Genomic DNA, 136,395 nt, shown 5'->3' on the forward strand with positions numbered 1-136,395 from the left:
GGCCACAGAATTTCACCACCCACCCCTGCAAAAAACCTCTCACCTATGTCTGAGCTATTTAAGTCCTCAAATCGTGGTTTAAAGACTTCAAGGAGCAGAGAATCCTCCAGCAAGTGACCCGTGCCTCATGCTACAGAGGGAGGTGAAAAATCTCCAGGGCCTCTTCCAATCTGCCCTGAAGAAAAATTCCTTCCCGATCCCAAATATGGCGATCAGATAAACCCTGAGCATATGGGCAAGATTCACCAGCCAGATACTACAGAAAATTCTTTCCTGGGTAACTCAGATCCCACCCCATCTAATATCCCATCACAGGCCATTGGGCCTATTTTACCAAAACCATGTTATCCCATCATACCATCTCCTCCATAAACTTATCAAGTTTAACCTTAAAGCCAGATAGATCTTTTGCCCCCACTGCTTCCCTTGGAAGGCTATTCCAAAACTTCACTCCTCTGATGGTTAGAAACTTTCGTCTAATTTCAAGTCTAAACTTCCTGGTGGCCAGTTTATATCCATTTGTTCTTGTGTCCACATTGGTACTGAGCTTAAATAATTCCTCTCCCTCACTGGTATTTTTCCCTCCGATATATTTATAGAGAGCAATCATATCTCCCCTCAACCTTCTTTTGGTTAGGCTAAGCAAGCCAAGCTCCTTGAGTCTCCTTTCATAAGGCAAGTTTTCCATTCCTTGGGTCATCCTAGTAGCCCTTCTCTGTACCTGTTCCAGTTTGAGTTCATCCTTCTTAAACATGGGAGACCAGAACTGCACACAGTATTCCAGGTGAGGTCTCACCAGTGCCTTGTATAACGGTACTAAAACCTCCTTATCCCTACTGGAAATACCTCGCCTGATGCATCCCAAGACCGCATTAGCTTTTTTCACAGCCATATCACATAGGATGACTATGAGCCGCCAATGATCAACCAATACTCCAAGGTCCTTTTCCTCCTCCATTACTTCTAATTGATGCATCCCCAGCTTATAACTAAAATTCTTGTTATTAATCCCTAAATGCATGACCTTACACTTCTCACTATTAAATTTCATCCTATTACTATTACTCCAGTTTACAAGGTCATCCAGATCCTCCTGTAGGATATCCCTGTCCTTCTCTAAATTGGCAATACCTCCCAGCTTTGTATCATCCGCAAACTTTATTAGCACACTCCCACTTTTTGTGCTGAGGTCAGTAATAAAAAGATTATAAGATTGGTCCCAAAACCGATCCTTGAGGAACTCCACTGGTAACCTCCCTCCAGCCTGACAGTTCACCTTTCAGTAGGACCCGTTGTAGTCTCCCCTTTAACAAATTCCTTATCCACCTTTCAATTTTCATATTGAACCCCATCTTTTCCAATTTAACTAATAATTCTCCATGTGGCATGGTATCAAATGCCTTACTGAAATCTAGGTAAATTAGATCCACTGCATTTCCTTTGTCTAAAAAAATCTGTTACTTTCCTCAAAGAAGATCAGGTTGGTTTGGCACGATCTACCCTTTGTAAAACCATGTTGTATTTTGTCCCATTTACCATTGACCTCAATGTCCTTAACTACCTTCTCCTTCAAAATTTTTTCCAAAACCTTGCATACTACAGACGTCAAACTAACAGGCCTATAGTTACCGGATCACTTTTTTCCCCTTTCTTAAAAATAGGAACTATGTTAGCAATTCTCCAATCATACGGTACAACCCCTGAGTTTACAGATTCATTAAAAATTCTTGCTAATAGGCTTGCAATTTCATGTGCCAATTCCTTTAATATTCTTGGATGAAGATTATCTGGGCCCCCCGATTTAGTCCCATTAAGCTGTTTGAGTTTCGCTTCTACCTCAGATATGGTAATATCTACCTCCATATCCTCATTCCCATTTGTCATGATACCATTATCCCTAAGATCCTCTTTAGCCTTATTAAAGACTGAGGCAAAGTATTTGTTTAGATATTGGGCCATGCCTAGGTTATCCTTGACCTCCACTCCATCCTGTGTTTAGCGGTCCCACTTCTTCTTTCTTTGTTTTCTTCTTATTTATATGGTTATAGAACCTTTTACTATTGGTTTTAATTCCCTTTGCAAGGTCCAACTCTACTTCACTTTCAGCCTGTCTCACTTTATCCCTCCCTGTTCTGACCTCAATAAGGTAGCTTTCCTTGCTGATCCCTCTCATCTTCCACTCCCTGTATGCTTTCTGCTTTTTCTTAATCACCTCTCTGAGATGCTTGCTCATCCAGCTTGGTCTACAACTCCTGCCTATGAATTTTTTCCCCTTTCTTGGGATGCAGGCTTCTGATAGCTTCTGCAGATTTGATTTAAAATAATCCCAATGACATTAGGGGGTGGCTGGGTCTGGAAAACCACCTAAAGCGTATTCTGTAATTGATGGGCAGCCCCATGGCTGGGGGAGGGCGCTCTGTTCCTGGCCTGCTGTTTTGGGCGCCTGTCTGGATGGCTGGAGCAGGGGCAGTTCCAGGTTGGCAAGAGGGATTGAAAATAGCTTATAGGGGCCAGTGACACCTAGCTCCTCCACGGTAGGTGCTGAACAGCTGCTCTGGGGAGCGCATGCTGTAGGAGCCACTCCCACAGCCCCGTGAGCACATGGCCCACCCACTCCATGCCAAGCCAGGTCCGTGGGCAGCGGCTGTCCCCCGAAGGCCCGGCCCTGCCACAGCACCTCCCCCCGCCATCATGATGCGTTTCACCCTCCTCTTGAGGAAGATCAGAGTTGAGCGCCCCCTTCTGCTGCCTCCTTCCCTTCACAGAGTGCCCCACTCCTCTCTGGGTTCCTCACTGAGATGCCAGGGAGCCAGCCTGGCAAGGCAAGTATGAGCCCCAGGTGGCAATAGCTGGTCTGGGCCAGGGTGCCAGAGTGCATGGGCATCTGGCCCGTGAATGACCTCCCCACCCAGAACACAACCCAGCAGCCCCCTCAGCCCAGATACACACAGTCCCGGCAGCTCAGAGAGAGGATCTTTATTGGGAAAGGGCCTTTACAAAGCACAGTAGGACACGGGAGGTGTGGGGGGCAGTGTCCAGTATCCAGAACTCAGCCTGCAGACATGGTATGCTCTGCTTCTTGCGGGGGCTGGTGGGGCAGGGACAGGGAAAAGCAGCTCGAGCAGCAGGAATCACAGCTCCTCTACTGCAGGACAGGGCTTTACAGCACCAGTGCCCAGGCTGGCCTGGCCTCATGGGCTTCCCCGCTCACACAGGTGCCAGGCCTCAGTAGGCTGCTGAGTATGGGGCTGGGCCCTCCCCTCCTGGAAGGGGGCGCTGGCAGAAAGCTCTCCATGCCCCTCCCTTGCTTTGCCAGGAAAAGGCAGCTGTGGGGGCTGGCATCGTCCCCTTATGTGGGCACCATGTGTGCTGGGAAAAACAACTGCTGCCCTTTTCAGATGGGAACAGCAGTGGTGCCCATGCACAAAGGGCAACGATCAGTGCCAGCCACTCCACGTTTGGAAGAGGGCAGATCCCAAGCCCGAGTATCAGGCATGGTAACACAGTACTACTCCACAATGCACCAGCCTCTCTACGCACTACCCAGGGCTGGGCTGGGCCCGGCCCATTACAGACAGCACCATGCACAGTCCAGAGCTGACACGAGCCGGTGCCTGCCCTGGGAGACCGGGCCTGATTCCCGACCAGCTCCAACAGCACCAAGGCCCCTGGAGACCCCAACCAGTGCAGGGGGCGCTCTGGGGGCAGCCCGGAGGGACGGATGCTAAACAGCCCCATAGCAAACCTGCTTTGTGAAGTGGACTGGGAGTCCCAGCGGAACAGGGCTCCAATGCCCTCTGGAATAGTCACCGGGTCACCTTGATGTGCGGGGTCCTCTCTCTGCCTCCAGGCCCCTCCCACCAGGCCTGGAAGAGGGTGGGAGATGCTGCCAGGCCCGGCTGGCACAGTTCGGTGGGGACAATCCAGCACCACAGCCAATGGGCAAGATGGGGGGAAAGCTGCAGTGAGTTGGTGATGGTGGCGGGCATGGGGGGCTCCCTAGCCCACGTTCTCCCCATCCTCCTCCCCCAGTGCTTGCTCGTAAGCACACTTCTGCTGGTGCCGCTGCCCACCGGGCCCTGCCTGCTCTTGCTGGGAGCTGTCACTGTCCTGCTCAGACTCCCCCTCCGAGCCCGTCTCGTCTGAGTTCTCGGCCTCCAGGTAGCGGTAGCCCCGCACCTTGTGCCGCGGCTTGGGGATCTTGGGCACGCGGTAGAGCACGTGCCGCCCCAGCTTGTGCTCCATCCACAGGTAGGAGAGCACCGAGGCCACCAGGGTCAGCAGCATGATGGACAGCTTGGCCTGGGGGAAGGGAGAGCGCAGGCTGAGCAGGGGTAGGGCTGGACTCTCCCCCACCCCTGCCCCCCACCAGCTGGGCCCAGGAGAGGGGACAGGCTAGGGTCACCCCTCCCGCCCAACCATCTGGGCCAGGCTGCCTACCTCACCCAGAGGGGGAAATGATGGGAGAGGCAGTTCCAGGAAGGGGCTTGTCCTGACTGAGGCCAGGGCCAGGCCCATGACTAAACAGTTTGATCTAGAACCAAAGGAAAGTCTCTCACGGCCCCGCTGGGGAGCAGGGCAATTGCCCCTACGGCTGGTGAAAATGGCTCCTGTCCCACATCAGTCCTGCGCCCTTTGGGGATCGTGGCCTTAGGCCTGCACCTCCCATGACCCAGCCCCCTGTGCCCTGCCCCACTGGAGAGCAGGCTGGGAGCAGCTCCCGCTTACCTTCATGGGCAGCCCCGACCATAGGTACACCACAAAGATGGCCAGCGCCTGCCACCAGTGGTAGATGGTGAAGACGAAGTCCTGGCGCTCCTTGTCTTGGTACAGCATCCCCAGGAGCGCTGCGGGGGGACGGACAGACAGACAGACAGACAGACATACAGACAGCAGCTCCTCCCCCACACTGGACAAGGTCACAGCTCCCGGGTCCACTGGGGCCAGGGGAGGGGTGGGGGGACCTTCCAACTGCACAGACAGGCCCAAAGCCCCATTCCAGAGCCACTGGGCTGCCTCCCCCATGGGGGTGGAGGTATCACTGGGAGCGACGGGCAGGGTCCGGCTGATATTGGGCCCGGGGCTACACTCCACCCCACCACCCCTGACCCCACTACTCACTGCTGAGGCTGGTCTTGTTCAGGGCGCTACCCAGCCCCCAAAGCGCTGCCACCAGGTAGAGCAGGGGGGCCTGGTCCAGGACACGCGGGTGGGGTGCCCAGCAGAACAGGCCGATGAGCAAGATGGCATGGGCGGCAGCTCCAGCCAGCAGTGGGGCCTGGCGGGGCAGGCGCAGCATGGACAGCGCCAGGCTGGAGCAAGCTGCAGCCGAGAAGCCATAGGCCATGATGATGTAGGCCAGCTTCTCCAGGCCAATGGCGCAGACGCCGTAATTCTGGGGGGGGGCAGATGCTGGTTAGCATGGCATGGCTGGCCCCCAACCAGAGTGCAGCCCCCCTTCCCACTCCTGCTCCCCCAGCAGAGGGCAGTCCCCCTGCTCCCCCAGCCCCTGGCAGAGGGCACCCCCATCCAAATCCCCACCCCTTCTGCTACACGCAGCCCCACCCCCATAGTGCAGACCCCCACCCCTTTGCCTGTGCCCAGCCCCCCACCAGAGCACTGTACTCCACTCCTTCTGCTGTGGCCTCCCCCACCCCCACGGAAATGGGCGCAGCTGTACCAGGGAGAAGCCGGTGCAGACGAAGAGCACCTCGAAGCCGCTGTAGATGAAGAAGGGGAAGAGGTGGCGCAGGCGATAGTCCCGCATGTGCTTGAAGGGCAGCTGGAAGATGTTGCCCCAGCCGATGCTGCGCAGGTCAATTTCCTCCGTGGGGCGATAAGCCGAGCCGCACAGGATCAGCACCTGGGGGCGGGGGGTGAGTATGGGAGACCCTGAAACCCAGAGGGGTAGGGACCCCACTCCAAGGGGGGGCACTGCCACCGCTTGCATAGGGTGAGCTAGGGAGTGATGGGAAGAGCTGGCCAAGGCTGTGGGTCAGGTTGGGTGTGGAAGCTGTAGACCCCTCTCCAGCAACTGCCCCATTCCACAGCTCCCACCATGGGCTCCTTGACCCCATCACACCCACCTTGGGGAGCTCTGCGTGATGAGCATGGAGGGGGGTGGCACTGATGGAGAGGAAAACCCTGCCCCCATTCCCGCCCACCAGTCCATACCATGAGCATGGAGAGAAAGGCCCCCCACTGCCCTACTGAGCAGGAGTTGGACTAGATGACCTCCTGAGGTCCCTTCCAACCCTGATATTCTATGATTCTATGCCCCACCCCACCAGTCCCTACCATGAGCATGGAGAGGAAGGTCCCCTACACACTCCCCTGCTGGCCCATGCCATGAGCATGGAGAGGAAGGCCCCCTACACACTCCCCTGCTGGCCCATGCCATGAGCATGGAGAGGAAGGCCCCCTACACACTCCCCTGCTGGTCCATGCCATGAGCATGGAGAGGAAGGCCCCCTACACACTCCCCTGCTGGTCCATGCCATGAGCATGGAGAGGAAGGCCCCCTACACACTCCCCTGCTGGTCCATGCCATGAGCATGGAGAGGAAGGCCCCCTACACACTCCCCTGCTGGTCCATGCCATGAGCATGGAGAGGAAGGCCCCCTACACACTCCCCTGCTGGTCCATACCATGAGCATGGAGAGGAAGGCTACGCCCATGAGCACACTCTCGACGATGATGAGGTTAATGCTGCGTGGCAGGCTCTGCAGCACGGTGGCGTTGAAGCCGGGGAGCATGCCTTTGCTCAGTGTGCCTGAGGAGCAAACATGGTGTCACAGCCCAACCGGCCTGCAGGGGGCGCCCAGAGCCCCACCTACAGGATGGCGTGGGACTCAGGGCAGGTGCTCCGGCAGCGAGGAGGGGGCAGGGGCAGCAGGCAGGGGACGGGGCAGGGAGCAACAGGTGGGAGCACTGGGGTGAGGGGAGTGTAAGTGGCAAGGATAAGGATGGGGCAGGAGGAGCCAGTCTGCACTGGCTGGGTAACGCTGCCCCTCTGCCAGCAGGAAGTGCCCCCTCCGCAGATGCTCACCGCAGTTCTTCACATTGCAGAGCGTGTGGTTCAGGTCGTACAGGTACGAATTCAGGAAGAAAAGCATGGGCATCTGGGCGCAGACGAAGCTCAGCTGGAACCCAGGAATGGGGAGGAGGTGAGGCCGGGCCTGTCCCGTGCGTGTGTGGGGGGGGTCTCCTACCCCAGCCCGGCCACACTAGCACACTCCACTCCACCCGCAGCTCTGTCCTGGGACACGAGGCCCAGCACTGCCCAGGCCAGCCCCTGGGCCAGCACAGCCAGCTGCATTTCCTGGACTTGGCACATGAGAACCAAGCTGCAGCCAGAGTGCCCGCCGCGCCCAGCCCACCTCCCTGTTCCCCCCCCGCGTCTCCCGCCGCGCCCAGCCCACCTCCCTGTTCCCCCCCGCGTCTCCCGCCGCGCCCAGCCCACCTCCCTGTTCCCCCCCGCGTCTCCCGCCGCGCCCAGCCCACCTCCCTGTTCCCCCCAGTGTCCCCCGCCGCGCCCAGCCCACCTCCCTGTTCCCCCCCGCCCCTCCCCCTGCGCCCAGCCCACCTCCCTGTTCCCCCCAGTGTCTCCCGCCGCGCCCAGCCCACCTCCCTGTTCCCCCCAGTGTCCCCCGCCGCGCCCAGCCCACCTCCCTGTTCCCCCCCGCGTCTCCCGCCGCGCCCAGCCCACCTCCCTGTTCCCCCCCGCGTCTCCCGCCGCGCCCAGCCCACCTCCCTGTTCCCCCCCGCGTCTCCCGCCGCGCCCAGCCCACCTCCCTGTTCCCCCCCGCGTCTCCCGCCGCGCCCAGCCCACCTCCCTGTTCCCCCCCGCGTCTCCCGCCGCGCCCAGCCCACCTCCCTGTTCCCCCGCGTCCCCCCCACGCCCAGCCTCCCCCAGTTCTCCTCCCGCGTCCAGCCTAGCTCCATGCCCCCCCAATACAGCCCCAGTGCCTAGTCCACAATGGGCCACCTCCCTGCCTCCTCCCCCAGTACCCCCAGCCCCCAAGGCCCAGCCCTCCTCCCTGGCCAGCCAACACCTAGCCCCTGCCCCCTCCCCCGTACCCCCAGGCCCTGCCTCACGTGGAAGCAGCCGTAGAAGAGGCTCTGGAAGGCGATGATGTAGGCGTTGTAGGCACCACGTGGGGCACGCTGCTGCTCCTGCACATGCTCCTCCTTGTAGTTCATGTATTCGTAGTACTTCTGCGCCATCCTGCAGGGGGCAACTGTGAGCACGAAATGGGGGAGGGAGGGAGGGTGTGGAGCAGCAGCCCCATGAGCCACACAGTGCCCACCAGGGGTCACAACCCCTCCTTCGCCAACACCTGAGCGCCCCCCCCCCAGCAGGCAGGGCCTTGCTCCATGGCAGCTCACCGGGTGACGTAGTTGCCCATGGAGGCCCAGAGGGGCACAATGGCCACGCCGATGGCCACGGCCGAGGGCACCAGCGTGTAGTAGCGCTCCCAGTAGTTGGTGGAGACGAAGAGGGCGTAGATCCCCACGGCCAGAAACATGGTCCACTTGGTGCCGAAGAACCTGGGCAGTCACATGGGGAGCTGGGTCAGCAGTAGGACCTCCATGTCCCCGTCCCTCCCCTCCCCCCCATGAGGAGACATGGGGCTCTGCCTGCCTCGGGGATAGGACGTGGGTCTGTTCACCACAGGGGGCGCTAGCTCAGTGGGCAGGGGCACCAGCTCTGATCAGCCCCAGGGCAGGGACTGGCTCAAGGGGGCAGGGAATGGGACATGGAGCCTTTCCCCTCTAAGGGGCACCAGAGCGGGGGCTGGCTCGGGAGGGAGGGATCTCTCGGGTTCCGGAGGGTGTGGTGGGCTGGCGGGCAGGGCAGGTACCTGATGAGGATGGGCGTGTAGAGCAGAGCCACAATGGGGGTGACATTGATGCCCATCAGCATCTTGCTGTCGATGTCCTGCAGCCCCATGTTGCTGTATTTCACCTCCCGGTACGTCTCGTCATAGTGCAGGATCAGCTGCATCTGCAGCAGGCCTGGCGGGGCCGGATGCACCAGCGTGAATCCTGCCCTGCACCCCATGAGCCCAGCCCAGCACATGGGGGAACTGAACCCAGAGGGACAGGGCCTCTTCCCCAGCCCCTGCAGGATGGGGCAGCTGGGAAAGGATGGGGGAAGTTACCAGGGCCGAGGTGCTGCCATGCAAGGGCCCTGGATGCTTGGAATCAGGCTGAGATCTGACCCACCTCCATTCCTCCCCGCACTCTCCTGGGATTGGAGGGGCAGCGACACAGGACCCAGGGAGTGAGTTGAGAGGCAGGGAGGGACAGCTCAGTGGTTTGAGCATTGGCCTGCTAAACCCAGGGTTGTGAGCTCAATCCTTGAGGGGGGCCATTTGGGATCTGGGGCAAAAATTGGGGATTGGTCCTGCTTTGAGCAGGAGGTTGGACTAGATGACCTCCTGAGGTCCCCACAGCAGCTATCTGCAAGGGAAGGGGGACAGAGGAAAAGTTGTGGGGGCACCAGGAAAAACCCTGCACACAGTTAGCAGGAGGGGGCCCCCAGAACAGTGGTCTGTAACATAGATAGATGCCGTATTCCAACATCACACCCAGGTAGGGGGCAGTGGGTCGGCCATACTTAGGGAGACACCCAGGCTGAGGGTGGGGGCGGCCAGGAGGCAGGGACACTGGTGGAGCATACCCCGGTAGATCCTGTAAGTCAACACCCCATCCAGGCTGCGGGCCAATGGGTGGGGCCAGGAGACAGAGGTGAGGCAGTGGGCGGGCCATACCTAGCTAGATGCCTGGGGGGGCAGTGGGTGGGCCATACCCAGCTAGACGCCTGGGGGGGCAGTGGGCGGGCCATACCCAGCTAGACGCCTGGGGGGGCAGTGGGCGGGGCGGTGGGCGGGCCATACCCAGGTAGATGCCTGGGGGGCAGTGGGCGGGCCATACCCAGGTAGACGCCATAGGTCAGCATCCCGCCCAGGCTGGCTGCAAGCACATTTTTGACGATGGCGAGGCGCTTGCGGCGGAAGTACTTGCGCTCCTCCTCCTCCTCGTTATAGTCGGGGTTGGCGCCCACAAAGTCATCCAGCTGAGGAGAACCAGGGAGCCATGAGGGAGGCGGGGCCAGAATCGGAACCCTTTTTCCCAGGGGCCAGCCCCTCACTTTGCTACCCACACTGCTCCATGGAGGGGCCCTGCCGGGCACTTCTGGAACTGCCAGCATAGCGGCTGCCCTCCTTACCCACCAATCCCCATCCCCACTCCCACCAGACAGCGACACCCCTTGGGCTGGGAGCCATGTGACTGCTGGAAGCACTGAGGGGCCCGGCTGGCCCTCGCCCAGCCCAGCCCTGACCTTCCTCAGCCCACAGCCGCCAGGACACAGCGCACAGCCAGACAGGCTCAGCAGGGAATAGGGGGCTCACCCCCACATCCAGGCCAGGCACGTCACCAGCTCCCGCCACCAGTCTGTCAGCTGCCACCCCATTGCCCACGGCCTCCTGGTAGTGATTGGGGTCCTTCTCCATCGCTGGGTTCACAATGCCACCTGCAGGGACACAGACACAGGAAAGAGAGACAGGAATGGGGAAAAGTGCCACGACCTGGCCACAGCACCGCCAGCGCCCCTCACTCCCGACAGGCCCCTGCTATCCCAGCCCTGGGCTCCCCCTACAGCACTGCCAGCGCCCCTCGCTCCCGACAGCCCCCTAGTATCCCAGCCCTGGGCTCCCCCCACAGCACCGCAAACGCCCCTCACTCCCGACAGCCCCCTGCTATCCCAGCCCTGGATCCCCCACAGCACCGCCAGGGCCCCTCACTCCCAACAGCCCCCTGCTATCCCGCCCTGGGCTCCCCCTACAGCACCGCCAGGGCCCCTCACTCCCGACAGCCCCCTAGTATCCCAGCCCTGGGCTCCCCACACAGCACCGCCAGGGCCCCTCACTCCCGACAGCCCCCTGCTATCCCGCCCTGGGCTCCCCCCACAGCACCGCCAGGGCCCCTCACTCCCGACAGCCCCCTGCTATCCCGCCCTGGGCTCCCCCCACAGCACCGCCAGGGCCCCTCACTCCTGACAGCCCCCTGCTATCCCGCCCTGGGCTCCCCCCACAGCACCGCAAACGCCCCTCACTCCCGACAGCCCCCTGCTATCCCAGCCCTGGATCCCAACCACAGCACCGCCAGTGCCCCTCACTCCTGACAGCCCCCTGCTATCCCACCCTGGGCTCCCCCCACAGCACCGCCAGCGCCCCTCGCTCCCGACAGCCCCCTAGTATCCCAGCCCTGGGCTCCCCCCACAGCACCGCAAACGCCCCTCACTCCCGACAGCCCCCTGCTATCCCAGCCCTGGATCCCCCACAGCACCGCCAGGGCCCCTCACTCCCGACAGCCCCCTGCTATCCCGCCCTGGGCTCCCCACACAGCACCGCAAACGCCCCTCACTCCCGACAGCCCCCTGCTATCCCAGCCCTGGGCTCCCCACACAGCACCGCCAGGGCCCCTCACTCCCGACAGCCCCCTGCTATCCCGCCCTGGGCTCCCCCCACAGCACCGCCAGGGCCCCTCACTCCCGACAGCCCCCTAGTATCCCAGCCCTGGGCTCCCCACACAGCACCGCCAGGGCCCCTCACTCCCGACAGCCCCCTGCTATCCCGCCCTGGGCTCCCCCCACAGCACCGCCAGGGCCCCTCACTCCTGACAGCCCCCTGCTATCCCGCCCTGGGCTCCCCCCACAGCACCGCCAGGGCCCCTCACTCCCGACAGCCCCCTGCTATCCCGCCCTGGGCTCCCCCCACAGCACCGCCAGGGCCCCTCACTCCCGACAGCCCCCTGCTATCCCAGCCCTGGATCCCCCACAGCACCGCCAGGGCCCCTCCCTCCCGACAGCCCCCTGCTATCCCGCCCTGGGCTCCCCCCACAGCACCGCCAGGGCCCCTCACTCCCGACCCGCAGCCCCCTGGTTTGGGGACGGGGGACGGGGGGGGTTTCAGGAAGTTCCGTCTGACACAGAAAGACTCAAGAATGAGCAGATTCCTCCCCAACAAGAGGCACCGGGGCGGGGGAGGAGCACGCGGGGCAGGTGCAGGGGTTCTTGGGCTGGGAAGCGGGGAGGAGAATGGGGCGGGCAGGAGGGAGGGAAGGGGGGGCAGGAGGAAAGCAGGGCAGGGGTGCAGGCGGGACGGGGATCAAGCGCAGGAGCCGCCCCGGCCCCGGTACCTGACTCCATAGCGCTGGCGAATTCTGCAAGCTCCGGTCCGGGCTGGGCTGGGACCCGCGGCGGGGGAGGGAGCGGGCAGCACTTCCCCTTTCGGCCAGGGGGAAGGGTGGGGAGCATCTCTTAAAGTGGCAGGACCCGCCCGGCCAGCCTCGGCGCTCTTGCCTCCATCAAGGCTGTCCCTTGGGATGGAGATAGAGGGGTACGATCCCTTGCCCCTCCCACGTTCCCCTGTCCCCCAGGATCTGATTTTTGAGGGACGCCCAGTTACAGCCTCTACCCTGGAATATTGTGATGACACAAGGGCACTTGCTACTGTGCGGGGACTCAGCTCCAGCGCTGCCCCTCCATCACCTTAATTCTGCCTGCACCTCCTTAACTTTGCCCCCTGCAGGGGCAGCAGTGGAGACTCGCCCAGAAAATACCCCATGGCCCCCGAGGTGAGCACCCAGCAGGGCAGAGTTAAAGGGACATTATTGCCCCAGCAGGAAGTGGCACCCTCACTACGTGCTGCCGGTTCCCAAGGGTGTTGGGGTCAATTTGGGGTCAGTGCTAGGAGCAAATTGGCTCTGATTCCCTGGCAGCAAGATGGGGCTGACCCTCCCCCTGCACACACACATACTTGCTGGAGGGCCCGTATAAAGGGAGGGGACCAGTCCCAGTCACTAGCTGCAACAGGGGGCAAAGACGGGCTTAGATCTTGGCCTGTTGGTGCACCGGGATGGGAGGGGATCACACTGCCCCCACACCTCCCCAGGGTCACATGGCAGGGAGAGTCCTGGCCTTTGCCAGGCAGGAGGCCCTGATCTCCTTGGCGGTCTCTAGGCGCTGGGGAAATCTCAGAGGGAAAGAGCTAGAGCAGCCTGCATTTGGGGATGGGGCAGCATGGCCTCCTGCTCCCCTTTCTTGCAAGCACGGACGCAGCAAGTGCCAATCTTATTGCCAGCTCTTGATAATTGGAGCTTTTCGTCAAGGCCCAGCTCCTGGAGTTCCCAAAGGATCTCAACACAGCGCCCCCTAGTGCTGACCTGAGGCATTGAGCCAGCACTGACTGCCAGGGGAGAGTGCCCCGTATATACTTGCATCCCTATTGGCTGCAGTGCTGCTGTTCAGCCTGGCCCTGATCTCCAGCCAGCACCCATCAGAGGGATCCTTACTATATCCTGAAGAAGATGACCAGGCCAGACAGCACAAGAGCAAGTCCACAGGAGAGCAAGCCAAGCGGGGTCTCTGCAGTGAGCTCTGCCAGCTCAGCAGGCCCTGGGGCAATGGACTCAGAAATCCACAGCTGACAGAGTGCCCCAGGCCCTACACAGCTCCCCCAAACCCAGTCGCCTGGTGAGTGGTGGTGGGAGTCCCATCACCGGGGAAGGTGCCTGTCAGGACAGGCGTCTGATACAGGTTCCTTCTCTGCTTGGTACGTTCACCATCTGCCCTAGTGCGGCCATCTCTGCCCATCGGGCCCATGGTGGGTTACTAGTCCTAGCGCTGCCTCACTTATGTGCTGAATCTCCCCTTTTACTGGCTGCTCAATGTCTTTTCCCCCAATCTCCCACCCTCTCTGCCCATCCAGATACCCTAGCTCCTGCCTCTTCTGGATTTGCCCTCCCCTAGCCCGGCCCCAGGAGCAGCCTCTTCAAAGCTAAAACTAGGGGCAGGGCCTTAACGCCTCCCCAGAAAAAGCCCAGCTGCTCCAACCAGCCATGGGCTGCCCTTGTTGGCCACTTGAAGGGTCTGTGCTGCTTCACAGCATGCTAGGATGGGAGCAGCTCTAGAGGATTGTGGGAAATTCCTGCCATGCTGCCTCAAGCAGCAGCAGGTGTATTCAGCGGTGCCTGGATGCACTGTGCCACGGAGGGGTTTGCCCCAGGGGTGTCACATGCAGTGAACGTGAGCCCCTGCTCAGGAAGTGAGCTTGCAGTGCAAAGGCCAGCCGCTCGCAGCAGACGGGAGCAGCTCATCCAGCTGACACCACACAGCTTCGAGCAGGTTTCACTTGCCCCAACTTCCCTTTCTGCAGCGAGTCGCATGCTCACCAAATTCCCTTTCCGGGGCTGCATCTGGTGGAACAGCCACCAGCTTTCATTCTCAGTTCCCCATCGAGGGTAGGCTAGTCTGTCTGGAGCAGGGAAAGAGGCAAGGGCTGTGGACTGAAGGGATGTTGAACAGATTCACAGATGTTCAGGCCCGGAGGGACAATTAGATCAGCTAGGCAGACCTCCTGCATCACACAGGCCAGAGAACCCACCCAGTGGTCCATGCCTCCAGCCCACAATGCCCGGCTGAGCCTGCTTGTTATACCAGCAACCCTGTTCCCATCCGTCCTTGGCACTGAATGGAGGTGGGAGTCTGGGCAGTTAGGCTTGTGATCACAAACCAACATGGTGCAATTGTGCAAGGGGAAGGTGGCGCAGGCGGCTGGCCTGCGGCCATCTCCTAGCACCCGAGTGCAGTCCTTGGCCACCTCTGCCACATCCTGGTCCTGTGGAATTTCCTAAAAGAAAAACTCAGGTGAGAAATTCCACCAGGTGCAGCTGCACAAACCCCCCCACAGCTCCATAGCTGGACGTGAGCCCAGAGCCTGCAGCAACTCCCCTGCCCCCCTACTGCATGGCCCCGCAGCCAGCCGGGGGTGAGCCCAGCTCCTTCATCCTGCAGCACTGAACCCTGGCACCTGCAGTCAAGGAGGAGCTGCACTAATTGACTGCAGTAGTTGGTTGTTATCCTCTCTGACCCAGCCACTAGCAGGGAGCCATGCAACATACTGGAAGATTCATATATTCCAAGGCCAGGAAGGACCACTGTGATCATCTAGTCTGACTTCCTACAACACAGGCCAGAGACCTGCCCCAAAATAATTCCTAGAGCAGAGCTTTGAGAAAAACATCCAATCTTGATTTAAACATTGTCAGTGATGGAAAATTCACGGCAACCCTTGGTAAATTAGTCCAATGGTTAATTACTCTCACTGGTAAACATTTACACCTTATTTCCAGTCTGAATTTGTCTAGTTTCAGCTTCCAGCCATGGGATCATGTTAGGCCTTTCTCTGCTAGACTGATAAGACCATTATTACAAATTTGTTCCCCACGTAGGTACTTAGAGACTGTGATCAAGTCAACCCTTAACCTGCTCTTTGTTAAGCTAAATAAATTGAGCTCATGGAGTCTATCACTCCAAGGCAGGTTTTCCAATCCCTTAATCATTCTCTGACCGCTCTCCAATGTATCAACACCCTTCTGGAAGTAAAAAGAAAAGGAGTACTTGTGGCACCTTAGGGACTAACCAATTTATTTGAGCATGAGCTTTCATGAGCTACAGCTCACTTCACCGGATGCATTCCTATACAGACTAACATGGCTGCTACTCTGAAACCTTCTGGAAGTGTGTGCTCCAGATCTGGGCTCCAGATTCCAGCAGTGGGTGCGCGAGGGCCAACTACAGAGGGTGGGTTACACCTGCATTTCTGCCTCCACAGCTGAGCACATACTCCACACTGCCCCACTGTGGCCGGGGGAACCATGGGGCGCACACCGCTCCACTCTGGCTGACTGTTGCTCCGCAATGCTCTGTGCTCTCCGAGCTACCAGCGCGGGGCTCCCATTGACACTCACATACCAGCTCACAGAGGGGGATTTACTAGGGCAACCAGAAGCTGAGTGGTGCCAACTACCCGGGGCCCCAGGCACCCAGCAGCTCTGCAGTCCCATTGGGGCAGCTCAGTTCAAGGGGGCAGGGCCATCCCAGTGCAATGCCTTCCCCGCCCCCGCTCTGCAGGCCATTGCCCAGAATCTTCCTGCCTGCTGCCAGCCAGCTCCCTGCTCCTAGCAGCCCCAGTTGACAGGCTGCTGCCCGCAACCCTCTCCCCAGCCTGCTTCCCTTCCCCAACCTCCAGACATTGCGTTCTGGGGGCATGGAGCCCTCCACAATCTGGCTAACATGGCAGCCTCCAGGGCTGGATCCTTCCCCACCAGTGCAGGCGTGTATGTGGGGCAAGATGGCCCCCAAGAGTGGCCAGCCTTCAGCTCCTGGTCTCCTGAATCCCAGCCCAGTGCACTTTCCTCGAGGCCAAAGGGGAAAGCCAGAGGGGGAGCATCCGTTTGCTGCGGTTCAGTTATGTGTGGCTGCTTCTGGGTGACAAGGGCAGCTCAGCATGGCGGGGGGAATGCGCCCTGCATGGTGCCAGAGGTGAAGAGGCAGCACGCTCAGTGTGCCACTGGCAAGTGGGCGTGATGGGGGGGTGCTCTCAGTGTGCCCCTGACAAGTGGGCGTGACGGGGGGTGCTCTCAGTGTGCCCCTGGCAAGTGGGCATGACGGGGGGGGTGCTCTCAGTGTGCCACTGGCAAGTGGGCATGGCCAGGGGTTCTTGGTGTGGCGGTGAGAAGTGGGGATGGTTGGGGGCACTCTTGGTGTCAGGTGGGCATGGCTGGGGAGAACTCTCAGTGTGACACTGGCCAGTGGGCATGGCTGGGGAGCACTTTTGGTGTGACACCATGGGCGGGCATGGCTGGGGCGTGCACTTGGGGTGACACTAGCGGGTGGGTGTGGCGGGGGAGCACTAGAGGACAAGAATGGGGTCTGTTTAGATAACTTCAGTGTCAAGGGGCATTCAAAGTTGAAGCAGGAAATTCAGTGTTATTTTACATGGACCTCTGGAACTTCCTTCTACTAGATGGCACCGAGAACAGGAACTTAGCCAGGGTGGGGGCAACTGTCCCACAACTGCAGGCATCCTGGTGCTGTCCTGAAGCAGCTGGCTGGAGCTGGGACACCGGGCTAGACGGGCCCCGGGCTGACTCTGTGGGATAACCCCGGTGAGATTTGAGGGCCGCTTCCCACCCCCTGCCCTGGCACGGCCAATCAGCTCCTTGGATTTCGGGCAGCCATCCAAGCAGTAGCGAGGCTGGCAGGTGAAGCTGGAGGCTGGGTCCTGTGCCAGCTCAGCAAGGCCTTCCCTGTGGGCTCAGCGGTGAGGAGACAAGGGGCAGGGGGCGCTGAGGCAAGGGGACCTGCACTCCAGCACGGAGACTGGCATGGCGCGGGAGCTACTGGCGGAGTCGCCACTCCCCCGGGCAGGAGCTCGCTGCCAGGGATGGTGCCGAGGAGGAGGTGGGCGGATGCCACGATGGGGGGACCCGGCCAGAAAGACAGGGAGAGCCTTCGCAGGGGGGGCCTCAGCTGGGCCGGGTAGATTGGCTGGGGCAGTGCTAAGGTTGCAGTGCAGCCGGGTTGGGCATCGTGCCCAGGGAATGAGCGGCAGGGGGACACGTTGCCCAGAGGCCCCTTGGTAACTCGATCGCCCGCCTTTGTTCCTGCTTTCGGGGATGCACCTGCATCCTGCCAAGCAGCAGTACAGGTGGGCACTGGCTGGGCCCTTGCTCTGGAGGGGAGCTGCCTGGGGCCTTGCCCTGGCTTCCAAAGCCCAGGCCTGGGATGGCACTGTTGGTGTGGGCAGCCTGTGGGCAGAATGGCCAGCCAGCTGAGCAGAGGGGCGGGGGCATAGGGACTTGTGGCAGGGCCCTGCTACCCAGCCTGACAAGCCCTGGCTGGGGGGCTGGCTGGACAGCCCCAGACAGACAGTGAGAGTACATGGATTCCCTGGCTGTCTGGCTTCCCCCATGTAAGGGGGTGTGTGCAGCCAGCACCTTCCATCCTCTTAGAGAGCTACAAGGGGCAAGGTGCCCCTGGTATTGGGAGAACTTGTGCGCATGAGGGTGCAAGTGTGCCTGAGGGTGTGTGGGTGCAGGTGTCCCTAGGGATGTGTGCGTGTGGGTGCAAGTGTGCCTGAGGGTGTGTGCGTGTGGGTGCAGGTGTGGGGGGGTGTGCATTTGTAGACACAAGTGTGCACATGTCTGTGTGAACTCATCTGCCAGGTGCCTGGGGGAGCAACAAGCTCCAGGCTCAGTACATAAAAGAAATCAGAGCTCCCCCCTGCTGCCCTGCTCCTATTTCTGACATCGGGACATTAACGTGCCCCCTGCTGCCCCTTGGCCCTTTGTCCTCCCCCCTCGCAGGTGTTGAGCACCACAGGAAACACGGACCCCCAAGGATCCCTCTATTGCGGGAGATGGAAAAACCCAGAGCCCCTCTCTGTATATTTCCAAACAAGAAAACCAGCAACACCCAGCTCCGTGCTTCCGGAGCCTGCTCCCCACCCGTCCCCTTCCCCTGGATTCAGGGAGCCTCTGTCTGCCGTAGCCAAGTCCAGATCTCTTAGCCCTTCTGCAGACGTGCTGCACCAAGAGCTCTGCCTCTGCCCAGCCTGCAGAAGATCCCATAGGTCAGGGCGAACTCTGCTTTGTGCCATTGCTGCTCCAGCCAGGCTTCACGCTGAGGCCAGCTCAGCACCTCTACTGGGGCGTCCCCTGGCCAGGCTGCCGCAGCCACACCCCCTGGCGCAAAACGGGCCTGCTCCAGGACCCGCTCACCGCCTCCTGAGCATCAGTCTCTCTGCTGAGTTCGGAGCGTGTTTCTTGACCAAAGCTCGCTGCTTCTCCAGGCGGGGCAACCCTCCTGCAGGGCTTATCCTGTCAATCCCGCTGCCCTTTCGCAACGACGTCCGGTGACCCTTCACTGACCCTCGAAGGTGCCTGGCTCGCCCTGTTCATTGCACAGGGGGCTGAGGCGACTGAGTCAGCATCGTGAATCGCAGCTTGGCGTTCCTGGGATCTCCTAGTGCAGCGACACTTCATGGGTCCCCCTCGAAATCCAAGGATGGGCTTGAGCTCTCTGTTATTACCTGGGCCTGACCATGGGATCAGAGGGTCTGGACTCCCCCTTCTTGGGGTGCAAGGTGCCCCACCTACAGAAGTGCCAGTTGTGAGAACAGCTGCAATCATTGCTAGCTTCACTACCCGACCTGACACTCACAGGAGCCTTGCTTCACTTTGTGCTCCTCTGAGCGCACAATCAGCTCATCAGATTACACCCGTGCTTGTGGTAAATTCACCCCCGCACACCTGCTTTCTCCACAGGCTGTTGGAATAAGGTGGTGCTCCAGCTGTGCATCCTCAAATTGAGTCACAGTCAGCTGTGGGCTCTGCCCTGCTCCCATGGGTTCTCAGGCCTTGCTGCAAAGGACAACCCCTCATTCTACACAGAGGGCAAAACCCCTCTACTCTCTGCAATACAACTTTCCTCTCGCACGAGCTAGGATTTCCTTACCCAACCAAAGTCCACTAACAACAGGCTTGGAGTGACCCCTCTCCCCGGGCCCAGCGCAATGCCACTGTCCTGGTCCCAAGTACAGGGCACAATCCTTGAGACAATTGACACAGAAACCAATTCTGAGCAAACTCTGCAACACACGGAATTGGGGCTAAGCCAGCTTAAAGTGTGATGCAAACAAAGCTGACCAGAGCTGATTTCCCCTTCTCCCCGATAGCAGAGAGCCCCATCCCTAGAGAAGTGGTTCTCAAACTTTTTGTATTGGTAATGCTGACCCCTTTCACACAGCATGCCTCTGAGTGTGACCCCCCCTTTATAAATTAAACACATTTTTTATATTTCACACTATTTCAAACGTGAAATGTATAACCCTGTTGTTTAAAATGAATTGATGTTTTCTCACCGCTTTTAAATGAAGACTAAAACACATTTGTGTCAAAATTATTGTTATAAGCAGAAAAGTTATTTTTTAAAACTAGTTACTGTTTAATACACAGGGCGTCTGCAGAGGGGCGGCCTTCTGCCTCCCCCACCTCTGGGAGGGACAGAGGCTGCTGGATCCCAAGGCGCCCTGGCTGGAGGGGCCCTGTGTTGCAGATGCAGCATTGCGTGAGGAGGAAGCGCTGAGCCGGCCTTACAGCACCTGCACAATGCTGCCGATCCGTTTGGCTGGCGTCCTGTCCGGCCCTGCGCCTCCAGCCTTGGAGTCTAGGACCTGCCAGCCCTGCGCCTCCCATGCCTCTCCCCACAGCTCAGGCTGGGCCGGCAGCTGGCTCTACCCCCTGCCGAAGCAGTTGCCGGGGGGAGGGGGGGGGTTCCCCTCTCCATTCAGCGCTAGGTCAGCTCTGCCCTCCCCCCAGGGACCTGCTTTCCCTCTCGTTTCTGCACCCCCTCCCCACAAGCAGGGTCTGTCGGGCCCCCTGGCAGCAGGCAGGGGCCATTGGCAGGTCTCCCAAGGGCAGCCCCACAGGGGCCAATGGCCCGGGGCCATTTACAACCATTAAGAGCAAATGAAGGAAATTCCAAGGCAAAGAACTTGGGTCCAGCTCCTCAAAGGGACAGTGGAGTTTGATTTCAGCGGATGTTGGGAGCTGAAAGACCTTTGAAGAGCTGGGCACTTAGTCCTGGGGGGGCCAGGGGATTGGGGCCTTAGGGGGGAAGCAGAAACAGGACCCCATCCACACTGAAAAGGCAGAGGACTCAGGTTAAACTCAATCAACAACCAGTGGGAAAGGCTAGGAATGACCAGGCCAGGGTGCCTTAAGTGGACCCCCAGATTGGGCATGTAGTGTGCATCCTGGCCCACAGCAGGCTGCAGGAGATGTGCTGGGCAAGTCACACAGCCACGGACCCTGCAGAGCCCCCCACCTTTGCGGGCAGGGCTGGCAGCCTTGCCTTAGTGATGGCAGGGGGAGGATTCATAGGCAGCACAGAGTCTCCCCATGCAGAACACTGAGGTGGAGCAAGGTAAGGCCAACTGGGCCTCACCCCTGTGCGGGGCCTGGAGCTCTCTTTCCCTGACATTAGCTCCTGGAGGTGACTTTGGCCTGGCTGTTTCCTGTCTTGGTGCCTCAGTTTCCCTTCTGCAGCTGGGGCACTACTGCCACTACCCCTTGCTTACAGGAACGGTAATTAGCAGGGCAAGGAGCCGGCCGGCATGTGGATCCCTGCGGGAGGTGAGTTACTGCCGGGCATGCCAGTGGCAGGGGCAGATGTGCTGGCACAGGGGCCCAGCTGTGTCACCTCCCACACATGATTCTGTGGGATTATTAGGGTGTGGGGTTTTCAGAATCAGATCATGACTAATCCCAGCCAAGCTGATGGGTGGGAATCTGCCTGAGCCCCAGAGAGTCAACCTCTGGGGCAGGGTCCCATGGGGAGCAGTGTGGGGGAGGAGAGTTCCTGGGGGGGCAGTGTGAGGGGAGGGGGATTCCCAGGGCAGTGTCTGGGTGTGGGTGTGTGAGGGGAGGGGGGTTCCCAGGGCAGGGTCCGGGGGTCAGTGTGAGGGGAGGGGGGTTCACAGGGGGGCAGTGTGAGGGAACGGGGGTTCCTGGGGCAGGGTCCAGGGGGTCAGTATAAGGGGAGGGGGGTTCCTGGGGCAGGGTCCCAGGGGGGCAGTGTGAATGGAAGGGGGTTCCCAGGGGGTGGTGGTGTGAGGGGAGGAGGGCTCCCAGGGCAGGGTCCCAGGGGGGCAGTGTGAAGGGCAGGGGGTTCCCAGGGCAGGGTCCAGGGGGGCAGTTTGAGGGGAGGGGGGTTTGCAGGGTCCCAGGGCGGTGGTGTGAGCGTGGTTCCCAGGGCAAGGTCCAGGGGGTCAGTGTGAGGGGAGGGAGGTTTCCAGGGGGGCAGCGTGAGGGAAGGGGGGTACCGAGGGCAGGGTCCAGGGGGGCACTGTGAGTGGAGGGGGTTCCTAGGACAGGGTCCTGGGGGTGGGCAGTGTGAGGGGAGTGGGGTTCGCAGGGTCCCAGGGGTGGTGGTGTGAGGGTGGTTCCCAGGGAGTACTGGTCCCCAGGTTCCTGCGTGTCAGTGAGGCGGCATGGTCCAGCTGTGCCCAGCTCTCTGGGGTGCTCACAGTGCCCCCTGGCAATCACCCCCATCTCCGAGGCACTGCCCTGCTCTACACTTTGCACCCCGCTTTGTGTTTCCACAGAGGTGGGGAGCCGTCCCGCCCTCTCTGCTGTGCCCCAATTGGCTGCCACCCACCCACGAGCACTGCTGGAGTGAAGCACTGAGCAAACAACACTGCCAAGAGGGCTGAGTCGGAGGAAATCCCTGCGAGAAGCCAGCAAGGTGCTGAGCTCCCACCTCAACAGCACCCAACTCCGGAGTGCATGGGCAGTGCCTCAGGTACAGGTCCCTCGCTGAGCCACTCCAATGGGGTGTCCAGCCTGGAACAGGGCCTTTCCCTTCTAGGGGGTGCCTGCTCCAATCCAGTCCTAGGGAGGGCAGGCTTGCTCAGGTGTGTGTGGTGGGGATGGGACATGGGGTCTTTCCCCTCTAGGAGGTGCCAGCTCCTATTTGGTCCCAGGGTTGAGGGCAGGCTGGCTCAGGGGGTCAGAGAATAGGCAGGGGGCCTTTCCCCCCTAGGGAGTGCTGGCTCTGATCCAGGCCCAGGGCAGGAATGAGTTGGAGTCAGTGCTGTCCGATATCTCCTGGTGGCCCCGTGTGGACAGCGTTGGGGTCTGTAGGCTGGATCCAGCTCACTAGGTGGCTAATGCAGTAAGTGCAAATAGCACCTTGTGGGGAAGTGTCAGCATGGCTGGGCCCTGGGCAGCTTCCTGCCCCCTTGCCCCAGGAGGTTCCAGCCCTTCTGCTGTCTGGTGAGTGAGAGGAGCCTGGAGAGGCTTGTGGTAAGGCACTGGGCACTGTGCCCAGCCCTGGGCTGGCGGCCTGAGGACCAGCTAAAGCCCTGTACCTGGGCTGGGCTGTGCCTCTTCACCACGGCAGCAGGTACACATGTGGGCCAGGGCTATTATCCCTGATGTACTGATGGGAAGCAGTGCCCTGAGAGATCCAGGGCTGGCAGGGATCCCAGAAGGGAGCCCAGTTCTCCTGAGTCTCACCCCGTGCCTGAACAACAGGGCCAGCCCCTTCCTGGCTCTGTGCCTCAGTTTTGTCCATGGAAGGGGACAAAATTTCACTGCTCCTCCTACCAGGGTGGCAGAAAGGCTGGATCCACCAGGGATGCAAGGGCCAGAGCCCAGTGCAGGGATGCCCAAGGCACGGGGGGCAGAAATGGGCTCTGGGTGGGCCCTGTACAGACCCCTGGGGGACACCACTATTTACCTCTGTCCATTCTGAAAACTGACCATTTATTCCTACCCTTCGTTTCCAATCTTTTAACCAGTTACCAATCCATGAGAGGACCTTCCCTCTTATCCCATGACTGCTTGTTTTGCTTAAGAGCCTTTGATGAGGGACCTTGTCAAAGGCTTTCTGAAAGTCCAAGTACACTATATCCACTGGATCCCCCTTGTCCACCTGCTTGTTGACCCCCTCAGAGAATTCTAGTAGATTGGTGAGGCATGATTTCCATTTACTAAAACCATGTTGACTCTTCCCCAACACATCATGTTCATCCAGGAGTCTGATGATTCTGTTCTTCACTACAGTTTCAACCAATTTGCCTGGTACTGAAGTCAGGCTTACCTGCCTGTAATTGCCAGGATCACCTCTGAATCCCTTTTTAAAAATTGGCATCACATTAGCTATCCTCTGATCATCTGGTACAGCAGCTAAGTTAAACGATAGGTTACACACTGCAATTAGGTTACATATTGCAGGGTGGGGGAAGCTTACCCCACTGCAAATCCCCTCAGACTCAGGACTGGGTCCCATGAGGACCAGCCCTGGGACAGGGGAGAGGAGCTGGCAGTCAGATGGCTGAGTCCCATGGGTCCCAGCTGCTCTCCTTGGGCCTGTTCTTCCTGCTGCCCGAGCTGTATGCAGAGATCTGAGCCAGTTGCCCAGGGGCTCCTAGACCCACACGTCTCCTCTCACTGCTCAGACCTGCCTGGGGTGGGTCGCACCCATTCCTTGGAGAAGCTGTTGGGCTCATCCCTTCCCTGGGCTGCCCCCAGGCAGAGAGGCTGCCCCCAGGCAGAGAGGCTGCCTGGCGGCTCTGACAGGTTTGGCCAGTTACAAGTGCCTGGGAACGTGAGTGGGCGTGGGGCTGGGTGACAGACTCCTGCTCCCAGCCCTGGCATGTACCCAGGAAGGGGCTGGCGTTCACTGTGCATCCCAGACTAAGCTTTGGGGTCTCCACTCCCCTCTGCTGGCCACACCATGTTCACAGGCTTAGGGCTCTGCTCCTGCGCCCTCCAGCCAGGGGCGTCGGCCCTGGCACTTGGGTAGTGGTGCCTCCCACTTTCAGAGCCAGAGGCCATGGGTTCAAGCCTCTATTTACAATAGTTCCAATATGCTAATCCTGAGACCGAATCCCATCTCCCCGGGCTGCCACTGCCCTGTACCCCATAGGTACCCCTAAACACCCTACTGAACCTGGTGAGGGCCACAGGCCGAGCGGTGCTCTGTGCTCCTCCGTGCCCACCCCTGCCCTCTGCTGGGATAGGCTGCATCCCCCTTGGAGCTGGGCACTGCTGAGTGCTGTGCCAGTGACCTCCTTCCTCACTGGCTGCAGGACTTCCAAGGCCCCGTACACCGCGCCCCTGAAGCCTAAATAACCCCATACTCCTCATCGATGTTGGAGCGACTGACAGAGTCACTGCAGAAGCCAGGCGTCTGAAGGCAGCTGTTCTCCTGCTGGATGGCAAACACAGGAGAGAAGTTGTGGGGTACAGGGGGTGCCGGGTGGGGTGTGGCCTATCTTGGCTGCAGCCTGGGGCACCCTTCTCCCTGGGGTGGGATAGGAAGTGACCCCTTGAACAGCAGTTGGGGAAATCAGGATAGGCCTGACTCCCTGCAAAGCTTCTCGTAACCCAGTAGTCGCTCCAGGCTCCCAGGAGCCGGTGAGGCAGGGAAGCAGGGTTCCCAGCATTGGTAGGCCCACTCCAGGGCTGCGTCGTCACCCCTGAGCTGTGTACATGCAAGGAACCCATTTCTCCTCCTGGAGATAACCCCATTGCTCCAGCCCCTGGGACAGAGAGAGTCCCCACCTGTCCAGGTGGGCTGCATCAGGGTCTCTTGGTTAAGGGAACTCACAGCACGCATGGCCACCCTTAGCTCTGCCTGGTTGCTGTACCCATCGCGGGGGCTTTCCTCAGTCCATCCACAGTAAATCCTTCACATCCTCAGCTCCAGCAGGGCACCCACCCCGCCCCACCCCACACACACACACGCCAGGTGCAGCATTTGTGGGGCATTTCCCTTTGCAGCTGAAAACATTATCGTCCCTTTGGCCCCAGCTAGGGTAACCAGATAGCAACTGTGAAAAACTGGGACGGGGGGTGGGGGGTAATAGGCACCTATATAAAAAAAAGTCTCCAGAATGGGACTGTCCCTTTAAAAACGGGACATCTGGTCACCCTAGCCCCAGCGGTTCATTCAGGCCTTGCCAGGCTGTTTCCATTAGAAGCAGAAATGGGGGCTACGTGTCAGGGCTGTTCTTTGGTGCAATCCCATTTCTGCCCAAAGAATGCAGCCAGAGTCCGGTCCCCTGTGCCCAGCAAAGAAACAGGAGGCAGGTCCCTTGCTCAGAAATCCAAGGCTGCCCCTCCAGAGAGCTCCCTGCCCAAAGGCAGCCCAGTCTCTGCTTCCTCCAGGGCCCCACTCTCTGCTGCATCTCTTGCAGCCTGGCTGCTTTTTCACACACAACAAATCAGTATCCCCCCTTTGCCCACCCCCCACATTTGCAATCAATCCCAGGAAAGCTCCTTAGCTTGTGATTAGCTTTGCCATGAGGTTCATTGCCTTGGACAGTGGCTTCCTGGTGTTTCCAGCTACCACTACACAAAGGGACATTTAATGGCTCCATTCCTTTGGCCTGAATGACAGGTGCTTAGCACAGCCATTGACTTTAACCAGTTCTTTGACTTTCTATAGATCAAAGACACGTTTGTTGAAAGCCACCAACACCTTCCAGGGTCACAACATGGACACAAACAGAGACACCCCAGGGAAGGCGCCCACAGGCAAGACGGACTCCAAAGCTGCTGGGTGAGGGGCTGAGTGCCGAGAGACACCAAGCTCTGTGGGTCACCTCAGCTGTGGGGTGCAGAGCCCAGTGGGTGGGCTAGCAGGTTTAAGACTTGGGGCAGCCAGACCCCCCCACCACCACACAAAGGGGGCCCAGGCCAAGCCCTGCTGACTGAAGCAGGGTTAGGGCCTAGGAGGGCAGTGGCAGCGCTGGGCTCTTGCGCTAAGCCACCAGTCCCTGCCCCTCCGAGCATCTTACTGGGGAGAGCACCCAATAGCAGAGTCTCCTCCCAACCAAACCAACACCCAGCACAGGCCAGGCAAGCCCATCCTCACACTGACAGCAGGGAGCCACAGGCCAGTAGGGTCACACCTGTGCGGGACACTGATGGGAGGATAAATCTGTGCTCTGAACAACTGCAGGACAGAGCTGGGATAGAACCCAGGAGTCCTGGCTCTCAGCTGCCCCCAGCCTCTAACCACTAGACCCCACTGCCCTCCCCAAGCCAGGAAAGGACACCAGAGCCCTAGCCCCCAGTCCCTGTCACCAGTCTAACCACTAGACCCCACTCCCCAAGTGAGGCTACAACCCAGGAGTCCTGGCTCCCAGGCCCCCGCTCTAACCCAGCAGACCTGCCTATCCCCTGCTCTTACCCCCACCCCCCTCCCAGAGCAGGGATGGAACCCAGGAGTCCTGGCTCCCAGCCCCCCGCTCTAACCCAGCAGACCTGCCTGTCCCCTGCTCTGACCCCCACTCCCCTCCCAGAGCAGGGAAAGAACCCAGGAGTCCTGGCTCCCAGCCCCCCGCTCTAACCCAGCAGACCTGCCTGTCCCCTGCTCTTACCCCCACCCCCCTCCCAGAGCAGGGAAAGAACCCAGGAGTCCTGGCTCCCAGCCCCCGCCAGCGCTCACGGCTCTAGGTCTCTGCCCTGCCCCAGGAGGCGGGGGGCGGAGCCGTGGCCGCGTCAGCCGGCAGGAAATCACAGCGCGTGAAGGGCCACAAGATCCCACCCCTGGTTCAGCCCCGCCCCAGCCCAGCCAATCACCTTCCTCCGCCGGAGGGCCGGTGCCCAATCGTCATCAGCATGGCGGGAAGGGGGCGGGGCTGTGCCAATCCCAACAGCCGCGATAGGTACGTGGTACGGGGGGGATCCGGAACCGGGGGCGGGGCCTGTTGCAGGGGCGAGGTGAACAGGTGCTGGGGGCGGGGCCTGCTGCGGGGGTGAGATGAACAGGTGCTGGGGGCGGGGCCTGCTGCGGGGGCAGGGTGATCAGGCGGTGAGGCCGGGGCTTGCTTCATGGGGCGGTAGGGGGCAGAAGAGGGTTGTGGGATTGTGTCCAAGTTGTGGCTGCCACCCCCCACCCCCCGCGTCCCTGATTTCACTAAAATTCCCAGCCTTTGGGCCCCTCTGGGGCTGGACCACTCCACTCCCCATTTGCACCCCCCCGAAGGGGGCAGACCCCCCCCACTGCCTGTGCCCCCCCCCACAGGGGTCAGGGTTGGGGACTGTGGGGATGGGCATGGTCAGAGGCTCAGAGGCCGTGGGGATGGGCAGGGACTGCAGGGGGAGCGGGGCTAGGGGCTCAGAGGCTGTGGGGATGGACAGGGGATGCAGAGGGAGGGGGTTAGGGGCTCAGAGGCTGTGGGGATGCGCAGGGGCAGCGGGGGGAGAGGGGTTAGGGGATCAGAGGCCTTGGGGATGGACAGGGAGTGGGGATTAGGGGATCAGAGAGTATGGGGATATGTAGCGGGTGCAGAGGGAGGGGAGTTAGAGGCTCAGATGCCGTGGGAATGGGCAGAGGGAAGGATCAGTGGCCGTGAAGGTGGGTGGGGGTCAGCGGCTGTGTGGATGAGAGTTGGGGATGGGGGGGGGACTCTGGGTCTTCCCAGGACAGGCTGACCTACCCCCTCCCAACCAGCATGAACCCCTATGTGGGTTTGGTGAGCAGCCTGCGCGCTGCGTGGCTCACGGGGAAGACGCGCACCGCTGAGCACCGGGTCTCCCAGCTGGAGGCGCTGGGCCGCTTCCTGGATGACAAGAAGCAGCCTATCCTGGATGCCATGGCCTCGGACATGCGCAAGGTGAGCCGGGTGGGGCTAAGCCCAGCGCAGGGCAAGTGGGGGGCAGGTCTCCCTGTAGGGAAGGGTTGGAGGGGGAATGGGGATCTCCCTGGGGATCCCCCACAGCGCAGTTAGCAGGGGGTGCACTGGGGACTCATCTGCCCAGGTTTCTGGCCCACCCTCCTACCCGCAGGAGCCGAGGGCTGTGGGTTGTGCATTACGCGAGGTGACTGCAGCATGTGGTCCCCTCTCTTCTCCCCTGGGGGCAGGACTGTGTGTGTGCAGGTGGGGGTGTTTTGGTAGGGTCTAGTTAAATGTCCTTGCTGCTCTGGGTTCTGTCAGTGAAGGCCACTGGGAGCAGCACCTGGCCCTTGGAGGGGAAGGCTGGGATGAACCGTAGTTCCCAGGACAGTTCGTTCCCTGGGCTGTGACTGGCCCCGGAGGAGGCTCTGTCTCCTGCACAGACCAGCTTTGCCTGGTGGCAGAGAGTCCCCCTGGCCCAAGGAGTGGAGCTGTCAACGCCGGTCCCCCTCCCTGGGCTTTAGGCTCTGTTAGATACGCCGGGCCCAGGCCATGGAGTGCTGAGACGCGCCTGACCCAGCCCTGGTCTCTCTTGTCCATGGGGCGCCAGTGCAGGGCGAGATTATGGGGTGAGGGCTCCTGTGGTGCTGAGGAGATGTGCTACGGTGACTTGCCCCAGCTGGCATTTCCTGCGGGCGGGACGGCTCTGTGCCGAGGCCTGTCGCGTTGCTTGGGGCCAGCTGGGAGGTGACAAAGGCAAGAAGATCTGAGGCCAGGGATCGCCTACCGGCATGGGTCAGCATCTCCTGGCTGCCCGGAGCTGGCAGAAGGCCTCATGCGCCCAGGTGGCTGTGTGAGAGTCTGGTGTTGGCGCAGAGTCCAGGCACCACTGGCCCAGGGACCGCACTGACCCATGAGGGGTCCTTTTGCCAGGGGAGATGGCACTGCATCTGCCCCCAACCCCGTGAGCTTCCCCCAGCTGGTCCTATCCCTGCCCCACACCGCCCCCAGGGTCAGTAGTGGTGGATGGGCAGAGCTGTGTATCTGGTGGGGGGGTCCCTGATGGGTAGGGGTTGAAGATAACGCTGCTGTATGCCCCCAGCCCCGCTTGGAAGCGGAGCTCTCTGAGGTCATGCTGGTCAAGAACGAGGTCAACTACGCGCTCAACAACCTGTCCAGCTGGATGAAGGACGAGTTTGTGGTGAAGAATCTGGTAATGGGGAGATGCGCCCCCGGGGCTGAGCTGCGGGGATAGGGGAGGAAACACACCCACAGGTCGAGGCCTGCAGCGGGTGGGAACAAGCATCCAGGGCTGAACTGGGACGTGCCCCCATGACCGTGCTAGGACTCCTATCCCCATGGGCGAGTTCAGTCCCCCCCTGGACCTGGGACCTGTTCTGCCCAGGTCCTGATGCCGAGGCCTCCCCTGCAGGTTACTCAGCTCGACACGGCCTTCATCCGGAAGGAGCCCCACGGCGTGGTGCTGATCATCGGGCCCTGGAACTACCCCTTGCACCTCATCCTGGTGCCCCTGGTTGGGGCCATCGCTGCTGGTGAGTCAGGGACCTAAAACTCCAAAGCCTGGAACCTGCCCCAGGCAAAGAGGGCCCACCCCCAGCATGGTGCCCAAGTGCTCCAAGGCAGGGCTCCTGACCCAGAGCCTTGCCCCAGCACCAAATGAGGCTCCTGGTGTTTTCTTGGGGGGCATATCCTTGCAGTGCTCCCCAGTGGTGGGTCGGGGTGCTGCGGCAAGGCCCTGGGGAGGGGAGGTGTCTGTGCTGCTTAGTGACGTCCCCCCTGCCCCACCAGGGAACTGTGTCATCATCAAACCCTCCGAAATCAGCAGCAGCGCTGAGAAGCTCGTGGCTGAGGTGCTGCCCAGTTACCTGGACAAGGTAAGGAGCTGCCCCCTCCCCTGGCACCATGCCCATTTGTTCCCCAGGCGCTGAGCCACTTCTTCATGCCTAGCACCGTGCCCAGTCCCCTGCCCCAGCCTCCCACACCCAGCTATCCTCTGTGCTCCCCAATACCTCGACCACTGCATCCCCGCACCCACTGAGCTGCTCCCCAGTGCCCCCCTTCCCCCCCAATGCCCCATCAGTGCTGGTAGCCAGAGTGACGGGGACAGGGCCACAGGGAGCAGAGAGGGGAAACAGTACAGTAATGGGCAGGAGTGGGGCAGAGTAAAGGAGGCAGGATGAGGATCACCCCAAATACCCTCCCCTCTCCGATTGCAGGACTGCTTTGCTGTGGTGACTGGGGGCCCCGTGGAGACCACCCAGCTGCTGGAGAACAAGTTTGACTACATCTTCTTCACTGGTATGTCCTGAGTGGCCCAGCCCTTCCCATGGTTCCCTCCCCTTCCACACCAGAGGGCACTGTCCAGCCCCCCCTACACACGTCCTCTGCCTACCCTCTCCCAGGGAGCTCCCCCCAGAGCCCATTGCCAGGGCCCACACTTGGGGCCTGGCCAGTGGCTCTGGGCCCCTCGGGGTTCTCCTGACTGGGCCAAGAGGAGGCTCTCCAGGGCTGGGATCCCAGCTGAGTGACTCTGCGAGCCCTGAGGCCCCTGAAGACTGGGCCTGGGAGTGACTGGAGCTCCCAGCCAGATGCAGGGTCCTTCCTCCTCCTGGGAGAGGCCGAGGCTGCCTGCATCCTCGGGTGGAAGAGTGGCAGGTCTGTGCCCTGACGCGTCTCCCCAACCCCCACAGGCAACCCCCAAGTGGGCAAGATCGTGATGGCAGCTGCGGCCACGCACCTGACGCCGTTGACGCTGGAGCTGGGGGGCAAGAACCCCTGCTACGTGGCTGACGAGAGCGACATGCAGAATGTGGCCAACCGGCTGGTCTGGGGGCGCTGCTTCAACGCGGGGCAGACCTGCGTCGCGCCCGACTACGTGCTGTGCAGTGCGGAGACGCAGGAGAAGCTGCTGCCCGCCCTGCGCCACGCCATCACCCAGTTCTTCGGCCCCGACCCCCGGGAGTCGCCCGACTTCGCCCGCATCATCAGTGACAAGCAGTTCCAGCGCATCCGGGCCCTGCTGGGCAGCGGGCGCGTGGCCATCGGGGGGCAGACGGACGAGAAGGAGCGCTACATCGGTGAGGGCCCTGGCCAGGGTACGGGGCTCTGGGGGACCTATTGCCAGGGAGCTGGGTTCTGGCCTGCGGATCCAGGGGAGCCCTGATGGTGGAGAAATGAGTGCTGGGAGCTCTGGTGGCAGGGCAGGGCCTGTGGGGAGCTCCGGTGCCAGGGCAGGGCTGGATGAGGGCAGACCCATGGCAGATGAGGGCTGCCATGTGCCCCTGTGCAGTGAGTGATGCCCCCTCCCCACAGCCCCCACGGTGCTGGTGGACGTGCAGCCATCAGAGCCTGCCATGCAGGAGGAGATCTTCGGGCCTGTCCTGCCCATCGTCACTGTGCCCAACGTGGACGAAGCCATCGCCTTCATCAACAGCCGGGAGCGGCCGCTGGTCGTGTACGTCTTCGCCGCTGACAGCAAGGTGCGGGGCAGGGATCTAGGGTTAGTTCTGCCTGAGGACTCATGCTGGAACCGGCCTTTCACCCATTTACTGCTGGGCCAGTGCAACCCCCCGCCCCGACCCTGGGGCCAGTCTCCACAGGAAAATGGCTCTGCTTTGCACCCCAGGTCAGCCGCCCCCCATGTGGACACTCTTGGCTGGGTTCAGGAGCAGATGCACTGGACTTAGCTCCAGTAGATTGGGAATAGGCCAAAGCTGAATCGCTGTGAAGCGGAGTGAAAGCGTCCAGATGGGGGTGGTACTGTGAGACTGTACGACTGACATGAAACCAGCCCAGGTCTCTGTCAGCCGTGAGGACACAACTGGGGCCCTTCAGGGGTCCGCACAAGGCCCCAGCCGCAGAGTCACCCTCTGGGCATCATGAGCACAGTGCGTGGCACTGGCTGGTGGGTGGCAGAGGCTGCCCTGGTACCTGTAGCCCCCTTGCTTCTGTGTCGGACGGTCTGACTGTCCTGGGAGAACACGTGGGGCACCACCCTGGTGGGAGAAGTGGGGAGGAGTGTGGCTGTTACAAGGCGAGGGCTGAACTGCACCTGCCTGGGCAGTGATGTAACCGCATGGCGAGGGCAAGGGGGCAGGAGAGGACGGGCTGGAGAACATGGCTGGGCTGGGTAGGAATTGGAGAGACGGCCCCAGTGTCCCAGACCCTGCCCCGGGCCTGGTCGCCCTTCCCAGAGGGAAGCAGCTGTGTGGGAGGGGCTCCTGGCCAGCTGATGGGGTGGCACCCACCCCCAGCTGCCCCAGTATCAGGCAGGAATGGGGCTCCCTCACTCCCCATCTCTGCTTCCCCCCAGCTGGTGCACCGGGTGCTGGAGCGGACGAGCAGCGGTGGTTTTGGTGCCAACGACCCCATAATGCAAATGACGCTGCTCTCACTGCCCTTTGGTGGGATTGGTACGTCTGGGCCCCCAGCCTGCCCCTGTTCCCTGCCCCCCAGCCTGGGGCCGAGCCTCTGGGGGGCTGCTAGATGCACAGCCTGGGGAAGGGGCCTGTCTGCCATGGGGCTCCTGGAACAGGCTGTGGCACGTCGGGGCCTGGCTCTAATCAGCTCCAGCCATCACAGCCCGGAGCCGTGCAGCCTCCCACTGCTGACCCAGCTGCCTCCAGATATCCGGGCTGGGAGCAGGGCCCAGCGTCTCTGCCCAGGGCATGGTGCATACACTGGGCCTTGGCTGGGGCACTGGGACTGCACAGAGCGGCCCACGGACACGCTGCTTGGCTGCATCTCCTCCGATGTGACCAGGGCCTGCAGCTATGCCATGGCTGAGCTGCGCTGTATGGGCAGGGCCTTGTGGGCTGGGATCATACTGTGTGTGTGGTGGGGGCTCAGCCCCGTGACTGAGCCACGCTGTGTGGGCAGGGCTCCGTGGTCAGGGATCATACCGTGGGGGTGTGTGTGTGTGTGTGGCTGGGCCCCGTGACCGTACCGTGGGGGGGGGGATGTGTGTGGCTGGGCCCCATGACTGAGCCACGCTGCGTAGGCAGGGCCCAGTGGGCAGGGATCATACTGTGGGCAGGGCCCAGTGGGCTGGGATCGTACTGTGAGGGTGAGCGCGGCTGGGCCCTGGCATGTGCCCATGTCCGAGCTCTGCTCTATTTCTAGGGAACAGTGGGCTGGGCTCGTACCACGGCAAGTTCAGCTTTGACACCTTCTCTCACCACCGCGCCTGCCTCCTGCGCAGCATGGGCCTGGAGACCATGAACTCCCTGCGCTACCCACCCTACAGCGAGCGCAAAATGGGGCTGCTATCTTCTGCCTCCGAGATCAAGCGCAAGGGTACCTGCGCCCTGCTGTGACGGGAGTGTCGGGCCCACCCAGCCCAGCCGCCCAACACCGTACAACCCACAGGCTGCCTGACTGCCATGGGGGGAGAAGGCCTGGCTGACCTTAGGAGGGCCCCTCCAAAGGGGCTAAATAGTCTTCGTCTGACTCCTTCATCTTCCTGGGGAGAGGGGCACAGCTTCCTCCATCCCATCTCTGGGAGCTCCTGCCCCTCCTAGCCCAGCCTCTTGCTTCCCCATCTCCAGCTGCTTGGGTAGTAGGGAGAGAGCTTCCCCTGTGTCTCCGAGCTGCCCCTACCCCACTGCCCCCATGGAGACAGATGCTGGGAGGGGGGAAATGCCAAGGGGGCTGCCTAGGAATGACCCCTCCAGGCCAGGTGTCTGCCCCACCATGTAGGCCCTGTAATCCAAGTGGTGCCCTCCCACACTGGTGCCCCCCCAGGCTGCTGCTGTGTTGCCCAGGAAGGGCAGTGCCATCCTCTCAGTGCATGTTTGGGGAGGGTAGGTGTCCCGGAGCCGAAGGACCCTGCTCCAAGGGGGACGAGGGCCACAGGGGCAGCAAGGGCAGCTAGCAACCCAGCCTGCTCTCAGGGAATCACTCCTGCCTCAGACATGCCCGCTGTGCTGGCCTATCCTCGTTCTCCCATCATGCTCTGTGCTCTCTGCCCATCGCTGCCTTTGCCCCCTGCTCTGTGCTTCGCCCTGTGTAGATTTTGGTTTAGTAAAGACTCAGCGTTGAACTCGCCTGCCTGGTCCTGCAGGTCCTTCGCCCTCCCTGGCTCTGGCTTGGCGGGCAGCATAGGCGGGGCTGGGGTGAGGGCACCAGAGAGGGGACTAGGCACAGCAGCCAGCAGGGCCAGCGTCACCCCCTGGTCTTCTCCCTGCTGCCAAGGAGCAGCTTGTGGGAGAAAGAAAGACAGGGAGCAACAGCTAGCATGGGGGAGCGGGGGGAGCCTTGCGAGTTGGGATTGAGGGGCACTAGCAGGCAGGGCTGGTGCAGCAGAGGTCTGTGGGTCAGCATTGAGGGCACTGGCATAGCTGGGGGTAGGAGGAGCCTAGGGATGGGCCAGCAGGGAGCTGAGGGTCAGGATTGAGGGCTATTGGAAGAGCTGTAGGGGGAGCCCAAGGCTGGGATAAGAGGGGGCTATGGGTGGCCCCAGTGGGCTAAATTTAAAGTGTGCATTAATTTTCAAGTGGCCCAAGGCAGCTCTTCTGTTCTTCCCCATGGCCACAGCTCAGTGCCTCTGGGGCCAGGCACTCGAGGGCGAAGCCCCTGAGAGCTGGCTGTGGGCTCTCTGGGCAGTGGGAGTGTGAAATTCCTTAGCAGGGCCAGCTGCAAACCAAGGTTCCTCATGGCAGAGCTGGGAGTAGCCCCCGGGTGCCCAGGGGGACAGACTGGGTGGCTGAGCCCTGCAGCGCAGACTGACTGTGCCACATCGCTGTCTGCGTACGCGCAGACGTAGCCCCTCGGCCACACATACCTCCTTGGGCCCGAAACAAAACCCACGCCCATGAGCCCTGGCAAACAGCGAATCCCACGGGCCAAGGCTGGGTCCCCTCTGCTGTGGTTGACCCGCACAGCCTTTGTTCTCATAGCTGGGGCTGAGGGGCCCAGGTTCAAAGGCTGCTTAGGAGACCCCCTCCCGTTTTAGTGCACATGAAGGAGTTTGTGTTGTTCCAGTTTCCTTTTCAGCTCACCTGTGGAATTGGCCCAGCGAGAAGAAGAGGGACTGACCCGCCAGGAACTGCTCCTACAGCCGCTGGGCCAGGGTATTCCACTTCAGATGGGCACGTGTCCTCATGCACAGTGGTAGTGTCCAGTGGGGCCATGACCGTGCTCCATAGATGAGGACACAAAGTGCCTCACCCATCCCGCTGCCTAGCTAAAAAAAGCTCCCATCACCTCACCCATCCATAGGTGCCAATTCCTGCTCGCACCAGTGGGTGCTCGACGCCCCTCTGCCCCCAGCCCTGCCCTGCCGCCCCTGCCTCGACCCCATTCCAACCCCTTCCCCAAAATCCTCGCCCCCTCCCTGCCCCTATTCCGACTCCTTCCTGAAATCCCCGGCTCAGTCCCACCTCCTCCCCTGAGCATGCCACGTTCCTGCTCCTCTCTGCTCCCTCCCGGAGCTTGCTATGCTGCCAAACAACTGTTTGGTGGCAGCAAGCGCTGGGAAATAGGCGGAGGAGCAGGGATGCGGCACACTCGGAGGATGGGGGGGGGCGGGGAGGGGCTCTTGGCTGCCAGTGCCTGCAGAGCACCCACTAATTTTTCCCTGTGGGTGCTCCAGCCCTGGAGCACCCACAGAGTCCGTGCCTATGCACCCATCCCCCTCCACCCAGGCTGACAACCCCCATTGCCTCACCCATCCTGCCTTGTCTAGCCACAACCACATCCCAGTCCTTGTCCCCCCTTAAAAACCATTCTGAATGAGATTTAGGAATTGTTTAAAAACATTTCATTAGATATCCAAAGAAGTCACAATCCAGAAGAAAGACCACACTGGCAAAAAAAACCAACCTAACTTAGAGGGAAGTGAAGTCAGTAATAGAAAATATATATATAAGAAATGGAAGACAAGGCAGTTTGATAGTAATGGATAGAAATCAGAAGCTAGGAATAGTAGAAAAATGATAAGGGAAGCAAGAGGACTCAAGGAAAAATCCATTGCCAGCAGAGTTAAGGACAATACATTTTAAAAATGTACTAGAAAACAAAAGAATCATAACATGGTATCAGTCTATTGCTAGTTAGAAATAGAATTGTCAATAATAATGCCAGAAAAAACAAAAGTGTTATATAAATATTTCAGTTCTGTATTTGGGAAAAAGCTGTATGATGTAGTTGTATCATATGATGACTCTTTTCATTACACTAGTATCTCAGCAGGATTTTAAACAGCAGCTACCAAACTTAGACATTTTTAAATCAGCAGGCCTGGATAACTTCCATCCAAGAGTTTTACAAGAGCTGGCCAAGAGAACTGCTGGACCATTAATGATATTCAATACATCTCAGAAAATTGGGGATGTCCCAGAAGACTGGAAGAAAGTTAATGTTGTGCCAATAATTAAACTGGATAACCTGGGTAATTATAGGCCTGTCAGCCTTACATTAATCCTGGACAAGATAATGAAGCAGCTGATATAGTAACCCATTAATAAAGAATAAAAAGAGGACAATGTAATAACTGCCCATCAACATGGGATTATGGAAAATAGATCCTGTCAAACCGCCTCATATCTCTTATGGGATTACAAGTTTAGCTGATAAAGGTAATAGTATTGATGTAATAGACTTCTGTAAGGCATTTCACTTGGTATCACATTTTGATTAAAAACTAGCATAATACAAAATTAACTTGTCACACACTAAATGGATTAAAAACTGGCTAAATGCCATATCTCAAAATGTAATTATAAATGGGAAACTGTCATTGAACAAGTGTGTTTCGGGGGAGGGGGAGGGTGTCACCCAGGGTTCAGTTTTTGGCCCTATGCTATTTAACATTTTAATCAACAACCTGGAAGAAAACAAAATAATTGCTGATAAAGTTTGCAGATGATGCAAAGATTAGGGAAGTGGTAAATACTGGAGATTACAGGTCACTGATACAGGGTTCAAGCAAACCATATTCATTTGAATATGGCTAAACATAAATGTATACATCTAGGAACCAAGAATATTGGCCACACCTACAGGATGGGGAACTCTATCCTGGGAAGCAGTGACTCTGTGAAAGACTTGGGGGTTGTGATGGATAATCAGCTGAACATGAGCTCCCAGTGCAAGACTGCAGCCAAAAGGGCTAATGCGATCCTGGGATGCATAAACAGGGGAATCTGGAGTAGGGGAGAGGTGATTTTACCTGTATATTTGGCACTGGTGCAACTACTGCTGGAATGCTGTGTCCAGTTCTGCTGCCGTTATGGGGTTTGCCAGTCACCACTAGGGGCACCTCCTGCTGGCTGCTCTGGGGCTCAGCTCTTTCAGCCTGGTGCCCTCTTCTTGCTGTTCCTTGGCCTGCTGTCTTGCTCTGGGGCCCCTCTCTTGCTCCTCAGAAGCTGCAGCGCCTCGTCTCCATGGCTTAGCCCTCCAGCCAAGTCACAATGGTCCTCCTCTTCCGAGGTTCTACAAAGTCCTCCACAGCCTCCCAGGCATGCTGTAGCCAGACAGCCAGCCCCCCCCCTCAGACCAGCATTGCTGGAAACAAGGAGGAAGCAGGAACAGGGCACTTAACATATATTCCAGCACAGCCTTTGAAGCTGTGAAAGCACAGGTGTGCTGCTACAATGTGCCTCTGGGAACAGATACAACGATTAAGCTCACAGCAGGCAGAGGCCCTGTGACAGACATGGCTCTTAGCCCCAACTAAATAGCGTGATGCACACACACCAACATCCTAGGTGGGAAAATATTTACCCTGATAAAAGAAATGTCCAGTAGTCGAAACTTATTGTTTCTCTCCCTTGCAAGTGTAAACTTCTCTTGTGAAAGCTGGCGTCACCCCGACAGACCAGCCTCAATTTGGCATAAGAAAGGAGAAAGAGAATAAAGGAGTACAGAGGTATAAGTAGGGGACCTACAGCACCATGATTTTTGAGTGCTTTTCACTATCTATCTGCTGGTCAGATAAGTGACAGCCTCCCAAGGCTTCTGCAGCTAAGAGGGTCCCTACGCCTTGTCCCTTATTCGTCTTTCCACGGAATTAAGTGACCGATCCTGGCTTGGCACCGCTGGAATCGAGAGATGCAAGGAGGGTAAGAAGCACCCACACCTGATCTCCTATCTTTAGTGTACACATATTTTGAAATAGAGCTCTATACTTTGTTTTCTTTCTTTGGGATTGTGGCTTCAGTTTTGTAACTTGTTTGTGTGTGTAACATCTCTACATTTAAATAAGTAGGCACTAGCAATTTTGTAACCACATGATTAGAATCTAGCTTAATAAATTTTGGTAACCATTTATGCATAAGCCTGACTTGTTTTCTCTGGTTTACTGTAAAGCAGCCAACACAATTAAAGAACCTCAGCCGTTTTGGCTCTAAAGCCTGGCCATTAGGTGAGAGTACTAAGAGCCTAGCGTTGAGTTGTGCTGCCTCCACGGGGCAAACTCTTGGGGCACCTGTCAGTCAATCCTGGCTGCCCGCTGCGAAGGAGCTCTGAGCTCTAGCAGTTAAAGTCACGGGTGTGGAGAGGCTCTTAGTGCTGCCATTGGGGCACCTGTCAGTCAGTATTGACTGCCCGCTGCGAAGGAGCTCTGAGCTCTAGCAGTTAAAGTCACGGGTGGTTAGGACCTTGGGGCATCCGTCAGCCTAGCCCGGGCTGCCCGCTGCAAAGGGACAGTGCGTCCTAGCAGTTAAAGTCACGGATGGTATAAACGGGCATAGCTGGCACCTCACCAAACATCCTTGGCCGTCGGCTAACACATGCGCCCTCAGTGACTGGGATGAACAGTCCCAGACGGTCTTCACGATCACTGCCTGGATCGTGCCAGTCCTTCAGGGACTGTAGGGGAACCCAGGCCCACCCTCTATGCTGGGTTCTGGTCCAGGGGTCCTGTCTCCAGCAGCCAAGCTCTGTACTACCCCAAACCTTCCTGCCTCACCCCTAGAGTACTCCCTACCGTGCATGTCCCAGGCTTGCATTGTCCACCCTAGCTAGACCCCTATGTCCTCCTGGTCTACTAGCCAAACCTTCCTCTTGGGGCCAATACCCCTTTCTCTCCTTATCCCAGGGACAGCGACTGCAGTTCTCCTCCCTGCAGCCTCTTTCTGCCACCAGCCGCCTGGTTTTATAGACGCCTCTCCTGTTCCACCACAGGTGAGCTTCCCTTACTTAGGGCTCTCCTCTCAGCCTAAATGGTACGGTAAGGAGGGTCAGCTCCCAAGGCTCACACTCCCCCACTCTTCTCGCAGAGGTAATTGCTACCCCAAACACCCCTTTCGTGGAAAGACGAAGGAAAGAGCAGGCAGCCATTGGTTCCAAGCGTGGACCCCTCGACCCTGATAATAGTAGATTTAAATTCCAAGGAAGGATTGAATCCGCCACCTAGGGAGATAGTCTGTCCAGACCCTTTAAGTACCCAACGGACATGCAATTGGAGAATCCTGAGTGACCTGCACTTGGTGGCTGGAAAACAGAAATAGCTGCTAGTGAGCTCTGACAGAACTAACAGCCAGGCCGTGTTATTTCCAGCAGAACAAACAGTCCAGAACATGTTTTTATTCTGAGATCACGAGGAGAACTGCGTCCAATTTCACAGGTAAATTATCTAGGCAGAAGGCTTTCTGCTATTTAGGAGAATGTTTTGCATGTTCTCTGAACAGTCGGCCTCCTGCGGAGTCAACCATGGAGTGTCCATAGCGTGTGATGAAGAGCTGCTGGGTTGGGATGCAGCAGGCGACCATGCTCTTGTGAGGTCAGGTCTAGTTCTGGAGGCAGTGTCAAGGGAGGTCTGGCGGACAGGGTCAGCAGAGTAGAGAACTGAGGCCAAGCCAGTGCTATAAGGGATCATCCAAGCACGATCCTTCTTGATTTTTGAGCAGCACCATAGGATAAACATACATCTGTTTGTCCTTCCAGGGTAAGAGGAAGGTGTCTGTGAGAGATCCTTGTTACCTGCTCTTGAACAGAAATGAGTCTTACACAATCCAGCCTGAGAGATCCTTTTAAAGCAGCAGGTATGATATATTACTGGTCCAGATTTTATTCTGTTTGCACATCACAGATGTGATCAAGTCATGATCACTTACATCTAAGCCCCATTCATTTTCAGTTCTGTTATCAGTTCCTCTTTATCTGTCAGGACAAGAGCTAATAAAGAATTTCCCCCATGTTGGCAGCAATGCTTTCTGAGTGAGGAACTTGTCATCTATAACGTTTTGCAATTCAAGTGTGTTTCAGTGCTGATAGCAGGACACCTCCAGCATATGGCACTCAAATTAAAGTCCCGCATGAACACGCAGTGTTTTCCCAACACATTAAGATGTGTAAGGATCTGGTCACCCTACTCCCTAGTGCATGGGCAGTGCGTAATAGAGGCTAAGCCTCCTCAAACCTTGTGCAGCCGGGGCCACAGGGGGAGGGAGGGAGTTCTCTGGCTCCCCTCCAGCCCGGCTAGGCCATAGCGGGGCTGCAGCCTCAGCCAAAAGAGGCGGGGCAGGAGGGCTAGCCCTAGTGTGATTTGGTGGTTGTAGCAGACACCAACTAACACCCTGTGCTTTATCTGTTAGGACAGCAGGTCTCAAACATTAGCAACCTGAGGACCCCCATTTAGATTTAATTTTTTTTGCAGACTCCCAAGTCCCCTGCTCAGCCCTAGCCTCCACCCCCCACTACACCCCTTCCCCCAAGGCCCCACCTCTTCCCGCCCCTGCCCCTCATCTTCCCTGCCTCTTTCCACCCCCTCCCCCAAGTGCACCCCATCCCCACTCCTCCCTGCTCCCTCCCAGCATTTCCTGCACCCCACTAAACAGCTGTGTCACGGCAATGCTCTGGAACTACTCCCCATGAAGCCAATCAGGACTCTGGGGAAGTCTCCTTTCTGTGAGCAGCCTGTCTGCAGGACACACAGCTCACACAGCTTCCACCTTCCTGGGTCCAACCTCGGAGCATTTAGCATCCTCTGCCCCTCCGTGCGCTTCCCACAGCGAGTCCGCCCAGGCAGGCTCCTGGAGAAGTCAGAGGGTCCTGCACCCCAACTTCGCAGTCAGACATGACTCTCAGCTAGCCAGTAAAACAGAGGTTTATCAGACGACCGGAACATGGTGTAAAACAGAGCTTGTAGGTGCAGAGAACAGGACCCCTCAGCTGGGTCCATTTTGGGGGGCAGTGAGCCAGACAACCACTTCTGCACTTCACTCCATGTCCCACCAAGCCCCAAACTGAAACTCCCTCCAGCCCCCCCTCCTCTGGGCTTTGTTCCTTTCCCAGGCCAGGAGGTCACCTGATTCCTTTGTTCTCCAACCCTTTAGCTCTCACCTTGCAGGGGGGAAGGGCCAGGCCATCAGTTGCCAGGAAACAGGGTGTCGGCCATTGTCTGTGTCCAGACCCCTGCACACACCTGCCCTCTAGGGCTCTGCAATGATCATATACCCTTACCCCACCACCTAGATACTTAAGAACTGCATAGAGGAAACTGAGGCACCCCCACACTATTCAGAGGAAACATTAAGAACAGTCCCACTTCGTCACAAGCTGTTCCCCACTGTGCTGGAGGCACTGGGAGGGAGGGAGAGGAGTTGAGGGAGGAACAGGGAAGAGTTGATCAGCAGGGCCGGTGGACCCCCTGGGGTATCCTCACAGACCCCAGTTTGAAAAATGCTGTGTTAGGACATTGAGCCTTAAACATTCCAGATCATTTTCTTCCCTCGTCAGTAGGGGAAAGAGGAAGGCTGGAGAGTGTCTTTAACCCATGGAAGGTGGGGGTCAGATTTCCTAGGTCAGCTTGGGAGCTCAAGCCAGCTGCTCCTCCCCGGCATGGCAGTCAGGCAATACAGGAGTCATGTGGTGCTGGGTGGCTGGGCTGGGCCACCCATCACAGCAGGGTGCAGGTGCCCGTATGCTTGATCCTGAAGGTGGAGAGGACCAGCCCCCTTTTGCGCTCGCTGTAGGGTGGGTAGCGCAGGGAGTTCATGGTCTCCAGGCCCATGCTGCGCAGGAGGCAGGCGCGGTGGTGAGAGAAGGTGTCAAAGCTGAACTTGCCGTGGTACGAGCCCAGCCCACTGTTCCCTAGAAACAGAGCAGAGCTTGGATACGGGCACAGGCCAGGGCCCAGACGCATCCACCCCCACGGTATGATCCCTGCCCACACACGCACACACCCAACGGTACGATCCCTGCCCACCCCCACCCCCCCGCCCCACGGTACGAGCCCAGCCCACTGAGCTCTGCCCACACAGCGTGGCTCAGTTACGGGGCCCAGCCCCCCCCCACCCCCAGCGTACGATCCCTGCCCATAGAGCGCGGTTCAGTCACGGGGCCCAGCCCCAGGCTGGAGGGCAGGGAACAGGGGCAGGCTGGGGGCCCAGACGTACCAATCCCACCAAAGGGCAGCGAGATTAGCGTCATTTGCATCACGGAGTCATTGGCACCAAAACCTCCGCTGCTCGTCCGCTCCAGCACCCGGCGCACCAGCTAGGGGGAAGCAAAGATGGGAAGTGAGGAAGCCCTCATTTGTGACGGATACCCACCCACAGCTACCCCAGTGATGCCACATCAGATGGCCCGGAGCCCCTCCCACACAGCTGCTTCCCTCTGGGAGGAGTGACCAGGCCCGGGCGGAATGTGGGGAGCCAAGCAGAGCCATCCTCCTGTGGAGAGTGGCCCCCAAGGTGGTGGGGTCGTACTGCCCCAGCAGCGAATGGATGAAAGGCCAGTTCCAGCATGGAGCTGTGGGCCCAGACATGAGTCCTCAGCCAGAACTAGCCCTAGATCCCTGCCCCGCACCTTGCTGTTGGCGGCGAAGACGTACACGACCAGCGGCCGCTCCCGGCTGTTGATGAAGGCGATGGCTTCGTCCACGTTGGGCACGGTGACGATGGGCAGGACAGGCCCGAAGATCTCCTCCTGCATGGCAGGCTCCGACGGCTGCACGTCCACCAGCACCGTGGGGGCTGTGGGGAGGGGGCATCACTCACTGCACAGGGGCACATGGCAGCCCTCATCCGCCATGGGTCTGCCCTCATCCAGCCCTGCCCTGCCACCAGAGCTCCCAGCGCTCATTTCTCCACCATCAGGGCTCCCCTGGATCCGCAGGCCAGAACCCAGCTCCCTGGCCATGGGTCCCCCAGAGCCCCGTACCCTGGCCAGGGCCCTCACCGATGTAGCGCTCCTTCTCGTCCGTCTGCCCCCCGATGGCCACGCGCCCGCTGCCCAGCAGGGCCTGGATGCGCTGGAACTGCTTGTCACTGATGATGCGGGCGAAGTCGGGCGACTCCCGGGGGTCGGGGCCGAAGAACTGGGTGATGGCGTGGCGCAGGGCGGGCAGCAGCTTCTCCTGCGTCTCCGCACTGCACAGCACGTAGTCGGGTGCGACGCAGGTCTGCCCCGCGTTGAAGCAGCGCCCCCAGACAAGCCGGTTGGCCACATTCTGCATGTCGCTCTCGTCAGCCACGTAGCAGGGGTTCTTGCCCCCCAGCTCCAGCGTCAGCGGCGTCAGGTGCGTGGCCGCAGCTGCCATCACGATCTTGCCCACTTGGGGGTTGCCTGTGGGGGTTGGGGAGACGCGTCAGGGCACAGACCTGCCACTCTTCCACCCGAGGATGCAGGCAGCCTCGGCCTCGCCCAGGAGGGGGAAGGATCCTGCATCCGGCTGGGAGCTCCAGTCACTCCCAGGCCCAGTCTTCAGGGGCCTCAGGGCTCGCAGAGTCACTCAGCTGGGATCCCAGCCCTGGAGAGCCTCCTCTTGGCCCAGTCAGGACAACCGCGAGGGGCCCAGAGCCACTGGCCGGGCCCCAAGTGTGTGTCCTGGCAATGGACTCTGGGGGGAGCTCCCTGGGAGAGAGAAGGCAGAGGACATGTGGGGGGGGGGGGCTGGACGGTGCCCTCTGGTGTGGAAGGGCAGGGAACCATGGGGAGGACTGAGTCACTCGGGACATACCAGTGAAGAAGATGTAGTCAAACTTGTTCTCCAGCAGCTGGGTGGTCTCTGCGGGGCCCCCAGTCACCACAGCAAAGCAGTCCTGCAATCGGAGAGGGGAGGGTGTGTGGGGTCATCTTCATCTTGCCCCCTTTACTCTGCCCCACTCCTGCCCATTGCTGTACTGTTCCCCTCTCTGCTCCCTGTGGCCCTGTCCCCATCACTCTGACTACCGGCACTGACGGGGCATTGGGGGAAGGGGGCACTGGGGAGCAGCTCAGTGGGTGCGGGGATGCAGTGGTCAAGGTATTGGGGAGCACAGAGGATAGCAGGGTGTGGGAGGCTGGGGCATGGGGGCCAGCTTGGCATGGGGCAGGGGGCTGGGCATGGTGCTAGGTGTGCAGAAGTGGCTCAGCATCTGGGGAACAGGAGATGGGTGTGGAGCCAGGGGAGGGGGCAGCTCCTTACCTTGTCCAGGTAGCTGGGCAGCACCTCAGCCACGAGCTTCTCAGTGCTGCTGCTGATCTCGGAGGGTTTGATGATGACACAGTTTCCTGGTGGGGCAGGCGGGACGTCACTGAGCAGCACAGACACCTCCCCTCCCAAGGGCCTCGCCTCAGCACCCCGACCCGGCACCAGGGGCCACTGCAGGGAGGTGTCCCTAGGGAACACACCAGGAGCCTCATTTGCGGCTGGGGCAGGTTGTGGGTTAAGAGCTCTGGCCCAGAGGATGTGGGTGTGATACTTCACCCCGTATTCTTCACAGTGATATTATTATGATATGATTATGGCATAATTATGATGCACTTTATGCAAGACGGGTCATGTAAGGTGTCATTGGGAAGGTTATGATTTGCTGAATATCATTATCCTAGTTGTATGCATGTATCATTTTTGTATCTGAAGTTATAAATACGGACACTGTATCTATACTCAAATGTAGTTACACCTGGATAATGCCCACTAGACAAGATGCTTTTAGTGTAGATAGATGGCTGCGAAGAGCCTATTGAGGGCAATGGGCCATTAGGAAAAACAACAGGCCTTAGGAGAAGTTTATCCCCCACCTGGTGAGCCTTCCTGAGAACGCTACAAACAGCCTGTAGGTAATGGCTACTATTACTCCACAAGGACATGTGACCAGGCTACTCCATCTTGGGATGTCAGTATTTTCCCCACAAACTGGTTTGGGAAGCAACTGTGGAAACAAAGGCTTCCCGCCATATGCTAAAGCCATATAAGGCAGGGAGTGACATCATCTGGGGTTCTTCACTCCCCACACAAGAAGACTCCTGGAAACACCAGGAACAAAGACTGAACCGGGAGAAGTGCTGGACCTAGGCTAAAGGGATTTCTAGCCTGTGTATGAAAGACCTGGGGATTCCACGCTGTAAAGCAAGTGCAGCTTGCCCCTTAAGTATCTACAGCCTGCTTGCATCATTTCTCAGGGTGAGAATCTGCTAATTCATATCCAATCTATTTAGTATATTAAGCTTAGTTTGTGTTTTTTATTTACTAGGTAATCTGCTTTGATCTGTTTGCCATCACTTATAATCACATAAAATATATCTTTTGTAGTTAATAAACTTGTTTTTGTTTTAATCTAAACCCATGAACTTTGACTGGAGCGCTTGGGGAAAATCTCTACTTGGTTACCACAAGTATGCATTGCTCTCTTCATATTGAGGGTGAGGCGGACCTGGTATTAAACCCATATACTGGCGAGATTTGACCAGGGCAGGACAGTACTGCTCTGCAGTCCCAGGCTGGGAAGCTGGTGGTTAGAGAATCTGCGTGTAATTGCAGCTGGGTGTGTCCCTACCTGTGTGAATGCTGGTGAAAATGCAGGCTGGAGGGCTTTGTGGTTTGTCACAGCAGCACAGTGTGAGAGGGAGCCCAGGCTGGTGGGTCAGGGGACTCAGTGATATTCCAGTTCCAGGTGGCACCTCGGGGAGAACCCATCACAGTAGGGACCATGCTGGGGGTGGGAGCTCTGCCTGGAGCAGGTTTCAGGCTGGGGGGGTAGGGACCATGTGGAGGGGGAAAGTGTCCCTACTCCCTGACTCACCAGCAGCGATGGCCCCGACCAGGGGCACCAGAATGAGCTGCAAGGGGTAGTTCCAGGGCCCGATGATCAGCACCACCCCATAGGGCTCCTTCCGGATGAAGGCCGTGTCCAGCTGAGTCACCTGAAGGCAAAGCCTTGGCATCAGGATCTAGGGGAGCAGGTCCCAGGTCCTGAGGGGCGGGGGAGTGAACTGGGCCATGGGGACAGGAGCCCTGGCTCAGCCGTGGGGGCAGGTCCCGGTTCAGCCTTGGGTGCTTGTTCCCGGCCGCCACAGGCCTAGGCCTGGGAGTGTGTTTCTCCCCCAGGGCACGTCCCCTCTCTCTCCCCACTCAGCCCAGAGGATGCGTCTCCTCCTTACCAGGTTCTTGTCCACGCCCTCGTCCTTCATCCAGGTGGACAGGTTGTTGAGTGCGTAGTTGACCTCATTCTTGACCAGGATAATCTCAGAGAGCTCCACCTCAAAGGGGGGCTGGGGATACAGAACAGCGGTAGCCTCATCCCCCATCCTGGTCATGCCCATTCTGCCACTACTTCGAGCTGGATGCTGCGTGCCTCAGTACATCCTACTGCCAGGCACTGGAGGTGCCTGAATCCCATAGCCAGCTGGCTGGAGAGCAGAATTGCTCCGGTGAACTGAATGGAGCCTGCCCCTGGGAACGGAGGCCCCGGAGGAGATTACGGATGCCCAGCCAGTGGGCCCTTCACCCTGACTGGCAGGGAGGCCAATGCAGACTGGGCTCCTGAGGGTGACAGCAGGTCTAGAGCCAGGGAGGACAGTGTTAACAGACTGGGCTTGCGGCTGCTACTGGGAAACAGAAGCACAGATGAGGGGAGAGCGAGTGCAGCTGGAGCGCAGAGGATCAGCGCATGGCACAGGGGCTACAGGGTGAGGGGCTGGCTCTCTGGCTTCCACCAGTGTGAGCTCTGCCCTACACTCCACTCCCCGTTTATGCTTTGCTGCCTTGCCGACCCTGGATTCCAGGTGACACAGGCTACCTGGTTTGGAAAGGGCTGTCTGGCATGGCTGCAGATCCTGACAGACAGGCATTGATCCCCGAGGGGTAAAAGGCTCTGAGCAGGAGTCTGGCTCAGTGGGACATGCTGGGCAGAGCTCTCAGGGTAAAGCAGGAGGGCTGGAGCCCAGAGGCTCCGGAGGCAGTGAGGCTGCGTGACCGGCCCTGGAGGAGGAATGGGACCTCTTGGGGGCCTGGTGCACAGAAGGGCTCCTCCGAGCAACTGTTTAAAGACTGGGGCATAGACCAGACCCTGTGAATCCATGACACCACCAAGGCCTGGGACACAAAGCTCTGCCTATCCACCACTACAGACCCTGAGGGCGGCGTGGGGCAGGGGTGGGACCAGCTGGGGGAAGCTCACTGGGGTGGGGGCAGATGCATAGAATCATAGAATATCAGGGTTGGAAGGGACCCCTGAAGGTCATCTAGTCCAACCCCCTGCTCAAAGCAGGACCAATTCCCAGTTAAATCATCCCAGCCAGGGCTTTGTCAAGCCTGACCTTAAAAACCTCTAAGGAAGGAGATTCTACCACCTCCCTAGGTAACGCATTCCAGTGTTTCACCACCCTCTTAGTGAAAAAGTTTTTCCTAATATCCAATCTAAACCTCCCCCACTGCAACTTGAGACCATTACTCCTCGTTCTGTCATCTGCTACCATTGAGAACAGTCTAGAGCCATTCTCTTTGGAACCCCCTTTCAGGTAGTTGAAAGCAGCTATCAAATCCCCCCTCATTCTTCTCTTCTGCAGACTAAACAATCACAGTTCCCTCAGCCTCTCCTCATAAGTCATGTGTTCCAGTCCCCTAATCATTTTTGTTGCCCTTCGCTGGACTCTCTCCAATTTATCCACATCCTTCTTGTAGTGTGGGGCCCAGAACTGGACACAGTACTCCAGATGAGGCCTCACCAATGTCGAATAGAGGGGAACGATCACGTCCCTCGATCTGCTCGCTATGCCCCTACTTACACAACCCAAAATGCCATTGGCCTTCTTGGCAACAAGAAGTAGTGCCATCTCCCCTGGCAAACAGTCCCTCCATGGGTCTGTGCGGTCCCCGGGCCAGAGGCACTTGGACTCCTCACCAACACCAGACTCTCACACAGCCGCCTAGGTGCATGCCAGCTCTGGACGGCCGAGAGATCAGACCCATCACGTTGAGCGATCTCTGGCCTCGGATCTCCTCACCTTTCTCACCTCCCAGCTGGCCCCAAGCAACGCAACAGGCCTGGGCACAGAGCCGTCCCGCCCGTAGGAAATGCCAGCTGGGGCAAGTCACCGTAGCACATCTCCTCAGCACCACAGGAGCCCTCACCCCATAATCTCGCCCTGCACTGGCGCCCCATGGACGAGAGAGACCAGGGCTGGGTCGGGCGCGTCTCAGCGCTCCATGGCCCGGGCCCGGCGTATCTAACAGAGCCTAAAGCCCAGGGAGGGGGACCGGCGTTGACAGCTCCACTCCTTGGGCCAGGGGGACTCTCTGCCACCAGGCAAAGCTGGTCTGTGCAGGAGACAGAGCCTCCTCCGGGGCCGGTCACAGCCCAGGGAATGAACTGTCCTGGGAATTAAGGTTCGTCCCAGCCTTCCCCTCCAAGGGCCAGGTGCTGCTCCCAGTGGCCTTCACTGACAGAACCCAGAGCAACAAGGACATTTAACTAGACCCTACCAAAACACCCCCACCTGCACACACACAGTCCTGCCCCCAGGGGAGAAGAGAGGGGACCACATGCTGCAGTCACCTCGCGTAATGCACAACCCACAGCCCTCGGCTCCTGCGGGTAGGAGGGTGGGCCAGAAACTTGGGCAGATGAGACCCCAGTGCACCCCCTGCTCTCTGTGCTGTGGGGATCCCCAGGGAGACCCCCATTCCCCCTCCAACCCTTCCCTACAGGGAGACCTGCCCCCCACTTGCCCTGCGCTGGGCTTAGCCCCACCCGGCTCACCTTGCGCATGTCCGAGGCCATGGCATCCAGGATAGGCTGCTTCTTGTCATCCAGGAAGCGGCCCAGCGCCTCCAGCTGGGAGACCCGGTGCTCAGCGGTGCGCGTCTTCCCCGTGAGCCACGCAGCGCGCAGGCTGCTCACCAAACCCACATAGGGGTTCATGCTGGTTGGGAGGGGGTAGGTCAGCCTGTCCTGGGAGGACCCAGAGTCCCCCCCCCCATCCCCAACTCTCATCCACACAGCCGCTGACCCCCACCCACCTTCACGGCCACTGATCCTTCCCCCTGCCCATCCCCACAGCCTCTGAGCCCCTAGCCCCGCTCCCCCTGCAGTCCCTGCCCATCCCCACGGCCTCTGAGCCTCTGACCATGCCCATCCCCACAGTCCCCAACCCTGACCCCTGTCGGGGGGGCACAGGCAGTGGGGGGGGTCTGCCCCCTTGGAGGGGGTGCAGATGGGGAGTGGAGTGGTCCAGCCCCAGAGGGGCCCAAAGGCTGGGAATTTCAGTGAAATCAGGGATGTGGGGGCAGCCCCGACTTGGACACAATCCCACAACCCTCTTCTGCCCCCTACCGCCCCACGAAGCAAGCCCCGGCCTCACCGCCTGATCACCTCGCCCCCGCAACAGGCCCCGCCCCCAGCACCTGTTCATCTCGCCCCCGCAGCAGCCCCCCCGTTCCGGATCCCCCCCGTACCACGTACCTATCGCGGCTGTTGGGATTGGCACAGCCCCGCCCCCTTCCCGCCATGCTAATGACGATTGGGCACCGGCCCTCCGGCGGAGGAAGGTGATTGGCTGGGCTGGGGCGGGGCTGAACCAGGGGTGGGATCTTGTGGCCCTTCACGCGCTGTGATTTCCTGCCGGGTAACGCGGCCACGGCTCCGCCCCCCGCCTCCTGGGGCAGGGCAGAGACCTAGAGCCGTGAGCGCTGGCGGGGGCTGGGAGCCAGGACTCCTGGGTTCTATCCCTGCTCTGGGAGGGGAGTGGGGGTCAGAGCAGGGGACGGGCAGGTCTGCTGGGTTAGTGCGGGGGGCTGGGAGCCAGGACTCCTGGGTTCTTTCCCTGCTCTGGGAGGGGAGTGGGGGTCAGAGCAGGGGACCGGCAGGTCTGCTGGGTTAGTGCGGGGGGCTGGGAGCCAGGACTCCTGGGTTCTTTCCCTGCTCTGGGAGGGGAGTGGGGGTCAGAGCAGGGGACAGGCAGGTCTGCTGGGTTAGAGCGGGGGGCTGGGAGCCAGGACTCCTGGGTTCCATCCCTGCTCTGGGAGGGGGGTGGGGGTAAGAGCAGGGGATAGGCAGGTCTGCTGGGTTAGAGCGGGGGGCTGGGAGCCAGGACTCCTGGGTTGTAGCCTCACTTGGGGAGTGGGGTCTAGTGGTTAGACTGGTGACAGGGACTGGGGGCTAGGGCTCTGGTGTCCTTTCCTGGCTTGGGGAGGGCAGTGGGGTCTAGTGGTTAGCGGCTGGGGGCAGCTGAGAGCCAGGACTCCTGGGTTCTATCCCAGCTCTGTCCTGCAGTTGTTCAGAGCACAGATTTATCCTCCCATCAGTGTCCCGCACAGGTGTGACCCTACTGGCCTGTGGCCTGTGGCTCCCTGCTGTCAGTGTGAGGATGGGCTTGCCTGGCCTGTGCTGGGTGTTGGTTTGGTTGGGAGGAGACTCTGCTATTGGGTGCTCTCCCCAGTAAAATGCTCGGAGGGGCAGGGACTGGTGGCTTAGCGCAAGAGCCCAGCGCTGCCACTGCCCTCCTAGGCCCTAACCCTGCTTCAGTCAGCAGGGCTTGGCCTGGGCCCCCTTTGTGTGGTGGTGGTGGTGGTGGTGGTGGGGGGGGGGGGGGGGGGTCTGGCTGCCCCAAGTCTTAAACCTGCTAGCCCACCCACTGGGCTCTGCACCCCACAGCTGAGGTGACCCACAGAGCTTGGTGTCTCTCGGCACTCGGCCCCTCACCCAGCAGCTTTGGAGTCCGTCTTGCCTGTGTCGCTACCTGTGGGCGCCTTCCCTGGGGTGTCTCTGTTTGTGTCCATGTTGTTACCCTGGAAGGTGTTGGTGGCTTTCAACAAACGTGTCTTTGATCTATAGAAAGTCATAGAACTGGTTAAAGTCAATGGCTGTGCTAAGCACCTGTCATTCAGGCCAAGGGAATAGAGCAATTAAATGTCCCTTTGTGTAGTGGTAGCTGGAAACAGCAGGAAATCACTGTCCAAGGGAATGAACCTCACTGCATTGAACCCTTTGTGGGGTGATAAGCTGGAAACAATAGGAAGGCAATGAGGCTCACAGCAAAGCTAATCACAAGCCAAGGGGTTTCCATTGGATTGATTGCAAATGGTGGGGAGCAAGAGGAAGAATGGATTTGTGTGTGTGTGTGTGTGTGTGAGAGAGAGAGAGAGAGCGCAGCCAGGCTGCAAGAGATGCAGCAGAGAGTGGGGCCCTAGAGGAAGCAGAGACCGGGCTGCCTTTGGGCAGGGAGCTCACTGGAGGGGCAGACTTGGATTTCTGAGCAGGGACTTGCCTCCTGTTTGTCTCTGCTGGGCACAGGGGACCGGACACTGCCTGCGTTCTTTGGGCAGAAACAGGATTGCACCAAAGAACAGCCCTGATGCGTAGCCTCCATTTCTGCTTCTAATAGAAACAGCCTGGCAAGGCCTGAATGAACCGCTGGGGCCAAAGGGGGGACAGTGTTTTCAGCTATAAAGGGAAGAGGAAATACCCCACAAATGTTACACCTGGCATGGTGTGTGTGTGGGGGCACCCTGCTGGGGCTGAGGGGGTGAAGGGTTAATGCATCCTGTGAACCTTTCATTTTCTCCAGCCTGCTGGATTGGGCCTAGGAGTTCGGTCCCGTTCATTCAGAGCAGAGGTGCTGTCCCAACACCATGTCTGTACTGCAATAAAACACCCACAGCTGACTCAGGCTCACAGGGCTCAGGCTATGGAGTTAAAAATAGCAGGGCAGATACCCAGGCTGGGGATGGAGCCTGGGCTCCAGGACCACCCCCACCCCCATGCCCCAGCCCAAATGGCTACACCCCAATTGTACAGCCCCACGAACCTGAGTCAGCTGAGCAGGGTGGTGCTGGCTAATAGATGGGGTGGCACTGAGCAGGACCAGGCTTGCTGGGGGCCACTGAGCGGGGCTGGGCTGGCCAGGGGATGGGAGGACACTGAGCAAGGCCAGGCTGGTCAGAGGATGGGGAGGAGGGCACTGAGGGGGCCTGGCTGGCCAGCAGATGCGGAGGCACTGAGGGGACTGGGCTTGCCAAGGTAGGGGCACTGAGGGTCCAGGCTGGACAGAATTGGGGGGCACTGAGGGGGCTGGACTGACCAGAGGAGGGCGGGGGGGTACTGAGCAGGTACGGGCTGGCTGCAGGGGGCACTGAGCAGGGCTGGACTCGTCAGGGGATGTGGTGGAGGGGCACTGAGGGGGCCTGGGGTGCCCAGGGGACGGCACTGAGGGGGTCTGGGGTGGCCAGGACTTGAGAGATCCCACAGGGTTGCTCTGCTCCAGGTTCTCTGTCCATTCGAAGTCTTTCTCAGCAGAGGGCCTCTGCTACCCTGACTTGGACACCCCCAAGGGTGGGCTGGGCCCAGGGGCCTCACTTGAGTGTTGCAGGGGAAGGACTGGGCCCTAGGATAAATGACAGTGCCCCAGTGTCCCACCCCGGCTGGCCTCAACAGGAAACCTCAGAGAACAGGGACCAAGGCACCCGCTCTCCAGAGCTGCTGGGCACAGGGACGGGATGCCAGGGCCTGCCCAAGTGTCCCAGCACAGAGGCAAAGTCTGTTCTGGGCCTGCATTAGCAGGGGCAGTTGGTCAGTGCCAAGGTGTGCATGGGCCGGGCAGTCCCCTTGCCCTGCTGCCCTCCATGCACTGATGCCCCCATGTCTCTCTGTGGGTGCTCTCCTCAAGGATCTCCACAGTTGACAATGCCCCAACGGGGTTACCTTCCTCCACACTCACGCAGTGCTGACCCACCAGGCTCCTGAGTAAGAGGGGCACAGGAACCCCCAGCCTCACTGGCGTTACCTCTTCTCTGCACAGCACCCAGCCTGCTCCCTGCCGGGGGTTTGCAACAACTGCTGTGCTGACGGTGCCCAGCTGCCTGGCATTCCTGATGCATCACCCTGCCGTGATGAGCCTGATTCTGGTTCAAGGGTTAGTTTTATTTGTGTGGAGGTACCAAAGTCTACAGGGTTCAGCCCTGGCGCCTGGGGCAAGGTCCCCTGAGCTGGAATCCACGGGGATGGGAGAGGCCCCATCCAGTTCCTCTCCTGGGCCCAGAGCAGGACTCACCCACCGCCTATGCTGCCCCTAGCGGGAGCCTGGCATCCACACTGGCCAGCAGGCATGGTAAGCATCACTGCCCTGCCCGCCTGCCCGAGGATAACATGGCAGAGCCGGTACAGCTCTGTCCTGGGCAGCTCCATCCCACAGCTGCCTCCAGCCGCATGCCCTCTGCCAGCATGACTGCTCCCCAGCCAGCTAGGGAATCCCCTGCCCTGTGGCATGCTGCCCCCTGGCACTGGCTGTCCCAGATTGCTGTCCTATCCCACATTACCACAGCTTTTGTTACCTGCCCCCCCAGGGTGTGTGTGTATGTGTGTTCCCACGGCCGTGTGATGACCCCCCGGGTGTCAGCAGGTTCCCTCCTGCTCATTTTCTAGCCCCTGACTGTTGCTCTGTCCTCACAGCTCCTCCCAATTGAGTGCCCCCCCGACCCAGCAAGCAGTTAAATTGGATGGGCTCTCAGCCCACCCCATGTGGCACCCCCTGTGCCCCACCCCGCAGCTCCTCCCATGTTTGCCAACCAGTAGGGGAGCATTGACTACAGCTGTGTGGGACTGGCCTCAGGATGCCTGGGTTCTGCAGTGCCTCAGTCAGTCACTCCAGCATTGATCAGGAGTAGGGGGTTATCCAGGCTCGGGAGCCCTGCAATGGGTTGGGAAGGAGGCCACTGACAGGGGTCAGCAGAGCCTCATTTAAAGGGAAGCAGCGTTTGGGGGTGGCACAGAGCCTCCAGGAGGTTCAGGAAGCACCAATGCCCAGTGCCAGTGCCCGTGGTTGGAAGGCACAGGAGCAGAGCCCTAACCCTGTGACCCAGTGCAGCCAGCAGAGGGGGGCAGAGAGCTGCAGCAGGGGGTTTAGTGTGGGGCACACAGCAAACAGCCCCTTCCTGGAGAGGTCCAGGCATGGAGAGGTGGGTGCCCAGCCTGGGAGCATGGGCCATTCCCACTAGCAGTGAGTGCCTGTGTCCTGGTAATCACCAGGCTAGCAGCACCCCCATGTGGGGCCATCACGCAGCCACCTACCTGCCCACGTTCCCAGACACCTGGAGCTGGCCAAAGCTCTTTTGAGGCCAGAGTGACCCTAGAAATGTACACTGGCCTAGCAATGTGGGTTATGGGGGTCATTTCTTCACATTTCTATACCAGCTAGAGCCCTGGCGCACACCAGCTAGACCAGCAAAACCATCCAAATCCTTTTGCCACTATAGTTTATTTTGCTCATGAAACTGGCAAACAGAATTTCCCCTGGGGGTTGCCCACCTGGCTACAGTGGTGTTGTCATGATATTCCTATCAGGATAGCTATCCCAGCACATCCCTCCTAGTGTCTCTAGCACCCCTTAGGGACTCTAGCCGCTGCCTGCCAAGGACAGGGTACCCTGCTATCCCCTGGAGACAAGGGATGGCTCCTGGACTGCACAGGCCCCTGGGAAGGTATGAGCTCCTTCACCCAAAAGATTCCCCAAGGTTGAGGGGGTGCTACTCCCTCCAGAGGGCTCCCAAAGGGGTGTGAGCAGCAACAGGGCACATGAGGGCCAAAGAGAAGGCAGGAGCCTTAGGGAAACTGGCCCTGATCTTCCCATCTGGCTCCTCCTGGGGCAGGCTGGAGGAGATCATTTGGGATACACAGCCATGTGGCCACCAGCTCCCCTCCCTGTCCTGGGCATGTCCCCTGTCCCAGGGCCGGTCCTTAGGGACCCAACTCAAGTCAGAGGAGATTTGCACTGGGGTAAACAGCTGCACTTCCTATCTCAGGTCCTTATCCAGTCACTGCAGTATCTGGACACTTCACACTCCTTTGTGTGTTTATCCTCTCACCCCCAGTGCAGCAGGGCCAGGTTGTGACCCCACTGCAGCCCTGAATATTCACACACTTGCTCAGCCTCTCTCCTCTAGTGCAAGTCTCACCCAGGCCAGCAGCTCATGTCTAGCCAGGAGGGGGCCAGGTAAGCGCTGCCTTATGGCTTTCGGCCACAGTGTCAGAGGCGAGGCTGGCACAGAGGGAAAACTGTGCAGTCTGAACCCTGCCGACTGACTGTGGTGCGTGGCACTAGCTGCTCAGGCTGTGCTGAGCATGTCCTCTAGCCACAGCACAGAGCCCACACACCCTCCACTCCGGGCACTTGACTCACCTGCCATGCCCAGCGTGCAGCACACCAATCTGGGCCACAATTAACGAGTTAGAAACCCTGGCCATTGCTGTCATGCCCAGGGGGCCTGCATTAGCAGCCCTGCTTCCCTGGCTTTTATTCCTCCCAGCCACACGCAGCAAAGCATCGCCTGGGGCACCTCTCCCATGAACTGCTGCACAGCTGCGATGTACGGCAGTTTGCAGGCGCCCACAAAGAAATGATCCCAGTGCATTGGGGGACAGCCATGGGAGCACTGATTGTTCCACAAGAGCTAGATTGTGTAGGTGCTCACTGAGCCAAGGGCTCATTGTGTTAGGGCCTCAAAAAGTCCGCAAATTCAGGCAAGGCCAGGCCTTATTCAAGGGGTGTTGAGAACCTTCATCTCCCCCTAAAGCCTGGGGGTTGGCATGGACATTCCCAGGAACAGCCCCTCTGGAAGTCACACTTCAGAGGGCTGCAGATGGCTCCCAGAAAGCCAAGCACGCAAAGGGGGACGCGTGCGCAAGCACTATTCACGTTGCTAAAGCAACAGGAAGCAAACATGGCTCTAACGGACTCACTGGCCTGGACAAGGGCATGATCCCCAATACACTCATTGTCACGGTGAGTCCCACATCCAAAAGGAAAGGTCCCTCTGGCTGCAGGCTCATTATACCAATCACACAGGGCAGCCGCTGTTGCCACTGGGGGTCCAAGGGGTTCTCCCACCCTCAGCAAAAATCCCCCCTCTTTCCCCCCAGGATGGTGTCTCCCCCTCTTTCCATGGTGCCTCTTGCTTGCGGCACTGCCTGGGCCCCTGTTGTCCAACCACCCCACAGAGTGGTCACTTTATATAAGCTATTACCAACAGGAGAGGGTTGGGGCGGGGGGGTGGGGGGGAGCGAAAACCTGGATTTGTGCTGGAAATGGCCCAACTTGATTATCATACACATTGTAAGGAGAGTGGTTACTTTAGATAAGCTATTACCAGCAGAAGAGTGGGGTGGGGGGAGGTATTTTTTCATGCTTTGTGTGTATAAAAATATCTTCTACACTTTCCACGGTATGCATCCGGTGAAGTGAGCTGTAGCTCACGAAAGCTCATGCTCAAATAAATTGGTTAGTCTCTAAGGTGCCACAAGTCCTCCTTTTCTTTTTGCGAATACAGACTAACACGGCTGTTACTCTGACAGTCTCCAGTGCAGTACAGCCCTGTGGATCCCACCCCAGTGCTGCAGGTGGGGAACCAAGGCACAGGGGATGCAAGCCTTGTCTGCACAGAAAGATTAATCCGGATTAACTGCAGACGCACAATTAAACTGGATCAGCAAAAAGACAGGCCCCACAGATTCACCCTCCCGAGACGCTGCTAAACCAAAGTGAGACCGGGTAGGCCCGTCCACACGGGGCCCTACGACTCTGAATTAACACCACCCATCCCACCAGCTCCAGGCCGCCTCAAACCCCACGTTGCGTCCACGCGTGCGCTAAAAGCCCCGCCCCACCCCACTGCGTCATAGGGAGGGCCCTCCAGCAGCTCTCCACCAATCCGCGGATCTGTTATGTGTGTAAATCCGCCCCCATACCGCTCCGCCAATCCACCTGGCCGTTCTGGACGTGGCCACGCCTCCCTCCCCTCCACCAATTGGACTGGCCGTACAGAGATGACCCCGCCCCATACCTTTCACAATCACCAATCAACCGAGGCCGTCACTAGTTATCCCGCCCTAAATGCCATCCCTCCGCCAATCATTTAACTGCAGAGATTCTTCGTCATATCCGCACGGCGGAATCAGAACTCGTACCCCGCCTCCCGCCCGGCCCCGTAGCCAATGAGACACGAGCTGGACGCTGATTGGCCCCAGCGCTTGCCGGCCTAGGCTTGGGCCACTCGCAGCAGACTCGGAGCCGAGCGGAGTAGGGGTGCCCGGTGCTGTCCCCACGGGGGTGAGTGTCGCCCCCCGGCCCTGCCCCGGCCCATGCCCGGCAGCCTCCCCCCGGGGTCGGTCCTCCCGGTCTCGCTCGGGTCACTGGGACCTTCAGGGGCACAGGCGGCTGCGCATGCGCACGGCAGCTGAGCGGGGCAGGACGCCTGGGTTCCTTCAGCTCGCCGCTGTCTGCCAGACCCAGATGCCGCCAGGATGGGTCCTAGGTCACTCAGCCCCGTGAGGCGCCGTCCAGGATGCCTGGGTCCCTGTCCCGGAGCAGGGGAGTGTGGGAAAAGTGCCCTGCACTACGGCCCCCGGACGCCTGGGTCCCATCCCGGGAGAGGGGAGCTGCAGGACCCCTGTGGGAAAGTGCCCTGTACCGCCATCCCCTAGTCCCGTCTGCAGGGTTCAGGGGCTGGTGGGCAGGGCTGGCCCGTATTGGGTAGGTGCAACGCTGAGTGTGTGAGCTGACACTGCCTTCTCCTCCCTGTGCTGCAGGATTGCCCTGGGCTCAGCATGGCGGCACTGCGGATGATATGCCGAGCTTCCTGCACAGGTAAGGCCTGCAGCAGCAGGGGAGACCCACCAGCTCCCCCACGCTGTAGGGCTGTGGGCTGAGCCTTCTTTCCCTCTGCTGCCCCATGGCGCTGGGGCTGGAAGCATTCTCTAACCTTTCTCCTTGGTTCCCCAGGGACACCACCCTGCCTGAGTCTCACCCGGCTGCTCAGTGTTACAGCCTCAAGGAAGTCCTACAGTAAGTACTGCTTCCAGCCCTCCCCAAGGCTGCCCCTAGAGCTCTCCTTGGGGGCACAGCATCCAGAGCCCATTCTGGAGGACATGGATGAGCCTGGTTTTCCTGTCCCCCAGGGGACTGCACCCAGAGTCCCTTCCTCCAAGGGATGTACGATCCAAGTTAGGTCTCTTCCATTCCCCAAGCTGCCATAGAGTCCCTTTCAGGTGCTGTCGGGGCACCCTATCCAGAGGATAGGGTCCCAGCCCCTTCATGTTGGTCTGTGTAGGGGGGTGATGATTTATATTTCCCCTATAGAGTATGTGAATGTACAGGAGCTGAAATCGGACATGAAATCCATCACCGACCGGGCTGCTCAAACCCTCTTGTGGACAGAGCTCATCCGAGGTGAGCCCTGGGCTCTGTTGCGGTGGGCTGTGATGGCAGGACCTGGAGTGGGATGGCTGTCGGGATTGAGACTGGGGGGAGGTGGGCTGTGAGGGTCTGATAGGCATGGATGCCTCCCTGTGCCAGTGAGATGGCAGTGGGGGGGCCCCCACATGGAGATGGTGTAGGGGCTGAGTGATGCTTTGTGTCTTCGCTGTTCCTCAGCTGGATTCTAACCTCCCCTCGCTCTTCCTCTAGGCCTGGGTATAACCCTGAGTTACCTCTTCCGGGAACCTGCCACCATCAACTACCCCTTTGAGAAGGGTCCCTTGAGCCCGCGTTTCCGGGGGGAGCATGCGCTGCGCCGCTACCCGTCTGGAGAGGAGCGGTGCATTGCCTGCAAGCTCTGCGAGGCCATCTGCCCTGCCCAGGTGAGCCTCCCCTTCGCCCCAGGGGTTGCCCCTCCCAGCCCCAGTGCCCTTTCTGATGCTTGTCTCTGGCATGGTGCAGCCCAGGTAAGGCACTCTTGTGTGCTGAGGTCCCCCGGTCTCTGCTCCCCTCCCTAGGATCTCATCCCCAGGGGACCTTGATTTGGTTCCCTCTGCGAGCCTGTTGCCCAGCTTGGATGCCCTGTGTTTGGGGCTATGAGAGCTGCATTGACCCCAGGAGGGAGAGGTGCTGCACGGGTGCTGACACAGCTGGGTCCTGACTCTGTCCGGGCAGCGGCTCCAGCCCTTCCTCCAGTCCCATTGGCAAAAGCTCAGTGTGTGCTCCCCCCCCCCCCCCCCACCACTTGCCCCATTCCAGGGCGGAGAGTCTCCAGCTCCCTGTGGTGCATGGTGTTGCCCTCAGCCAAGTAGGCAGCACACCTGCTTTTCCCCAGTGTGTTTGGAGCGGGGGTGCTGGGGCAGGGAATGACCGTGTTCTCCCCTCCCCTGCCAGGCGATCACCATCGAGGCTGAGCCACGCGCTGATGGCAGCCGCCGAACCACCCGCTATGACATCGACATGACCAAGTGCATTTACTGCGGGTTCTGCCAGGAGGCCTGCCCTGTGGATGCCATTGTGGAGGTGAATGTGGCCGGCTGCGCGTGGGGCTGGTGTCTGGGGGAGCCAGGCATGCAGTCTCTCCCCAGACCTGCCCTCATACACCTTGGCCTCTGAGGGTCTCTGTAGGGAGGGAGGTCCGGGTGGGTCTCTGCACTGGGCAAGGGAGGAGTGGAGTCTGTCCGTCCATGAGTCTCTGTCTTGGGGGCGAGGCCCTGGTGGCAACTGTCTGCTCTCCTGGTCTCTGCAGGGCCCCAACTTCGAGTTCTCCACTGAGACACATGAGGAACTGCTGTACAACAAGGAGAAACTGCTCAACAATGGGGACAAGTGGGAGGCTGAGATCGCGGCCAATATCAAGGCTGACTACCTGTACCGGTGACAGCTTGGCCCCCCGAACTGCCCAGCCTGCTTCCTAGATCCACCCCTGCAATAAAGGGCCTACACCCACTGCCACAGCTCCTCTGCGCCTGCCTTGGGGGAGAATGGGGCTTCAGGGTGTGGGGTACAGGGGGGAGTGAGTGGGTGGTTAGGGGGCACCCAACCCAACCCAGGTTCTTAGACTCTCTCCCACCTAATAACCCCTCACTCAGGGGCTCTCATTCCTGTACGTTTGCATCGTGGTGGGTGGGTGGAACTGAGGCCCTGAGCAGGGGAGGGGACTCTGCTTAAGGAACTGGGATGTGGGGGACACATGACCCCTCCCTCCTGCTGTCCCAGTGCTACGCATCACAGTGGGTCTGTAACTGGCTGTGGCTCATTCCCAGCGCCCTTGAGAATGGTGGGTAACGCTGTCCACCCAGTGCTCAGGGGGGAAGAGCGGCTGTTGAGGGGAGCAATAGGATATTCACTCTAGTTAGCCCAGTGTTTGGTGGGCGAGGACACCCTTCCTCACAACTCCAGGGAAAGGAGCCAATGACAGAGCCAGGGTTGGCACCCAGTCCTGCTGTCCCAGTACTGCCCCTCCCTGCCCTGCTGTGTGAGAAATAGGCTTAGGCATGCTGGGGGAACTCTGCCAAACACTGAGCCAGGCAGTGGTCTGTCCCTGCCCCCTTTTGGCCCTGGTTCTGTCTTGTACTGCTATCATCCCTTGCCCTGGCAGGGGGCTGCTTGCCCTGAGCACCATGGAGCTAGAGCAGGGCCCCCACTGACTGAGCTGGACTTGGTAGCAGAGAGGGGCAGCTCCCCACAGACCTGCTGACTCCTGCACTTGGATGAGTGGTGGCCAGGAATATACTCCCCCTGGATGACTCTCGCTGCCCAGCAGAGATGAGGTCTAGTCTCCTCTGGTAGTGTCTGTCTTGCCTCATGAGTGCCCCCAGGAGCTTGGGATGTCAAGGTGTCCTGCAGAGGCTGAGCAGCATGAGTACCAACCTCAGGGCAGACTGTTACGAGGCAGGGCACAACCCCAAATGGGCTGGGAGTTCTGGATTTAGATTTCACCTATCAAGTGTGAACGTCTCAGGCATTGTAACAGCCTAGCAAGGGAGTCTCAGACCTTCCCCTTTGCTACACTGCTCTATCTTGCCACCTAGGTAAGGTTGCTTGTGTGATAGATGGTCCCTTACACCAAAGGTCACAACAATATTCAGCTTTCTTCCAGTCTGAAAGGATCAGTTACTTACTCCAGGGCAACTGCACCTTAGATCTTGCACCAAAGACAATGCTTGTATCCAACCCTTTTGAAAAAACGGTCTAAAGATTAACTAGGCAAAGGAAGTAGTTAAAGCAGGTAAACGTACACACAAATGAGTTACAGCTTTAAGTTTCAAAAAGTAATAGAAGCTTCTTATAATAAGCAAGCTCTCTATGTCCTTTAGGGCTAACCTAGGCCAAGCACTGGGGATCTTTGACTTACGCTTGGTAGTCTTTGCCATTCAGAAGCAAGTAGCATGAAACACAATTTCTCCTTGTTGAGGGCCTTTTATTCCTTCGCCCAACCCTTTCTGCTTCCAGCTGCAAATTCAGCTGGTGGGAGGAATTCAGCTGCAGTCTGCTTTTCATGGAGGGTGGGGGGAAGCAATTCACAAAGCCTTTTGTCTTCTGATGTTCTACAGTGGTTTGTCTGGTGTCTCTGGGCCTTCTTTTGTTGGGCCGGAGATAACACCTGTAGCAAACTAGAACCTTGCAGTTGGTAATGCTTTTCACCTGTCCGGTGCTGTCCAGTTACAGAGCCAACACTGAAATATCACCATGTGGGATACAGGTGTAAGTGAGATTACAGGATGCAGCAATCTACAAGCACTTTATACTCTCTAACGAAACACTTTTGTAACTCTAATACCTATTTTAACAGTACAACACACAGGTGAGCCAGAGTGGCTCCCTATGCCCCGTGGCTCTGTATTTGTCAGGGTTTAGCTGAGGCCTAGGGGTCTTGGCATGAGGTGGCACCTGGTCTGTCAGTATCAAGGGGAGGTCAGCCAAGTCAAAGCAGCACCCCCATCCCCCCACCAATCATACCGAACAGGGTCAGACCTGAACAGCCCCAGTGCCCACTTCAGCTTGGTGGGATTGCAAACATTTAGCCAAGGTACCAGCTGCAGCACACCCACCTGGGTCCCTCACTGCCATCCTGAGCCTGCCAGAACCAATGGGAAGGGCGGGGGAATCCTTCCTGCTGGAAAGTGCCAGTTACAGGGGCCCAAGGGGGTTCTCTGTCCCTGCTCAGGAGACACCCCTCCCTTGGGGGAAGGAGAGGGGACTGCAGACCAGTCCCTCTCCCCTTCTCTAATCCTCCTCATTGGTGCCTAGGGTGGGGGACCCATGGCCAGCGAGAGGCTTCATCAGCCTGCTCCAGGATGCGGGCCCTGTGCTGCTCCAGGCCTGGCCTCCTTGTGGGCACACTCCTCCCCAAGCGTATCCTGCTATCAGATTGTTTCCCCCCTCCAAACCTGGCCCAGTATGCTGCACAGGGCCCAGGTGAGTCCCCTGCCCCCAGGTCTCACCTCACCCGGCCCCTCAGACTTGCTCTGTCCCTGGGATTTGCAGCTGCCCCCCTTTTAGTGCGAGCTGGGAATGAGATGTCCCCGTGGGTTGTAGTTTCCTTCCCTGATGTGACGTTCCCCTCTGGTATTGTCTGGACCAGTGATCTGCTAGGCCACTCCAATCCTTGACTCTGGGAGCCAGCCTTACCCTGCTGTGCTGTGAGAACCCCCACTCCTGGGCACAGCCTCTGACATGTAAGCTGCTCCCCGCTACTTGCAAGGGAATGACGCTAGCCAATATCTCTGGTCCCAGAAACAACCCTAGGAACCTCTGTCTTGCAGTGTCCAGTTATGCCCACTGGACGCTACAAGCTTACATGAGTTCGTCAGTTTAACAAAGGAATTGATATGTACCAGGCTGTTCTCCCAAGGGGAGTCTCTGACACACTGTAAACCAAACACACTGCTTCAGGTAGGATAAACAGATTTATTAATTATAAAGATTGATTTTATGTGATTATAAGTCAAAACACAACAAGTCAGGTTTGGTCAAACGAAATAAAAGCAAAACGCATTCGAAGCTGATTTTAACACTTTCAATGTCCTTAAAGAGATGCTTCTCATCACACGCTGGCTTTTCAGTCAGGCTTTCCCCTTTGATCAGCGTTTCGATCGTTTCGTGGTGGTGGTATCTGTAGGTGGAGGTAGAAGAGAGCGAGCGTTGCAAAATGTCTCTCCCTTTTATCATGTCCTTTCTTTTCTCTTGGCTTTGTCCCCCACCCCTTCAGAGTCAGGTGAGCATTACCTCATCGCAGTCCCAAACTGCCCAAAGGAAGGACGTGACTCCCTCAAGGGTCTAACAGATTCTTTTGTTGCTGCCTAAGCCACTGTCCATTGTTCCTGTGATGCTGGGCTGGGTTTGTCCCATCCATGCCCTGAGGAGGTGTGAACTGCCTCTCTGTTCTTGGAGAGTTTTGCATGGGCTTGCTTTAAGCCATGAGGATACATTATAACCTATAACCTTACTCTAACATTACTGTTACAATTACTATAACATCACTATAACAACCATGCTCAGTGCACTATGATCCTTCCGAAGACACCGGACATGACAAACTTTGCATTGGATAATACCACACAATCATTTTATAAGGATGAACATGGGGGTGTAGGGTGTTCCCCCGAGGTACAGAGCGTCACGCCTGGGCCATGACCAAACCCTGCAGCTGCCCCAGTATGCTCATCATGCAGAGGTGCTGGGATGCTTGGTTCAAATGCAGTGTCCTGGCAGGCCTAAGTTGGCTGGAGGGGGGCCCTGGAGAAGTGCAGATGCTGTAGCCTCCTTGAGTTGGCTCTGAATCTCCTGCTGGCCCCCATCCCTGTGGGGCAGCATTCCCTGTACTCTGGGCAGCTACTTCAACTGCCAGCAGGGAGCATGCATTAATACAGCAACCTTTTCCAAGCACGGCTTTGCTGGTGCTTTCCCTCGCTGCAGGGTGGGTGCTGCCATCCTCCTGGGAGTGTAACGGGCCCTGTGTGGAGCTCTGTCCCCTGACCATGGGTTTGGCCCCACAGGAGAGGTTGTTGAGCCTGCTCCAGTGGCTTCCAAGCCCAGGCAGTAATGGCTACTGTGGTTAGACCCTGGAGTCCCAGGTTTGATCCCTGCCCAGGAATGGGATGGAACAGGTGTGTGTGTGGGGGGTGTTTCAGTAGCTGTGGTTTGTGCTGTGGAAAGGGGGAGGGGAGCTTGGTGCCAAGTGAGGCTCTATCTGCCCTCAAGAAAAGTCTGAAAAGCCAGCTTCCCCCCTTCTCCCACCCCATTCCCCAGCAGAGTCCGGATCCCATGAGCCCAGCATCCCCACCGAGCTCCAGCTCTCCTCCTTTGCTGGGAGGCCCCTCCATGCTCTCTGATGACCTCAGGCAAGAGCCCAGATCCAGCTTGTTTCCTGTCCAGAGGCAGGGCTGTAAAGCTCAGCGTTTCCCCTCTCTGGGTGCTGCCTGCAAGTCACTGCACCTGCCCAAGGCCCTCTTCCCCAAGGGACCCCAGAGGCTGAGGGAACTTGGATTGTTTCGTCTGCGGAAGAGAAGAATGAGGGGGGATTTGATAGCTGCTTTCAACTACCTGAAAGGGGGTTCCAAAGAGGATGGATCTAGACTGTTCTCAGTGGTAGCAGATGACAGAACAAGGAGTAATGGTCTCAAGTTGCAGTGGGCGAAGTTTAGGTTGGATATTAGGAAAAACTTTTTCACGAGGAGGGTGGTGAAGCACTGGAATGGGTTCCCTAGGGAGGTGATGGAATCTCCATCCTTAGAGGTTTTTAAGGCCCGGCTTGACAAAGCCCTGGCTGGGATGATTTAGTTGGGGATTGGTCCTGCTTTGAGCAGGGGGTTGGACTAGATGACCTCCTGAGGTCCCTTCCAACCCTGAGATTCTATGATTCCTCTAGGGCCCCCCGACACAGAATTAGGGGGTGGGGCTGCAGTGCTTACAACACAGGACGAGGACTAGGGCTGTAGCAGTACTATTTGCACCAAGAGAGAAGGGGCTTCTGGCCAAGCTGAGCAGTGGGTAGAGATGTCCGGGAAGCCACCACAACGGGGCATGGTGCCGTGCTATTACATCTGGGATCTCTGTCTGCATGGGCACTGCCCTGCATGAGCCTGGCACACCGGCTTAGGGTGGGGTGTTTTCTCTGGCCTGCCAGGAGAAATGGGGAGGGGGGATGGATGCCAAGGCCTCACAGACAGGCTGGGGACACAGGAGATTAGTAGTGGCACATTTCTCAAGGGGAAGGGCAGCAGGGGTCACCTTGCAGATAGAAAAAGCCCCAGAAATACCCACTGGAGCAAGCAGATGAGGCAGGGAAGAGAGGGCCCGAGTCAGGCAGGGCATGGAAACAGCGATGCCAGCCCCTTGGCTAGGATCATGGGATCTGGCTTCTGCCACTGCGAATGTTGACTAAGTGTCCTGGGGAAATCGGCCGTCACATGTTATGTCGAAGCAGCTATTTCCATACATACTATGGAAACACCGTCACATGGATCTAGCTGGAGTTCGAGGCAGTGGAGATGCCAACACCCTGGGGCAGGAATCCCACCATGCTGGGGGGGTGGTCACACAAACCTCAGGGCACAGACCCTGCTGGGAGTGTGAGTCCTGGCACTAGTGCCCTGGGCCTGGATCCTGCTTCGAGGGGGTGAGAGAGAGCTGGGAGTGAATCCAAGCTGAGCCCATGGGCAGTGAGATCCAGGAAGCCACCGCAACAGGGCCTGGTGCCCTGCTGTTACATCTGGGATCTCTGTCTGCATGGGCTCTGCCCTGTATGTAACTGGTGTGATGGCTCAGGGGCTCGGTGCAGGGGCCTTGGTGTGTGCGTGGGTGTCCAGTTGCACAGGGGCTTGTGCTCTAGGCCATGTATGTTGCCACACCAGGGTCAGCAGTGATTGAGAGGGGAGAGCACCCCCTATAGAGCACCCCCATCCCACTCCACAACATGGTGTGCAGGGTGTATGTTTTGGCCTGGAAGGCTGGTATCCAGGTGCAAAGGGTTCAGTGTTGGGGGTGGGGATTCAGCTGTGGGGTGATTTGGCTGCTGGGGAGGGGGGGATGCACGGTGGTTCTGATGGGACATGGGAGTGATCCAGGTTTAGAGGTGTGGCAGGGTTTGATGTGGAGGGATCCAGGTGTGGGGCAGGCAGGCTCAGCCTGGCAGGATCCAAGTGTGGAGGGGCTTGGTGTGGGACAATCTGGGCACAGGCAGAATGGGACCGGAGGGGAGGAGTGTCCAGGTGAAAGTGGTTGGGGCTCAGCAGAGGATCCACGTGGGGGGGGGGTATGGGGCTCAGTAGGGGGGTCTTGGTGCAGGGGGCTCACTGAGTGGGTGCAGGTGCTGAGGGAGTGGGGGTCTGAATGCGGGGGGCAGGGGCTCAGCTGGGTGGTCCAGGTGCAGCTGGTTGGGGCTCAGTGGGGTGGGGTTCACCGGGGTGGCCCAGGTGCAGGTGGATCAGTGCGTGATCTGGGTGCGAGGGGGTCCGAATGCAGGGGGAGGGGGCTTGGCTGGCAGGGTCTGGGTGGGGGTCCCGTGGGGCCGAGGCTCGGCGGGAGGGGGGTCTGGATGCAGGGGAGGGAGGGCTAGGCGGGGGGAGGAAGTCCAGGTGCAGAGGGGGTGAGGCTCGGCGGGTTGAGTGGGGGGCAGCTCCCCGTACAGTGCCCCCTGCCCCGCGGCTGGGGCGCGCTTGGGGCAGGCAGCGCGGGACGGGTGCGGAGCTTCCTGCAGCTGGCGGTGGGGGAGGTCCCGGGGGTGGGTCTGACCCGGCCCGGGAGCAGCCCGCCCAGGGAAGGAGGAAGTCCCGGCCTCCCGTCTCCCTCCAGCCCAGCCGGGACGAGCAGCTGGAGCCCAGCGCAGGTAGGAGCCGGGGCGCCCCCAGCTCTGCCCCTCTGCCGGCGGCGCTGGGACCCCGGCGGGTTCGGGGCCGGGTCCCACCGCGCGGGTGGAGGGTGTGATGGGACAGCCTGGCGGGGCCTGGCCCCGCGTGCTGCTGCCGCCACTTCCGGCTCCCCCTCACCCCGTCCCGGCTCGGGGGGGTCTCTTGTCCCTCCGCTGAGCCCCCTGGAGTGGGGTGACCCACTGCCCCCCCTTCCGAAGCTGCGGGGCTGGGGCACAGCTTGGCTCCAGGCAGGGGGTCCCCCCGCCCCCGGTGCTTGTGGGGTTCGCTGGGCATTGGGGTAGCAGAGCTTGGCTAAGGGGGGGAGATCGCCCTCCCCCCATCCCTAAAACCGAGGGGCTGGGAGTCAGCCCCCCCCCCCCCCAGGGCTTCTGCTAGAGCTGCCCTGGGTCAGAGACTCCGGAGCAATTTGTATAGTGGGGGTGCTGAGAGCCACTGAACCACGTTGTAACCCCTGTATATAATGGGAACCACTTCCAACCAGGGGATGCGGCAGCCCCCCTAGTTCCAGCACTTATGCCCTGGGCCCGTTCCAGCGGGAGCGGGGAGTCTGGCCTAACCTGGGGCCCTCGGTAGCCCCAGCTGGTGGTTGGTCAGAGCTGTGATGCCCCTGCCCCTCCTGGGGCGGCTGGGGCCCCTTGAGCTTGGGGCACTGGGGACAACACAAGGAGAACCTCTGCGGTGGGGCTCAGTGGGGTCAGGTCTCTGCGGTGGGGCTCAGTGGGGTCAGGTCTCTGCGGTGGGGCTCAGTGGGGTCAGGTCTCTGCGGTGGGGCTCGTGTCCCGCTCTGGACCAGGCTGTGTCTGAGCTGTGGGCAGCATGGTGCCGCAGCACCATGGGGCCTGCCTATGCCCCGTCCCTGTCACATCCGTGCATCCCGGGGGGATTAGTGCAGCAGGGCAGGGCTGGGACCCCTGTGACAAGGGGGCGCTGAGGCTCGGTAACTCAGGGCTTGTCTACATGGGGATGCCGATGGCAGGCGCTATTGCAGAGTAGTGGCTCCCACCCCAGCGGTGGTCTGTTCTGGAGCAAACGTCACTTGGTTCTGGGTATATTGCTGCGTTTCTAAAGCAGAGCCCGGTGGGGAGCCATTCCCCAATAGTTATTGCTGTCAGTTTCCTGTGTCAGAGCAGGGACTGGAACCTGTGGCCCGGGTGGGCACGCTACGCACTGGGGCGGCCTTCCTCTGCTGCTCCCTTGCTAGGTGGGCCCGTGTCCTCGCTCCGGGGTTACCGTGAGTGCAGTGCTACGCATGGCAAGCCGCGCTCTAGCATGGTTGGGGTGCTGCCTTCCTGTGCAGTCAATGAGGCAGGGCATGTTCCAGATGGGGGCTAATGCTTGAGTGGGGTGGCATGCGGGTGTGGTTGAAATGGGGCGATACAAGACTTGTGCCCAGGATAGCTGGCACCCGTGCGCTCTGGCCATGCCACAGGAGTCGCAGGGAACGTCTCCGCTGTCACAGATCAACAGCATCGGTGCTACGCCCCCAGTTTTGGAACAATCTCTGGAACGAACCCTTCAGTTTGCCCAGCCCCCAAGGGGTCTCAATCTTAGTGCATGGGGTAGGCCTCAATGCCTCCTTCCGGTGAATCTCTGGGGCTCCAGCACACATGTTTCACAGCATGAGCTTTGCCTGGTGAGTCTAGCTGAACTGAACTGCTGGGAGAGACTAGGCCACTCTTCAGGGACTAATGCACCTCAGCCAGTGTTTGCAGTGGCACTCAGGGTTGGCAAACCAGGTGGGTTTATTAGTCACCTGTTACATAGCATGGGGCGGCCTTAGGTCAGCAGAGAAAACTGAAGGTTAAAGCATCGATCGTTCTGGTCAGCCAGAGCCCAGCCAAGCTAGAGCAAAGGCTGGACACATGCACAACTAGGTTGATGCAAGGCAGCCTACTTCAACCTAACTTTGTAGCATAGACCAGGCCTTAGTCTCTTAGCCTGTCCTGAGAGCAAACAGTCCTTCCCCTGCCCTCTGGGTAACAACATGAAATATGGGGGAACTGAGGCACGCATGGGCTTAATTAAAAATATTACAGAAAATTCCCACTTTGTCCCATACCCTGCAGATGGAGGGGTGATTCCTAAGTTGGGTAGAGGTTCCTGCACTAGTGTGTACAGCTACTTATGAATTGCATCTCCAGTGGCAGTGTAGACAGGCCCCCAGAGAGCTCCGCTTATGGGCCGCTCTAATTGTATCCTTGGGGCTAGCACTAGGTTCTGTGGGTTCCCGAATCCAGCTGTGCCTGGTTCTGGAGGGGATGGACGTTGGCTTGGACACACTAACATCTCCCATGTACAGTGTTACCCCTGGGCTAGCATGCTGGGAGCGTGGGCTGTTCCATGGGGTAATGGTCCTCTTGCCAGCCTTGGGCCAGTGTCATTGGGAGGTGATGGAAGGAGGCAGCTTGGAAGGAACAGTCGGTGGTGCTGTCTACCTGTCTGTGAGGCTGGGGGAGCTGGCTGCGGCTGGGCTGGCTGCAGCGCTGGTGCCCCATAGAGGCAGAAGAAGAGAGGAGAGGGCGGCACGGACTAGCCCTGGGGCCGAGTCCTGCATGGCAGGGAGAGCCAGCCCAAACGCCTCCGCTTCAGAAACGTGGGCTTTTCTGCTCCCAGCGCAGCCACTGGAGTCCTGTTCACAGCGGGCAGTAGCCAGTGATGCCTCAAGGTGGGCTGGGTGTGGTTCAACGCCGGGGGCTGCTTGACCCCACTCCTGGCACAGCTGGGACCCTGTGCAGGCAGTGGGACTCCCTCCCCAAGGCCGCTTGTGTTTCCCTGCTTTCAGCTGGAGTGTTGGCATGGCCCTGTTGCAGTGAGCTGGGCCCAGCCTGAGGCCTGGATCCCCTCCTCCCCCTGCCCCAAGAGCTGCTGCTGGGCCCCGGCTGTCCTCCAATTGCAATGGGGCGTGGAGGGTGCTCTGGATCCCTTAGCGAGCCCATTTGACCCTCTTCTCCAGAAATTGCTTACCTGGCAGCAAGGGCCTCATGTGCCCTCCCCTGCCCCTTGTTGGGCCATGGGGGTCTGGCTGTGTCAGCCCCAAAGGTGAGCGGCACGGCCAGCCCTGACTCAGGCGCAGCTGAGGCTGAGCTGGTCTGGGATGGAGGGGGATGGTGCTACTGGAAACTATTTTGCAACCTCCGAGGTCAAAAAAGTCCAGGGTGACTCAGCCGAGCTGCTGCCGGGTGTCTCGTGGGCAGAGCTGCGGATCCTTGTTCCCTGGGTGGGTCCCTTACGCCGCGTGCCCCCCGCAGCTGCAAGGCCATCCCTGAGGTGAGTGACTGGCTGGGATGGCTGCTGAGGTGCCAGCGGGACAGATGGCTGGAGCTTGGTGTGACTGTCTGGGGGCCAGGCTGGGTTGTCGGGGAGCTGGAGTCTGAGCCACGATTGCCCCTCCCAGCTGGAGCGGGGGCTCCTAGCCATGCCCAGAGCTGCTGGGAGTGTTGTGGCCCTGCCGCCCATCTCTGCCAGCTCCAGCTCCTGCCGGTGGCACAGACTGCTTCCTCTCCTCCCTGCCAGGCGAGGAGTCCGTCCCCACGCCTGGGCTGCCTGCTACAGCATGGCTTCCGCTGCCCCTCGCACCAGTCCCCTTCCCCATGGCTGCAGGGGTCTCTTTCCTGCGGGGCTGGGTCTCTGTGCCCCTGCCCTCTCTGCCAGGTGCCTGACTCTCCCCTTCCCCCGGCAGCACCATGGGCTCCATGTTCCGCAGCGAGGAGGTCTGCCTGGCCCAGCTCTTCCTGCAGTCGGCCTCGGCCTACGCCTGCGTCAGCGAGCTGGGCGAGAGGGGGCTTGTGGAGTTCAGAGACGTATGTGCAGGGCGGGACATGGGGAGCAGAGGGGAGGGTCACTGGCTGGGGTGGGGTGGGGTGGGAGGAGGTGGCTGTCGGGGGGTGGTTGGGAGAAGTTGGGGTCCTGGAGCAGGGGAGGAAGGGGGCATGGGGAAGCCAGGATATCTGGTGCCTATGGGGGGCAGTGGGAATTGGGGTTTGTCACTGGGGCGCTGTTGAGGGGGGTAGGGGATGTTGGGGACCCTGACTGGGGAGGTGTCTGGGCAGCTGGTCCCAATGGGGCAGGAGTTGGGGTCCCTGACTGAGGGGTCAGGGCTGTTGGGGTGGTTGGTCCCTGCTAGCCACCCGGAGTCGGGGCCCTATGCAGGGTGGGCTGCAGCTGGGCTCTGATGTGCTGTCTCTGCTCCCCCAGCTCAACCCCAATGTCAACGCCTTCCAGCGGCGCTTCGTGGGTGAGGTGCGGCGTTGCGAGGACATGGAGAAAACCTTCAGTGAGTGCCCAGCCACCCTGGGGGAGGGGGCTCCTTCTGGGGGACAGGGAGACTTGGGGGAATATCTAGGACATTGGGGACACCATGGGGTGAGGGGAAGGGAGGTAGGCTCTGGGGTGGTGGAGAGCATGTGTGTGGAGGGAAGGGAGGGTAGGCTCTAGGCAGGTGGGAACCCTGTGGGGAGGAGGTCTCTCTGGGGTGGCAGGGGCTGCACGTGGGGATGGGAGCCTGGAGTGGTGGGATGGAGGGGGTCTGTGGTGGCAGATGCCCAGTGGTGTGGGGTTAAGTTAGTTAAGTCCAAAGCAGACTGTGGAGAGTTACAAAGGGATCTCACAAAACTGTGTGACTGGGCAACAAAATGGAAGATGAAATTCATTGTTGATAAATACAAAGTAATATACAGTGGAAAACATAATCCCAACTATACATATACAATGATGGGATGTAAATTAGCTGTTACCACCCAAGAAAGAGATCTTGGTATCATTGTGGATAGTTGTCTGAAAACATCTACTCAGAGTGTAGCAGCAGTCAAAAAGCAAACAGAATGTTGGGAATCATTAGGAAAGAGATAGATAATAAGACAGAAAAGATTATATTCCTTCTATATAAATCCATGGAAGCCCACATCTTGAATACTGCCTGCAGGTGTGGTCGCCCTATTTCAAAAAAGATATGTTGAATTGGAAAAGGTACAGAAAAGGACAACAAAAATGATTAGGGGTATGGAATGGCTTCTGTATGTGGTGAGATTAATAAGATGGGGACTTTTCAGCTTGGAAAAGAGACAACTAAGGGGGGATATAATAGAGGTCTATAAAATCGTGAATTGTGTGGAGAAGGTAAATAAGGAAGTGTTATTTGCTCCTTCACATCTCACAAGAACCAAGGGTCACCCAAGGAAATCAACAGGCAGAAGGTTTAAAACAAACAAAAGGAAGTATTTCTTCACCCAACGCATAGTCAACCTGTGGAACTCATTGCTGGTGGATGTTGTGAAGGCCAAAAATATAACTGGATTAAAAAAAAAACTAGATAAGTTCATGGAGGATAGGCCCATCAATGGCTATTAGCCCAAATGGTCAGGGACACAACCCCGTGCTCTGGGTGTCCCAAAGGCTGTAACTGCCAGAAACTGGGGCGAGGGGTGTCTCCAGATGGGTCCCCGTTGGGGGCAGGCTGTGCATGGGTAGTGTTGATGGGCGCTGTGTCCCTGCTGCTCAGCGTTCCTGCACCAGGAGCTGCGGAAGGCAGGGCTGGCACTGGGGCCCTGCCCTGAAAGCCCCCCGGCCCCTCTGCCCCGTGATGCCCTGCACATCCAGGAGCAGTCCGAGCAGCTGGCCCAGGAGCTACGCGAAGTGAGCCGCAACCGGGAGTCGCTGGGCCGGCGCCTGCGGGAGCTGCAGGAGTATGCGCATGTCCTGCGTGAGGGGCAGCGCTTCACCGGCCAGCTGGTGAGTCCTCGTGCGGGGCCAGAGCAGAGGCCTTGGGGGTGAGGAGGGGGCTGGAGGGCACAGAGGAGGAGCAGAGTAGAGAGGCCTGGGGGGCAGGGAGGGGATAGTTGGAGTAAGGGGTCTTGGGGTTGGGGGGCTGGGAGGGTGTGATGGTGTAACCTGGACTGGGGGGCTGCTGAGCCCTGTTCCACCAACCAGGGTTGCCTCTCACACGGTGGTGCTGATGTCAAACTACAAAACTTGGAGAGGCACTGCACTTACACAGACATCCACAGGCAGAGACACGCCCAGCTGAGTTACTTGAATGATCTCCCAGCCACTCATGAACCATCAATAGAGAGGTTCCAGCCAATTCCCCCCAGCTTCAGCCCTGCATCCCAGGACTGTACCCGTGTTACACTGTTCAAGGCCCCCTTGGGCAGTGCAAGTTCATTAAGTAGTTTTTCACTCCCTCTATGTGGAGTGGACACACACTAGTCTTTTTAAACTGAGCTGAGATTTCCCAAGCACTTCAACTAAAGCACACTGTTTTAGGTAAAATATAGAACAGATTTATTAAATACAGAAAGATCGATTTTAAGTGAATATAAGTAGCAGGCACAGAGATCAAAGTTGATTACTTAAGAAATAAAAATAAAATAAATTTGCAGTCTTAAGTTCTACAAACTAAACAGGATTTGAATCAAGCAGTGTCTCACCCAGACCGATGGTACAAGCAGGTTACAGATCCTCAGTGCACAGCCTGGGACTCTTTTCCAGCCTGGGACCCTTTTCCAGCCTGGGACCACCCTCCTCAGTTCAAAGTCTTTGTCCTCCAGATATTTCCCCTCCCAACTCAAGTCAATTCCTGGAAGAAAGAGGCCAAGTGATGATGTCACTGTCCCTCTCTTATAGCTTCTTCCAGCTTGCTTTGCTGTGACATGGGGATCAGGCAGTCTCCATTGGTCAAGCAGTCTCCACTGCATACATGCTCTCTCTGAGAAGTCTCTGGGATGGCCCTTGGGAGAGTGGATTCCCTTTAATGGACCATCAGCATGACTGGCTGGTCCTTTGTTGCAACTGAAAGGTTGGCTGGGGACATCTCACAACGTATTTCAGTAACACATGTAGCAATGCTTCATAACTTCACACACAATGGTAGCACATACAATCCAACGGTATTCATATTCAGCAGATCAAGATTATTAAAATGATACCTCACAAGACATACTATGTACAAAACTTATCATAATTATATGACAGTAGAGAATATGGTAGTTCCAGGGTGCTACTTTGAGGTATAGAGGGGCAGAATGGAAGGGAATCTGGGAGGCAGAGAGGGGATGGTTGGAGTGGGGGTGTCCTAGAGGTTGGCGATTAGGGAGGGGTGAAGTGGGTCACCCCCAGGGCTGGGCACTGGTGTGTGTGGGGAGGCCTTTGGTGGATTTCTGGGGGAGAACAGAGAGGTTGCCAGGCAAGGAGGGGGCACTGTGGTGCCGGCTCCCTGGGGGAGGGTGAAGGAGGGGGCCCCGTTGGGCTGGGCAGCTCCCCTGATGGTCTCTCTCCTGTCTGGCAGGCATCACTGGGCTCCCCTGCCCGGCCCCGCGCCCTCTCAGACCAGGAGCCCCTGCTCAACCCGTCCATGGCACCGCGTCTCGATGTCAAAATCAAGTGAGTCGGTTCCAGAGCGGGCGGGATGAGTTACAGATGGGGCAGCAGCTGTGGGGCAGGCCCCGTCTGGGACAACGTAGGGGTGGGGGGCAGAGCGGGGCTGTGCCTGGGACACGGCAGGTTCTGTGGTATTGTCATGGATGCTGTGGTGCCCTTGGGTGCTGTGGGGCTGTTCTGCCCTCGGATGCCAGCACCCCTCCTCCCCCTTGGCTCTCTCTTCTCTCCCCTCCCCCAGCTTTGTGGCGGGCGTGATCCACCCATGGCGGGTGACCTCCTTTGAGCGGCTGCTGTGGCGTGCCTGCCGCGGGTACCTCATCGCCAACTTTGTGGAGATGGCGGAGCCCATGGAGGACCCAGCCACAGTGAGTGTGGGGCGGGAAGTGGGGATGCAGCAAGGGTGGTCGGAGCAGGTCTGGGTGTCTGTGAGGGGGGCAGGCCTGGAGGGGACGTGGGTGGATCTGAGTGGGGTGGGGATGTGGGGGTTTCTCTGGAGCCTGGGAGCATGGGGGGGGTTGGTTTGTAGGTGACCCTGTGCTGTGCTGAGGCTCATGGGTAATGTGCTCCCCTCACAGGGTGAGAGCATCACCTGGGTTATCTTCCTCATTTCCTACTGGGGGGAGCAGATCGGACAGAAAATCCGCAAGATCTCGGACTGGTGAGTGCTGCCCCCCCGCCTGCCCCGTCACCCCCCAACCACTCCTGCCCCAAGCTCCGGCGCTCTATAAGCCTGCTGCTGCCGTGTGAGGGGTCCTGATGCCATATCGCAGCTGCTCTTGTTCCTGTCTGGAGAGCTAGGTGTCTGGGGGGGTGTCTTGGGGGCAGCCCCTCCCCTACCTCCTGGTGTGGCTGCTCCCTGGGGGGAGTGGGAGCAGAATGCTGGGGCTCCCTTCAGCCGGCTGGCATGACTCCACTTGGCCATAGGACACGCAGGATTGATGGCAGTTATTTGTGCCTCCAACTCAACCCAACCCAACCCAATCCCTCCCTTCCCTCCCGCCCCCCCCCCCGGCTGTCCCGTTTCTCCATCAGATAACTCAGCCCCCCTCTCCCCCAACATACCCCCCACTCACCTGTGTGTGTCTCTCCCAGCTTCCACTGCCACATGTATCCCTACGCCGACAGGGAGGCCGACCGGCTGGAGGTGCTGAGTGGGCTGCTCACCCAGATCAATGACCTCACCACGGTGAGATGGGGGGAACTGTAGGGCGGGGGGGGGTTCCAGGGACACTCCCCAATCAATGACCTCACCTCAGTGAGATGGGGGGCTCCGGGGATGCTCCCCGCTCAACAAGCTCACCGTGATGACATGGGGGAGCTGCGGGGGTGGGTGTGTGTCCTGAGGACGCTCCCTGCTCAACGACCTCACCGCGGTGAGATGGGCGGGCTTGCGGGAGGGCCCCGGGGACACTCTCCACTCAACGATCTCCAGCGTTAAGGGTCCCAGGCTGCAAGGGAGGTGGGCAGCAGTTGAGGACCCTACCAGGGTGGAGGGGAAATATTGGGGTGGGGGCCCCAGCTGTGTTGGGATAATGGGGGATTGGTGTCTGCCCCTGTGAACCTCCCTCCCCCCGGCAGGTGCTGGGGGAGACGGAGCAGTACCTGTCCCAGGTGCTGCAGAAGGTGGTGCTGATGCTGCCAGCCTGGCGCGTGAAGGTGCAGAAGATGAAGGCCATCTACCTCATCCTCAACCAGTGCAGCTTCAACGTCATCGAGAAGTGCCTCATCGCCGAGGTGTGGTGCCCCGTGCGTGACCTGCCACAGGTGCAGGAGGCCTTGTGCCACGGATCGGTACGTGCCTCCGCCTCCCCTTCCCCCGTGCCGTGGACTGGTCCGTATCCTCCCCCGCGCACCTTCCCACGGATTGGTACATGCCCCACCCCCCCCGGATCGGTATGTGCCTCCGCCCGCCCTCCCCCACGCCATGGACTGGTACATGCCCGTCCCATCCCCCCCTCCCTCCCCACAGAGTGGTATGTGCCTCTACCCGCACCCCCAAACCACGGATCGCTTCATGCCTCCGGCCCCCTGTGCCAGTCCATGTTCTCCCCCCGTGGATTGGTTGGTGTCTCTCCTGCCCACCCCTTCCACGTCGGTGTGTCCCTAGCCTCTCCCCACCCCCTCCTACTATGCTACACTTCCCTCCATGCCTTGACCTGTCCTGCCCTCCTCCGGCTGTGCCCTAGTCCCAGCCAGCCCCTGCCTGCTCCCCAGGGGGCAGTGGGGGGTGGGGGGGTGGGATTGGTGTTGCCTCGAGGCTCCCTGGTCTCAGGCCTGCCTTCCCTTGTAGCACAAGAGCGGCTCAGGGGTGGAGTCGTTCGTGCACCGGATCCCCAGTTCTGAGAGCCCTCCCACCCTCATCCGCACCAACAAGTTCACCACTGGCTTCCAGAGCATCGTTGACGCCTATGGGGTCGCCAGTTACCAGGAGGTGAACCCGGGTAAGGGACCCCCGGGGCCACCTCCCCATCCTCGGGTTGGATCGGAGCCAGTGCCCTCTATAGGGGAAAAGCCCCATGGCCCATCCCCAGCCCCCCTGAGTCAGCCAGTGCCCCACCCTGGGGCCAGATCGGAGCCAGCGCCCCCCAGAGGGGAAAGGTCCTGTGTCTGGGGTGTGGCAGGGTGGTCTGGGGAGGGGGAGTCCATGTGGGGTGGGAGGGCCTCTCTCTGATGTGCTCCCTGCACCCACAGCGCCCTACACCATCATCACATTCCCCTTCCTGTTTGCTGTCATGTTCGGGGACGTGGGCCACGGGCTGCTGATGTTCCTTTTTGCCCTCTGGATGGTGCTGGCTGAGAGCAGCCCCCGCCTGAGGGAGGCGCGCAACGAGGTGAGCAAGGAGGGGACTGCTAGGGTGGGAGAGGGCTGGGCTGTTATGGAGCTGTGCCTCCATCTGTCTGTCTGTCCCCAGATCTGGCGGACGTTCTTTGAGGGGCGCTACCTGATTCTGCTCATGGGGGCCTTCTCCGTCTACACCGGCTTCATCTACAATGAGTGCTTCAGCAAGGCAACCGCCATCTTCCCCTCCGCCTGGAGTGTGGCCACCATGGTCAAACACTCCAACTGGAGGTGGGCCCTGCTCTCTCCTCCCCCACCCTCCCCGGGACCCCCACTTGGTACCCTGTTCCCCCCCATGGGATCCCGGCTTGCACCCCTGCCTGGTACCCTGCTTCCCCCGCAGGACCCTCAGCTGGTACCTGGCCTGGTACCCTGCCGGACCCCCGCCTGGTACCCTGCTCCCCTCGCAGGATCTCTGCCTGCTCCCCCTGCAGGATCCCTGCCTGCTCCCACCCCATGGGATCACCACCTGGTACCCTGCTCCCATCAGCTATCCCCCACTGGGTCCCTCTTCTCACACCCCCTGCCTGCTCCCCCACCTGGTACCCTGTCGTCCCTGCGCCAGGACCCCTGCCTGCTCTCCTGCCTGGTACCCTGCTCACTACCCCCCATGGGACCCCTGCCTGCTTCCCCACCTGGCTGCTGCTCACCCCCCAGGACCCTGTCTGCTACCCCACGCCTCTTCTCACACCCCAGCCTGCTCCCCTGCCCCCATACCCGTTACCCACCTGTGGGATCCCCATCCCTTCCGTCCCATTCCTGGCTTCCCACACCTATGTGCCCCGTCCCTGCCACCTGCCCTGCATACTCCCCTGCATCAGCGCTGCCTCCCCACGTATTGCCCCACCTGCAGATCCGTATGTGCCCTCCACTCTCCCCAGCACTGACACCCCCCGTGTCCCCACAGCTCCGACTACTTAGCCAGCCACGCCTTCCTCACCCTGGACCCCAACGTCACTGGAGTCTTCAAGGGGCCCTACCCCTTCGGGATCGACCCGGTGAGTAGGGAGGGATGGGGGGGACGTGCTGGCCAACTGCCCCCCCTGCCCTGCTCCCCTCACTGGGAGCTGCGTGCCCACCCTGGCTCAGACGCCTCCTCTCACCTGGCTGCAGGTCTGGAGCCTGGCCAACAACCACCTGAACTTCCTGAACTCCTTCAAGATGAAGATGTCAGTGATTCTGGGCATCATCCACATGAGCTTTGGGGTGCTGCTCGGTGTCTTCAACCACCTGTGAGTCGCCGCTGCCCAGGGGGCTGCCAACACCCACCCATGCTGCCCACCTGTGCCCCCTCGCTTCGGCCCGGCAGGCCATGTGCCCTTGAGGAAAGGGCTACAGAGCCTGGTGCATCCCCCACTCTGGCCCCACCCTTTCCTTATGCTCGGGGATCTGCATCTGCAGGAAATCCTGGCCCTGCTTGGGGGGGAAGGATTGGCACCTGAGCCTGGGGCCCTGCCTGCTGGCAGCCATGCACTGGGACAGAGACCACTCCCCCTCAAGCCTTCCCTGCCCTGGGGCGTGGTCCCAACCCCAGTCCCTCGGGCAGATGGTGGCACTCCTCTGAGCTGGCCTTCCACCAGTGCCACTTGTCTCTCTGTGCAGGAGCAGCCCCCTGGGGCTGGCATTGGGGCTTGTGCCCAGTGCAGAGGGGGCTTGTTCTAGCCCCTTGGGGCTTTGTGAGGTATGAGCTGGCCGTGCTGCCAGGCTGGGGAGGAAGCCTGGCAGGGCAGCTCTGGGGCTCCTGCTGCCAGGAAGGGGTGTGTCCGCAACTCTGCTGCGCTATCTGACTCCCCTGCCCAGTCCCCCAGGGCACACCCTGAACCCCTGGCAGCTGGGATCCTGCCTGTCAGGATTGCTGCTCTCGGCTCCAACCAGGGCAGCGGTGCAGGGCACTGGGCCACCTCCCAAGGGTTGTTGCTCCCACCATGGGGGCAGGCAGCCTGACTATGCAGGGCCTGGGCCGACTCCCCTCTCGCTGGCACACAGGCACTTCAGGCAGCGGTACCAGGTGGCACTGGTCTTCCTGCCCGAGGCGCTCTTCCTGCTGGCGCTCTTTGGCTACCTCGTCTTCATGATCTTCTACAAGTGGATCATGTTCAGTGCTGTCAACTCCCTGCTGGCACCCAGCATCCTCATCCACTTCATCGACATGTTCCTGTTCACTGAGAACCCTGACAACCACCCGCTGTATCCGGGACAGGTAACCCCAACCACAGACGCTGTGCCCGGCACTGGTAACCCTCACAGGTAACCCCAACCACCCACTGCACCCAGAACAGGGAACCCTGCCAGCTGGCCCCCACTGCCCCTGGGATGGGTAAGCCGAACAACCACCTGCTGCGCCCGGGACAGGGAACCCCAACGGCCAGCCCCCACTGTGCCCAGAACGGGAACCCCTGATGGCTGCTCCCTGCTCTGACCAGGAGGGGGAACCCCCACACCAGGCCAGCATCTGCAGCTGCTTACCACTGCCCCCACCCAGTCCGGTTCCCACCTGCCCCCCAGATCAGACCAATAGGCCTATCACATCTGGCCAGACCCAAGGCTGGTGTGGTGGGACCCAACCTCCGGATCTCATGTGCTGCTCACCCCCTGGGGCTGGGCAGAGCGGGGTCACTGTCCTAGCTCTGGGTCTCTTGGTCCCACACCCAGGGCGACCCCACGTCTGCCACCCTTCCTGGGCACACAGGCAGTACAGCCCGGATGGCTGGGCCCTGGAACCAGCTCCTCAGTTAGCCCCTTTGGGGCAGGCTGGGGCTGAGCCATGTGCTGAACTGGCCATTTGACTCTGACCAAAGCAGGAGAGCTACAGAGCTTTGCAACACAGAAACCATCCTGCCTGCGGCCCCGGGTCTCATCTCCCCCCATGGGCCCTGGGGCTGGGCAGCCCCTCCACAGCCAGGGCTCACTGCCCGTGCTGGTGTCGGCCCCCAGCACTGAGCAGCAGCCACTGTAAAAGTCCGTCTTTTATACCCTCTCCCCACTGCAGGTGACGGTGCAGAATGTCCTGGTCGTCCTGGCTCTGGCCTCTGTGCCTGTCCTGCTCCTGGGCACGCCCTTGTACCTGTGGTGCGATCACCGCCGCAGGGGGCGCCCTCGTCTTGGGGTAAGGGGCTGGGCGGGGGCCCCTGGAGGGCTGGGCTGGTGGCAGGGTTGTGGGGCTCTGCAGGACCTCTCCAAAGGGAGCTGCAGGTGCTGTGGGGCGGGGCGGGGGCTGTGGTCAGTGGAGTGTGTCCCCCCACCCCCCATGTTTGATGTGTGGCTCTGGGCTCTGCACAGCAGGGCCCACCTGGGGACGCCGGGGAGCGTCAGCCGCTGCTGAGCTCGCAGGAGCCGGGGAACTCGGTGAACGTTACGGAGGCTGACGTGGAGCCTGGCGGGCATGGCCCTGAGCCTGAGGTGAGATCCCCGTGGCTCTGTGATGGCTGGGGAGGGGGATGGGTTTAACACCACTGGGTGCCGGGACAGTGAGTGTCCCTGCTGTCCTGCCAGTCCAACTCAGCATGGGGGAGCCCCACAGCTTCCGATCTGTGGGACTGAAATGTACCTGCACTGGGTGGGGGCAGGGCCATTCAGAGGGGGTGGGGCTTGACCAGCGGCTGCCCATCCCCCCAGCATGGCACAGAGTGGCCCCGGAGTGGAAGGACAGGGTCCTGGGGTGGGCAGGAGACCCTGAAGCTATGAGCATCAGGGACGGGATTAGTCCCCCCTCCCCATCCCAGTCTTCTCTCGCTGCACAGGGGGTGGAAAAGGGCACTGCTGATTGGCTGGGCTCCCATGTAGCCTGCGGGCTGTCCCCCCGACAGCCAGCTGAGTGAGCTCCAGATGGTATGTGTCTGCCCGAGCCCACGGCAAGGGGCACAGAGAGCTTATGGATGGGCCCGGGGTTAGCTCACTGTGCCAAAGCTGGAGGAGAGTGGTTGGACGTGGTGCCCCGCTCCCCCTGTGTGGTGCTGCCCTACGCCCTGCGGCTGGGCATGGTGCCATGGCTGGGTGCTGCCCTTCACCCTGTCCCACTGCTTTGGTGTCTCCCGCAGTTTGAATTCTCTGAAGTCTTCATGCACCAGGCCATCCACACCATCGAGTATTGCCTGGGCTGCATCTCCAACACGGCCTCCTACCTGCGCCTGTGGGCGCTCAGCCTGGCCCATGCACGTGAGTCGGGGGGGCGGGGTGTTCTCACAGCCTCCTGTCTGTGCTGAACTTGGCCCACAAATGCTTTGTGGTCCCTCATGCAGACCCCTGGAGGGAGGAGGTGGGAGGGAGGCCTGTGAGGGGCAGGGTGGGGGGGCTGCAGGGGAGGGAGGTGAGGTGGGGTGGCAGGTGTCGGTGAAGGGGGGCATGCCCAGCTCTGACCCCCCCAGTGCCCCTGCAGAGCTGTCGGAGGTGCTGTGGACCATGGTGATGCGGAACGGCTTCCTGATGCATGTCTACGTGGGCGGGGTGCTGCTTGTGCCCGTCTTCGCCTTCTTCGCCGTGCTGACGGTGGCCATCCTGCTGGTGATGGAGGGGCTGTCGGCTTTCCTGCACGCCCTGCGCCTGCACTGGTGAGCCCCCCATCCCCATACTCCCAGCGGGGGGAGGGGGGAGCGGCTTTGGACTCTGGGTTGTGGTGGACGGGCGGGTCTGTGGTGGGTCAGCCCCTGGGTATGCCCAGTGTTCATACCCAGCACCTCCCTTGGGATGGGGGAGGCCCGTGGTCAGTTGTGGGGGGTGATGTCTGCGCTGACTCCCCCACCCCCTCCTGTGTTGTTTGCAGGGTGGAATTCCAGAACAAGTTCTACGTGGGCACCGGGTACAAGCTGAGCCCCTTCGCCTTCCCCGCCGACAGCTGGGAGTAGGGCCAGCCCGGCCCTCGGCACCATGTGCCCCCCCGCCACCCCCACCTCAAAGGGATGGTGCCCCCTCCCACCCTGTCCCAGGGCAGGGGCCTCTCTTTGGGTTTGCATCTTCTACACTGGCCACTGCTCCCCTAAGCCTGGTGCTGTTTCCCCTCCCCCACCCTGCCCCTCCCCTCCCCTCTGGTCTGGTGCTGTCATCCGCTGTCTGCGGAGCCTGGTGCTCCCTGCCTTGGCACAGATTACTTTTGTCCTGTCTTTTGTACGATTAAAGAGTGAAACAGCCCCGTCCCTGTCAGTGTGTAACTGTAAACCACTGGGCCTCTGGTGGCGCTCACGGGGCCTGGCCAGCTGAGCTCCCGGCTCTGGAGCGTGAATCTGCCCTGCTCTCGGTCTGGGCAGCTCTCCCAGCAGATCTCACTCGAGCAGCACCTTGCACAGCCCTCGCTGCAGTTACCCTACACTGGCACCAGCTGCGCTGACTCCCCTCGCTAAACTGGTCCAGCACCCCTGGGTGTGAATCATGTCAGACCAGCTGGGGCCAAGGCTCTGTTGGTTGCCCCCTGGTCAGCACTGGCTGGGAGGGAGAGGAGGGGGGAGCTGAAGGCAGCTCCTGCCTGAGCGGGCGGGGGGCAGGATCTGACCAGCCATGTGCTATGTGCTCTGGGCACCGCCCTGCCTTGTGTCCTGGGCATGAGCTGTGGCTCCCGCTCCTGGGGCAGTGCTCAGGGCTCCCCCTGACACCAAAGGCTGGTGCAGGGATGTTTAATGGCCACAAGCTGGGGAGACTTGTGTGGCAGCTCATGGCCCAGGGGGCCAGCCCTGCAGCAGCGGAGAGGGAGGGGAGCCCCGCAGTGCTGCCTCGAGCAGCTGGCTAGGATATGGGGAGGCCAGCCTGGCTAGGAATACTGTGAGTGGGGAAGCAGGGGGGCTCCTAGCGAGGCTCTCAGGCTGGAGCCTGCCTGTGTCACGCTGCAGCTGGGTCTCACCATGGGGCAGCCATCTGAGTACTTGGGAGTGGGGGTGAGTCAGAGTGGGTCCTATGAGCCCCGCAACCTATCACTGCTGCCCGTAGTTGAGGGCAGGGGGGCTGGCACTGTAGACGTTGAATGGGTGGAGGCTGGCAGGCAGTGGGTAAGGTGCCACCCGTGGCTTGGCCCCGACGTACATGCTGTGGTAGGAGAGGGGCTTGTACAGGGGGGCCCCCAGCTCTGGTGGGAGAGGGCGCCGCATAGCTGAGCTGTCCTGGAAGCCACGGGCTCCGGTGAGTGGCACGAGTGAGGGGTTCTGGAGCTGGGTGGCCTCTCGCAGGAGGGTGGCAGGGAGCTGCCCCCTGACACGGCGCTGGCCCGGCAGCCCTGGGGAGAGAGTAGAGAACGAGGGCAGGTCACAGCCACTGCAGGGCTGCTGTGCCAAGATCCCCAAGCCCTGCCTCTGCCAAAGCCCCACCCTCTCCGTCAGCTCTGCCCCTGCCCCCTACCTCAGCCAGTGCTAGAAGCTGAGCCCAAGAGCCCCAGCACCCGTCTGTGGCTCCCTGAGCCCTGCCCTGCCCGCATGGCCTGCACAGCTGCACGTGGTGAAGAGGCCCTGTGTGCCCAGCCAGCTGTATGTAACAGCCCTGCCCCCGCATGCTCTCCAGCTGGGCTAGGGGTGGGGGGAGCACCCTGGTGTCAGAGCTGGTAGCCCTGTGGGTGGGGGTTACCTTTCTGCATGTCCTTAAGCTGGGAGGAGGGGCCCGTCCCCTGAGTGCGGGCCAAGGTTCCCAGCAGAGGTCCTGATGCCCCAGGCCTGCACATGAGAAGGGGGAGGGTGAGAAATGGGGAGGGGGCTCAGCTGGGGTCAGACATTTGGGTGGGGGGGGCAGGAGGATGGGCAGAGGTGCTCCTCCCCCACCAGAACACAGCTCCCCTGGGAGACTGCATGCAAACTATTTAATGAACTAATTTGCACATGTGCAAACCATCCTACACTGATTCAGGGGGTGGCTGGTGGGGGCTGGGTGGGAGTGGGCACTGGGATATGTAGTGGGGTGGGGGCAGCTGCTGGGGAGGTGACTGGGGCTGATTATAGACTCCTCCCTCTTGGGCTGCGGCCATCACTTGCCCCTCCTGCCTCCTCTTCTTTTGGGATGGGCTGCAGGGGTGGGCACTGCAGCTGGGTGTGTGACATGCTGCCAAGTGGATGAGCCCTGGGATGGGAGGGAGACTGCCCCCCGCCCCCAGCAGTTAGAACAGTGGGACCCTATGTGGGGAGGGGAGGCATCAGTGCTCCCATCTCCCGCTGGGTGGGGAGGGTGCTGGAGGGGCAGTTACCAGTCGTCTGGCTCGCAGTCCCGGAAACCCTTGGCAAAGGGGTTACTGGCGATTTTCAGCTGTGTGATCTGCAGAGAGAGAGGGGGCGGGGTGAGGGAAGCAGCCCTCCAAAACCAGTGCCAGAGACCCCACTACCCCAGGGGCTGGCAGCAGCTCAGGGACACCCACCCAGATCAGCAGCTCCCTAGGCACAGTGGGACAGGAATCCTGCAGAGAGATGCTGCACCCACTGCATGAAATCAGAAACAGCCATGTGGCCACCACCCAGCAGGGGGTGCTGTGACACCAGTGACGGGGAGGAGCCTGCACCACTCAGCCCCACCCTCCCCAGCAGGGGGCACTGTCTAGCCCTGCCCTCCCCAGCAGAGGGCACTGTGGCATGGAGATGGTGTTGGGGGACGGACTCCTGCATGCAGGGATCACAGGGAGGGGACTATAATGTCCAGCCCTGGGGCCCAGGGCGGGGTGGCTCAGTGCCCTGAAGGGTGGGGCCAGTTTCTGGGCTGCACACACACCCGATGGTTCTGGTAGGCCGTCACCGCCATGAACTGGGTCTCTGCGAAAGTGAAGGATTTGAAGTTCTCGTGGGCAAAGCGCTCGCTGTCCCGGCGTGGGTCCACGTACACCACATGGAAGCGGGGCTGGTACCGGTGCATGGAGTTCAGGATGATCTGTGTGTGCCAGAGAAGAGCCATGCTTGAGATGGGCACTGGGACAGCCATCGCCCATAGCAACATATCCCACCCCCTCCTTCACCCTACGGCATAGCTCTGCAACCCCTCACCCCACCCCCAGTCCAACAGCCCACCTTTCCCCGACCCTCACAGCCCATGGCATCCTGTCCCGCCCCCCCCATCCTCCACTCTGTAGGGCCGTGTCCCATGCATGGTATCTCAGCAGCCTCCTGCCCCTGCCAACGGTGCCATATCCCTGCCCCCCCTGAGCCAGGCAGCCCCACCACCCGCCCTGGGGCTGGATTGGATCCGGCAGCGGCGCCCCTAGAGGGGAATGGCCCTGTGCCGATTTCCCACCCCGTGAGCCAACCAGTCCCCTATCGTGGCCTTGGATCAGAGGCCGCGCCCGCTGCCCAGGTCTGGCACGGTGGCTCACGTGGCCGTTGTCGTCCAGCAGGTTGTTGGTGAGTTTGAGCTTGTCGAAGGAGACGATCTGCCTCATCCACTGGCCGCCCTTGGCGGGCGAGTCGGGGTGGAAGTGGACGCGGCCGGGCGCGGCCGGATCTGCTCTGCCAGCCACCAGCCACGAGGAGCTGTGGAAGGCGTATCTGCAGGGAGAGGCAGGGCCTGAGCACCGGGGTCCCCCCGCTCAGATGGAGGCCTCATTGCATGGAGGAGGGCAGTCTGGGCCCCAGAGCTTCCTCCCGCCCCCTACAGAGCCCTCTAGCCATGGGGAGCCAGTTCCTGTTCTGGGCTCCAGCACATTTCCGTGGGGGCTGGGATCCTGCCCTGTAGGGCCGGGAGAGACAGTGGTGAGTGGAGGCACTGTGACTGAGCAGTGGGGGGAGGCGGGGGGAGGCCGACGCAGGCCATGGCTGGGGCAGCCGGAGTGCAGGAGGCAGGTGGGGGGTGGGCAGAGCTGCCAGATCTACGGGCACCACACCCAGCACAGGGCTGCCCCCCGCCCCCCACGCAGGCTGCTCTGCTCCAGGCTCTGGTGGTGGTGGGCTGGGCAGGACCTGCCCCCCCCCCCAATCTGTATACCCCCCACCTGTATCGCTTGTCGTCCAGGGGCATAAAGTCCATGAGCAGCACGTAGTCGGCCAGCGGGTCCAGCCCTGAGAGCTTCACCTGGAAGGTGGGGAACATCCTCCTGTGGCAGAGGAGAGGGGAGGGCATGGGGCGCTGGGGTCGCCCTTGTTGTACGGGGGTGGAGCACTAGGGTCTCCCCATTGCACAGGGCCTGGTGTCATTGGTCACGGGGGAAAGGCTGGGGTTATAGGTCACAGAGTGAGGGGCGCTGGGGTCCCTGGTCACACAGAGGGTTGGGGGTCAACCTGTTGCAAGTGGGAGGGCTGGGGGTGTTGGTCACATGGGGCACTGGGGTTGCCCTGTCTCAGGCCTCTTCCCCACTCAAGGGGCCCAGCAGGGTGACACACAGGGGCTGGGAGAAAGGGGCCAGGCTGCCCAGCCCGGCGGATGTGTGCAGATCCCCACGGACTGGGGCGTGTAGGTGGGAGTGAACGTGAGTGTGGGGCAACATGAACCCAAGCATGAGCAGGAGAATGAGCGAGAGTGGGGGGGCTGAGGCAGGGCCAGTGGGGAGAGTCGGGGGGAAGTAGGAGGCGGTGGGAAGGTACTGGGGGGCAGGTGCATTTGAAGCACTCAATGGGAGGGGGCAGCACTGCTGGTGGGGGGCAGAGCTGCCCAGCAGCACCCCTGCCCCCGGGAACATCACGCTGCTGCAGCAGCTCATGTCCCCTGTAATATCAGACTGGAACGGAGAAGCTGGAGGACCAGGCGTGGGGTGGGGGCAGACTCCACCCCGACTGCCATCCTCGCAGCCCCCTCTCAATAGGCCCGGCACCTCCACAGCCCCAAGACACCCAGCCCCCATTGGCACCCACAGTCTGCCCCGGTGCCCCCCTCTGTGCCCAGCCTCCTAGTGCCCAGCCAAACCAGGCAGGGAGTGCTGGCTCCTGGCACCGTCCAGGCTCCTGGCAGTCCTTGTTCCACCCACCTCCCCCCATATTTCCAAGGATTGTGGGGCTGGACCCTGCAATGGGGCCCTGGGCAGCCGTGATGTGTGGCACCAGCCGCCAGCCCTTAGCACCGGGGGAGCGGCTTTTCTGGCAGGGAATGAGCCACATTGCCTGGTGCTACAAGGGGCCAGATCAGACCCCCAGGAGGGTGGGGATGGCACCGGATCCCCTTGCATGGAGCCAGGACGGGGTCTCACAGAACACCAGGCTGGGACATGGGGGCACAGCTCCTGCCATGGGGTAGTGTTGGTGGTGGCATGGCCCCTGCCAGGGGCTGTAAAGTAGCAGGGTACAAGGGGGTCCCTGCGCTGCCGTGCCTGGGCAATGCCCACCTACCTCCCCGCTTTGGTGACAATCATCTCGGTGCCCAGGCTGTTGAATTCCTCCCACAGGCTCCGCATCTCCAGCTGCACTGACACGTTGGACACATGCTGGTTCTTCCTGGCCGGTTGGATGCTGTCCCCGAGCCCCACGGCCCCCTCCCCAGCAGGGACACCGAACCTGCCACAGGCCGGCAGGGGCCCCAGCAGGCAGGGAGCCCCCATGGGACTGCTCCACTCGGGGCCAGAGGCGAAGGGGCTCCCGTCTGACGTCAGGACACTCAGACTGGCTGTGAGGAATGCTGCAAAGGAGGGGAGAGGATCAGTGCCAAGCCCCTGTGGCTATGGGCATCAGGGGGCTGGGACATGGACTCAGAAACCAGCTGAGGCATCTTCTGGTGAGCCCCAAAGCACCTGTGAACTGGGGAAATGGCAGTGCCCCTTGATACCCCCCATGCTGCCCCTCAATCCCGCCCCACAGCCCCCTGCTATCCTGGCCCTGAGCTCCCCCCAGTCCCAACCTGCAGTCCCCTGCTATCCCAGCCCTAAGCTCCCCCCACCCCCCGACCCGCAGCCCCCTGCTATCCCAGCCCTGGGCTCCCCTGAGTCCTGCCTGGCAGCCCCCTGCTATCCCAGCCCGAAGCTCCCCCCATCCCTGACCCACACCCCCCTGCTATTCCTTGGCTCCCCCTAATCCTGCCCCGCAGCCTCCTGCTATCCCGGCCCTGAGCTCCCCTCAGTCCCAACCCGCAGCCCCCTGCTATCCTGGTCCGGAGCTCCCCTCAGTCCCAACCCGCAGCCCCCTGCTATCCTGGCCCTGAGCTCCTCCTAGTCCCGCCCTGCAGCCCCCTGCTATCCCGGCCCTGGGCTTCCACCACCACCCCCGGCAGCTCTGCCAGTGCCCCTCAGTACAAATCTGCAGCCCTCCACAAGCCCAGCCCTGGGCTCCTTCCATAAAGCTCTGCTGATCCAAGGCCCCCATCCAGCTGGATTTGCAAAGTGCCTCATGCACAGGAGTGGGCCCCACTGCGCTCCCTGACCATCAGCATCATCTCCGGCATCATTGCTGGTCCAAGGGCTTGAGCACCTCTCATCACCCCGATTCCCCTTTCAGGGAGCCCCAGCCCCTGACCCTCCCACTCTCTCGCACCAAGCCCCTCTCTGTAGCAAAATTCCCTTTCCCAGGGATGCTTGCTCCTTCCTGAGACCCCATCCCCTTCTGCTCTCCCCAGGCAGTCAGTAACCGGCCACTGAGCTCCAGCTCCTGGAGCTGGGCGACCCCCGCTCTGCTGGTGTTTGGACTTTAACATCGCGGAGAGGCATTAGCCAGGGCTGCTCCCCGCAGGCTCCAAGCCAGGATGCTGGGATTCCGCCCCATCAGCCTGCTACCCTGGCAGCTTGGCCTCCTGCTCACACCCAGCTGGTATTTTAGCCAGCCCTATACACCGGCCCCAGCCAGGCCAGAGACTGCCAGTTCCCTTAGCCTGTTGGCCCCTTCATCAGGGGAATAGAACCCAGGAGTCCTGGCTCGCAGCCCCCCCTCCGTTCTCACCCACCAGTTCCCTCTGCTCCCCCCTCACACGAACATGCTTTGTACAGGTATGTAACATGTACCTGTGTTCAATACCCGCTGTTAGTAATTCTATGAGCTGTAACGATTCCCACGCGCTATCCGAGTGGTGGGAGGGACCCTGAACACCCAGCTGATCTGCTCCACACAGAAGCCACCTTGTCATAACCCTGGGTGCTTCCTACTGCACAGCGACCCCTAAACGCGGTACCTAGGCTCTAGGGGTTAGGAACGTGGGTCTCTTGTGATCAACAGGCTCTGGAGCTCAGCCAGTGATGGAGAGGGCAGGGCCTGAGCCCGCCTCCAGCCAGGCTCTGCAGATCGCTGCAGCCGGGGTCCTATGTGCACACTCCCCTCACTCCACTGCACACCCATCCCCCCTGCATCTCCCCCTGTCCACCCACCGTTTGTAGCCAAGTCCCTCGACACCCCGTAACTCACTGTAGGCTGGACAGGTGCAAAATGCCACAGCCTGGCGCAGGGAGCCAGGCGGAGTGGGGGATGGGGGCACGAGGCTGCCGGGGCTCGTCCCAGGGAAGAGCTAGATTGGAGTCGGGGAGGTAAATGGGCCAACGGGAAATGTCAGCGAGGGGTTCCCAGCGGAGGAGTCCCCAGCCGGATTTACCTGCCATCAGTGCAGCGGGCGTTGCTCCGGCTCCCCGGCCAGAGTCCGTCTCCCCGGCCCAGTGTGGCTGTAACTCGGTTTCTGAAGCCTCCGGGCTGGACCTGGCGATTTTATTCTCCTGCTCGGGGGGCGGAGATTCACCGAGTGTGGCGTGGTGCAGAGCTGAGCAGCTCCTTGGGGGGCACTGGCTGGCCCAGGGCGAGATGAGCCGAGAACCCCCCACCCCGGGCAGCAGCTCCACCATCAGCTATTGATGAGCATACCGCAAGCGGGGCACTGGGGGCAGCTGCCCTGGAGCATGGGCTGGACTCAGCCAATATCCCCCGAGCCGGAGGGGCGCTGACCTCCCTGCTGGGGGTAGGGCTTAGCTTTGCCACTCAGAACTGAATGAATTCTTCCTTGCACAGCCCCAGAGCACGGGACATGAACCCAGCCATGAGGGGACCGGCCGGCTCCCCGGCCTGAGGTGGGAGGGATGGTGAGGGGCTGCCTGTTCCCCCATCCCACGCGGCCAGAGGGCCCGGGGTAACCATGCCAGCAGCTGTGCTGACTGAGCCGGCATCACCGGGAGCAGGATCAGGCCCAGTGGAAGGGACAGAGTGCGTTAGACCCTCTGTGCAGTGACCCACTCCCCTGCTATCCAAGTCCTGGCCTCCCACCACACAACTCAGCCCTTGCCCCTCAGTTCTGACCCACTGCACCCTGTTACCCCAGATCTGGACTCCCTTCCCCCAAGCTATGCCGCCCCTCGATCCCAGCCTGCTGCCCCCTGCTGGCCTAGCTCTGGCCCTCCCCTTCCCACCTCAATCGCAATTGCAATCTCCCCAGCTCTTCCTGCTTCTCCTTTCCCGGCTCTGTTGATCCCCCTCTGATCTCCCATCAGCCAAGGAACTAATTAAATAACCCCCCTGGGACATTTGCCCACCATCCGCCAGACTTTTTCCTAAAAGCCGTTTTATAATCAGCCGTTATTTGGCAAGGTTGGTACTTCTGACACTTGTCACTATTCGATGGCACGTGGTGAGCCGCTCGTCTCGCAGCCCAAGAAGTTACATGGGCAGATCTCAATTCCTAAAGCCAATGAACTAACAGCAATCAAGCCAAGCGGAGTGGCTGGATCAGTACTGATCCCCAGGACTGCACAGTGCCGTGCATTACAAAGCAACGACACTCCAGTGCAAATGCTCCCTTGTGTAACAAGGCAGGTGAGTCAGTTACACCCACCAACCATTAAAATCCTGGGACGTCCCTCCTTATGTCACACACTGCAGCACTCAACCACCACCACAATCTTCAGCTGGCCCCGCTAATATCTACAGCTTCCATCACACTCAGAAACAAAACAACACCCAAGTATCCGGGGGACATCAGAGGACAGTGGCCTAGTGGCTGGAGAATTGGAACGGGCTCTGTTCCCAGCTCTGTTGCAGGCAGGCTGTAGTCACTTTCCCACTCCATGACTCGGTTTCTCCATCTGTAAAATGAGGAGAATGCTACGATCTGCTTTGTGAAGTGCTTTGAGCACTATTGCTAACAGCTGTTAAGCTTGTGGCACCTTAGAGACTAACCAATTTATTTGAGCATGAGCTTTCGTGAGCTACAGCTCACTTCATCGGATGCACAGTATCCCTCCCACCACCGGATGCATCCGATGAAGTGAGCTGTATGTAGCTCACGAAAGCTCATGCTCAGATAAATTGGTTAGTCTCTAAGGTGCCACAAGGACTCCTTTTCTCTTTGCGAATACAGACTAATGCGGCTGTTACTCTGAAACCAGCTGTTAAGCTTGAAGCTCACACTGGCCTGGTGCCACTTACGTACTTTATCCTGGAGCTTAGACGATTCCCTGTTTATGCTGAACACCAGCCTGGTCTCAAATGTCACCACATCAACACTGACAAATGGTGCCCCTCCAGCACTGTGCTTTATCTGGAGCTGGGAAATTTAAACTGAAAACTCATTTCATGCAAAAACCCTCCCTCTGCGCTGTGTGGGTTCTGCCCTCTGCTGGGACAACCAGGAGAAGCTGTGAATCTGAAATCAGATGCCCATCCCCACTTCTCTGCCTTCCCCAGGGCAGCAGCTGTTGAGCTGGGGGGAACGGGGATCTTTAAATTGTGCTCCCCCCATGCTCAGCAGGTACCAGGCGTCTCTGGCAGAAACCCCTAGCCCCACCACCCTGCAGGGCAGGAGTCCCGAGGTTCCCCCCCCTGCAGTTTGCTAGGCAGAGAATGCGGAGGGGGGGCTCAGCGAGCCACACTTTTACTGCTCACGAGCCATGGTTTGGCAAGTTTGTGTCACCATCTGGCTGTTAGACCTGGTCACAGGATCAGAGCCCTGGTGCTAAAGGTGGCGTTGGCTTGTCTAGCAGAGCCAGATGCTTATTAGACAGAGGAGCGTGAGACCGGCAATCAGGTAGGGAGGGACAAGGGAGAGGTGACCAAAGGACCTCACCAAGGCTCTCACCCCAGGGCTGGTGAGGGTTTAGCTGAAGCCAGTGGAGTTAGCGGTGCTGTCTGGGCCAGTCAGGGGGCCAGGAGGCAGGCCCAATGGCATCCCAGGGGATCCCAGCATCCCAGGAGACGCTCACTCCTTCCTGGCAACGCAGCCCTCGTCCCCACAGAGTGACCCCCGGAAACATCGGGGGGAAGTATCATCCCCAGTAACACTTGCCCATCGACCCGCCAGTCAATGATCTCAGCACAACCATCCTGCCCATTGCCAGGCTGTCAGCTCATCACCGTGCCAAGCCCCGACTGTACCAGGAGCCCGGCAGACCCCTTTGGCCGAGCCTATTTGGCTCCAGCTTTTCTGGGCTGAAGTGTCTGGCTGAGCACAGGTCCCTGGGGACCCTGCTAGACCCCCCTCCCACACACACAGCGGAGTGGACAACCCCCAGGCTCAGCCCCCAGCAGCAACAGTCTGGGGAGGCACAGGGCAGGACTTGGGGGCACAGGGCAGGACTTGGGGGCGACGAGGGGCCAGGAGCAGAGCTGGGGCGGCGGGTTGCTGCACTGGACGGGCACAGCGGGGGATTCTGCCCACGCATCGTCAGCAGTGACACTCGGTCACCCACGAGCTGGAGCATCCCATTCATCTTGCCCCCCGACTGGGACAAGTCCAGCCTGGCCGGGCTGTGGGGGATGCTGCCTCATGCAGGCCTGGCTGGACCCCCAGCCCCAGATGGCTACTGGCCATTGCAGAAGTGGCTGAGGGACCAGACCATGGCCAAACTGAGCCAGGATGTGTGTCAGCCTGATGCCCCGGCCCAGTAGGAGACTACCCTGGATCCCTGGGCTACTCCCCAGCCTGCCCTGGCCCCTCGTCGCTCCCAGAGCCCCCACGGGGTCTGTGCTGCTGACACTGGGGCTGCTGAAGGGGCTGGTTATCCTGGGGGTGGAGTCGGCTGCGCCCTGCTGTTCTCGGGCTGGGCAGCACCTCTACTGACTGTGCCCTGTGTGGCTGGTGGGCACTGCACACGCCCTGTGGGCACAGAGGGACAGCGAGCGGCCACTGCCCATGTGCTGGGGGGCCTAGAGGGGCCCAGTTATCACAACAGATGTCACTGCCGCCCCCGACCCTGCCCCACGGGCCGGTGTCACCAGGCCAGGCAGGTGGCCCAGCTATTGCACAGACAGACTCTGGTGCAGCCGGGAGCCCAGCTCAGGTGCTGGGCACCCACCCACCCCTGGATAAATTGCCAGGCCAGATCCCCCATTCCAGCTCCCTCCCCCTGCTCCTGAGGCCCAGCCAGGCCAACAGCCCCCCCTCCTCCGTGCCCAGTCTGAGCCCTGCTCCAGTGCTCACCCCCCACGCTCCCTGCTGTCCCACTAAGCAGCACCACCAACAGCCATCATTCCCCCTCCCCCACTCTGGCTGTGCACAGCCCCCAGGCTCAGGACCGCCACGGCCCTCATCCATCTTCCCCCTGCCAAGCTGCTGTCAGCACCGGTGCGCCTCTTCTCACACCTGCTCATCTCAGCGCTCGATACGCGCTGGCCCTGCCAGGGACTTATTGGAGCTGCCAGCGCCGGCGACAGAGGGAGATAAATGGGGCAGTGCCGGATGGCGCTGCAGGGGACAGGGAGGATGAGATGCGGCGGGAGGCAGGGCTGGAGAAACTCGTGCTGTGATGGGGGCTGGGGCGAGAACAGGCGAGCCCTGTCCCAGGGCAGAACGCAGCCAGGCTCCAAGAGGGGCGGAGAGCTGGGGGACCCGGCTTGGTGAGGGGGTTCTCCTGGTGCACCCCTCGCACTGCAGACGAGCTGGGGCCTGGAGCCACGGGGTGTCTCAGACTCCAGTGACCTGCTGGGGAAGGGGGGTTACAGCTGCGGCTCTGTGCTGCAGGGTTGTGGGGCTGCAAGAGCCCAGGGGACCTGGCCGTGTCTCAGTATCCGAGGTCGCTGGGGGATCCCATAGAGCAGGGCGTGCAGTTGTGGCTCTGGCCAGCGGGGAATGGGGACTGCATGGGAGCGGGAGAGGTACAGTCACATCTCAATTGCAGGGGATCTCGGGGCTGTGTGTAGCTCATACGGGTCTCAATGCTGGTCAGGCCTGGCAACAGGTACAGAGGCCTCACTCGTGTTTCAAGCCCGACACTCCAGGTGCTGTGCTCTAGCAGAGGGGGAATTGCTGTGTCTGGGTGCCAGGTGCCCCCGGGTGCTGTGTCCTAGCAGAGGGGGTCTGGCCCTGTCTGGATGACAGGGGGCCCCTGGATGCTGTGTTCTAGCAGAGGGGGCATGTCTGTGTCTGGGTGCCAGGCGCCCCCGAGTGCTGTGTTCTAGCAGAGGGGACGTGGCCATGTCTTGGTGCCAGGCGCCCCTGGGTGCTGTGTCCTAGCAGAGGGGGCGTGCCAAGCTATCCTGCGATGGCTGCAGAGTGAGTACCAACCTCCGAGCAGACTGTTAAGGGGCAGGTCAAAAACCTCAAATTGGCTGGGAGTTCGAGACTTTGATGTCACCAACCACGTGTCCTCAGGTATTATAACAGCCTAGCCAGGGAGTCACAGACAGGCTCCTTGGCTAAGCTGCTCTATCTATCCTGTCACCCAGGCAAGCTTGCCTGTGTGATAGATGGTCCCGTACACCAACGATCACAGCAATATTCAGGTTACTCGCAGTCCGAAAGGTAGGCCTGGGCTTAGGGAAAATGGCGCCCTGGGCAAACTTGTATTTTGGTGCTCCTGGCCCCCATGGGCACCCCCGTTCCCCTTGGGTGCCCTGAGATCCCCAGGATCCCCACCATTCCCCTGGCCCCCCTCCCAATGCTTAATTTGTATTGAAAGAGGTGCAGGGGCTCAGCCCCGCCACAAATTAACCGCTGGCAGGGCAGCCGGAGAGCAGTGGCTGCTGGCCGGGCCCCCAGCTCTGCCGGCAGCACCGCTCCCAGCAGCGGCGAAGTCAGGGTGGCCTGGTATCTGATGTATTGCCATCCTTAAGTCTGCCCTGCACTGCTGTCAGAGCTGGGTACCCGACCAGCAGCCGCCGCTCTCTGGCTGCCCACTTCCGAAGGCAAAAGACCAGAGAACTGCTAAGCTACAAGAGAGTTGTCACACGATAGCACATCACGTGATTTGGGCAAAAAATAAATTTCAACTTCAAAATGCTATACAGAACATTGTCAAAGATGCCACTTTCTAGAGTTTGTCTTTTATATCTGCTCTGTCTGGCGTGTTTAATATGCAATGAGAAAGGGTCATTCAGAGATGGGCTTTCCTTCTTGCTGGGCTGTTATTGCAAAGTTAATATTTTAAAATAAACAACCAGGCTAAAGACTTATTTTACCCATTTTGTTTTCGTATTTGTAATTAAAAACCCAGTAGGAGGTAAGTCACCTAAAACAGCAGCGCACCCGTTCACACCTTCCAGGAAAAGAGGGTGGGCCCTGCATCATCTACTACAGGATGTTCCACTGTCCAGAGCTGTGGAATTGGAGTCTCAAGAGATGAAGGCTTAAAAGAATATAGTCACAACAATCAGTGAAACAAACACACAGAGCGCTTCCTTCACCAGGCTTTCGTTGCTATAATTGTATAACTTAGCGACCACTTAGCAACTTCTATCTTAGCTATAGAATAAAAAGCAATAACCAAAATATGGAAACTAGTGCAAAAACCATGAACTTTGACATATTGTTTAATGGCAGACAGATTGTCTTTACAAAAATAATAATTTGATTAGGTTAATCAATATTGCACAAGTTGATTCCAGTGCTTATGATGAATAAATTATCATTATCAGGAATTAATTTGTAGGGAAATTCCTCCAATGCAGACCCATGCATTTTAGCTTTAATGTTATGCATCTGCAGTGTCTGTCTCAAATCAGCAAGGAAACATGCTTTCTCTCACAATAGGTGCTGTATACAGCCAAGAGGAGTCTGCCATTTGTGGTTTTACTTCGGGGTACAAAGACTGTGTGGTAGAACCTTGAATTGTTCTTTATTTCTCGGGGCAGCAGAAAAACATCAAAATGTTTGCAGACAAAATCAACACAAATGTAGAGCTGCTCCAAAAGGCTGAACGGCTGAGCTCCAGCAGGAGCTGGGGACAGATCCTGCAACCCCTGTGAGTTCAGTGGGATTGAGTGTGGGTGTAAGGACCCCTTGCAAAGTAAAGGTTTCAGGATCAACTCTGGCTCCCGCTGATAGGTTTCTGCATCCTCCGAAGAGCAAAGCAAGGGACCGAGCGAGAACCCAGACGGGCGGAGGGAAGATGGGCCCAGCTTGTGCAGAAAAGCTGCGAGGAGCAGTCATGGGGAGTACTGAGCCTCACTTCAGCCACCTGATTGGAGTCGTGTGCCTGAAATTATTGGTAACACACACCACCACCACAACGAATAACCCCTCCTGAGCCCCTTCTCCCTTAGGAGGGCAGTGCAGGGGCAGGAGGGGCTGGGGGAGAAGGAGCATAGGAGGGGGTGCAGGGGTTAAGGGAGAAGAGGGGCTGGGGGAGAAGGGACACAGGAGGGCAGTGCAGGGGTTGTGCCCCTTCTCCCCCAGCCCCTCTTCTCCCTTAACCCCTGCACCACCATCCTGTGCCCCTTCTCCCCCAGCTCCTCCTGCTCCCCTTCTCCCTTTCACCCCTAACCTCTCCTGTGTCCCTTTCACCCCAACCCCTCCTGTGCCCACATGGAGAAATTGACCTGAACGCAAGGAGCCCCTGGCTTTGCTGCTCATTTCCCACCCCTAGCCCCTTAGGGGGGCCCAGAGGAATATTTTGTGGGTGGGGGGGCAGGAGAGCAGCAACACCAGGTGCTCCATGCATCACTGCTCCCCCCCAATGTTCCTCCATGGGGAGGAAGCTGGGAAAAATCTGGGTGTCACCCCCCATGCCTCATCTGTGAGTTTGGGAGGTCAGTGCCCTGCAGGCTCCCCCAAACACCACCCATGCATGGTGCTCCCTGCTGTCACTGCTCCCCTCTGCCCTGCACATGGTGCCCCTCTGACCACTGTGCCCTCATCACCCCCACTAAGGCTGGCCCTGTGTCCCAGCCCAGGGCCCGCACCCTGAGAACTCCCTGGTCCCCTGTCACCAGCTTCCCCCTGGGTCCCACAGCTGAAGTGTCACCGATGGGCCAGGAAGGGCGTCTTGGAGAGAAACCTCAGTTTTACTTCTTCCCTGCTGACCACAGGCCCAGACTATTGGTATCAAGAGGGAACTAAAACATTCCAGCAGACGTGGGGGTGGGGGGAAGGGGGTTGGGGCAGCCATCTGAAACCAACACCGCTAGGTCATTCTCCGCACGAGCGGCTGTGATGCTGCTCCCTCCAGGAGCCAGGCCTGAGCAGGCGCTAACTGCTGAGCTACTCAGTCCCCAGGCAGCTGGGTTGCACCTGCAACCTCAGATCAGCCCCTCCAGGCTGTGGGGCAGAGAAGGGACACCAGGAGCCGCCCAGCAAGCGTTGGACTCATCAAGGAACCCAGGCTGCAAGTGGCCTGAGGGATAAAGGCAATGCAGGCAGTGGCCACCGGGTGGCAGCACAGGCCAGGGGTCCCTAGTTAGAGCAGGGACCATCAGCAGATCTCAAAGCACTTTCCAGAGCAGGTCAGCATCATTCTCCCTGTTCTACACATGAGGAAACTGAGGCACAAAGTGGTGCCGTGAGGTACACCAGGCCAGGAAGCCAAGAGCATAGAACCAGGTTTCTCCAGCCCCAGTCAAGTGCCCTATCCCCTCAGGCACAGTACCCCCTTGCATTTCACTAGGAAAGAGCCTCTGGGAATCAAGATGGCTGAGAAGAGGGGTGGGTACTAACATAGGCTCCCCCAGTGATATAAAATCAGCCCAGAAAGTTGCAGCATTGGCTTTTATGCTCTGGCAGCAGGGCTCAGCTGGTTCCACTGGGGCTTGAACCCAGGCCCTTCTGTACGTAAAAAGAGCTGCAACCAGGATTACACTACAGAGTCAAATACCACAAGAAAACTCCATTGATCTCCTAAGCAAAGGTCACAGCAGCTTCTAGGCCTATGGATGGATGATATTCTAAGGCCTAGATCTTCAAAGGTATTTTTAGGCACTTAACTCACATTAAAAACAATGGGAGTTGGGTACTGAAGTCTCTGTGAAAATGTGGGTCTAAGTCCCTACAGCTGCTAGAGCCTGTAGGTTCCTTGCAGTCCTTGGAGCCATTTCCCAGCCTGGTCTTGCATGTAAAGTGCATAGATCCATCTCCATGACTGGCCATGGGGAACTGCAGCAGCATCGACTGGAAGAGAGCGCTAGAGGACACAGGGGCTGGCAAGACAAAGGCAGCAGGAACCATGCCTTGGTTTTTAATCCCCATCCAGACATGAGGGCACGGACTAAACCCGCCTCACGAGCCCAGCTGCAGCTCCTTTCTTTGCTCTCCGGAAGTGAGAGACCAGTGCAGGGATGTGTCATTGGTCGCACAAAGCAGGATTATGCTAAATTAGTACAATAGCTCCTTCTAGCGGTGGTTGTGATCCATGGACTTCTAATTTATAAACAGAAAGAAAACAGCCACAACTAGTGCCAAACAAATTGGCTTCCACCTGGTGTGAATTCTGATTTTGTTACTGTTGTTTACCAGGACCCACACCCCATTTGGAACTCTATAAAGTGCATAGAGACATCTAATGTCCGAATACCGCCCTGCAGGTACAGATCATTACACTGGTAACAACACAGCTTTACTTAGGATTAGGGTTGACTTAAATCATGGAGAAAGCACACATTTCTTGCGGGTTGGTCATGTCCATAAAATTTGCTATTTATGCCGTGTTCATAGAGTATATACACAGTATCAGGGGGGTCGCCATGTTAGTCTGTATCCACAAAACCAACAAGGAGTCCAGTGGCACCTTAAAGACTAACAGATTTATTTGGGCATAAGCTTTTGTGGGTAAAAAAAATCCTCACTTCAGATGCATGGAGGGAAAATTACAGACACAGGCACAAATATATATCTTCATGTGCCAATATATATTTGTGCCTGTAATTTTCCCTCCATGCATCTGAAGAAGTGAGGATTTTTTTAGCAGCTGATCAGTCCCTGTGACAAGGGGTTCATTTAGAAGCCTGTATGTGCTGGAGACAGAGAAAGCCAGAAGCAGCAGATGTGAGCATGGCCCTGAGAGGAAGGACCTGCTGGGCTTCTTGGGCAGAGAGCCCGTTGGAGAGGCAGGTGTGGGGATTTCTGGCAATGAAGCTGCCTGCTGCTGTCAGGACTGTGTGTACATTCTTTGGAGATACACAAGATGCCACCAAAGAATAGACTTGACTCACATCATGGACTGACCCATGGTAACAGAAACAAGGCCCCAAACATCAGCTAATGGCTCCACGCTGGGGAGGAGCTCAAGTCCAGCCCCCCCATCTGCAGCTTGCACACCATCACTGCATCTGCCTTCAACCCCCCTCAGGAACCACAGTGCCCTCTTTGCGACTTGGCCCTCCAGCCATGTTGTCATCCGTGTTCCCCCTTCTGGGGGTTAGCATTCCCGCCTAACAGTCCAGTCACTTCCCCAGTGGCAGGGAGGGGAGACCCAGGCCGCCCACAACTCCTGGTCCCAGCCCAGGGACCCTATAGATGGCAGCCACATGCTGCACCCCAACCAACTGCTCAGCACATTTTCCAGGGGCCACTTCCACAGCACCTGCTTCACCCTTACTTCAGGGGCGCAGTGCATCCATCCTAGCAGCCAGCTGCAAGTTCCCTTGGTCCCCGCCAGCACTGCTCTGTCCATGGTGCCGCAGGGCTCTCCGTCTGCTAGAGACACACTTCTTCCTCCTCAAGCTCCCAGCAGCCACTGACCACCTCTAGCCCAGGGGCTTCTTTTATGTGAGCCTGCTGGGCCCTGATTGGTCACTCCCTGCAGCCCTTCCCAGATTGCCTGTGCCCAATGCAGCCTCTCTAGGCTGATTGGAGGACTCACATCCGCTGCTCGCATGCAGGACTAACCCCTTTTACAGTGTGTGAGGTAGACACCCCATCACAAACCATCCCCCTCAAGACTGCATCCCTCAAGGGGTTGGGTGTCTCCGACCCTGCAGCTTCCTAAGCTGCATCCATAGCTCACCCCTTTCTCTGTCTGCCTCCCTCAACAGGGGACACACGTCTTCCTGGTCCTGCACATCATCGCTAAACTTTCCCCTCTGGTATGCTAGGTCTCCCTCTGCCCTTTGCAATGGCTAGTTTATCTTTCACTTGCCCCACTGGGTCCCCCAGCACCTTTACATTCAGGGTCTGAGTCCCCCCACTCGCCACTGGGGAAGTGACTGAACAGCTGCCTGCCAGCCCCCGAGAAGGGGGGAGCACAGATCATGACTCAGAGGATACCCCGGTCCTTCTGCTGTGAGATGGACCCGAGAGCAGATGTGATGGTAGGGAAAGCACCGTTGGGAGAAGGTGCACCAACCTGCCAGCAAGAGGTGCCACTGTGGTGAGTCACACCTTGTCACAGGGGGCACAAATCACCCCCCACCGGCTTCCCAGAGACTGCTCCAGAGACAGCTCTGATTTTCGTGAGGTGCCCCTTGTGGGGCAGATGTTGGTTGAGTTGTCCCTTTGCTGGCTGACAGGGGCCTGGAGAAGAGCCATAGGAGACCAAGATCCAGCGCAGATCTACCTGGCGAGCCTATGTGTGCAGTGCCTTGCAGAGACTCATGGAATTTAAGGCCTGAAGGGATCGTTAGATCATCGAGTCTGAACTCCTGTATATCACAGGCCTCAAAGTTCACCCATTTCCCCCTGCCCTGCACCTAGTAACAAGTGTCTGGCTGAAGCATCTTCCCCCAAGGCCTCCCGACTGAGTTTGAAGGCCCCCCCTTCCCTTGGCAGGCTGTGCCACGGTTACTCACCCAGCCTGGCAAACATCCATGCCTTGTTTCTAATTCAGGTGTGTCTGGCTTTAAATCTTCCAGCTGTTGGTTCTTGTGCTGCCTTTCTCCACCAGGTTAGACACCCCGTCGGTACCTGGGCTGTTCTCCCCTGGGCAGAATGTAAAGGCTGCCATCAAGTCCATCAAGGCTGCTATAGACCACCGGACCAGGGGGATGAGGTGGATGAGGCTTTCTTCCGGCAGCTCACGGAAGCTACTAGATCGCATGCCCTGATTCTCATGGGTGACTTTAATTTTCCTGATGTCTGCTGGGAGAGCAATACAGCGGTGCATAGACAATCCAGGAAGTTTTTGGAAAGCGTAGGGGACAATTTCCTGGCGCAAGTGCTAGAGGAGCCAACTAGGGGGGGTGCTTTTCTTGACCTGCTGCTCACAAACCGGGTAGAATTAGTGGGGGAAGCAAAAGTGGATGGGAATCTGGGAGGCAGTGACCATGAGTTGGTTGAGTTCAGGATCCTGACGCAGGGAACAAAGGTAAGCAGCAGGATACGGACCCTGGACTTCAGGAAAGCAGACTTCGACTCCCTCAGGGAACGGATGGCCAGGATCCCCTGGGGGACTAACTTGAAGGGGAAAGGAGTCCAGGAGAGCTGGCTGTATTTCAAGGAATCCCTGTTGAGGTTACAGGGACAAACCATCCCGATGAGTCGAAAAAATAGTAAATATGGCAGGCGACCAGCTTGGCTTAATGGTGAAATCCTAGCTGATCTTAAACATAAAAAAGAAGCTTACAAGAAGTGGAAGGTTGGACATATGACCAGGGAAGAGTATAAAAATATTGCTCGGGCATGTAGGAATGTTATCAGGAGGGCCAAATCGCACCTGGAGCTGCAGCTAGCCAGAGATGTCAAGAGTAACAAGAAGGGTTTCTTCAGGTATGTTGGCAACAAGAAGAAAGCCAAGGAATGTGTGGGCCCCTTACTGAATGAGGGAGGCAACCTAGTGACAGAGGATGTGGAAAAAGCTAATGTACTCAATGCTTTTTTTGCCTCTGTTTTCACTAACAAGGTCAGCTCCCAGACTGCTGCGCTGGGCATCACAAAATGCGGAAGAGATGGCCAGCCCTCTGTGGAGATAGAGGCGGTTAGGGACTATTTAGAAAAGCTGGACGTGCACAAGTCCATGGGGCCGGACGAGTTGCATCCGAGAGTGCTGAAGGAATTGGCGGCTGTGATTGCAGAGCCACTGGCCATTATCTTTGAAAACTCGTGGCGAACCGGGGAAGTCCCGGATGACTGGAAAAAGGCTAATGTAGTGCCAATCTTTAAAAAAGGGAAGAAGGAAGATCCTGGGAACTACAGGCCAGTCAGCCTCACCTCAGTCCCTGGAAAAATCATGGAGCAGGTCCTCAAAGAATCAATCCTGAAGCACTTGCATGAGAGGAAAGTGATCAGGAACAGCCAGCATGGATTCACCAAGGGAAGGTCATGCCTGACTAATCTAATCGCCTTTTATGATGAGATTACTGGTTCTGTGGATGAAGGGAAAGCAGTGGATGTATTGTTTCTTGACTTTAGCAAAGCTTTTGACACGGTCTCCCATAGTATTCTTGTCAGCAAGTTAAGGAAGTATGGGCTGGATGAATGCACTATAAGGTGGGTAGAAAGCTGGCTAAATTGTCGGGCTCAACGGGTAGTGATCAATGGCTCCATGTCTAGTTGGCAGCCGGTATCAAGTGGAGTGCCCCAAGGGTCGGTCCTGGGGCCGGTTTTATTCAATATCTTCATAAATGATCTGGAGGATGGTGTGGATTGCACTCTCAGCAAATTTGCGGATGATACTAAACTGGGAGGAGTGGTAGATACGCTGGAGGGGAGGGATAGGATACAGAAGGACCTAGACCAATTGGAAGATTGGGCCAAAAGGAATCTGATGAGGTTCAATAAGGATAAGTGCAGGGTCCTGCACTTAGGACGGAAGAACCCAATGCACAGCTACAGACTAGGGACCGAATGGCTAGGCAGCAGTTCTGCAGAAAAGGACCTAGGGGTGACAGTGGACGAGAAGCTGGATATGAGTCAGCAGTGTGCCCTTGTTGCCAAGAAGGCCAATGGCATTTTGGGATGTATAAGTAGGGGCATAGCGAGCAGATGGAGGGACGTGATCGTTCCCCTCTATTCGACATTGGTGAGGCCTCATCTGGAGTACTGTGTCCAGTTTTGGGCCCCACACTTCAAGAAGGATGTGGATAAATTGGAGAGAGTCCAGCGAAGGGCAACAAAAATGATTAGGGGACTGGAACACATGAGTTATGAGGAGAGGCTGAGGGAGCTGGGATTGTTTAGCCTGCAGAAGAGAAGAATGAGGGGGGATTTGATAGCTGCTTTCAACTACCTGAAAGGGGGTTCCAAAGAGGATGGCTCTAGACTGTTCTCAATGGTAGCAGATGACAGAACGAGGAGTAATGGTCTCAAGTTGCAGTGGGGGAGGTTTAGATTGGATATTAGGAAAAATTTTTTCACTAAGAGGGTGGTGAAACACTGGAATGCGTTACCTAGGGAGGTGGTAGAATCTCCTTCCTTAGAGGTTTTTAAGGTCAGGCTTGACAAAGCCCTGGCTGGGATGATTTAACTGGGAATTGGTCCTGCTTTGAGCAGGGGGTTGGACTAGATGACCTTCTGGGGTCCCTTCCAACCCTGATATTCTATGATTCTATGATTCTAAGTCAGCCTCAGTCTTCCAACGGCCTGATGCAGGTGGGGATCCAGGTGGGCTGAGGGGGATGAACCCCTCATTTTTCCGCCCTGGAGTAAACGCTGCCTCCCCGCAGAAGAAGAGTCTCCATACGGGGCACCTTGTAACATGAGGCTGTAAGGTTGGGCCTTCAGATTTCACACATCCCTTAGCCAGGCAAATGCCCCAGTGTCACCGGCTGGATAAGGGCCCTGGGGTTCAGTCCATTGTGGTTATGGTCAAGAGTGGACACAGCCCAATGCTTGCCAGAGCAATTCCACCTCGGGGATTCAGCAGAGCCCCGTTGGGTCTTGTTGGTGACTTGAGATGGGAAATTCAGCTGCGGGAGAGGGTAGAAATCACCCTGTCCCTTGAAATCTCAGAGAGTCAAGAGGAAATCTGGAAGCCTGGCTTATTCCCAAGCAACGCGGCGAGTGAGTGTTCCACCTGGCAAAGCTGCCGTGGTTTTATAAACCTTTCCCCACAGGTCGCTGCCCTTTCCTCCCCTCACCCCACCTCGCTTTGAAGGTTAAAAACATCAACCATTCAGGAGCAGAACTGAGCCTTACAGCCTCCACATTGTCACAGGCATTATTATTTATTAGGTGTATTATGGTAGCACCCGAGCACCCCAGTCATGGACCAGGACCGCATTGTGCCAGGCACAGCTACCGGTCAGTTGGTAATCAATTTGGAGTGGGCAAATCTACTGTGGGGGTTGCTGTGATGCAAGTAGCCAACGCAGTCATTGAGCTGCTGCTATCAAAGGTAGTGACTCTGGGAAATGTGCAGGTCATACTAGATGGCTTTGCTGCAATGGGATTCCCTAACTGGTGGGGCTATAGATGGAAAGCATATCCCTATCTTGGGACCGGACCACCAGGGCAGCCAGTACATAAACCACAAGGGGTACTTTTCAGTGATGCTGCAAGCACTGGTGGATCACAAGGGATGTTTCACCAACATCAGTGTGGGATGGCCGGGAAAGGTTCATGACACTCATGTCTTCAGGAACTCTGGTCTGTTTAAATGGCTGCAGGAAGGGATTTACTTCCCAGACCAGAAAACAACTGTTGGGGATGTTGAAATGCCAATAGTTATCCTTGGGGACCCAGCCTACCCCTTAATGCCCTGGCTCATGAAGCCATACACCGGCAGCCTGGACAGTAGTAAGGAGCTGTTTAACTATAGGCTGAGCAAGTGCAGAATGGTGGTAGAGTGTGCATTTGGACATTTAAAGGGTCACTGGCGCAGTTTACTGACTTGCTCAGACCTCAATGAAACCAGTATTCCCATTGTTATTGCTGCTTGTTGTGTGCTCCACAATCTCTGAGAGTAAGGGGGAGACATTTATGGTGGGGTGGGAGGCTGATGCAAATTGCCTGGCCGCTGAATATGTGCAGCCAGACACCAGGGCGGTTAGAAGAGCACAGTAGGAAGCGCTGTGCATCAGAGAAGCTTTGAAAACCAGTTTCATGACTGGCCAGGGTACTGTGTGACACTTCTGTTTGTTTCTCCTTGATGAAAACCCGCCCCCTTGGTTGCCTCTAAATTCCCTGTAAGCCACCCACCCTCTCTGCTTCGATCACCGCTTGCTTGCAAAGGAAATAAAGTCACTGTCATTTAAAAAACATGTTTTTTTTTTAATTGATTATAAAAATAGGGAGATAACTCACAAGGTAGTCCAGGTGGGGTGTGGGAGGAGGGGAGGAGGGAAGGAAAAGGCCACTTTAAACTTGTTGAATGCCAGCCTTCTGTTGCTTGGGCTGTCCACTGGGGTGGAGTGGTTGGGTGCCCGGAGCCTCCCCCACGGATTCTTGGGCATCTGGGTGAGGAGGCTATGGAATTTGGGGAGGAGGGAGGGCAGTTAAACAGGGGCTGCAGTGGCAGTCTGTGATCCTACTGCCATTCATGAACCTCCACCAGACGCCGGAGCATGTCTGTTTGATCCCGCAGTAGCCACAGTGTTTCCTCATGCCTCCTCTGATCTTCCTGCCACGACCTCTCCTCACGTTCATCGGCCACTGTCCTGTACTCTGCTATTGTGTCCCTCCACACGTTCTGCTGAGCTCTGTCAGTGCCGAATGACTGCATGAGCTCAGAGAACATTTCATCGCACATGCGTTTTTTTTGCTGCCTTATCTGAGACAGCCTTTGAGATGGAGGAGGGAGGCTTGAAACATTTGCAGCTTCTGGAGGGAAAAAAGGGAGTGAAGATACATTTTACAGAACAATGGCTATACTCTTTCACGGTGAACAACACTATTCACATTACATAGCACATGTGATTTGGTACAAGGTCGCATTTTGCATCTTATATTGAGTGCCCATGGCTTTGGTGTTAGAGATCAAACACGCAGTGCCGGGCAACAGAATTTGGCTTGCAGGCGGCCATGGTAAGTCATAGTCTTTCGGCTTCTGCAACCTTCATAACAGCAGCGCCCTCCTCTCCCATACTAAGCAAAGCACGCTGAGTTGGCCATTTAGTGCTGAGGTTTTCCTGTTAACGTGCAGCAGAAACCAAACTAACCACTGTTGGGGACTTATTCCTTCACGCACTTACTTTCCTGGTCCTTCTCACATGAACAGAGAGCAACAATACCCAAAGTCCAAAGGTGCAAAGAATTCAATGTTTATTGGGGTGAACTTCCAGCAAGCATGATCCAAGTTTCCTTCCTTAGTGTCCCCCTTCCCAGCTCTGATACCACAGAGCCTTACCTGTGTCCCCGTTCCTATTCCCTGCCTTAGCAAAATATGATTCCAATTTCTCCATCCCCTATTCCCATTCCCCACCCCCCTCTTCCTGATTGACTGCAGACTATATAGTAAAACTTGAGTTCTGTTTAGCTATACCTTAACCAATCATTTTCCTGAAATGTAACTAACCAATCCTAACATATTGTAACATGATTATTTAACCAATTATATCCAACCACCTTAATTAGTTTACACCCAGCAAAATTAATTATACAGAAGACAGAAACAATCACAGAACCAGACAGAGATTATACAGACAAACAATAGGGAAATGAGGACTACAATGATAGTCTGATAGCATCCTGTCTGGCAAGAACTCACTTATCAATAGCTGGGATGGGATGTAAAATTCTCATTTCTGTGTTTGTTCTAAGTTTCCTTTTACATCTTCTAGGCACTTCCCTTTCTCTGGAGGCGATAGGCATTATCAGGACAGGATTGTATTCCCAACAGCCCAATAGCACCTTATTTCAGTGTGACTATTTTGGAATGTAAAGATATGACCATACGCTTCCCAGCTTATGGCTGCCTCTGCGGCTTAGCCAATGGCCTTAGCCTAAGAACAGGGCCTCAGATTGTCACAGTAAGAGAAGGCTCTTACACTGGCAGACAGTGATTTTGATTCTTTCTTTTATACCTCTATAACTAGCTAAGTGATAAGAATACACATAAATTCTTAGAGTATAGGCCTTTACAGACAGGCTTGAATATCTACATCCTAACAACCACCCCCACATCCAATTCTCTGGGATGATCACTTTACCCCTCCCCGCACCGCATGGCTGGTATCAGGGAAGATCCCTGCTAGCCAAACCTGAACATCTCAGCGCCTTTGAGTTCCTGCTGTGTCCCTTCTGGTTCCAGCAGCCTGGTTTAAGCCTTTCTCCATGCCCTGCAGCAGCTCACTTTATTGTGCTTGGACAAATGTACTAGTTGTCTTCAGGCAGGGAACTGGCCAACATGGGGGAGAGAATGCATAAGAAAATCTCCCTGGGACCTGAGGAATAGCCACCCCACACCCTGTAATTCCTTTCTTTGCCACTAGTGGAGGGCAGAGTGGCTGCACAGGTGGGAAGGAGTTAAAGCAGAAGCCCGGCAGTGGAAAATTCAACTCTTAAAGGGAAGTGTGCAAATGGATCATGCCCACTGGGATGAGTTTCCCCCCAGCCTACTTGTAACTTGGGAGAGCAATTTGGACAGGGAGGACAGAAATTGGGTAGACACACTGGTTAAAAAACAACACACAATAGCATCTTCAGGTAAATGTGTTACCTTTTGACCTTAAAATTGTCCACGTTATTTGCAGAGAGCTAATTTGGGATTGGTAAAATCCTGGAGACTGGAGCCATGGCGGGTGTGGGTGGCGAAGCGGAGATTGTTTGGAAGAGAAGCAGTGACATTTGTCTTCCTTCTGTCCCCAAGCAGGTAAAGGAATCCTTTGAAGGGCCAAAGAAAGGCCATTTCTGTTGCAACCACATTCAACTGTCCAGGGAAAGGCCATCAAGGTGCTGTACATAATATCCACACCAAAATAAAATCAAGGAGGGGATTGTGGTTTACAATCACACTGGTGAGTCACTGCAGAGTGAGTGGAAGAATAACTGTGCTGCTAACTCTCCTTCCTGTGCCTGTGACCCTGAGACTGCCTGAAAAGCTCAGAGAAGTATCACTTAGTCAAATTTAACTGCCCCTCACAACACACAGAGATCCAAATCCCAACCTCTGCCCCCAACACAGAGCTTTGCTACCATTGTCCTTCCACTCAGTATATTGTAAAGAGCAGGTGAAGAACAGGCCACTGTTCTACATAGGCATCTAGAAACTTAAAAGAAGAGGGCAGAATTTGTCTGTGCAGCTATCTATGTGTGGGAACTCAAGAAGCCACCAACAGCTTCTGATGCTCCTAAATTATCAGAAAGATTAAAGGGCCTTCTATGTTCTCTCCTCAAGAAGTCACATGTGTTTGATGCATTTGCCCACTCTATTAATTTCAATACATTTCTAATACTTATTCCACATAAGATTGGGGTTTTTAAAAATTCTTCTTTCAGAAAGGCAGTGTTGCCCAGTGGCTAAGGCACTAGACTGAAATTCAGGAAACCTGGGTTAGGAATATAGGAGCACAGGAATTGCCGGACTGGCTCAGTCTCCTGTCAACAGCAGTGGCCAGTATCAGATGCTGAAGAAGAAGCTGTAAGAACCTCTCAGGAGGAGATGTGGGGTAATATTAGGTCTCTTTCTGGTCTCTAGTAATTAGAGATTGCCTTAAGCCCTGAAGCAGGAGGATTAATATCTCTGCCACAATTTTTGTTGTTAATTATAATTCTGAATATTCTTGTTATCTGCTGAAACAGCTAGTCACCTTTTCAATCTTGCTATCTTCTTGGTCTCAACAATATCCTGTGGGAGTGAGTTCCACAGGTTAATCCTGAATTGTGCAAAAAAAGTATTTCCTGTTATGAGTTTTGAATTTCCCACCTCCCAGTTTCACTGACTGATCCCTTTCCCTTCCTAGGAGACAGGGAGAACAGCAGCCACTGACCTCCCTTCTGTAGACCACTCAGTATTTTATAAGCTTCCACCCTGTCCCTTCCTTCCCATCCCCCTCTCTAAGGTAACAATCCCCCATCTTTTAAAACTCTCTTCATAGGAGATTTTTTTCCAACCTCTGGATTTTTCTCATTGCCCTTCTCTGCTGCACATGGTATCCAGATGAGGCCACACCACGGACTGGTAGGAAGGCATTATCATAGTCCTTGGAGTATTCTTTATCCCATTTCTTATGCATTCCAACATTTTTTTTGCCTGTTTGAGTGCAGCTGCGTGCTGAGCAGGGGTTTCACTGTGCTGTCTGCATTGACGCCCAGGTCCCTTTCCTGAGCTGACACAGCTAATTTATACCCCAGTACGGTGCAGGAGTGGTTTAACTTTCCCCCTCCAGCATGCATTGCTTTGCATTTGTCAACAGCATCTGTAGTGACCTCTTTTGCGGGACTTTGTCAAAGGCCTTTGTGAAGTCTGAAGTTTGGATTCCATTTCTGGCTCAGCTACTGACCTGCTTGGGAGTTGGGCAAGTCAAGTCACATCCCACCTGCCCTTTGATAGTTGTTTGTTTAGGCAGGTTTTCCAAACCTCGAATCATTCTTGTAGCTCTTCTCCACCCTTCTCACCATCCCTTCTGATCTTTAAATATTCATGGTAAATAGGCCTGTGATGGGATGGCCTAATGGCCTGTGATGGGATATTAGATGGGGTGGGATCTGAATTACCCAGGAAAGAATTTTCTTTAGTATCTGGCTGGTGAATCTTGCCCATATGCTCAGGGTTTAGCTGATCGCCATATTTGGGGTCGGGAAAGAATTTTCCTCTAGGGCAGATTGGAAGAGGCCCTGGAGGTTTTTTGCCTTCCTCTGCAGCATGGGGCACAGGTCACTTGCTGGAGGATTCTCTGCTCCTTGAAGTATTTAAACCATGATTTGAGGATTTCGATAGTTCAGACATAGGTGAGGTTTTTCAGGAGTGGGTGGGTGAGATTCTGTGGTCTGCATTGTGCAGGAGGTCGGACTAGACGATCATAATGGTCCCTTCTGACCTTAGTATCTATGAATCTATGTGTGGACAGCGGACTCCAACAGCTGTACAGAAAGAGCAGGTTAGCCATGAGCCAAGAGCGAGGGACAGTTTTTCTCTCAGCTTCAGTGTTTCAACTATGGTGTCAGTTTTGGATTTGCTGCAAGGTGGTGACCCACCATAAGTTTTCTTTCACGAGCTCTACTCTATATATAAGAAGTACATGCCTGCCCAACAAGCATGACTGGACCCTAGACTTTTCTGCAAGGCACTATTTAAAAAGCCTAGCTTTTGAGTGAAAATTATTACAAATTGAGGTTCACCGAGGTGTTTTTTAGACCTGGCATGTTTGCAGAGTCTGAGCAGATAATGAAGTCTGATCCAGACCATCTGGCAGTACTAGTTAAACAAGTCACTCACGGAAGTAGCTGCAGTAGCTGGAAAAGTTCAGCCGTGTTCTCTCTCTGGGATTAAGTTGAAAAACAAAATAAATGTCTCTCAAAGGGTATCCTGAAACACTGAAGGGAAACATTGATTTAAAAGGTTTCATAGTAGCAGCCGTGTAGTCTGCATCCGATGAAGTGAGCTGTAGCTCACAAAAGCTTATGCTCAAATAAATTTGTTAGTCTCTAAGGTGCCACAAGTCCTCCTTTTCTTTTTATTGATTTAAAACTAGCTGCAGGCCCGTGCAGTCACATGGATTTGATTTGTAAAGAAGTGAGTAAAAAAAGCTGAAAATGTCTGAGAAATTAAACACTGGATAACAGCTGCAAATCCCAGTGATTATTGAACTTATAAACAAAAGGAGAACTCACAACCATGTTTGTAGCTCTTTCCATTGCTTCACATGCATTCCGGCAGTCTAGGCTTCCAAGTGACACGCAGACTGAATGACGATCCTGGGATCTTATTATAGAGATGTCCCTTTGGGCCAAAGTGCTTGTCTGTGTTTAGTGGAGTCATGGACTAGAAAGTAACTAAACGTAACAGTGTGTCAGTGTCAGGTTCAGGATATTCAGGGCAGGTCTATGCTTAAAATGCTGCATCGGCGCAGCTGCACTGCTTTAGCACGTAAGTGAAGGTACTTCTATGCCCGAAAGGCAGTAGCTATGTTGACGGGAGAAGCTCTCCTGCCGCCACGGGGCTGTCTACACGGGCGATTGGTTCGGCATAACTGCATCACCCAGGAGAGGGAAATCAGGGGTGTGAGTGACGTAGTTATGCCACTATAGGTCTGTAGTGTAGACCTGGCCTCAGTTAACCCTTTATCGATCTGTACAAAAAGAAAGCTAAGAAGAGAGACATGGAGAAGGTGGTGAGACACTCAAAAGCAAGAAAGTGGATTGAGGGGAAACCAGCTGAGGCCTTGCTATTCTGTGAAACACAGACCTGCAATAATGCGATGGGTCGGGTTAAAACCTCATTGAAACTGATGGGTGTGAATGCACCGTTATTTAAGACAGCTATAGGAGACAGTTACGGAGCCCCACCTAAAACAAGGCACAGCGGAGTCCACCCAGTAACTAGCCCTGTGTGGGCAGGGCGTTCCACGGGCTGTTGTTTGATCGTGTGTTTGTGTATGTGTGTGTGAGGGTGAGACAAGCTGAGGTGTCTTCGGCATAAGACAGTCCCCAGGTGTGAGTGCGACGGGGGAGGAGTTGGTGGGAAAAATCACCAAAGTGGCATCCCAAAGTCCTTAAACACTAAAAAAACTATCGCTAATGCTAAACTACCACAAAACCAGGTATATGCTAACTAGGAGCAAGAATATGTTTGGAAAGTGCGTCACAAGGGACGAGAGAACGGCAGAAGCTCCGACTCGGACCATGTGGCAGTGAGAAGGAACTGAAGGCGCGGCCAGTTGGCCCCATCCCTTGGTTGAAACCATGAAGCAGTACAAGGGCGCATGCGCAGACCAACGGACACGACTACTTTGAACAGCTCCGGCTCTGGGCACGTGGCTCATACCCCTCCAGTGGACTACAATAGGGACCATCACTCGAAGAAGAAGCGGAGAAAGGAAGCGAAGCAGCAGCAGTAAGAACGGGGTGGCCCTGTGTCAGAGACCAGGACATGGGCGGATGTGCCTAGTGGTTGGAACAGGAGTCAATGGGCAGGAAGAGGAACCCAAGGTCAGAACTGGAGCCAGAGGCCAGATGTCAGAGTGAAGTCAGAAATTGGAGCCGACGGTCAGGACCAGGTTACCCGCAAAGCAGAGCTGGGTGTGAGGCAAGGGCGGGGCTGGGAACAAACAGGCACAGGAGACAGCACCAGCACTGGGCAATCGCTAGTGTGAGCAGCTGCTGGGTTCAAGAGCACAGCCTGCTAGCTTCCTCCGCCACTCAGATGGGGCCCGCTGTCAGGCGGTCTAGCGGATGCAGCTCATTAGGCTGTCAGGAGACTGAGCCACCCCAGCTGCAGGGCCTTAGTCCTGACATCCTGGGAGGAGCCTAGAAAGAAGTCCTGGCTCAGGGTTGCTGGCTGAAAGCAGCTTGGGCCTGTGAACAAGAACCCTGTCTTCAGTTACTTTGGTTCCTTCTGTGGGCAGGGTCTGTGGCTTGTAAATTAACCCGTTTGCTGGCTATTCAGGTCACAAGGGGTCACACCCAAATGTGCTCCTGAAAGGGCTCCGACAGGGTGAAAATGTGGGCGCAGCAGCGTGTCCGGCTAGCAGAAGTCGGGCAGCCTGTGGGCCAGGTCTACACGGACAAGCTTACAGCCAGAGGTGATGTGTAGGGGGAGGAATAGGGGGTCAAGTGCCCCCCAGATTGGCACAGTGGAGGGGCCTGCTGGGGGCAGGGAGGGAGAAGGGTTCTGTCCTTCTCTCCCTGTGCCTTTCTGGGACACGTTCTCCGCTCTCCCTGGCAGCTGGCCGGGCCGTGGGCCAGAACCACTTCTGCCTGAGAGAGCCTGGCTGGGAGGCAGTGGGGCCTGCTTCCTGCCTGGGCTCAGCTGCCAGGGACAGGGGCCAAGCGAGCTGTAAATATGCCGGGAGAGAGGGGGCTCCAGCCTGCTCGGGCCTGACCCCAGCAGCTGAGCCCGGGCAGGGAGTGAGCTGCTGCTGCCTCCCATCCAGGCTCTCTCAGGCAGAAGCTGCTCCCTCCTGCTCTCGCTCTACTGCCAGGATAGTGGCCAAATGGGGGGGGGGGGGCGCGGGGAGGTGCAGGGAGAGAAGGACAGAGCCTCCCTCCCTTCCCCCCGCAGGTAACATTGGGTGGGGGGAACGCTGTGGCCCTGGGCTGGGTGCAGGACAGGAGGGGCCACTGGGCAGGGGAGACACTTGGGCAGTTCTGTGTCCTCCCCTTTAGCTTGTGCCCTCCCAGTATGGGGAGGCACCAGTCGTTTGTCGGAGCGGCACAGCTATACCATTGCCCCTGCGCTGCTGTAAGCTCGCTCGTGGAGCCGCTCCACGCCAACGGCAGAGAACGCTTCTGTCAACAGCATCAAACCGGCTGGATGCGCGGCAGCGGCATTCTCGGCACCCTTTTCACACCCGTGAGCAACATCACATAAGTGCTGGTGTAGACATGGCCCTAGAGAAGAAGATTCATTTCATCGTGGGGGTAGGCGTGAAACCCCAGTTCCACCCTGAGATTGGGGTGTGGATCTCTCCAGTGCCCCAGTAAAGGGTCTGTGGTAGAGCTGTGAGGCTGGGCTCTCTTCACATGAGGGGCCATTCTTGTCTAAGCCAGCCAAGGGAGGGTCATGTTTTTGGGGAAGCCCATGTTAACGTTGTGGCAGCATTTCTTGGGATCCAATGTTGGGTCACATTCACAGGGCTCACCAGCACAGCGTTGGCTGCTTTGAATGTCTGTTTTCACATGGCCTAATGCAAGGTCAGGCATCTAGGCATAAATCGGACGGAGACAACGGCGGGACTGGCTCATGGAAAGCAGCAGCACTGAAAAGGGCTTCAGGCTCATGGCAGATAATCAGTTGAACATGAGCTGCCAGGGCAATGCTGTAGGCAAGAAGGCAAACGCAAACCTTGGCTGTGTAAGCTGGAATATCAACTTGGAGTCGGCAGATGGTGTTACCTTTGTGCATTAGCGAGACCATGACTGGCTACTGCGTCCACTTCTGGCGTCCCCAAGAAGGATGATGAAAAATTGGAAAGGGTTCAGAAAAGAGCTACAAAAGTGATCTGAGGTCTGTAAAATCTTATAGGGTATGTCTGCACAGCCAGGATCCAGGAGCCTCCGAGCCCAGCTCAACAGACTTGGGCTCGCACAACGGTGCTAAAAAAAGCTGTGTAGACAGTGGTGTTCAGTTGCGGCTTGGGCTCTGAAGCCCACCCCAATCCCTAAGCTTCTGAGCCCACAAAGTGACAACATCTGCACAGCTGTTTTTAGTGCCCTAGCAAGAGCCCTGCGAACCCAAGTCTGCCAACTCGGAGGCTCGCTGTCATGGGCTGCGTAGATATGCAAGTAGTGCAATCTATCTTGTTTATCCCCGAGAAGGTTAAGAGGTCACTTGATCATGGTCTATAGGTACCTACATGGGAAGATGATTACTTTTATGTGATTATTTTTTAAAAAATTTGCATAAAGAAACAAACCCCAAGAAATACAGAAAGGTAAATGACAGGTTTCAGAGTAGCAGTGTTATACCAATAAAATAAAAACCAGCAGGATCTTATTAAAAGAGAAAAGGCAAAATGCCACATTTATTGTGAATACAGAAAGAATCATAGTAAGCAGTTAATTATAGCTATAACATTCCATTCAATTTCATATTTATTCACACATTCATTCATTCATTCATTCATACACACACACACAGGTTCGCAAGGTTGTTATCATAGTTACCAGCCTTAGAGTTGCTCATGCCAAGCCACTGGCCAGGTGGTCTGGACACGAGAAGGGAGCAGGGCCTTGTCAGATGCTCATCTGATGTTCCTGGAAGTTGGTTTGCAGAATCAGACCCCAAAGTTCTTACTTTCTAGAGTCCAATTTTATAAATTTCTTCCTATGCCAGTCTATGGGAATTGCTTCATCATGCTATTGCTGAATCAATCAGCAGATGGCACATTCCTGACGGCTCCGTGCTGCCAGATGTTATCTTGTTCTTTGGTTCTCCCGTTCTTGAGGCTGTTGGGTGGATTCCAGTCTGCCCTCTGGGGGGTCCTCTGGTTATTTCCACTTGACGCCTTCTTTCAGCTGATGGACACTGGATTCTTAGGCTGGTACCTCCCTGATCATTCAGTTATTATCCACACCAAGCATCCAACCACATACATCCTCTCTCTCTATTTTAATCACAATTGTTAACAAAGCGAGATGAATACAACAGAAAGGCGGGGAGTCTCTGGGTGCTGTTTCTGTTGTTACAGAGTATTGCTTTGAGTCTCTCTCTGTGTGAGTAGTTGTTGTTACAAAGAATTGCTTTGAGAACAGACTCTGTCTTAGAATGTACTAACACAATTAGCAGCTTGCAAGTTTCACACATAGAGGGAGAGAAACAGTACCAAAAACCAAGAGACCTCTTAATTAGTAATACCCTGGAATTTAAACTATGGGGAATCAAACTCATTTGTGATTTTAATACAGAACTTCTTTAATATGATCCAACAGCAGCCGTGTTAGTCTGTATCCGCAAAAAGAAAAGGTGGACTTGTGGCATCTTAGAGACTAACAAATTTATTTGAGCATAAGCTTTCGTGAGCTACAGCTCACTTCATCGGATGCATGCAGTGGAAAATACAGTGGGGAGATTTATATACACAGAGAACATGAAACAATCGGTGTTACCATACACACTGTAACAAGAGTAATCAGGTAAGGTGAGCTATTACCAGCAGGAGAGCGGGGGGTGGGGTGGGGGGAAAACCTTTTGTAGTGATAATCAAGGTGGGCCATTTCTAGCAGTTGACAAGAACGTCTGAGGAACAGTGGGGGGTGGTAGGGGAATAAACATGGAGAAATAGTTTTACTTTGTGTAATGACCCATCCACTCCCAGTCTTTATTCAAGCCTAAGTTAATTGTATCTAGTTTGCAAATTAATTCCAATTCAGCAGTCTCTCGTTGGAGTCTGTTTTTGAAGTTTTTTTGTTCTAATATTGCGACCTTTAGGTCTGAAATCGAGTGACCAGAGAGACTGAAGTTTTCTCCGACTGGTTTATGAATGTTATAATTCTTGACATCTGATTTGTGTCCATTTATTCTTTTACGTAGAGACTGTCCAGTTTGACCAATGTACATGGCAGAGGGGCATTGCTGGCACATGATGGCATATATCACATTGCAGGTGAACGAGCCTCTGATAGTGTGGCTGATGTGATTAGGCCCTATGATGGTGTCCCCTGAATAGATCTGTGGACACAGTTGGCAACGGGCTTTGTTGCAAGGATAGGTTCCTGGGTTTGTGGTTCTGTTGTGTGGTGCGTGGTTGCTGGTGAGTATTTGCTTCAGGTTGGGGGGCTGTCTGTAGGCAAGGACTGGCCTGTCTCCCAAGATTTGTGAGAGTAATGGGTCATCTTTCAGGATAGGTTGTAGATCCTTGATGATGCGTTGGAGAGGTTTTAGTTGGGGGCTGAAGGTGATGGCTAGTGGCGTTCTGTTATTATCTTTGTTGGGCCTATCCTGTAGTAGGTGACTTCTGGGTACTTTTCTGGTTTCTTCACTTCAGCAGGTGGCTATTGTAGTTGTAAGAATGCTTGATAGAGATCTTGTAGGTGTTTGTCTCTGTCTGAGGGGTTGAAGCAAATGTGGCTGTATCGTAGAGCTTGGCTGTAGACAATGGACTGTGTGGTGTGGTCTGGATGAAAGCTGGAGACATGTAGGTAGGAATAGCGGTCAGTAGGTTTCCGGTATAGGGTGGTGTTTATGTGACCATCGCTTATTAGCACCGTAGTGTCCAGGAAGTGGATCTCTTGTGTGGACTGGTCCAGGCTGAGGTAGATGGTGGGATGGAAATTGTTGAAATCATGGTGGAATTCCTCAAGGGCTTCTTTTCCATGATGATGAAGATGTCATCAATGTAGCGCAAGTGGAGTAGGGGTATTAGGGGACAAGAGCTGAGGAAGCATTGTTCTAAGTCAGCCATAAAAATGTTGGCATACTGTGGGGCCATGTGGGTACCCATAACAGTGCCGCTGACTTGAATGTATACATTGTCCCCAAATGTGAAATAGTTATGGGTGAGGACAAAGTCACATAGTTCAGCCACCAGGTTTGCCGTGACATTATCGGGGATACTGTTCCTGACAGCTTGTAGTCCATAGGCTTGTAGGCTGAGGGAGCTGGGATTGTTTAGCCTGCAGAAGAGAAGAATGAGGGGGGATTTGATAGCTACTTTCAACTACCTGAAAGGGGGTTCCAAAGAGGATGGTTCTAGACTGTTCTCAGTGGTAGCAGATGACAGAACGAGGAGTAATGGTCTCAAGTTGCAGTGGGGGAGGTTTAGATTGGATATTAGGAAAAACTTTTTCACTAAGAGGGTGGTGAAACACTGGAATGCATTACCTAGGGAGGTGGTAGAATCTCCTTCCTTAGAGGTTTTTAAGATCAGGCTTGACAAAGCCCTGGCTGGGATGATTTAACTGGGAATTGGTCCTGCTTCGAGCAGGGGGTTGGACTAGATGACCTTCTGGGGTCCCTTCCAACCCTGATATTCTATGATTCTATGATTCTATGATCTTTGTGGGGAACGTTGGTGTAGAGGGCTTCTACATCCATAGTGGCTCGGATGGTGTTTTCAGGAAGATCACCGATGGATTGTAGTTTCCTCAGGAAGTCAGTGGTGTCTCGAAGATACCTGGAAGTGCTGGTGGCATAGGGCCTGAGGAGGGAGTCTACATAGCCAGACAATCCTGCTGTCAGGGTGCCAGCTCACATATGCTATCAAATACCCAACATTTCATAGGATAACCAATCAACATTATGCAATTACTCAGTTTTACAGCTTGTTGAAACTGCAAGACCAGACAATGCAAACATCAATGATATTACATATCAGCTTGGAGCAAAAGAGATATGTTGAATCAGTAAGTTAGTCCCAGTAACTGATTAAGTTTGTAAGTGCATATAGGGCAGATATAATGATGGGGAAGTAAGCTTGACATAAAACGTGACAGAGAAGGTACTCCGTTACTTCTGCTTCTTGTGAGTTTTGGAACAGATGTGCTTTCTCATCAACTTCGACATGCAACTGAGCTCGAAACCTTATAAAACATTTGAGCAGCCCCAAAAGCAGTTCTTCCCCGCCCCCCGTGACCTAGTTGCATTATTTTTTCATTTATAGTGGAGCCCTAAGGAAGAGAGACATGTCAGGCTTGAATGGAGACTAGGGGTCTCACAGGATATGTGACCATGTCACATGATACTGGAATCCATCTTAAATCTGGTATTTTTCCATTTAGAAGGAGGGATGGGGACTCAGAGAGACAAACGATTCCCGTCTTGTGCCAAAGCTATAAAAGGGGGTGGAACAGGACAAAGAAGGTCAGTCATGAGAACACCCCTGCTTTCCATCTAAGCTGTCAGCCGGAACTAACAAGGACTATATTGGGGGAAAGGATTGAGCCCAGACTAGGAAGGAGTCTAGTCTGTGAAATAAGCTTATTGGAACATCTGAGGGTGAGATTTACCTGTAATCAGTTTCTTAATTTATTAGGCTTAGACTTGTGTGTTTTTTCTTTATTTTGCTTGGTGACTTACTTTGTTCTATCTCTTATTACTTGAAACCACTTAAATCCTACTTTTTATCCTTTATAAAATCAGTTTTGTTTATTAATTAACCCAGAGTAAGTGATTAATACCTGCGGGAAGCAAACAGCTGTGCATATCTCTCTATAAGTGTTATAGAGGATGGACAATTTATGAGTTTGCTCTGTATAAGCTTTATACGGAGTAAAAAGGATTTATTTGAGGTTTGGATCCCATTGGGAGGTGGGTCTCTGGGTGCTGGAGAGGTAACTTGCTGAGCTGTTTTCAGTTAAGTCTGCAGCTTTGGGGGTGTGGACTAGACCCTGGGTCTGGGTTGCAGCAGGCTTGCATGTCTGGCTCAACAATGCTGTCCACTGGGAGTGGGAGAGGTGGGGCATGCTGGGCCCAGGTCCCTGGTCACCACAGGGCCCAGGCCCCTAGACCCTGCAGGGCACAGCCCTGAGAGTGCAGGGAGAAGGACCATGCAGGCACCCAGCACTCTCCCCGCATCCCCGCCCACCCATGGAAAGCCCCCGCCACATCTTGGGCAGCCGGGCTCAGCCATGTCCCAATGCCGTCTTTCCTGGCTGCAGCCTCACCAACCTGCCTGCAGCCAGGGCTTTCCATGGGAAGCAGGGCCGCTGGGGGCCACAGAGCTGAAAGACAAAAAAAAAAATAAAAAAAAAAATTGTTCCCTAGCAGCCTGCCAGTTCTAACATCTGACTCCCATTAACATTGAAGTTAATGGGACGGGACCGGTTCCCACAATGTTGCTAAATGCTAATAACCAAAAGTTGTCAATAGCAGGATTGCTAAGAGGTAGTATCCACAGAACACCCCACACCCCCGCATCCGTCCCCTTTAGAAACCTAACCCAGGCAAGAGGAAAGAAACCTAATTGTCCTGCAAGAGGAAGTGATGGGTTGGGAAAGAGGAAGTAACATGGACAGGTCAGGAAAGATTTATTCCTGTTTACACACACTCTGGAGCAGCGAGATTCAGCGTTAACCTTTTGTGGGCCAGATAAGGGCACGTGTGCCGCTCTGCATACCCAGGGCCTCCTGTCACTATAGGTGGGGATTGGGGGAGCCCTAAGGAAGAGAGACATGTCAGGCTTGGGTACTTCAAAGCCCCCCCCCCCACTTAAGGCAGCACCTGAGCACTTCAGAGTCTCTGCTGCATATACCCTCACACTCCCGGTGAGGCAGGCCAGTGCTGTTATCCCCATGGTACAGCTGGGAACAGAGAGACTTGGGGATCTGCTGCAGGTCTGTGGCAGCGTGGGGAACTGAACCCTGGGTCACTGGGGGTGCCACCTTCAGTTAGACCCACTGGGTGGCTAATTCCACACGTTATTACACGTGTGTATTTCCCATGGTAACATGCCTGCTGCCCCCTCTGCCCTGGCATCGTGACTCTAATCTCAGCCCAGGGCAGAGGGAAGGCCCTGAGTGGGGCGGGGCTGGAGAGAAAGCCTGCCCTGCCCTCACCTGGTCCCATGGGGTTGGGCCTGGGGCCTCACTCTGGGCATTGCAACCTAGTGTATGGGGTTGCAGTGCTGTAAAGTAGTGGTTCTTAATCTGGAGAATGCATACCCCTGAGAATACGCAAAAGCTTTCCATGGCTACATCAACTCATCTAGATATTGGCTTAGTTTTACAACAGGCTACATAAAAAGCAGTAGCAAAGTCAGTACAAACTACAATTTCATACAGAAAATGACTTGTTCATACTGCTCTATATTCTATACAGTGACGTGTAAGTACAGTGTTTATATTCCAATTGATTCATAATTATATGGTAAAAATGAGAAAGTCAGCAATTTTTCAGTAATAGCGTGCTGTGATACTTTTGTATTTTTGTCTGATTTTGTAAGCAGTAGTTTTTAAGTGAGGTGAAACTTGGGGGTACACAAGACAAATCAGACTCCTGAAAGTGGTGCAGTAGTCTGGAAAGGTTGAGAACCACTGGTCTAGAGTCACAAAATGGCCGGAGAAGTAAGCATTGGTGCCACCTTCTGTCAAGGTTCCTTCCCCACTCTGAACTCTAGGGTACAGATGTGGGGACCTGCATGAAAACCTCCTAAGCTTACTTTTACCAGCTTAGGTTAAAACTTCCCCAAGGTACAAACTATTTTACCTTTTGCCCTTGGACTTTCGCTGCCACCACCAAACATCTAACCGGTATTTATTATTGGGAAAGAGTCCGTTTGGAAACGTCTTTCCCCCCAAAATCCTCACCAAAACCTTACACCCCCATTCCTGGGGAAGGCGTGATAAAAATCTTCACCAATCTGCATAGGTGACCACAGACCCAAACCCTTGGATCTTAAGAACAATGAAAAAACAATCAGTTTCTTAAAAGAAGAATTTTAATAGAAGAAAAAGTAAAAAGAATCACCTCTGTAAAATCAGGATGGTAAATACCTTACAGGGTAATTAGATTCAAAACATAGAGAATCCCTGTAGGCAAAATCTTAAGTTACAAAAAGACACAAAAACAGGAATCTACATTCCATTCAGCACAGCTTATTTTCTCAGCCATTTAAACAAACAGAATCTAACGCATATCTAGCTAGATTACTTACTAAGTTCTAAGACTCCATTCCTGTTCTGTCCTCGGCAAAAGCATCACACAGACAGACCCAGACCCTTTGTTTCTCCCCCCTCCAGCTTTGAAAGTATCTTGTCTCCTCATTGGTCATTGTGGTCAGGTGCCAGCGAGGTTATCCTAGCTTCTTAACCCTTTACAAGTGACAGGGTTTTTCCTCTGGCCAGGAGGGATTTTAAAGGGGTTTACCCTTCCCTTTATATTTATGACACCTTCCTTAAAAGCTTTTCAGGGGTTAGGACACTCCCCTGGATTGTGGGAGACATGGATTCAATCCCCCCGCGGTTGTGATATGAAGAAGAGATTTGAAGTTGGGTCTCTCACATTGCAGAAGAGTGTCCTATGAACACTGGGACAGGTCTCTCTCAGTTTTTCTTTCTGAAAACAATTCACACAGATGACCATTGGTAATTGGAAGAAGATGTGTTCAATATATTTTAGGGAAGGCTGACGTTTTTCTGATGAAAAATGGCTTTTCAAACCAAACACAAATTTTTGTTTCATTTAAAATTTTCTGGGGAATCAAAAATTTTTTGCTTCATTTTGATTTTTGTTTTTGGGTTTTGTCCCCAGTGAGAAAAGGAAGGGAAGGGTGTGAGGAAGAAACATGAAACTCAGAACAAAACTTTTTGGTTTTAAATTAAATGGGGGAGAAAAGGAAATTGTTTAGTCAAAAAAACCTGAAAAAATTCCATAAACGTTTTGGAGAGAAACAAAGAACATTTCATTCTCAATCATTTTATGGGGGTGGAAAATCCATTTTTTGGTCATTCGTATTATTTCCCAGTCAGGGTGTGGGCTGGGGGATTCTGTGTGGTTCAGTATGCAGGAGGTGATATCAGTCTGACAACAGTGAAAGCAGAGGTGGCGGAGCTCTCCTGATCTGATTTCTTTGTCTCCTTTCTTCCTTCCTTGCTCTTGTTCTCAGGATGGGAGCTTGCAGTGCCCAACCTGCAAAACCATATATAGGGTGAAGACTGGGACTCAGCCCCCCGGGAAGATGGAATATCACCTCATCCCTCACTCGCTGCCTGGGCACCCTGACTGTAAAACCATTCGGATCATCTACAACATTGCGCCAGGGGTCCAGGTGAGACCCCAGGTCTACAGGAGGGAGGGGGCATGTGTGACACTTCCCGGAGTTATCTGGGGTTGGGAGGCACTTCCCTACCACCTGCCCTTAGCGTGAGGAAACCTTGTCTGTGCCTACAGGGGACCTGCTCCCTGCCTCCACAGGCATCAGACGCAATCCCCTCTAGGCCTCGCCAGCCCCCCATCACTCAATGGCGTAGCGATAGGCACACTTCAACCCTCAAACCCTCTGAGCGTCTCCCTGGAGCATCCAGCCCCCGCTCCACTGGACACTCACAAAATTCACAGATTGGCTGCTCCCAGAGAAGCAGTATGCCCCAGCTTACCATTTTCATCTCCAGTCACAACTCCGTGAAATACACAGCACTGAGACAAGTGTGTCGTGAAAACAAGCCAAAGTTTATTTAACCAGGGACGGAGATTCAAATGAAAGCAAGTAGAAATTTTGGAAACAAAAGGTTACATCTAAAGTAAAATCATAACTTGCGTTCGAAAACCTCGACTGAGTCAGCTAAAGCTCCCACCAAAGCCCTGCCAGTGTTTTTCAGCCAGGCCTGGCCGTGATCCTTTTCCCATAAGGCAAGTCACGCTTGTGTCCTCAGTAAAGAATGCCGGGGGTACCTTTGCCTCCCCGGATATACCCCGACAATTTGTCATCGGTACTTGTAAACAGGATCCCTTGTGTATTTCCTCACTTGATTAGCATCTTGGCTATGTATGCAAATAGATCTGTATTTTGAAGCAGTCAACAGACAATGCTCAGACAGGGAGGTAAGCTCAGCCTGGAATGGCCTGAGGCATGTCACCTCCTGTTTACCTGCCTTACTCACATACCTTGAGAACATAATTTTCAGTATAGATGCATAACTCCTTAAATATTATCTGTAAATACATGACATGTCAATCGTGATAACCAATGAGCTGCTGGTGCTCTGTAGAGACCTCGTGTGCCACCCTTTGATCCGACCCAATGCACCTCCTGTGCCCCCCACCCATTGGCCCGGGATCACAGCGGAGGGGTGTGGAGGGTGCCTCTCGTGAGAGCAGTTGCTGTGTTGACATGTACAGCTGCCCTGGTGCAGCCATGGAGAGATCTCTGCGATAATTCCATACCCCCAAGGGCTGTCTCTGGTTGTGACCCGGTTTCTGGAGGGAACGATCGTGCTGGTACAGCAGCTGTCTTGTGCTTGGTGATGGCGCGTACATTAGAAGCAGCCTTGTTTGGAAGTGCTGCCGGACAGGCAGGCTGAGTGGGAAGCTCGGGGTAATGTCTCTTTGCAGGGCCCCGGACCCCTTGCTGGGCACCCTCCTCTCCCGGTGGGGGGCTTGTAGCAGATCCAGCAGTGGGTGATGGGGACACTGGAGGGCCCTGCAGTTGTGTAGCCCTGCAGCTAGGGGTGCTGCGATGACTCAAGATTAGGCAGAGTTTAAGCACCTTCTCAAGATCCCAAAGGACATAGGCACAGACTCCAGGGGTGCTCCGGGGCTGGAGCACCCACAGGAAAAAATTGTGGATACTCTGCACTCACCACTAGCCAAGCTCCCCGCCCCCCCCCGCCCCGCCCCACCTCACCTTCTCCTCTGCCTCCTCCCCTGAGTGCGCTGCATCCCTGCTCCTCCACCTCCCTCCCAGTGCTTGCTGCTGCCAAGCAAGCTCCAGGAGGGAGCGGGGAGGAGCGGGAACGTGGCACATTCAGGGGAGGAGGCAGGGAAGAGGCGAGGCTGGGGCGGGGATTTGGGGAAAGAATCAGAATAGGGGCAGGGAGGGGGCGGAGTTGGTGAGGGGACTTTGGGGAAGGGGTTGGAATGGGGATGGGAGGGGTGGAGTTGGGACGGGGCACACACCGGCGCTAGTAGAAGTAGGCGCCTATGCCAAAGAATGCCATTTCTCTCTCTCCCTCTGCAAAGAGACCCCTGGCTTGTGTCTCCAAAACCCAGGACATTCGGGCTGGGGGGGGACTCTGCCTCAGTCGATGGTTCATTAGGGTGGGGTGGGGTGGGTTTTACCCAAGGGAGCAGCTGGTTTGGGGTGGGACAATAGCCAAAGGAAGAACCACACACCCCTAACATCCCAGATGGAAAGTGTTCTCCAGACCCTGAGAGGGGACAGAGCATCCCTGCAGAGTGGGGTTATTATCCTGTGGAGCTGAGATAAGGGGCTGTCATAGGACAGACTGCCCCCTCCTCACTGGAGAGCCGATGAGGGAGGGAAATCTGTAGGAGATATAGGGTTGCCAGACTAGCCCAGGGGTTTTTGGATGATGATGAGGCTTCATACAGGATTAAGGTTGCCAACTTTCTAATTGCACAAAACCGAACACCCTTGCTCCGCCCCTTCCCCGTCCCTTCCCCGAGGCCCTGCCCCAGCCCTGCCCCTTTTCTAAGGCCCTGCCCCCTCTCTCCTGGTGGGGGTGAGTTGAGTTATGTTGGGAGGGGAGGTCCAATTTCCCCACCCCATCATAAGATGGGTTCTTTGAACAGTTTGTATGAGGGAGTCCCCCTAGATTGGGGTGGGCAAACTTTTTGGCCTAAGGGCCACAGCTGGGTGGGAAAATTGTGTGCAGGGCCATGAATGTAGGGCTGGTGCAGGGGCTTGGGTTGCAGGCTGTGGGAGGGGGTGCGGTGTGCAGGAAGGGGCTCAGAGTAAGGGGTTGGGGTGCGGGAGGGATGCGGGGTGCCAGAGAGGGCTGAAGGTAGGGGTTTGGGGTGTGGGATGCAGGAAGGGTGCGGGGTGTGGGCTCCGGCCTGGTGCTGCTTACCTCAAGCAGCTCCGGGGTGGCAACAGCATGCAGCGGGGCTAGGGCAGGCTCCCTGCCTGCCCTGGCCCCGCGCCGCTCCCAGAAGTGGCCAGCATGTCTGGCAGTGGCTCCTGGGGGTGGGGTGGGGTGGGGCAGGGCAGACGGCTCTGTCGCACGCTGCCTTCACCTGCGAGTACCATCCCCGAAGCTCCCATTGGCCATGGTTCCCCGTTTCTGGCCAATGGGAGCTGCGGGGGGTGGGGTGGGGTGGGGAAGCGCATGGAGCCCTCTGTCCCCCCCCTCCAGGGGCCACAGGGATGTGGTGCCAGCCACTTCCAGGAGCGGCGCGGGGCCTGGGCAGCAGTATCGCAACCCCCATTACAATAACCTTGCTCCCACCCCAACACCTTTTTTGGTCAGGATTCCTACAGTTACAACACTGTGAAATTTCAGATTTAAATATCTGAAATTTATGATGTTTAAAATCCTATCACCGTGAAATTGACAAAAATGGACCATGAATTTGGTAGGGCCCTAATTATAAGTGATAGCAAACAGATCACAGCAGATTACCTAGCAATAAACAAAATAAACACAAACTAAGCTTAATATACTAAATGATGATGATGATGATGGGTGATCACTCATTACTGACTATGATCATCTTCCATGGGAGTTATGGGTTCTCAGGTGGCTAATAAGGCCAATCCTTGAACCACAAGTTCTATTACAATGAGGACAGCTGTTTTCAGGTTCAGCAGGAGGCTGCTGACCATTGCTGGGAGCCAGTCTCTCCTTCTTCCTGCACCTCTTGTCCTCTTCAGCTTGTTGGCGAACAAGTTCAAAATGCAGGGGACCATCATGTAGGACTTCACTCCATTTTAAGCGATCCTGGGCAATGTCTCCCAAGTGTCAATGTCAATATTACACTTTTTTAGGTTGTCCTTCAGCAAGGCCTTATAATGCTTCCATTGTCCACCCATGTTACGGTACCCTTCTTTCAGCTGAGAGAACAGGACCTGTTCTGGGAGGCGATGGTCTGGCATCTGGACAACGTGACCAGTCCAGCAGAATTGCTGACGGATTATCATTGCCTCGATACTGGTGGTTTTTGCCTCTTCCAGAACACTAATATTGGTGTGCCTGTCTTCCCATTTGATCTTCAGAATCTTGCGAAGGCAGCATTGATGCTGCCTCTCAAGGGCTTTCAAGTGGTGTCTATAGGTTGTCCAAGTTTCAGACCCATACCACAGTGTTGGGTGAATAACGGCTTGATAAACAAGAAGCTTAGTGTCTGTTCGAATGATGTGATCTTCAATAACCCTGTGCCGCAAACGAGAAAAACCTACACTGGCACAGCTCAGGTGATGTTGAATTTCTGTACCAATATCTGCCTTGGATGAAAGATGACTTCCAAGGTAGAGGAAGTGATCGACATTCTCCAGTGCCACTCCATTGACTTTGATAGATGGGGCATGTAAGACCTCATTTGGAGAGGGCTGATAGAGCACTTTAGTCATCTTGATATTAAGATATTAAGATATTAAGAGTGAGACCAAGACATGCATAAGCATCGGCAAACTCATTCAAGATAGTTTGAAGATTTTTCTCAGAGTGGGCAAAGATTGCGTTGTCATCAGCATACTGAAGTTCCACAATAGATGTGGAAATCTTACTCTTGGCTTTCAGCCTGCTATGCCTGAAAATCTTTCCATCCATTATGTAAATGATTTCAACACCAGCTGTAAACTTCCCAGCAATTAGGTAAAGAATGACGGCAATAAAAACCGCAAACATGGTTGGAGCGATGATAAGGCCCTGTTTGACTCCTGATTGTACTTTGAAAGGTTCACTCTGGGAGCCAATGCTGCTCAGAACAGTCGCTATCATGTTATTATGAAGCAATTTTAGGACATTGATGTATTTATCAGGACATCCAATCCAAAGTACAGTCCAGAGTGCACAGCGAAGATCATATCCGCAGTCCCACAACATGGTCGGAAACCACTCTGTGATTCCAGTAAAATTTATTCTGAAAGGGGCAGAAGGCGGTTTGCAAGGATCTGCGCCAGAACTTTGCCTGCAATGGCTAGGAGGGAGATACCACGATAATTTCCACAATCCACTTTATCCCCTTTCTTGAAGAGGGTAACAATCAGGGCAACCCTCATTTCACTGGGTATCTCCTCCTTTATCCTTTATTAAAAAAATATACTAAATAGATTGGATATGAATAATAGATTCTCACCCTAAGAGATGATACAAGCAGGCTGCAGATTTTTAAGGGGCAAGCTACGCTTGCTTTACAGCTTGGAATCCCCAGATGTTTCATTCACACACTAGAAATCCCTTTAGCCTGGGGCTAGCACCTCTCCCAGTTCAGTCTTTTTCCTCAGGTGTTTCCAGGAGTTTTCTTGTGTGGGGGATGAAGAACCCTAGATGATGTTACTCTCCTGCCTTAAATAGTTTTTGCATATGGTGGGAACCCTTTGTTCCCAAAGCTTGGTTCCCAGACCAATCTGTGGAAAAGTACTGACATTCCCAAGATGGAGTCCAGAGACATATGTTCTCATCACATGTCCTTGTAGAGTCATAGCAGCCATTACTTAGATGCCGTCTGTAGTGTTCTCAGGAAGACTCCCCAGGTGGGGAATAAGCTTCTCCTAAGGCCTATTGTTTCTTCCTAATGACTCATTGCCCTGAATAGGCCCTTCCGCACCCACTATCTAGACTGAAAGCATCTTGTCTAGTGGGCGTTACCCAGATGTAACTACATTTGAAATATAGATACATAGTCAGTATTTATAACTTCAGATACAAAAATGATACGTGCATACACCTAGGATAATCATATTCAGCAAATCATAACCTTCCCAATGACACCTCACACAACCCGTCTTGCATAAAGTGCATCATAATTATGCCATAATCATATATTAATAAAATCACTGCTAAGACTATGGGGTGCAGTGTTACAGTGTCGATTTAATAAACGGAGAGCTCTCCCACCAGGCCAGGGGGTCGTTTGCTCCCTGCGTCGCCTGGGCCTGTCCGTGTGCCTTTTGTTACCCATATGTGGCAGATGGATACCTGAGAGCCCCTTCTTTCCAGAGGGATGGTTGACTCAGGGGTGAGAGGGAGTTACAGAGTCTGATTCTCCTTCACCAGCAGAAGTTGGTCCCATAAGAGAGATTCCCTCGCCCACCTGCTCTCGCTGACAATCTGGGACCAGCATGGCTGCCACAACGCTGCCAACAATCTTTACATATCAGCGAGTTGAGTTGAAACAGTTCTCTGCATTGGTCTGTCCAAGCAGGCACTGCCCCCCCTGCCCACCTGCCAGAGACGATGTCCCCTCTGTGCTGTGAATGTTTAATTCTCTCTACCCCAAGGGTGCTCAGATTTTCTCCCCTCCCTCATCTGCCTCAAGGCCCATTTAGCCCCCTGACAGCTGTTTAAATGCAGGGCCGAGCTCAGCAAGTGGTAGAACAAGGTGGGTTATACTAGGAGTCACCCCTAACCTGGGACTGTTTCCCTAGGGAAGAGCAGGGCCAATCTATGAAAAAACCCTCTTGATCTAGGAATCTGTCCACCCCCTCCCCACAAACACATGCTGGACTTCATAGACTACGACACAGTATATACATATATATTTTTTTACAATTTTTTTAATGCATTGTCCCCTGTGCAATTAACTGCTGGCTGAAATAAGAGAAAAGCTGCATCTTTCTAATCTATTGTGGTAACCTGCCAGAGGTTACAGAGAGAAGGTAGTGGCTGACTCAGGATACTGGGTTCTTTTTCTATATCCCATTCCTAGGGGCCTGTCTGTCCTTAACGGCATGTGAGCTGACCGTGAGCGCTCAGAAAAGGGTAAAGGGGGGAAGGAATGGGGGTGAGAGAGGGGGTATTTTCAATAGAACACAACCTAGAACCATTTTAGTTCTTGCTTTTATGGATGCCCCCTGGGAGCATGCTGGAAAAACTTCCTATGGATGGACAAAGGCCACGCCGCTCGTTGTGTCTCATGACTGTTGCCCAAAGCAGGGTCTTTGGCTTTCAATGGGGTTTGCTCTGCATCCCTGGGTGCTAAGGAGGTCTGTCCATCTGCTAGCACCTTCTCCTCCCCCTTCCCCCCGGCACAGGGTGAACATCATCCTGGCTTTCCAGCTGGAGAATGTAACGTGGGGCAGTGGCAGGGCCGCGGAGCTGTGAACAGAGCTCTGTGCTCTGCCGATCTGCTGCTGTAGCCCAGCTGGGCACCATGGCAGAAATCTCCATGCACAGGAGGGCTAAGGGAGGTCTGGGGCCTGTAGCATGAGAGAAAGGGGAAGGGGGAGGAGAGCTGGTGTGCGGGAGCAGGAGGGAGGTTCCCCTTGTTCAAGGATGACTCTAAAGACACCCCAAACTACACAGCACCCCGAGTGGGGGTCATGTAGGCATAGGTAGGTGAGGGCCATTAAACTGGTGTGGCTGGGCAGGGGGTGCCAGGGGTTAGAGAGAGGCAGGCTGCAGACTGAGGGTTCCTGGGTGGGGATGGGGGCTCTGAAATACAGAGTGCATGTATTTCCCCCTCCCTTGGTGTTGGCTCCCTGGGGCTACATGGCTATGGTCTGAACTCCCGCACCACCTCCCAGTAGATCCATGACTTCTCCTATTCAGATACCCCTGAGTGCTGCAACACTGCCCTGTTCGAGCTGCTCCTGGAGATAGGCTCCTGGCTTCTACCCTGGCTGATTGTGCTTTTCCCTCTACACCTGGGCATTGGGAAAGGGCTCAGGACTTGGGGAGCCCAAAGTGACACCCCAAAAGGGCTGGGTGCCAGGCCAATCAGAGTCAGGTCCCTTTAAAGGGCCTCAGGTTGGGCCTTGTGGAAGTTGAGGCCCCTGGATCACTTGGGAGAATTGGCAGAAGGGGTTTTGTGGGGGAGGGAGCTGGAGGTGAAAGGCGCAGAGACGCTCTGGGCTGGCCCATGAGGGCAGTGTGACGGGTCCCCCGGGGTGCAACCTGGAACTGGGGTACCACTAAGCCCGCTCTCGGTCCAGCCTGGGCTCCCTCTTACACTGTGCTGCTGTGCAAGCTACCACGCCCTCCACACTTGCACTTCCACCAGCATTCACACAGGCAGGGACACACCCAGTTGCAGTTATATGCAGGCTTTGACCAGCCCTCTGCATGAACCAACGATAGAGAGACTGCAGCCCAAAACACCCCCAGCTGCCCAGCCTGGGACCCCAGAGCTGTACCATCCTGCCCTGATCAAATCTGACCAGTATATGGGTTTAATACCCAGTCCACCTGTCCCTCAATATGAAGAGAACCATGCACAGATTTCTATTAACTGAGTTGAGATTTTTCCCCAAACACTTCAGTCAAAATTCACTGGTTTAGATAAAACATGTTTATTAACTACAAAAGATTTTAAGTGATTATAAGTGATAGCAAACAGATCAAAGCAGATTACCTAGCAAATAAACAAAACCGCAAACTAAGTTTAACACACTAGCTAGATTGAATATGCATTAGCAGTTTCTCACCCTAAGAGATGGTACAAGCAGGCTGCAGACTCTTAAGGGGCAAGCTGCACTTGCTTTACAGATTGGAATCCCCAGGTCTTCCATACACAGGCTAGAAATTTCTTTACCCTGGGTCCAGCACTTTCCCCAGTTCAGTCTTTGTTCCTTTGGTGTTTCCAGGAGTATTATTGTGTGGGGAGTGAAGAACCCCAGATGATGATGTCACTCCCTGCCTAATATAGCTTTAGCATACGGTGGGAACCCTTTGTCCCAAACTTCAGTTTGCGGAAAAACACTGAAATCCCAAGATGGAGTCTAGAGACATGTGACCTTGTCACAGGCCCTTGCATACCTTGCTGAGTCATAGCAGCCATTACTTACAGGCTGTCTGGAACATTCACAGGAAGGTTAAGTTCTTACAGGGTCCATTGTCTTTGCTGATGGGCCACCGGCACTGTCTAGCTTCTTCATTGTTGTACCAGAAAGGCTAATTGTGGGTGTCACCCAGAGTAAGCAGGATTGAAATACAGATTCCTAGTCAATATTCATAACTTCAGATACAAAAATGATACATCCATACAACTAGGATAATCATATTCAGCAAATCATCACTTTTCCAATGACACCTCACATGACTTATCTTGTACAAAATGCATCATAATTATGCCATAATCATAACATAATATTTCTATGATGAATAAGGGGTGCAGTGTCACAGGGTGTATTTAGAGTGATCCCCGCATTGTGTAGTGCCTGGGTCACAGGCTGCCCCCTTTCCGGTCCTCTTTCACATCGCTGCAAGGCAGCCCCAGCCTGATCACAGCTGACCCACGTCCATGGGCTGCTTGTTCCCCACCACCCTGCTGGGTTAATTCCACCCCAACAGGTCGGCCCTTGGGGAAGGCCAGGGAGTTGCCCTCACTGTCTCTGCAGCTAATTGCTTGGTGTCTCAGAGCACAGCCAGGAACTGACTCCACTCCAGTGTCACCCTGAGATGGGATCAAGGGTTACCCCTGACCTGACTCCTGCGCACACACATCTCTAGCTCCAGGGGGCTGGCTGGTGGGGGGTGGGTTGCAGCTCAAGCTAATAATGCAGTGGGGACACAGCTACAGCCTGGGAGTGGGGGAGCTCACGGTTCTGCGCAGCAGGAAGCTTGTTGCTGTGCCTGGGGCCGGAGGGGGCTTTTCCCAGTAGGAGCCAGTGGGAGTTAACCTGTCTGGCTCTCCGGGTCTGGCTGGCATCTCTCCCCCAGCTCAGCAGCAGTGCCATACGCAGAGCTGTCTGGGACCAGGCTCTGTCCCTCTTCCACCGTGTGGTAACCCCTGGCCTTGTACCTCCGGGAGCTGTAGATAGCCAGGGCAATGAGGATGGCCAGGCCAGTGGTGACAGCCACTGTGACGCCGGCTGTCTCCTTGCCCGACAGGCCCCCTCCACCACCCAGCCCTGCAGTGCGTCGCGTCTCAGCGGGATCCCCAAGCCGCCACATCTGGGTCTGGGCATCTTTGACCCAGGAGCGCTCTCCATTGGCATTGGTCACCTGGACGGTGTCAATGCCCACCAGGGTCATGGCGGGTGGACGGGTGTAGGGAGGGAGCTGTGCTGGGGGCAGGGCTCCTCCGGTGAAGATCCCGGACTGGACGCAGTACTCCACTTGGCAGCCATCGCTGATCAGAGCCAGGTGCTGGCTGAATCCCGCCGGGCAGCGCTTCAGGTAGGGGTCATCCACGGTCCCCTGGTGGGCCCCCACCAGGGGGTTCCCTGCCTCACAGCTGAAGAGCCCCCCAAAGGGCACAGAGTACCTGTGCCCCATCTCGTAGTCTCTGCTGACACACAGCTGGAGCTGGTCAAAGAGCCTCAGCTGAAAGAAGCCGGAGGGGCAAGACTGGGCGTTGGTCAAGGGATTGGCGCTCCGAGAGCTGAAGAGACCCCCAAAGAGGTACCCCAAGTTCTCAGGGACCTGGCTTCTTGCCATGCACCAGAAGGCGCTGAACTGGACCTTGGACAGCCAGAACACATCCTTGCACACTCTCTTGCAGAACAGCCCCAGCATACAGGAGCTGTAGCACTCCAGGTGGCTGTAGCCTTCCTCCCGCTCCTGGGTGCTCAGCCGCACTGGGGTGTACCCCACAGGGCAGGAGAATGCCCCGGTGAGCGGGTTCCTGTGTTCTAGCCCCTGGCAGAGGACTGGTGCATCTGGGCCCCCCAGCGGGACGCACTCCTGGTAGGTACCCCCCAAGGTAAAGTTGGTCTCAGCCGCTTTGCAGGAGCCATCGTCGGTGTTGGCGTGGAAATTGAAGTTTGGCGAGGTGGTGTCGGTGCAGCCGGGGTAGGTGTTGAAGGTGTAGTAGCGGCGGGCGGCCAACTCCACCCTCCGGGAAAGCTTCTTCACTGTGGGGCTGGGTAGCTCCGGCAGGCTGCTGGGCGTGATGAAGAAATACAAGGGCAAGCCAGAGCGGTCAATAGCCACCAGCTGGTTGGTGGTGCCCTCTTGCCAGGCCTTGAGGGTGATCCCTGGGTAGAAGGGCACGCCACCAATGCTCTCCACCCTGGAGTTGGTGCGGTTGGACAGGTACTGTTTGGTGAAGGAGTTCTCCATGCTCAGTGACCCACTGATGCTGAAGTTGATGATGCTGTGGAAGGAGGCCCCAGCCGAGGCGGTAATGGCACTCCGTGTGGACATGTTATCCTGGACGAAGGTGGATTTGATCTGATCCTCTTGCAACAGGCTGGCGCCAGCATCCAGTGAGGTAATGACATGGGTACCGTAGTTCAGCACCAGTACCTCTGCCAAGTAGTCTGCCATCCGGCTCTGGTTGTTCTCCAGGTGCCCAGCGATGGTCACCAGCTGCTGACGGAAGCCCTTGTCCAGGGCTGCCCCGGGGTCAAACTTGGCAGTGTAGACCAGATTTCTGACCTGAACCCGCGTGGTCATGGCTTGGTCCTTCACCTGGTGGGTCTTCATCTTGCGGAAGTCGCTGGAGAACTTGCCGTTGAGAGAGGAGAAGAGGGAGACCTCTGTGTTGACCGAGGCGGCGGTGGTGCTCTGGTAGTCCATCCAAGATTCTATGATCTCCGAGTTGATCTCCAGGTTGCTCTGCTTGCGGGGGATGGTGAAGACCTCATCTGGGATGATGTAGGACCCGTCCTCTGTGGTTTTGCACAGCGAGTAGCCCAGACTGATCACTCTCCCCATATCCAGGTTCCTGAGGTTGTCCCAGCCCCCGCCCGGCAGTACCTCCAGCCCAGGGAGCTTTAGGGCTTTCTTACACTCCTGAAACCCTGCAGCAGCTGGCGGCCCTGGAGGCTTCTCTGCTCCTTGCACCCAGGCCACCAGGCTCCAAGAGAGGAGAGCCCCCAGCAACTTGTTCATGGCTGGGGCAGCGCTTGGAAGATGTAGCTGTCCGAGCGAAGAGGAGGGAGCTGTCAATACGTGCTGGTGGCTTAGCAGCTCTGAGCCCAGCTGTCTGAGAGTTCCTCCTTTCTGTGCTCCAGTTAGTGTTTAGAAAGAGAGAAGTGAGAGTGGATCCCTGTCAGAATTAGACGGCCGGAGGATATAGGTGGAGCTGACAGAGGGAGAGCCAGCAGAGCCCTCTGCCTTGCTCATCATGGTGGCAGGAGATTGCTATTCCCTGATTGTTACAATGCCCAAAGTGTGCTAGGGGCTCTACAGCAATGGATTATTGCCCCATCTTCTCCCACCTGTCTTCCAGTCTGACACCAGTGTTGCCCAGCTGCTGAGTGGGAGCAGCTGCTGAGGCCTTCCCAGAGCAGGAGAAATCAGATTCCACCCAGACGCTGCAGCAGTGAGCATCATTTGCTATATTTACATACAGGCCTGGAAGTGGGGTGGTCATAAACACCATGTAGAGCAACTCCTTCTCCCAGGAACCTCAGCCTAGCATAAATGCTAGGGTCCCAGGGAGAAACTCCACCTCAGCAATTGACTCCAATGGGAGCCCAAGTCAGTCAGCAAACTCTCCTGTTGCTTGCACAGGTCTCTGTTCTAAGAACGTAGCATCGCCCAAAAGCTACCACGCCATTCATGTCTTCTGACACTAAAAACTTGCTCACACAGTCAGAACGGGGAAGACTATTACAGCGTTCTCCGGTGATGCCTGCTGTAACAGGGTAATGGGACAAGGTCCCTGCCCTACCCCACCTCCACAGTCCACTTGTGGGTGGGACTTGCTGACAAGGGGTCTGGAGGAGGGACTCTGGTGTTACCCAGTTTCTGCACCTGCACTTGCCTATACTGTGTTGAGTTTAACTAAGTGCAAGAGGCAGATGTGACGGGGGAGAGAGGTGGTTTGGCAAAAGTGAACTGTGTGTGTGGGGGTGGGGCGGGGTGCTTTGCCCCAGGGGAGGCATAGACAAAGTTACAGGGGTGGGAGGAGGGAAGGAACGAGGGATCAGGTATCACTGGGACAGGGAATGATGTAGGAGACCGTTCACTTCTTTGCAGAGCCCTTGTGGGGAAGGGCTGTGAGTGCACTTTCACTCTCGCTGCTGTGCCATCACCCCAGGCCCAGGCTTGCTTTCTGGGGCTCTGGAGTGCAATGCAGGGGCTGTGAGTGCTGATTAGGGGCCAGTCCCTTTGCAGTGCCAGCATCTTTGCCAGTGGACCTCTATACTGACCTACAGTGGCTTCCTCTATTCCAGTCCCAGCTTCTCAGGTGCCCCTCAATCCTGATCTTCAGCCCTCTGCTACCCCAGCCCTGGGCTTCCCACACCCAGCTCTGCCATTGCCCCTTAATTCCGCCCTGCTATTCCGCTGTTTATACCCTCATCCATCTCCACTGCTGCCCCTTAGTATTGCTACACAGCACCCCTGGGCCAGGAATCAGGCGTAGCCCCACGGTTGGCTTCACTCCTGACCCGAGCTGTGTTGCTGCTGACCTGTGGTCAGCAAGTCGATGCAGCCATGGAACAAAAGATTTTTCTCTTCCAGTGAGTCACGCTGCTGAGCTGCAATTTCACTTCAAGGGAGAGCTATGGAGCACGTGAGGGAGGGGAAGTTGCGTTCTCTCCTTGACAGATGGCTGTGATCCCTGCCCAGTAAGAGCCTAAGTCCTACTTCTGATTGCCCAACTATATAGCCAGCCAGGGCCTGGGTTTTCCCCAACCCCACAAGAGATGCTGAGCAAATGCTATGGCCTCCAACTGGAGCAGGGGGTGCTTGACCCCATCAACCAATCAGGCCCTGCTAATTGTATTGCAGTAGCGCTCTGAGGCTGTGGTTGGGATGGGGACTCTGTAGTGTAACGAACCTGCTGACTCGTTACCAGGCGCTGAGTTAGCACCCAGTCAGATGCAGGCCCCGTGACCAGAGGATTGAGCAGTGACGGAGCTAATGTGGGCAGGAGGTGGCTGTTTGGTGCAGGCGTGGCACCTTTTAAAGCATATTATGCAATGGATGTACATGGGGTACAACACGAATTTTCACGCCGGGCTGGAGACCGCGCCCACCCCGCACTCAGCTGGCAGCAGTGGCTCCTGTCCCCTGGGCTGGGCCTGGCTCCTCGCGCTGGGCGTTGCAATGTGATGCACAGTGCTGCATGGTGCTGTGACCCTGTGTGCTATGTCACAATGCCAGTCACTCAAATTTGGCCCGCTTACCCCTCTACCGTGACAGAAAGGCTCCTGTATAGCACTGCAACCCTGTGCCCTAGGTTGCAATGCCCAGAGTGAAGCCCTAGTCCCAACCCCATGGGTAGGGCCCTACCAAATTCACGGTCCATTTTGGTAAATTTCACGGTCATAGCATTTTAAAAATCTTGAATTTCATGGTTTCAGATATTTAAATCTTGATTTTCATGGTGTTGTAACACAGCAGAAATAGGTATTTAAAAATGGCAAAATATAAACATGTAAAGTCCTTACGTCAGCCTTTCTCACGCTGGGGGTCCCCACCCAAACGGGGGGTTGCAAGGCTATTCTAGGGGGGTGCCGTATCACCACCCTTATTTCTGCTCTTATGCAGGTGGCAGCGCTGCCTTCGG

The 136,395-nt window shown here is 56.9% G+C and overlaps 7 protein-coding genes across 18 annotated transcripts; 3 read left to right on the forward strand and 4 right to left on the reverse strand.

Annotated features, from left to right (window-relative positions):
• Nucleotides 1–2,961: 2,961 nt before the first annotated feature.
• UNC93B1 (unc-93B1 regulator of TLR signaling) lies at nt 2,962–12,295 on the reverse strand. Of its 2 annotated transcripts, XM_073346714.2 has the most exons (12): nt 12,208–12,295; nt 10,419–10,540; nt 9,940–10,081; nt 8,865–9,018; nt 8,389–8,550; nt 8,098–8,227; nt 7,049–7,142; nt 6,648–6,772; nt 5,681–5,863; nt 5,122–5,395; nt 4,729–4,847; nt 2,962–4,302 (listed from the first exon to the last, which is right to left on the reverse strand). In XM_073346714.2, exons 1-12 carry the CDS (start codon nt 12,215–12,217, stop codon nt 4,000–4,002), a joined length of 1,818 nt encoding a protein of 605 aa, XP_073202815.2. In that variant the 5' UTR covers nt 12,218–12,295; the 3' UTR covers nt 2,962–3,999. The 2 variants fall into 2 exon arrangements, with proteins under 2 accessions (XP_073202815.2, XP_073202816.2); XM_073346715.2 differs by lacking the exons at nt 10,419–10,540; nt 12,208–12,295 and having other exon boundaries at nt 9,903–10,053.
• Nucleotides 12,296–27,048: 14,753 nt separating this feature from the next.
• Nucleotides 27,049–38,306, forward strand: ALDH3B1 (aldehyde dehydrogenase 3 family member B1). 3 transcript variants are annotated; one of them, XM_073346716.1, is made up of 10 exons: nt 27,049–27,095; nt 27,884–28,046; nt 29,149–29,259; nt 29,479–29,599; nt 29,856–29,941; nt 30,284–30,365; nt 30,758–31,144; nt 31,380–31,546; nt 32,380–32,479; nt 33,189–38,306. In XM_073346716.1, the coding sequence occupies exons 1-10, from the start codon at nt 27,049–27,051 to the stop codon at nt 33,380–33,382; spliced, it is 1,458 nt and encodes a 485-aa protein (XP_073202817.1). In that variant the 3' UTR covers nt 33,383–38,306. The 3 variants fall into 3 exon arrangements, with proteins under 3 accessions (XP_073202817.1, XP_073202818.1, XP_073202821.1); XM_073346717.1 differs by lacking the exon at nt 27,049–27,095 and adding an exon at nt 27,217–27,241; XM_073346720.1 differs by lacking the exons at nt 27,049–27,095; nt 27,884–28,046; nt 29,149–29,259; nt 29,856–29,941 and having other exon boundaries at nt 29,538–29,599.
• A 2,506-nt stretch (nt 38,307–40,812) lies between these two features.
• Nucleotides 40,813–51,030, reverse strand: LOC140912402 (aldehyde dehydrogenase family 3 member B1). 4 transcript variants are annotated; one of them, XM_073346721.2, is made up of 10 exons: nt 50,918–51,030; nt 48,977–49,139; nt 46,377–46,487; nt 46,019–46,139; nt 44,419–44,504; nt 43,972–44,053; nt 43,191–43,577; nt 42,819–42,985; nt 42,407–42,506; nt 40,813–42,101 (listed from the first exon to the last, which is right to left on the reverse strand). In XM_073346721.2, exons 1-10 carry the CDS (start codon nt 50,992–50,994, stop codon nt 41,908–41,910), a joined length of 1,488 nt encoding a protein of 495 aa, XP_073202822.2. In that variant the 5' UTR covers nt 50,995–51,030; the 3' UTR covers nt 40,813–41,907. The 4 variants fall into 4 exon arrangements, with proteins under 4 accessions (XP_073202822.2, XP_073202823.1, XP_073202824.1 ...); XM_073346722.1 differs by lacking the exon at nt 50,918–51,030 and adding an exon at nt 49,679–49,725; XM_073346723.1 differs by lacking the exon at nt 50,918–51,030 and adding an exon at nt 49,578–49,602.
• Nucleotides 51,031–57,197: 6,167 nt separating this feature from the next.
• NDUFS8 (NADH:ubiquinone oxidoreductase core subunit S8) lies at nt 57,198–59,910 on the forward strand. The gene is made up of 7 exons (XM_073346725.2): nt 57,198–57,314; nt 57,794–57,851; nt 57,987–58,049; nt 58,344–58,433; nt 58,671–58,843; nt 59,355–59,483; nt 59,710–59,910. Exons 2-7 carry the CDS (start codon nt 57,812–57,814, stop codon nt 59,839–59,841), a joined length of 627 nt encoding a protein of 208 aa, XP_073202826.1. The 5' UTR covers nt 57,198–57,314; nt 57,794–57,811; the 3' UTR covers nt 59,842–59,910.
• A 6,686-nt stretch (nt 59,911–66,596) lies between these two features.
• TCIRG1 (T cell immune regulator 1, ATPase H+ transporting V0 subunit a3) lies at nt 66,597–82,171 on the forward strand. 6 transcript variants are annotated; one of them, XM_073346730.1, is made up of 20 exons: nt 66,597–66,792; nt 70,515–70,635; nt 71,030–71,108; nt 72,333–72,562; nt 74,118–74,212; nt 74,448–74,574; nt 74,785–74,867; nt 75,302–75,395; nt 75,788–76,000; nt 76,500–76,650; nt 76,901–77,040; nt 77,122–77,279; nt 77,956–78,046; nt 78,162–78,280; nt 79,035–79,248; nt 80,038–80,154; nt 80,328–80,447; nt 81,086–81,203; nt 81,424–81,595; nt 81,808–82,171. In XM_073346730.1, the coding sequence occupies exons 2-20, from the start codon at nt 70,519–70,521 to the stop codon at nt 81,887–81,889; spliced, it is 2,520 nt and encodes an 839-aa protein (XP_073202831.1). In that variant the 5' UTR covers nt 66,597–66,792; nt 70,515–70,518; the 3' UTR covers nt 81,890–82,171. The 6 variants fall into 6 exon arrangements, with proteins under 6 accessions (XP_073202831.1, XP_073202827.1, XP_073202828.1 ...); XM_073346726.1 differs by lacking the exon at nt 66,597–66,792 and adding an exon at nt 66,799–70,102; XM_073346727.1 differs by lacking the exon at nt 66,597–66,792 and adding an exon at nt 66,799–70,102 and having other exon boundaries at nt 80,331–80,447.
• Nucleotides 82,172–84,194: 2,023 nt separating this feature from the next.
• Nucleotides 84,195–89,673, reverse strand: TBX10 (T-box transcription factor 10). The gene is made up of 6 exons (XM_073348869.1): nt 89,430–89,673; nt 87,251–87,536; nt 85,924–86,025; nt 85,309–85,480; nt 84,714–84,869; nt 84,195–84,266 (listed from the first exon to the last, which is right to left on the reverse strand). Exons 1-6 carry the CDS (start codon nt 89,671–89,673, stop codon nt 84,195–84,197), a joined length of 1,032 nt encoding a protein of 343 aa, XP_073204970.1.
• A 40,634-nt stretch (nt 89,674–130,307) lies between these two features.
• Nucleotides 130,308–133,834, reverse strand: MPEG1 (macrophage expressed 1). Its single transcript, XM_073350579.2, has one exon. It carries the CDS (start codon nt 133,764–133,766, stop codon nt 131,604–131,606), a length of 2,163 nt encoding a protein of 720 aa, XP_073206680.1. The 5' UTR covers nt 133,767–133,834; the 3' UTR covers nt 130,308–131,603.
• Nucleotides 133,835–136,395: the final 2,561 nt, after the last annotated feature.

This window comes from Lepidochelys kempii, chromosome 6 (genome assembly GCF_965140285.1).
Source record: "Lepidochelys kempii isolate rLepKem1 chromosome 6, rLepKem1.hap1, whole genome shotgun sequence".
In the NCBI taxonomy this organism is placed as follows: domain Eukaryota; kingdom Metazoa; phylum Chordata; order Testudines; family Cheloniidae; genus Lepidochelys; species Lepidochelys kempii.

What these genes read in the sequence shown, in the direction of transcription:
- UNC93B1 (XM_073346714.2), bottom strand. An exon ending in ATGGGCAACTACGTCACCCG is followed by an intron (nt 8,228 to 8,388) that starts GTGAGCTGCCAT and finishes TGCCCCCTGCAG; the next exon opens with GATGGCGCAGAAGTACTACG. An exon ending in CTGCAATGTGAAGAACTGCG is followed by an intron (nt 6,773 to 7,048) that starts GTGAGCATCTGC and finishes TTTGCTCCTCAG; the next exon opens with GCACACTGAGCAAAGGCATG.
- ALDH3B1 (XM_073346716.1), top strand. Translation starts at nt 27,049, where the DNA reads ATGGCGGGAAGGGGGCGGGGCTGTGCCAATCCCAACAGCCGCGATAG. An exon ending in TGGCCTCGGACATGCGCAAG is followed by an intron (nt 28,047 to 29,148) that starts GTGAGCCGGGTG and finishes GTATGCCCCCAG; the next exon opens with CCCCGCTTGGAAGCGGAGCT. An exon ending in TGACTACATCTTCTTCACTG is followed by an intron (nt 30,366 to 30,757) that starts GTATGTCCTGAG and finishes CAACCCCCACAG; the next exon opens with GCAACCCCCAAGTGGGCAAG.
- LOC140912402 (XM_073346721.2), bottom strand. Translation starts at nt 50,994, where the DNA reads ATGGACACAAACAGAGACACCCCAGGGAAGGCGCCCACAGGTAGCGAC. An exon ending in TGGCCTCGGACATGCGCAAG is followed by an intron (nt 46,488 to 48,976) that starts GTGAGCCGGGTG and finishes CTGTATCCCCAG; the next exon opens with CCCCCCTTTGAGGTGGAGCT. An exon ending in AGGGCGTGGACAAGAACCTG is followed by an intron (nt 46,140 to 46,376) that starts GTAAGGAGGAGA and finishes CTTTGCCTTCAG; the next exon opens with GTGACTCAGCTGGACACGGC.
- NDUFS8 (XM_073346725.2), top strand. Translation starts at nt 57,812, where the DNA reads ATGGCGGCACTGCGGATGATATGCCGAGCTTCCTGCACAG. An exon ending in GTGGACAGAGCTCATCCGAG is followed by an intron (nt 58,434 to 58,670) that starts GTGAGCCCTGGG and finishes CTCTTCCTCTAG; the next exon opens with GCCTGGGTATAACCCTGAGT. An exon ending in AGGCCATCTGCCCTGCCCAG is followed by an intron (nt 58,844 to 59,354) that starts GTGAGCCTCCCC and finishes CTCCCCTGCCAG; the next exon opens with GCGATCACCATCGAGGCTGA.
- TCIRG1 (XM_073346726.1), top strand. Translation starts at nt 69,930, where the DNA reads ATGGAGGGGGATGGTGCTACTGGAAACTATTTTGCAACCTCCGAGGTC. An exon ending in GGACATGGAGAAAACCTTCA is followed by an intron (nt 71,109 to 72,332) that starts GTGAGTGCCCAG and finishes CCTGCTGCTCAG; the next exon opens with CGTTCCTGCACCAGGAGCTG. An exon ending in GTCAAACACTCCAACTGGAG is followed by an intron (nt 77,280 to 77,955) that starts GTGGGCCCTGCT and finishes GTGTCCCCACAG; the next exon opens with CTCCGACTACTTAGCCAGCC.
- TBX10 (XM_073348869.1), bottom strand. Translation starts at nt 89,673, where the DNA reads ATGGTGGAGCTGCTGCCCGGGGTGGGGGGTTCTCGGCTCATCTCGCCC. An exon ending in ATTGTCACCAAAGCGGGGAG is followed by an intron (nt 86,026 to 87,250) that starts GTAGGTGGGCAT and finishes CCTCTGCCACAG; the next exon opens with GAGGATGTTCCCCACCTTCC. An exon ending in TGCTGGACGACAACGGCCAC is followed by an intron (nt 84,870 to 85,308) that starts GTGAGCCACCGT and finishes TGGCACACACAG; the next exon opens with ATCATCCTGAACTCCATGCA.
- MPEG1 (XM_073350579.2), bottom strand. Translation starts at nt 133,766, where the DNA reads ATGAACAAGTTGCTGGGGGCTCTCCTCTCTTGGAGCCTGGTGGCCTGG.